The sequence below is a fragment of the Cryptomeria japonica genome, chromosome 9, assembly GCF_030272615.1.
Source record: "Cryptomeria japonica chromosome 9, Sugi_1.0, whole genome shotgun sequence".
NCBI classification, from domain to species: domain Eukaryota; kingdom Viridiplantae; phylum Streptophyta; class Pinopsida; order Cupressales; family Cupressaceae; genus Cryptomeria; species Cryptomeria japonica.
This window is the reverse complement of record NC_081413.1, coordinates 309,238,290-309,382,468: the sequence shown is the minus strand read 5'-3', so window position 1 is coordinate 309,382,468 and position 144,179 is coordinate 309,238,290. Positions and strand designations below refer to the sequence as shown.

At 36.8% G+C, this 144,179-nt stretch overlaps 1 protein-coding gene across 2 annotated transcripts; it reads left to right on the top strand.

Annotated features, from left to right (window-relative positions):
* Positions 1 to 30,385: 30,385 nt before the first annotated feature.
* LOC131079602 (pescadillo homolog) lies at positions 30,386 to 102,037 on the top strand. 2 transcript variants are annotated; one of them, XM_058017602.2, is made up of 16 exons: positions 30,386 to 30,569; positions 30,669 to 30,735; positions 30,809 to 30,870; positions 32,553 to 32,638; positions 32,745 to 32,873; positions 73,303 to 73,422; positions 73,515 to 73,640; positions 75,699 to 75,783; positions 75,912 to 76,022; positions 76,286 to 76,379; positions 76,560 to 76,894; positions 83,505 to 83,612; positions 83,800 to 83,921; positions 90,518 to 90,737; positions 90,946 to 91,170; positions 101,369 to 102,037. In XM_058017602.2, the coding sequence occupies exons 3-16, from the start codon at positions 30,847 to 30,849 to the stop codon at positions 101,450 to 101,452; spliced, it is 1,869 nt and encodes a 622-aa protein (XP_057873585.1). In that variant the 5' UTR covers positions 30,386 to 30,569; positions 30,669 to 30,735; positions 30,809 to 30,846; the 3' UTR covers positions 101,453 to 102,037. The 2 variants fall into 2 exon arrangements, with proteins under 2 accessions (XP_057873585.1, XP_057873584.1); XM_058017601.2 differs by lacking the exon at positions 30,386 to 30,569 and having other exon boundaries at positions 30,583 to 30,735.
* Positions 102,038 to 144,179: the final 42,142 nt, after the last annotated feature.

The following is a 144,179-nucleotide window of genomic DNA, read 5'->3' as shown; positions in this document are numbered from 1 at the left end:
ATAAACTTAAGAACCATGAGCTTAATTATCCTACGCATGATTTAGAACTGGTGACTATAGTGCATGCCTTGGTTCGATGGAGACACTTTCTCTTGGGACATCGGTTCGAGTTGCACACAGATCATCACAGTTTGCACTACATATTTATGCAGCCAAACCTAAATGATAGACAAAGGAGATGGATGGAATTTATTTGTGAGTGCGACTTTGAGGTTAAGTATATTTAGGGAAAGGAGAATGTAGTGGCAGATGCTCTTAGTCGTCGTTGACATGAGATTTCAGCAGTGAGTCTGGAGGTAGATTTGAGAGGACGTATTTTGGTAGCACTCCCTGCGGACACCTAGTATCAGGAAGTTTGTTCTGAGGTGGAGTCCAGTAGAGTTTTGGAAGGGAAATTCACAGGTTATTCCCTTGATTCTAATGGTCTTTTGCGACATATTTATGTACCTTGTTCTGAGGGTCTTTGCATTTTGATTCTTTTTGAGTCACATTGGGCACCATATTCTGCTCAACCTGGTGTTAAGAAGATGCATGTGGATCTTCGACAATTGTATTTTTTGTCAGGTATGAAGAGGGATATAGAAGATTTTGTAGCTTGATGCTTAGAATTCCAGAGAGTGAAGGCAGAGCATCGTCATCCGGTAAGACTTTTGTAGCAACACCTTGTTCCAGTATGGAAAGGGGACATTGTTTCTATGGGTTTCATTATGGGTTTACCTAAAACCCCACATCGTCATGATGCCATCATCGTCACCCTGGATAGGTTGACCAAATTTGCACACTTATCACCTGTCCGATCTTCTTATAATGCAGCAACGGTGGCTAGAATTTTCATGGAGAATATTGTCAGACTTCATGGCATTCCTCGAAAGATCATTTCAGATAGAGATCCCGTGTTCATGTCAACCCTTTGGAAGTCTCTTCAGCAGGCCTTGGGAACTCAATTGAATTCCAGTTCAGTCTATCATCCTAAGACTGATAGATAGACTGAGAGGGTCAAACAGGTGCCAGAGGACATGCTTCGAATGTACATTATGGATTAACAGACACATTGGGAGGAGAATCTATACTTGGTGGAATTCGCTTATAATATTGGATATCACAGTTCCATTGGAATGGCTCCTTTTCAGGCATTATATGGTCATCTTTGTCGAAATCCCTTGAGTTGGGACTGATTAGAGGACAAGGTGCATTTGGGTCTGTATATTCTTAGGGATATGGAGCAACAGGTTGATAGGATCAAAGAGCGCTTAACAGCAACGCAGGATCGACAGAAGAAGTACATCGATGTGCATAGGGTTGATCGTCAGTTTTTCAGTTGGAGATCAAGTATTCTTGTGTGTGTGGTCATGGAAGAGCCCAATCCATCACAAAAAGGGCTGTAAGCTTGCATTGCACTTTGTGGGTCCATTTGAGATTTTAGAGAGGATTGGTCCAAATTCCTATCGACTTGCTTTGTCACCTAGTCTCTCGCGCATTCATGATGTTTTCCATGTTTCTGTTCTACGTCAGTATCATCCCTATATATCTCACATTCTTGATTGGACTTCTCTTCAGGTTGAGGACGGGCAACTCGCTCTCGAGCCCATGGGTGTTCTAGAGAACAGGCATCGAGTTCTCAGAGATAGAGACATCGAGCAGGTTAGGGTCTAGTGGGACCCTAACGATGAGTCTTCTGCTACTTGGGAGGAGGTTCCTCATATGCGTGAGCTTTATCCTTATCTTTTTGCAGGCTTCTAGGAGTAAGCTTGATTATAGGGGGAGGATGTAGTGCCCCTCTCTTTTTACTCGACAAACGTTATATTTATGAGCTTTTTGTGTGTGGCTTCGACCCTTTTGGTGTTGGTCGATTTTGATTTTGGATTGTGATGCTTGACTATGCTTCTTGGATTTCTATGTGACTTTGATATTTCATGTTATATGGATGGTTAGAACAATGATGTTTTGAGCATGTGATGTTATTGATGTATCTTCGCTCTGTGTGTTAGATGATTATAGATGAATATTTTTGTAATGTTAGAATTTTATCTCGATGCTCTTAGATGGATATCTGCCTTGATCTTACATTGCTTACTATCTCTGATGTGTTTGGGGTGAAGGGGAAAAGCATTGCACTATTATTCATGAGCAAGCTATGTCACTTTCATTCCTCTTTCACGATGTGATGCTATATGTTACATGCACACGTTTCGACGTTTTCTTATGCAGCAACGGGTACTGAGCATTGACTCCACCCGAACTTGTAAGTCTGAGTGTGCTCATCAACCCAATGGTAATTGGAACTGAAGATATCAATCAGACCCTAGATTCTACCCCTTTTTGTTAAGTAACCTTGAGGTTGTGGTTAGACTTGTGATGTCAGTTTATCCATGCGTGTTGTTGTCAACCTTGGTTGCTCTCTCTCTGTGAAAGTTGGTGTGAATTTGACCTCGCAAATTAAAGACATTTTAATATTCATGTTTATTCACTAAAGATTAATGAAATGAAAATAGTTTTAGTGTAGACTAAATTACTTAGACATCAAAGAATTAATTCTAGATATATAGCATTTTATAACTTGGTTTAAATAATGTTGTTATGCATGTTTAAATTTAATTAGATTGGTTATTGTTTTAAGATATTAAGATTTTAATATATATTGTTTATGGTAGAAATGGAAAATACAACATTGAAAGACTAAATAGATTCACCCACAAAACCCTAGCCTAACAACAACAAAGATCCACCATAACATATGAAGATTACCTAAGACAATGCAAATAAAAAAAATCACAAAGATTATACCATCACATGTCCACTAGGATTTGAATCTCCATGTTTCCTATCTCCATTGATCTTGCTTGATATATTTGCTCTCAGATTTTATGTGTGCACAAGAGCTCAACAAAGAACGGAAATGTGGTTGATAGCTTGATCCCATATGAAAGTTTGAATGCTAGTCTAGGAGATTAGAATACGTAGGAGGATTGATAATGAGAGAAGTATCTCCTTATATAGAAGACATTGTAAGAAATGGAGGGATAAGATTGAGAGGTGTAAAAGATAGATGGTCGGCTAGGATTAAAGGGTAGGTAGAGGAAATAAGAAAATAATGAGAGGGTAGGTAGTGTAGGAATTAAGAGATGAATGACATGTGTCATGGGTAGAAAAGGCTAATGAATAAGTTAAATAAATAAATACTCATTTAATTAATAGAGGAAGTGGGATCAATTAAATAAACAAAAGTATTTATTTAATAAAACAATGAGAGGGTAGCTAGTGTAGGAATTAAGAGATGAATGACATGTGTCATCGGTAGAAAAGGCTAATGAATTAATTAAATAAATAAAGATTCATTTAATTAATAGAGGAAGTGGGATCAATTAAATAAATAAAAGTATTTATTTAATTTAGAAAAAGGATAATTTAAGTAAATAAATGTATTTATTTAAATGAGAAAAGGCTTAGAAGAGGATAAATAGAAGAATTAGGCTTAAAATAATTAAATAAATAAAAATATTTATTTAATTAGATAGGACAATTTTAGGTGTCTACATTTTGCCCCTCTTTGAGACAATGCAGCTTGTCGCGTTGTTTCAAAAAAGATAAGATGAACTAATACAAAGTTGCCCCAAGATGGAAATGATATGCCCCCTTGAAAGATTGGATGAAAATGTTTGAAAAGATCATAGATAGTCTCTTGATAAGAAATAAAGGCTAGAAATGACTGACAAGATAGGATAAAATGACAGAGTCATGGGATAAAGAAGACTGACTCGAGAAACTATGGCTAGGGTAGTCTATAAGATAGACTACGAGGGAAAAAATCCTCATTGTCATCTACACCCCTAAGAGATCAAAGTGCAGAGAGAGCAGAGAGCAGTCAGCAGTCAGCAGTGATGGCATTGGTGCACAGATTCGATCACGTTCATTGATATCAGAGGCCAGTAGATGCAGGAGAGCCAGTAAGTGTATACACCTAAAAATGGTCTAAAGATAATTAATTAAATAAGCAATTATTTTATTAATCCCCTTCCCAATTTAATTGAATTCACTAAGCAATTTGATTAAATTTCCCCTTTCATCTACTTATTAATAAATCTAAGGATTTATTTAATAGGTTCATTTCAATAATCCCCTTTAATTAATTAATTCAAATTAATTAATTCCCCCCATCAAATTTATTTCTACTAAATCCTTTAATTAATTAAAACAAATCAATTTATGCATTGTTGAGATTAATTAGCCTTTTCTTATTGTTTGAATTTTTAAATTCAAATTCTCCTAATTTCTACCACTCTTAAACCTAACCCATTCCATCTAACCCTGGGTTTTGCCAAACCCCATCCTAGCTTGCACATCCTAACCACCATTTTCCCTTTCCTTGAACACTTTACCCTCTTATGAGCAAAGCTTTTTGACACTTGTCACTAAGTGTTCCCTTTCATACAACCTCTTCTAGAAGCCTCTTGAAACTTGTCACCATGGAGATGACAATGTTTCCTTTCATCCAACCCCTTCTCCTACCTACCACCAATTGTTCCCTTTAATCCAACCTCTTTGCCAACCTCCTCCAATTTAACAATTGATATCTTCATATCGATCTTGACCATTCATTCCTGCCACCTCACCCCTAGCCTTGGGAAATCCTATAAATAGACCTCATTTTGGAGCATAAAGGGTCCCAATTTCATATCATTTTTGCATCCTGATTGATTCATCTCATTTGCATTCAAGCATTGTTACTATAGGCATCTAGCTTCTAGTTTGTCATTTCAAGCATTGTTATCATGTTCAAATCTTAGCTTAATTGCATCTTCATTCTAGCTTATTTTCTAGAATAATCATGAAATCATGTAGCTTGATCATGCTATCATTGTTAGCTCATGCATCTTCATCATTTAAATCCTCCATTTAAGTGTAGTCAAGTCACTGGAATTTGCATAACCAGATCTGAGAGCAAAATTCATACTCGCATTTACTAGGAGGCAATAGATCGATTAGCTATGGTTTTATCTTTCATTGATTAATTTTCTAACCATTGCTTGTAATGATTTATTGAGTGTTTTGTGTTGCAGCTGTAGGTATAACAAGTACACTTCACAGAGCACGATAGTAAGTACCACAAAACCTCCTTGTACCTTGTTGCATTAATTGTTGTCATAAATGTATGTTAGTTAGGTCAATAAATGCGCATTAGGTAGGTTGCAAAAAATGTCAAGCGGGTCAAAAGACGGGAAGGCGCGTCTGCGTTGGTTCCAGGCATGTCTGGGTAGGTTAGGCGCATTTGCGTTGAGTGTAGCCATGTCTATGATTGAAAAAACATCTATGTCAAATGCGAGTGCGTTTACGAAGTGCAGGCTCGTCTATGTAGAATAGAGGCATGTTTGTGTAAGTCAAGCACGTATGTGAAGTATGTAAGCGTGTTTGTGTCATGAATGCGTGTTTATGTCTTCAAGGTCGAATCGACAGTTCTGTGATAAACATGCGCTATCGATTGGATAAGCTGCTGAGAGGATACACTCAAACAGGTCCTCTAGGGAAGACTAGGATAATAGATAGGGCAAGGATTGACAATTCTATGATAGAACATACGTTGTCAATCATAAAACTACTCAAGAAGATACACTCAAGCACAGGCCCTAAGATAGGATAGAGCGAGGCACTTTGTGATGAACAAGGAGTACCATAAGAAATTGACAATTCTGTGATAGAACATACGTTGTCAATTGGATTAGGCTAAAATTGACAATTTTGTGATAGAACATATGTTGCCAACTGGATAAGCTACTCAAGAGGATATACTCAAGTAGGTGCCCTAAGAGATAAGAGCAGCACTTTGTGATGAATAGGGAATGCTACTAGGACAGAGTTCCATATGATAGATATAAGCACTAGGATAAAAAGTAGCACTTTGTGATGAACAGGGAGTACCACTAGGATAGAGTGCCATATGATAGATATAAGCACTGGGATAAAAAGCAGCACTTTGTGATGAACAGGGAGTACCACTAGGATTGACACAGTTGATTTGCTTGACTGCAGGAGGACCTACCAATGTTGGAGTCATGGGAGAGATTCCCTTCGACTCAGAGTTTACTAGCAGAGCTGACATTAGAGGATAGAGTCACAGTGGAGACTATGGGATTGTGATACATTATGTATGTGCCTAAGTTTTAGACGAACATAAGATTGCTGACTGCATTAGCTGAGAGATTGAACTCAGAGACATGCACTTTTCATTTGTTGATGGGTGAGATGACAGTCACCTTAGAGGATGTATACAGGATACTGAGGATACCGATCGTTGGGGAGTTAGTTCCTTACGATCGAGAGGGAGATCGGGATGCACTGAGATGAGTGTTTCAGGATCCAGGACTGGAGATGAGGGCAGGACATGTGGTTTGGGATACAATGACAGCTATAGGATTGGCGCTATCGGCGGTGCTGGCAGGAGTTATCAATAGATTCCTCTATCCGGACAGGGCAACACGAGGGGTGGCTATGGGATGGGGGAGGACACTGGAGACATTGGTGACTGAGCACACCAGGTTTGCATGGGGGTCGTGTCTGTTGGCACACATGTATTATGAGTTGCATTAGTTTGTATATCACAGATCAACAGGATTAGGATGTAGAGTGACATTGTTGCAGGTATGGGCATATGAGCATCTTCCGATGGCATGGTCGATACATTTTACAAGCAGGGGACATGGGTGCAGTTATGTGCATTTGTATGATATGATTACTTCTCAGCCATAGATTGGGAGGCTAGAGTATTGGCATCTGGTTATTGATGAGATAGATAGTGTGGTATGGAGGCCTTACTTAGAATGTGAGGAGTGTGAGGATGATGCAGTGAAGCTACCATACGTATTTAGGAGTAGGTATCTGATTGGGCGGACACCATACATTATTGAGCGACAGTTGATTGACAGGGTATGCAGGCAGTTCGACAAGATACAATGGATGCCACGGGGGTCGGGGATGTATGGCGGATAGTGAGAGATCAGGTGCATTTAGGGCCATTATTGTCTTATGATCAGGTAGTGACACAGATGCAGGAGATGGTTCTGATGCCTTGGGACATTTGGGCAGATGTGGAGGATACAAAGATGGATGCAGAGTATAGCGCATATTGGGCAGAGCATCCATTTCCACGGCTGACAAATCCAGGGGAGTTGATAGAGGGTGACAGTGGAGACAGTGGTGACGATGGTGAGGGTGACGGTGGCAACGAGGGATAGTGGCGGAGAGGAGGGTAGCTCAGAGGAGGGAGGGTGGAGAGGAGAGACAAGTGCATGTAGTGAGGGGTAGAGGTGGATTGTTGTTATAGGTGCTAGTAGCATAGGTTAACTCCATTATGTGGGAACTTGATACATCGATGATATGTTGAGGGAACAACTCTCATTTCATGAATCCATGGGTGTCCCAAGAGTATGTTGTATGTGAAATCTACATCAAGGACTTGACAAACCACATCTTTCATAACTAGCCCTACTCTGAGAGGTAAGGTGATTGTTCCCTTGGATGAATGCTCTTCATCATCATATGCTTTTATGGTGATAGCATGTGAAAAATTCATAGCCTTTTCAGAATATCCCAATTGTTTAATAGTGTTCAATGTACAAATGTTCACACCTGCTCCTCCATCTATCAAGACTCATTTTATTCGGTGTTTGTGTAGGAAGGCTTCAATGTGTAAAGGTGCATTATGTGGTTGGCTTATGGAGGCATCGTCAGCTTCAGTGAATGTAAGAGAATGTGGAACGAAAAGATATCCCACCATGGCTTGAAACTGGTCCATGTTCAGATCAGTGGGTACAGAGGTTTCTCTCAGGACTTTGTCGAGTATGGATTTATGCGAAGGAGATATACGCAATGATTCTAAGATTGAGGTAAGCGCGGGTGTCTTCCCTAACTATTCTACTAGGTCGTACTCAGGTTTGGCTAATAAGGAAATGGTGGTTTTAGCTGGAGCACCTTGCAGGGTGACTTTACCTCGATGAGTTGTGACATTACATTCGGAGGTAGATTCAAAAGAAGGTCCAATGCCTTTTAGGACAACTTTGGGTCTTTGGGTAGAATTTTTAGGCATTTTTTCCTTTATGATAATGGTAGAGACATAATTGTCCATCGAAATATGATTAACAGTTGAATCATAGTTATAGGATGCTTTGGTATAGTTGGCTTGCTCGTATGTGGCTTTGGCTTTTCCCTTGTCATGTTTAGGGAATGGTTCCTTAAACATCTCATGTTCTTGATTGGATGAATGTCCTTCAATCTTAATGTTACCTCTATCAATAAGATCTTGTATAATGTTCTTCAACCGATGATAATTTCCTGTTTTATGTCCCTTGCTCTTGTGATATTTATAGTACTCATCATCATTCCACCAATTTGGTTTGACCTTTGGCTCATATGGAGGATTGTCTAGAATTGTTATTATCCTATTTGCCACTAGCTTCTTGAAAGTTGATTCAAGTGGTTATCCCAATGGGGTGTATTTCCTTCGTGGTTTTGAAGTTGTTTGAGTATTCACTTGGTTGTTTGTAGAACTTGATCTAGAAAGAATGATTTTGGGTCTCACTGTGTTAGCATCGACAATGCCATCATTTACTGTGTTCTTGTTCTTGTTCTTGTTCCAAAATCGTGGTTTGTCTTTTCCTTTAAAGTCCTCTTTGTTTTCTTTGAATATCTTAATGACTCCTTGTTCAATTAAGACCTTCTTTGTTGCTAAGCCTTTCTCAATGATGTCCTTGAAAGTGGACAAACAAGCTTTTCTCAAGTCATGACCGATTTCTCTGTTGACATTCTATGTGAACATCTCTACCATTTGTTTTTGTGAAATTTCACAAGAGCATCTACTGGCTAAATTCCTCCATCTTTGTAGGAATGATGAAAATAACTCCCCATCCTTTTGCTCGGTGTTGCACAAAGTGGTGACTGATATATCTGTCTCTATTTTATATGAGAAATGTTGTATGAAAGCTTCTGCTAGATCACCCCATGACTTATTTCCAGGTGGAAGTTGGGAGAACCATTCCATAGCTTGATCACCTAAACTTTGTGGAAACAATCTCATCACGTATGTTTCTTCTATTGCTACCTCAATGCAAGTTGTGAAAAATTGTCTTATATGTGCCTTAGGGTCTCCTTTGCCTCTGTATTTATCAAACTTTGGTGTCACAAAGTGTGTAGGAAATGGAGGCATTGTAGTGCTTTTGTCAAATGGATAGGGACATATGTCTCTCATTGTGTAAGCTGGCTTTGGTGTATTAATGTCCTCCATTTTCTTTTGTAAGTCCTTTATTTGTTGTTCCAAATTGTTCTTAGGTGGAGACTAACTTCTTGGACCATATCCCATGCCCGAGCCACCGGGTGGAGGAGGAGGATACTGCATATATGGATGGTATTGAGTATAAACATGCTCATATGGAGGAGGTCTATAATGATACTACGTATAGGAACCACTTGGTATATAGTCACAATGAGGAATGGAATACTTGCTTTGTCCATACATATCATATTCTATAGGCATGTCATGAGTTTGTTCTTGTGTAGTGCCCCCAAATTTGACACAGGGTTTTCTTGTGTCCAAATTTTGAGTATGCTTCTAGATATCCAATTGTTTTGGAGGTTGGTCCTTAGCATTGGTATGAAATTGAGTGTATTTATCCGCATAAGATTTCCATAAGGGTCTGCATAGATAGAGTTGTTCATGAGATGCTCTTTCATGAGTATCATAAGCTTGACCATGTGTATTTGGGATCTTAGGTTTTTGAAACAAAGATGATGGTGACTAAGGCACGAAACGTAGTCCTCTAGTACCTCCACTATTAGGCCTCCTTTGATCCATGTTGAGTTGAGTTTCTTGCATAGGTCGATTTTCCAATATTTGAGACATGTCAAAATCATGAGGTATCTTAGCTCCACTTTGTGCCATCACTTGTAGAAAATATTGTCTATCTCTTCTCATGATTTCCTTGACCAATCTATTAAAATGGGGATCCATAATAGAGTTTTCCACTTCTATTGAGTTTACTGAAATGTTGTCCACATTGTCATTGTGTGTATCATTGTTGTTTGTATTATCCATGTTCTCAACATTCTGAATGTTTCTATAGATGTCCATGTCAGGTAATGTGGTATGATCAGAATTAAAAAATATATCATTGACGTACTCATAACCACTCATGTTTGCAGACTCTTGAGTTTTTTTAGCCTCTCCTAGATTTTTGGGAACGGGTTTCAACCATGAACTAGATCTTGACCAAGATATGTGAACTAGATGAAAATGGAAAAGTATGGAAGACCAAGAGTTGGATGGAATGTAAATGAATCTGAAGTGTATTTGCAATGTCCAAAGTGTAAGACCAAGCATGTATGTAGTAGAGTAGGTGTGGCTTCCAAAGAGATGATAGATTCTCTTGATGAGGTAAGTTGACCTTGAATCTAAGTAAGACCAAATGAGACCCAAAGGTGATGGGCCTTGATGAGGGACCACTTAGCAAAATGTTGTTGTATGTAGTGTGTTGATAAAGTAAGATGAGGACAAGAAAGTGACCTTTTAACTCAAGTTTAGACAAATGTGAGTGTAATGCAAGATGTAAAGCAATGATGAACTTTGTGAGACCCAAAGATAGGTTGAATGCTAGATGAAAACACGGACAAATAACCAAGGAAGCTCAATAATTCTGAAAGTGATTGCTCTTGTTTGCTGGATTGTAAATTTTTTCAAAGCTGAACACAGATGTGCCTGTATACTTCACAGATGTGGTTACCCAACACAGACGTGATTAAACACTGCACATACACGTTTCTGAGATTTTGTGAATGTAGTTTTGTTTATGATAACACAGACACGTTTATGTCCTACACAAACACGGTTACAAGACACAGATGCGTTTCAAAAACCTAAGTGCAATTTTTTCCAATTTGTAAAGTTGTTGTTGTGACCAAATCTGAACATGTGACCATTTTTCGTGACAAGAGGACACAATGTTGATGAGGACTCTATGTTAAATACAGGTGTTTAGACTCAAAATGAATCAAAGAAAAGTGTGTTGTTTGATGTAAAAATGTTTTTGCATGTACTCGAAGACACAAAAGACACAATGTTTTGATGTTTGGTCTTGAATGCTTGAATGTTTAAAAGAAGACAAGCACAATTCTTATGGTTGCCCAGGACAATAGTTGTTGATCCTACGTGGGGTTTCCCCCGAGGCTACACTATTCAAAGTAGATACTTAGATGCTTGATCCCACTAGCTCCACCCTCGGCACTCACTTCTCCAAGGCAACCAAGCACCAGTCCCCACGAAAACTCCTCGTGGCAAAGGTTTTATCTCTCCTAAGAACCATATGTGTGTGGGCTGCTCCAGAGGTCCGACCTCCTGCCCCAACAACTAGAAGGATTTTGGCTTTCTTAAACAAAAAGGTGCTAGTAAGGGCATCCGCTCGTGTGGCCATACATGCAACACTTTCAACTCTGTAAATATAGAAGGCTCCCAACCGGTAGGGGTTACACCCTACTATTGATCAAATAAATTTGATCAAACGGGTTTATGGGAAGACATAGTGTCAGTATGAACTAATCAACACACGTTACCCATGGCTTTCACCATGGATACAATTGTTTATAGTGGTTCGGAAGAGGTGGGTTTTCCTCGCTACCACTTGGGTCGTTCCCTCCTCACTAGTAGTCCTATTGACCACACAGGGAGGTAGACCCTCTAATATTAAACACAAAGAGCCTATTGCTCAAGACACAAAAGACACTGGTTCAATTTAAGTGCACCAATTGAAGTGTTTGCTAGACTAAGAAGACAAAGCAAGTAATTTTTTAATCAAATCTTTGCCAAAGTTTTTGCACTGAGATTATTATTAGTTTTGAAATAATACCCTTCCTGCAAGCACACAAATTAGGTAAATTTTAGATCCAAAAGACTTTGTGAAATAGGGTCGTCGACAATGCATTTCTTGACAAATTCAAAGATCTGATTTTCCATAAGTTCTTTTACATCATAAAAAATAGAGCACCTGTAAAATTTTGAGACATTTCCAGAAAAGTAAGAAAATCCAAAAAAGTTTCTAATTTGCTCCAAAAATTATTTTTTTATGAAAAATCATAAAAAAATCATAGAAAATGCAACATTGATCCAAAAAATCTGAATTTTTTACTGGAAACTCCTGATAGTATTCCAAACCTGCATAAAAAAATTTCTGCAAAAATTCCAAGCAGTTTGTGAGATATGATCAAAATAATGCAAAACCCTAATTTTTAAAGATCCGATTTTTTAGGAATTACTTTGCATCAAAATTAAAATCACAAACAACAAATCCTGTGTATAATTATAATAAATTTCCAAAATTGTAAACAAATATGAAAAATTCACTCATTTTCTCTCAAAAATATTTTTTTATGAAAAATGCATAAAAAATTCATAGAAAATTCAAATATTCTCCCAAAAATCTGATTTTTTTACTGAGAATGTCTGATAGTATTTTTGACCTGTAACAAAAATGTTATGCCAAAGTTCAAAGCGGTTTGTTAAATCTGATCGAAATAATGAAAAACCCTAATGTTTAAAGATCCGATTTTTTAGGAAATATTTTGCATCAAAATTAAAATCACAAAGAATAGATCTTATGTATAAATCTGAGAAATTTCCAAAAATATAAGAAAATCCGAAAGTCTCTCATTTGCTCTCAAATTTTTTTTTTTTATGAAACTTCATAAAAAAATCATAGAAAATGCAAATATGCTCCAAAATTTTTGAATTTTGGATTGAGAGCTCTTGATATTGTCTTCAACCTGCCAACAAATTTTGGTACAAAAATTCCAATCGGTTTGTGAAATTGGATCAGATCTCTCCAAGATCTTAATCTTGTGTCCAAAACCCTAGCTACACAAGGTTGTTCTCCAAATTATTTTACAAAACAACAATATAGGGTTAGAAAAACCCGTAAAAAACACATAGATCTAACAAAAATCCATGTCCCACCGGGCGTGCCAAAATGTTTATGGTAAAAATGGAAACAACAATATTGAAACACTAAATAGATTCAACCACAAAACCCTAGCCTAACAACAACAAAGATCCATCATAACATATGAAGACTACCTAAGACAATGCAAAACAACAAAATCATAAAGATTATACCATCACATGTCCACTAGGGTTTGAATCTCCATTCTTCATTGGTTCATACTAGACTCACAGTGTCCTCATATCATTGGACAACTCAAAGCATTACTAAGAGACAATCCACAGACATCAAAAAAATAGGTGACGATACCCCATCCTCGCCTTTCTAGTCAAAGACATCCTAGAGATAGAATCTCTAGTCAAAGACATCCCAGAAAAGCTAAAAGATATGTCACCAAAAGATAAAATCAAAAGAAAATCAAGACTCGACACCAACATTCATTGTAATCCTCAATTTTAGTGTCTCTTGTCACTTGTATAAGTCTATTTTATTGTGGTCACAATGTTTATTTTCACAAAAGGATAGATAGCACTGAACCATAATGTTGTCTAGGTCTGTTGAAAGATTTGATTTGTTGAATCAACAAAACAAAGAATGCCCTGGTTCATACTAGACTCACAGTGTCCTCATATCATTGGACAACTCAAAGCATTACTAAGAGACAATCCACAGACATAAAAAAAAAAGGTGACGATACCCCATCCTCGCCTTTCTAGTCAAAGAGCTCATATATTTTCTCTCCATTCTTCCTATCTCCATTGATCTTGCTTGATATATTTGCTCTTAGATTTTGTGCACAAGAGCTCAACAAATAACGGAAATGTGGTTGATAGCTTGATCGCATATGAAAATTTGAATGCTAGTCCAAGAGATTAGAATGCATAGGAGGATTGATAATGAGTGAAGTATCTCCTTATATAGAAGACATTGTAAGAAATGGAGGGATAAGATTGAGAGGTGTAAAAGATAGATGGTCGGCTAGGATTAAAGGGTAGGCTGAGGAAATAAGAAAATAATGAGAGGGTAGGCAGTGCAGGAATTAAGAGATGAATGACGTGTCATTGGTAGAAAAGACTAATGAATTAATTAAATAAATAAAGATTCATTTAATTAATAGAGGAAGTGAGATCAATTAAATAAATAAAAGTATTTATTTAATTTAGAAAAAGGACAATTTAAATAAATAAATGTATTTATTTAAATGAGAAAAGGCTTAGAAGAGAATAAATGAATTAATTAAATAAATAAAGATTTATTTAATTAATAGAAGAATTAGGCTTAAATATTTATTTAATTAGGCAGGACAATTTTAGGTGCCTACACACACACACATATTTGCATGAAGATTGTGTTAATGTGTGTATGTGTGTGTGTTGGCATTTGCATGAAGATTGCGTTAATGAAATGTTATGTTGTCATTGATGTCAATTATAACCGGTAACGATGTTGTTATAATGTTGTTTTTAAACCGATAAGTGAGCTTGTGAAGGAAACCAATATTACTAGAGAAGAAGTGAGATTAACCAGTAAACCCTACTTGTTGATATGATAAACCCTAACCGATGGAGTTTGGTGAATCAATTGTATTGGTTTATGATCAAATGATGAGTGGTAATTATTATGACACGTATGCATGTTGTATGAGAAGAGTTTCAAAAGGTTTTGGTGTGTAGAGATAACAGTTTTTGTCTTGGGAATGAGCAAGTTCATTGCATGTAATGGAAACAGCGTGATGAGTTACAATGTTCGATGAAGCGGTGATCAAGGAGCGGTCAAGGATATCCTAAATATTGTGCAATGATTGTTATGTAATCCAATGGTCATACTTGAACCGATTTTTTTGTAATCTCTATGAGATAATTAGGTTTGTGATGTGTTACCGACCTATTGTTTTGTTTATAAGGTTGATGAGTTGTTTTGTTGTAGTGTTGGCAATTTGTGGTTGAGAGTAAGAGAGTGTGGTTGCCGAACCAAATGATGTATCTGCAGTATGTGTAAAGGAAGATAGGAGCATGAAAATGATCTGAACAAGCAAGTGTAGTGCTATTCAAACAGATCAACAAACCCCTGTTGTTCTCTAACAATTACAACAGTCAAATCCCCTAATGGGGTAAGATCTAACAAGCTTAGTGTTATTCAAATCCTATAACTAGGTGGTCCATTAGCTTGGATTCCAAATCCTCTACCGAGGTTACTCTTAATAGGGTATTGGTTTTAATAGGGCATTATAGTCAATCCCTTAACCGGGTGGTCCCTAACAGGATTTGTTCTTAATGAGACTTATTGTAAAGCTTTAACAGGCTTGGCTCCTAACAGGGCGAACTTCAGAAGAGTTCAAAATACTTGTGGGTATTCATCCCCACCGCGGTTTTTCCCATTTGGGTTTCCACGTCAAAAATATTGTGTCATGTGGTGAATGTTTTTGTGGTTATGTTTACTATGGTTGAATTGCTTAACTGCTAAATCCACTTTGATATGTTATGTTAATCGACAACAATCTGAAATATGTTTTAACTACTGTTAGTAAAGTATTTGAATGATTCAGTTAAAAGGTTTTGAGAGTTTCAAAGATGTTTTACTGTTAGTCTGTTACAATAGTCATCCGGTTTAACTTGTCAGTTATATTGCATTTGAAGTTCAGTGTTTAAACCAGTCAGTTCAGAGTTTGACTTGAGAGGTTGATTGTTGTTTGTTGAAAAGTTTATGTTAGTTTTCTATTAGTTATTGTTCTTGAGTATTTCTTTGGTCATCTTGTGGTTCCCCTATTTTGGTAATCTTGAGAATCCTTGTTCTTGATTGGCGTATATTAGTGTTGCATCCATGTAAGCCTTGATTATGTTATTGCATCATGATTATTACCTCTCTCATGTCTCTAGGGTGTGACTAATACCTCCTAGCATGGGGGGGTGGACCTTACGGTACCACACAATTGGGTGGAGTGCTTTTCGCACCCTTTGGGTTTGGTACAAGATCTTTCATGTTCATGATGGTTCGAGTTGAAGGCTGATGACCTACCTTGCACTTCAGTTATAGAGTTTATGACATCCTTGTATTAGAGGATTGTATCCATAGGGATACCTTGTAATGTAATTTATGATCATTTATATATTCATGGCTATGTAATTTGAACCATGATTCTTGAGCAAGACTATGCAATATTATTTGTAAAAGTATTTCCTTCCTTCATGTATATTTGAATATTGTTATATGTGTAGTTTCATTGTGAGGCCTTGAGGACACTCAAATGATGTTTATGTTGATGTATATTATATCCTTTTCTTGTGTGTTCACGATGATCATTGTAATGTATAGAAAATTTCTTCTTTAAAAATAAATAAAATCATTTGCATTTTATAGTGTATAATTGCATTGTCCTCTGGGCCTCATAGCACAGAGCGTGACAGGAACCACACACTCAAAGCTAGAAAAATACAACTAGACAGTTAGGGCATGGGTGCCCTAGTCGAGATAGTCATTGCAGAGCAACACCATGGTCCAACCTCCCTCCACCGTTCACATCCCTAAACATATCATTCATCACCTTGTGGTGTATTATGGAAGATACCACATGTTGGTTTTCTTCATAATTTAATATTAATTATAATATAATAATATAATTATTTTTAGAATAATGAAAAATTATGATATCTTTCGATGTAATTTACCTATATTTCTCTAAAGATAGGTATCTAGAGACTAAATTGACTCTGGATGGTATGCTAGATAGAGCTCCTAGAATTTGGTCTCATGGATCTTGTCAATGCATTGTAGCCCAGGGTAATTCTGGCGGGTTGGCTTTTTTATGAGATCCAAGAAAGGTGGTCACTCTTTGGTGGATTGTGTCTTGTTCTTCTATCTTTGTGATTGCTTCTAGCATTGTAGTAGGTGAAATCTATCTTTTCACTAATATTTATGCTCCTACTGATTTGTTGGGAAAGTCTCAATTGTGGGATCACATCAACTATGTTCAATCTCTAGCGCCTTCTCTTCCTTGGATCATGGGGGGACTTCAATGTAGTTTGTTGCCCAGAGGAAAAAAGGGGTGGCATAGTCTAGCTTGATTCCTTTGCTCTCCTCCTTAATTCTAGTTGTGATTTTCTAAATGTTATTAACGTGAAACCAAATAATGGTGTCTTCACTTGGAAAAATAGACGATGTGGTGAGGAGATGATTTATGAGAGGTTAGATCGATTCCTAGTCTCTTGATTTTGGTTGGGCGCCAATTGGTCTACTAGCTTTGAGATACTAGATTAGAGGGGCTTGGATCATTGGATGATAAAACTCTGGATAGTTACTTTAAGAGCTTCAAAGAATCCTTCCTTCAAGTTTCAGCTTATGTGGTTGTGTGATCAGTCTCTTCAAGTTTGATATCTATTTGGTGGTATGAGGGTAGGACTGCACATAGTAGGGATATGTACTCTTTTGTCAAAAGATTGCAATATGCCAAATATAAGCTCAAACATCGGAACTTGCAATATTTTGGCAATCGTCGATCTAATAAATGAATGCTCAAAGCTCAGATGGATAGCATTACTCGCCTTATTCGAGATCAAGGGCTTACCTTGGAGAGTTGCAAAGAGAGGAGACTTTAGTTGTTAAAGATCTAGAGGAATGGGAGCTTCACGAGGAGGTTTTTTGGAACCAGAATTCTCGTATTGACTAGCTCCAAGAGGGTGATAGAAATATGGATTTCTTCCATATTTCGGTTAAGGCTAGACAAAATGGTAATCTCATTACTTCTCTCGTTACCTCTGAAGGTGTGAAACTATCCTTCAAAGGGGATATTTCTCGGGAAGCCACCTAGTATTTTCAAACTTTATTCATAGAGGACTCTCTTCCAACTCATGAAGAGGAAAATCTATTTTGGATTGCGTTTCATCCATGGTTTCTTCGATGATGAATGATGCTCTTATCGATCCCATCATGCTCCAAGAACTTGAGGATGTTGTGTTTCATATGAAAAAAGGTAAGGCCTTGGGCCCAAATGGTTTTCCTATTGATTTTTTTCAAGAATTTCAAGAGATCATTAAATTTGATTTGTTGGAGGTGGTTGAGGAGTCTCACAAAAACAAGCAAATGCTGAGAACTTTGAATTCTACTTTTCTTGCTCTCATTCCTAAAAAAGAGGGTGCTAATAAACTTGACCAGTTTTGTCCCATTGCCCTTTTCAATGTTGTTTATAAAATTGTCACTAAATTGATTGCGGACCATCTAAAGGTGTGTCTCAATGCTTTGATTTTTGCTGAACAAGGGGGATTTCTTGCAGGTCAGCAAATTTTTGATGGTATTATGATTGTTGCAGAGGCTATTTATTCTATGATGACCTCTAAAGATAAGGCGATGTTCATTAAACTTGATATGGCAAAATCCTATGGCAAAGTTAAACGGTCATTCCTTCAGAAGATCTTATTGGCTTTTGGCTTTTATATGGAATGGGTTGACTGGATCATGAGCTGTTTTTCCTCTACCTCTTTTTTTGTTTTGATCAATGGTGATTCGTCTGATCTATTTAGTACTTCAAGAGGTCTTAGGTAAGGAGATCATCTATCCCCTTACTTGTTCATTATAATGGTTGAGGGTCTTGGTAGATTTATTCATTTTCAACTTCAACAAGGTCTCGTAAAGGGTTGGAGATGGTCAAATAGTCTACCTCTTGTTTCCCACCTCCAATTTGTGGATGATACTGCGCTAATGAGTGTAGCTAGAATTAATAAAGCTACTAACTTCAGGAGAACTTTGGATACTTATTTGGTTGCCTCTAGTAAAAAAATTAACAAGGACAAGTCCTATATTTTTGTTTAATACTCCCCACCTGATCCGGGTTAGAATTGCTCGCATTCTTCGATTTCAAGTTGGTTCCCTCCCTTTGATTTACCTTGGGATCCCCCTTGGCCTGAGTGTCCATTGGAGAGAGTTTTGATAGGAAATTTTGGACAAATTTCGCAGAAAGGTCAATCGTTGGACCTATAGATGTCTTTCCACTGCTGGCAAGGTCACTCTTTTGAAGGTTGTGATGTAGGCTATGCCCCTCTACATGTTCTTTATTTAGGCAACTCCTTCCAGTTTTATCAAAGATCTTGATGTGCTTTCCCATTAGTTTTTATGGTTTGGCAATCTTCTTTCCTCTAAGTGGAGCTTGGTTCGTTGGGACTATGTTTGTGGGTCGATGTAGGAAGAGGGTGTTGAGCTTCGATCTACTAGGTTGGCTAGTCAAGCCTTATCTGCTAAGCTATACTGGAGGTGGTGCACCTGTTAGGATCAATTTTGGGCCAAAATCCTTTCTCAGAAGTACCTTCCAGGGATTAATGGATTTTATGTGCCTCGTTGCAGCTTGGTGGGAAAGGGTTCTATGATTTGAGATACCCTTAAAAGAGGAGCTAAACTCATCAAATATGGCATTTTTCTTGATTTGCAATAGGGGATATTCTGCTCTTTTTTGGTTGGACTCTTGGGATGGCCATCCTCTGATTATCCATGAATTCCCTCATCTTCAGGCTCTTTGCAACATTATGATTGTTGCTGGTTGGAGTAAGGTGGAGGATTTAAGAATATGAAAGTTAAGGGTCAAATTGAGGTGACTATCGAAAGGATCCCCATATGTGGCCATTAAGAGGTATTGTGGTGGATTGTCTTGAGTTGGCTAGGATCTTAGTGAGAAGACTATGTAGTTCTTTATGGGTTGGGGATATTCTTGCTTGGGGCCCAAATCCAAAAGGCAAGTTTTCGGTTGCTTTTGGATACCTAGAGTTGGATAGGCAACTACATGGTACTAAGGCTGTTTCTTGGTGGAAGCAGGTGTGGAATAGATTCTCTTGGCCTATGTGTAATTTTTTCATTTGGTTGATGATCCAAAATAAGTGTCTCACTTGGGAGAACTTGTGCAAGCATGGTTTCCAGGGTCCTTCTATTTGTGTTTTGTGTAAGAACAGTGAAGAGTGAATTTCTCATCTCTTCTTTTAGTGCCAGTATTCAAGAGAGGTTTGGCATTTCTAGTGGGCAACATGGAATAATGCTTGTGTTCATGCTACCCCTCTTGTTGAGTTATGGGAAAGGGTTGGTAGACCGCTTGCCAAGACCATTTTCCTGTAGGTTGCTTGTGATATTGGACAAACTCTCATCATCTAGAATATCTGGTTGGAGAGAAATCGTCGGTTTTTTCAGGAGTCTCACTTAGGGTAGCAGTTACTTATGGAGAGAGATTGTTAGCAAACTCTAGGAGACCATCTCTGCTAAGTGTGATCTTTTGGATGCAGTGGGTTCTAGTGATTTGGATGTGGCTAAGAATTTGTTGTTGGTTGGCAATGGACTAGTCCACTTTGCTACTAGGAGACAAAGACGGGAAAAGTAGAAGATTCATATGGAGGGGCAATGGCTCCCTCCTCCTAAAGGGGTTTTGAAAGTGAACATAGATGGTTCTTCCAAGGGTAATCCTGGGCATGCAGGAATTGGGGGAATTGGGTGCAATATTGATGGTGGTGTTGTGGTCTTCTTTTCCACCTATATGGGCCAACATTCTAATAATCTTATGGAGGTTATTGCCCTTCTTCATGCGATTGTTAAAGCTTGTTCTTTAGGCTGGCGTAAAATTGTATGTGAGTCTGACTCATAAATTGTGATTGATTTGCTCAACGATCAACATTTGGAAGGTGTTAGTTGGCAATTAGCTTCAACTGTCATGCAGATCTTGAATCTGTGCGGTTTGGTTGATCATATATCCTTTCTTCATATTCCTCATGAATTGAATAAGGTGGCAGATTGTTTGGCTAAATGGGCTTACGAGGGCCTATATAAGTGGGATGTGGAGAATTGGGAGTTATTTCCCCCTGAGTACTTTGAGACTCCGGAAAGGTTAATTATGGAGGACAGGCCTATTTAGGTTCTCTTTTTTGGGAACTTTGTTTTGTACTCTTTGTTTCTTTTTGAATAAATTTTTACCCCTTTTCCCAAAAAAGAAAAAGACAAAAGAAAGATGGTTTCATTAAACATTAGATTTATTTGTATTTCTATATTTTGTATTTACGTTTAACATTGGGCTTTATGTTTTCTATTTTATAATAAATTTTATATTTAATATTATATATATTTCTCATGATTTAATTATATCTTTTAGTTAATTTGCATTTATGTGAATAATTTACATTTTAAAATTAATTTGCATTTATGTAGATATTTAATATTCTTAAATTAATTTGTATTTATGTAGATCTATGAAAAAAGTTTTATATATATGAGAGATTGTAGAATAGATCATAGAGTGGAAAGAATAACGATCTAGTATTTGAATTCATGGAGTGGAAAAAATAAAGGTAAATTTTAATTTAAATCTCTTCAATAAAGACAATACATAGAAAGAATAATGATTTTAAGAGAATTTTAGATTACAAATTGTAGGGAGAGAAAAAAAATAGTAATTTTACAAAGAATTATCAGTGAAGAATTAAAGATGATTTTTTTACTTTGTAACTTTAAAACTTAGATTTATGTTAGTTGGAAGGAGAGTAAAAGAGTGAAATTTAGTTTATATCTTTTCATTTAAAAAATTAAGCACTTTAATAAAACAACACTATTAAAAAAATTCAAGTGTAAGCACTTGAGAATAAATTCAAATACGTCATTGTAAAAAATAAATTAACTATAAAAATATTTTTACAAAGAAATAAAAGTTAGTATACATAAGCATGCAAACAATTTAAACAAGATGATAATAATCACTCAATGTTAAATTAAACAAAATTATACATTGATTTTAAAATTATCTTAAAAGATTATTAAACATAACAAAAATCATGTAAAAAGTAATAATTGGCAACATTGTGTCTTGAGGACTTGTATCTGCTATTGAAAATGGAGGGAACAACGTTTGCAGTGGGAAATTTGAAATCGAGAAATGGAGGGAACAACGATGCTGGATCCTCTGGTTCTAAATCCACTACAGCTCAAGGACAAGCATCTGATGATGAGGATGGCAGGTAGGATGGGGACCCACGAATACGGGACCCCCCTCCCGATCACGAAAACTTAAAAGATTCTCAAGATTTGAGCCCCGAGGCGGTGAAGTTTGACTCAGAGAATATCAAGGAGGGGCGAATACCTAAACCCTGGAATAGTCTCTTTGCAAGAAAAGCACTTGGTAAACCGACCGGTAAATCGTCTTTCCCCTTTGTGAAGGATATATCAGATAATAGAATGGGTAAACTTGCGATTGAGATTCCTGATATAGTTATTGATCATAGCATCTCTTTAATGTATTTTTCTTTGGTGGGGAAATTTGTTGGACCTCGACCTAATATTGAGGATGTTAGGTCCTTTGTTAAGAGAAAATGGAGAATGAAAGGACAGGTTGATGTCTCTGCTTTGCCTAGAGGCTTTTTTGTTTTTTCTTTCTCCTGCGGGGAAGATATGGAAGTTGCTTTAAGTGGTGGCCCCTGGATGTTTGGCAAATCTTCTCTTTCTCTTAGAAAATGGTCTCCTAACATGGAACTCAATGATTCTTTCTTTGAATCTACTTCGGTGTGGGTTAGGTTGCCTGGGCTGCCATTGGAATACTGGGTGGAGGATGTTTTCTCAGGAATCGCTAACTCCTTTGGGGAGCTTGTTGCGATAGACCCAATGACAGCAGCTCGCAAGAGATTGGTGTATGCGCGCATCTGCATCAACATATCATAGAATATGGACCTCCCAAGCACTATTGACATAAATTCCAAACTTGGGTTATGGGAACAATCAATAGAATTCGAATCTCTCCCCTTTGTTTGCTTTTCTTGTAAAAAAGCAGGTCACTGGGCTAAGGCTTGCCCCAGCAACCCTAAAAAACCTGTGATGACAAATATTCATAAACAGGTATGGAAAGAAAAAAATAATAACAAAGACTGTAACAAGTTAGAAGGAAAAAGTGAAAACTCGGTTAATATATCTGAACACCTGGAAGCAGATAGCACGGACTCTCCTAAGAACCCCCCTTTGAAGGGGAATAAAAAGAATGAAACTAGGGAGTTTGAGATTAAAACAATCAATACCTTTGAGGCTCTACAGACATAGGCGAAGGAGAATGAAATCAGTGAAGAGACACTTGAAGATGGTGAGATTGAGAATATCACTGATTCTCATCCTGAGGCTTTTCAGGAACCTATATCAAAAAAAGATGAACACTGTTTAGAGGATGATTTTAGGAACAAGAAATAAAACTGGGAAGGAGTAACAAGTTTGGGTCGTCGCAGGTAAACTTAAATGCCTTATTCCAGAACATAGGAGTCGATATGACTACATCATCCCAGAAAAGAGAAGACCTATGGAGCAACATGCAAGATGAGTCTAGAGCAGAACAAGAAGAAAACACAACAGGAAATGGAAAGAAAATTAAAACCAAGAAGGTAGGAGGCCTTAATGGAGTAAAAAATAGAACTAGATCCAAGGCTGATTTTGGGGCTTCAAGATCCCCACTGGGATGCAAAACTATGAAATGGCATAGGGACCAGGAGAGTAAGAAAAACATAGCTGATGGAAGGCAGCGAGCTATCAAGGAATCCTGCCCTCAGGCTTCCAAATGAAGGTAATATCTTGGAATATCAGAGGCCTAAATGGTCTCAATAAATAGGATATATTAAGGAACCTCATTCGAGATCAAAATCCAGATATTATCCTGGTTCATGAAACCAAAATGAGTAAAGAGAAAGTGGAGAAATTAAAGTTTTTCAAAAATGGAGGGGCTTGTGGCAGTAGCTTGAATGGAGCCTCTGGAGGGGTTGCTATATTCTGGAATAAAAGCACAACCTTTGGAGATATGATTGATGTTGATGGCAATATTTTATCCCTAAAAGCTAAAAGCATCATTGATGGTGAGGAATGTGTCATCACTAATATCTATGCCCCTAACTCCAAATCCGCTAGAAGTAAATTCTGGAATAAAATTCAGCATAAAAGAAATTCCTTCCCTCTGAACAGCTGGGTTGTGATGGGAGATTTCAATACTCCTCTGCAAGACATTGAAAAATTTGGAGGCAGTCAAGCTCAACCAGACAACAGATCTGACCTGATGAACTTTATTAATGGCAATGCTCTCATTGATATGGATCTCAATGGGGCTTCCTACACTTGGTCTAACCGAAGGGCTGGTGAAGATCTCATCCAGGTAAGACTTGATAGATCCCTTGTTACTAATGATTGGATTCTTTCTCGTAGATGCTCCCTTTTTGTTATTAATAGAATTGGGTCAGACCATTATCCCATCTCTTTTGTTGTTGAGAATTTTAAGAATAATCAGAGATTCCCTTTTCGGTTCGAAAAGATGTGGACCTCCCACCCTAATCTTGAAAAATCTATTGCTAACTGGTGGAATCTTGATGTTAATGGAACTGCCATGTATAAAGTTGCTAAAAAAATTAAAAACATCAAAACCAATATTAAGACTTGGAACAAGAAGGTCTTTGGTGATATCTTTGATTCAAAGAAAAAACTAAAGGAGGAACTGGACCAGATACAAAATTCTATACAGAAAGAAGGCTATAAAAAGTATTCCAAAGCCATGGAAGATGATGTTCTTGTCAAACTCCACATCATTATCTATGGGGAAGAAATCTATTGGAGGCAGAGATCTAGGGCTATATGGTTGAAGGCTGGGGATAGAAACACTAAATTTTTCCATATGACTTCTCTAAAACACAAGGGCAGCTAATAGAATCACAAGACTGATTGTTGAAAACAACACTCTACTTAATAAGGACGAAATCAGGGATGAAGCTGTCAGATTCTTCAATCAGCTCCTTATTAGTAACAAGGACATTGATCAGACCCACCAACTCAATTTGGTTAATATCATTCCTAAGGCCATTAACCCTATTCAGATTAAGGCCCTTACTGCCATCCCGTCTGCTAGAGAAATTAAAAAAGCTGTCTTTTCATTTCAAGGGGATAAAGCTCCAGGTCCTGACGGTTTCCCTATGTTTTTCTTCCAAGAATTATGACATATTGTGGGGGAAGACACGGTTAATGCGGTCAAAGAATTCTTTGGATCTAGAAGAATCCTTAAGGAACTCAACTCCACTTTTATAGCCCTAATCCCCAAAGTTGCTGGGGCGGACTTTATGGGAAATTTTAGGCCAATCAGCCTATGTAACTCTTTCTACAAAATCATATCCAAAGTTATGACCACTAGAATTTTGGCAGTGCTTCCCTTCATCATCTTTGAGGAGCAGAAAGGTTTTGTTCCTGGTAGGCAGATTCTTGACTCAATTATTCTTGTTCATGAGAACATTCATTCCCTTAGTGCTGCTAAAAAAGAAGGCTTCTTGATAAAGTTGGATTTGGCGAAGGCTTATGATAGAGTGGAGTGGGATGTTCTCTTCAAAATCATGGGGGCTTTTGGTTTTGATGAAAAGGTAACCAAAATAATCAGAGAGTTGATCACCACTCCTATGTTCTCTATTCTGATTAATGGATCTCCTACCAATTTTTTTAAAACTTCAAGAGGGCTCAGACAAGGAGATCCCATATCTCCTATCCTTTTTACCATTTTGGCTAAAAGTATGAGCAGATTGATTCACAATTTGAAACAAAGCAAAACTATCAAAGGTCTTCAACCTTCCTTCGCCAATGTTTTTTGCTCTCATCAACAGTTTGTTGATGACACTATCCTCATGGGATATTCTTTTGTCAAGGAGGCTGATGCCTTCAAAATTGCTCTTAACTCCTATGCTTTGGCTACTGGTCAGCAAGTCAATTGGGACAAATCGACTATCTACTTCCTGAATACTCCGGTCATAAGACAACAAAAAATTGCTAAAATTATTGGGTGCAAAGTGGAAATGCTCCCTTCCACCTATTTGGGTCTTCCCTTGGGTTTAGCTCCCCCAAATTCTTTCTGGAATATGCTTATTGACAAATTCAATAAAAGAATTGCTGGATGGAAAGGCTCAATGTTATCTCAGGCTGGGAAACTGCAACTCCTTCAAGCTACTCTTCAAAATCTCCCTGTTTATGCCCTCAGCCTATTTGGTATCCCAGCTAAATTTGCTGAAGTAATAGAAAGATTCCAGAAGAGATTTTTATGGTCAGGAGTCGAAGAAAAAAAGAGAATATCCTTGGTTGCTTGGGACAAAGTGTGTAGACCAAAGAACAAAGGGGGGTTGGGGATTAAAGCTCTAAAAACCTTTAACAAGGCTCTTCTTGCTAAACAATTATGGAGAGCCTATGATACTAAGAAAGATTGGAATCAAATTTGGTTTGACAAATACATTCTGAGCCTATCCAAGGGGTCCTTAACTCTTAAGACATCCCTATTGGATCCTTCATCTGGAATAGCATTACTAAATCCATAAAAGTAGCAAAAGTTGGGGTTGGATGGGTCCTTGGAAAAGGTGACAAAATAAGGTTTTGGGAAGACCCCTGGATGAAGAATGAAGCTCTGTATGATCAAAACAACAGTCAAATTTTTGAGGAGTGTAAAAGGAGGTTTGGGCTTATGGTGTGTGACTACTGGAAGGAGGACAAGTGGGTTAGGTTTGATGACATTCATTTTGGATTTTCCTCCCTCCAGAAGGAGTTGTTGTCCTTTTCCCCTAAGAAAGACTATGATGATGTATTCCTCTAGAAAAATGATCCTAAAGGTGAATTTACGGTTGCCTCCACCTATAAAAACACCTTTTCTCAAACCAACAATCCCATTTGGAGTAAAGTTTGGAACAACATTTTGATCCCTAAAGTCAACATTTTCTTTTGGCTTGCTTCTCGTAATAGTACCCTTACTCTTGACAATTTAATCCGAAGAGGCTTCAAACTCCCTAATAGATGTGAGCTATGCCAGAAGGAGGGGGAATCAGTTGATCATCTCTTTTTTCACTGCTCTTTTACCTGGGATATTTAGTGCAAAATGTGGGAAAAATGGAAAGTTAATTTGGTTATGAACAAGAGTATCAAGGATATTATTTGGCAATGAAATTTTCCAACCAAATGCCAAATTATCAAGAACCTTTGGTCTTTGACCCTCCCCATGATTTGCTGGGGCATTTGGAAAGAAAGAAATAATATGATATTTAGGGAAGCTAAGTGTAATACTTAGGTGGTCTTTGAAAAAATCTGCAGGGCTATAAAGGAGAACATCAATATTCCTCACAAGAATAATCAGCAATGGTTTGTTACTGATATCAATGATATGGAAAGAGACATCCTCACTGAATGGAACCTAATGCATAAGGTCTACAGATTGGAAAATAAGAATAGGAGAGATAACATTGTCTGGCGTTTTCCTGAATATGATTGGATAAAGGTTAATTTTGATGGGGCGGCTAAAGGGAACCCTGGAAAGGCTAGTGGTGGAGGAGTTATTAGAAATGCTCAAGGAATTTGCATTGTTGCTTTTGCTTCTCCTTTTGGGGTCCAAAATAACCATGTGGCTGAAGCTCTGGCAATGCTAAAGAGCCTCCAGCTAGCTCAGGAATTTAAATTCAAAAAAAATTGGCTCGAAGGGGACTCTTTAAACATCATACAAGCCCTCAAAGGTACAAGTTCTGTTTCCTGGAATATTACCAATTTAATTAAAAATGCTAAATATCTTTTAAATAACTATGTTAGCATTAGTATTACTCATACCTTTAGAGAAGGCAACAAGGTTGCAGATATCCTAGCCAATGAAGGGGTCAATTTGGAGAAGGATGTCAAATACATTGGAGAAAATCACATTAAAAGGGAGGTTAAAGAGCAATTATACTTTGATCGCATCAATGGGTCAAGTTAATCTCATGATTACTTTCTGGGGAACGATTTCCAAAGATAGATTTTGGGGGCGGATAAACTGTCAGATTATGAGTGTTTTTTGGCATCATTTCCAAGATCATATGTGTGCGAAAGATTATAGTAATAATCGCTGGGTTTGTGTGGCCATAAGCAGCAACTTCAAAACAACGAAAGAGTCTTTACATAGGAATTCCAGAAATAACAAGTTTTCAGAGTCTTATTTGCGGATTGTGAACCGTAGCAGTGGGTATCTTTACTTGGAGCTCAGAATGGGTGGTAACCTAAACATGAACAAGCCTCCAGGATGTAAAAATTGGAAGAGTGAATGAAAGGTCTGGAGAAGGCTCCACAGATACGGCTTCACTGACTAATATGGAAAAGCTTCACGGAAGCAGAAATTATGTGTCGTATGGTTTTGCTAAAAGCTGGAGTAACAACAGAGTCACCCTGTTCGGGGAGATTTGGCAAATCGATGAAAACATGGTTGCAGAGGTCACGGGTCTCCAGACAGAGGGGCTAAATTCTACAGGGATCGGAAGTATGCAGCTAAAACTTTCAAAAACTTCCCAAAGTCGGAGGATGAGAAGGGCAAGCTTGTGAAGAAGGACAACATCTCCTACTACACTCCCCAACAGGTAAAGCCTTTATGGCAAAAAGTTCTAAGGGTTTTAATGGAGTATTTGACTGTGGATGGCAGATTTACAAAAATTTATAACTATCATTTCGCTATTCTGAACCATTTCCGTCATGGGGCTAAAATATCTCTGCCCTTCTATTTAGTGTCCTCTCCAAATGAGAGCCTTGCAGACCATGCTAAAAAGCCTAACTCTTACCCTTTAGCCCACCAGGGGCTCATTCTGGCAATTTATGAACATCTAAAGGATAAGGCTAGGGCAACCAAGGATGACCCTTTGATCATTAACGCTCATATCTCTGAGAGCTACAAAGACTCTGACTTGAATGGGGATCAGCCCAACACCCCTACCCACAAAAAAAGGAAAGCTGAAACAAAGCATGAGGAAAAGGAGGTGCATTGTGATGAAGAAGAGGAAAAGGATAAGGACACTGATACTGAAATGGAGCAAAATAAGGATGAGAACTATGGTGAAGGGGAGGAAGGGGGTAATTCTGAAAACCCTCACTCTAACCCTAAGGGTTCGGAAAGTGAGAATGCTGCTCTGAATCCTAAGGAGTATGACAACCCAAACTCTAAGGAGACTGAACAGGGCAAGGACTCTGCGAACACCATCTTGGACAACGCCCGTAACTGCACTCTGGAATCCTTCAATTTCCAGAAATGGGTTGTCGAAAACATCACCAATATGCAAGGTAAGCAGAGGGAGCTGGAAGATAAGATTAATAAGCTGATTAAGAATTCTGACTCTGGGAAACAGAACGAGGATACAAAAAACAGTAAAGCTGAGGAGGAAATGGAGATGGAGGACTGGTTGGAGAAAGATCTGTTCAAAGGGGACCTAAAACACTTGGAGGATGTTATTAGAACTCTAAAAGAGCAGGTGGAGGAGGACAAAGACAACATCAACACCCAGATCGCCCATAATGAGAAGGCTTTGAAAAGCCTCATGAACCACTGCCTCCGGGTCCTTAAAGTTTCTTCCTAGAATATGAACGATTTGGTGGATCATTTGGAAAAGAAAAATCAGGATAAGAACCTGGTAATTATAGAAGATGCTCCAACCTCCAGCCCCACCCACCAGAACCCTAGACGCAGAACCAGGCAGACCACTATTGGGAAGGACACTAAAATGAAAGAGAGCCAGCTGAGACAGGAAAACAACGACCTGAGGGAAGCGGCCAAGGTGATGATGCTCTTGGTACAGAATGCTGAGGAAACTATGAATAGTTTTTAATTAACTTGTAATGCTGGGCTTGGGGCCAATTTCTTGCTGGCCTCTTGTTGTCCCTTTCTCTGCTACTGGTTTTTTTGCTGGTCTTTTGCAACTGTCTTGTTTTGTTTCCTTCTTGGATATCTTTCGATTGTAATCGGGTTTCGGGTCCCTTAAAACTTGTTTTTACTTAATCAAAAACAAAAATCATGTAAAAATAATAATATAAAAGAATATACACTAAATATAATTCAAATATAAAAAAATATTTGAAACAATTTTAAGATCCACAATAATAAAAAATATTTAGATATGAATATAAATTTTTAATAAACATGCAAATAATTTGAAAGACAACATGAATTTTAAAATTTTAATTATGATATAAACATATTACAATTTAAATAAAATTTATTAAAAAATTTAAACCATTTTAATTTAAACAAAAACAATGATCATTAAATTCAAATCCATTTCAAATCATGAAATATGTCAAATCTTTTGGTTTTTGTAGAGGTGTTATTTTATTACCTCAACATAATGTTTTTGAAACTCTTGTATACTACTAACATTGTTACAATCAGATTCCCTTCTATTATAAGATATCTTGAGCATAATTTACCTATATTTTTAAAATATAAATATACTAGTTTAAAAAACACTAAATTTAATAAAATATAATAGTATTTTCCAAAATTTACTGTTACTATTGTACGGCTTATTAATGTGTGCAAATATTTATCAAGGCTGCTTTGTCATAAAGTACTCAAAAGAGTTAACCCGTCGGGAAGGAAAAACAAAAACCCTTTTACCATTACCATTACCATCTGCGTCACAAAGAATGGAAACCTCCCGCGTTTTTACCATCGAACCCTTCCTCCGCTTTTTTTCATTAGGTCGAACGCAAAAAGTAAATAAAGTCGACGGAAAATAACTGCGAAAACCCGACGGCGGGATTTTATCGGGCGTGAGACTTCTGAATTCCGGTGTGGGGACCTATCGGCTAATTAACCTAAACCAAAAAGTAATTTATCAAGCGTGTGATTCCCCTTGCAAAAATATAGTCAACTACATTTAACCTAAACCCCTTCAAGTGCTCACTCTTTTCTGCTGGGTTTTACAGAATATACGGAACCATTTTAGGTTTCTGAGAAGGCAGAGGCGAGCGCAAATAATTATTAAGCTACGAGGTGAGTTTGGTGCATTGAGGATAATGCAAAGTAATGCACATATTCTCTAACTAGTTATGCCTGTTGATTGCAGGACTCTCTCCACTTGCTATTAATTTGAAGTGAGCGAAGATGCCAAAGCACTACCGTCCGCCTGTAAGTTGACAGTTTCTTTTGATTTTCGAAACTAAATCCATAGCTCCCTCATCATTTCTCTTATACATACCTCATACCGCCATTCCTGGAAACCATAGTTACCCGGTTCTGAACATTTCATTCATTTGGGTGGTCCAGAAAATTCAGAAAACTGAAACCTTCAAAAAGTTACAAAATTTCATAACACCTATGAGTAGATTCTGAAAATTTAAAATATATAGATATGTGGAAATGATAAAAAGAGTTTAAAATTTTTATAATATCAAAATTTAGAGTCATATCCATCAAAGTTTCAAGCCTAACTTAAGAATTGAAATTAAAAGTCAAGTCTTAAACATCTGCAGCATCAAAATCTGTTTCAGAATTATAACTAGAATCAGCATCCTGATGAAATCTTCCAGTAATTTCATTATCATCTCCTTCAAACTTCAAAGGATAGTTCTTCAATGCAAGGATGGTCGTTTTGTTTTTCAAGAGATTGTCTAGGCAATTGTGAATTGCTTTGAACAAACACAATATTTGAAAGTTTCTTGGTCCCTTGATGATTCCTCTTGTAATCATGGATCAAATTATGAGACTGCAATTTCTTTCACATACTGAACTGTAACTTTGGACACGGATTCTCATGGTTGGCTTTTGCAACTCTTTCGTAGAAGCCCCTTGAGTCTGCCATTATTTGTCTGGTTCCATCCTCATCTTGTTTATCTTTGCCTCCTTGAGATCAAACGATTTCTCTTTGTTCTTAAAACAATAAGCTGTTCTCCCCTTTTACTTCTTATAGTCATCAACTACCAACTTATTTATTGTTGCCAACAAGTCTTTTTTTAATCTCCTCTTCTCTATTATGGTCCACCTTAACTACATCAGAATTAAATAGCAAGTTTCTGCATGAAATTGACTATACAAAATGCCCCATTGCTTGCCTACAATGGTCCAAATCCACTGAACTTCTTTATCTTTTTCTAAAACTTTTTAAATCTCTCCCTTTTCTTTATCCATGCCTTCATGCACAACGCCCATACAAGGTTTCCCAGTATAAACATTTTGACAAGTGTTTCATATACTTTTTTAGATTTTTCACCCTTCCCAAAATGATTTTCCCAAGATGTCTGCTTCAACATCTTTTCTTATGGCTTCCTTGTAAAGCTTATAGTTTGTTCATTCATCACCTTATTGATCAGAAACAAGAAAAGAGATGCGTTACAGAAATTGCAACGTGACAGAAAATGGGGTTGATGAGTTTGTGGATAATGAATGAATCAGAAAGTGTTTTAGTATATCACATAAGTTTACATATTTAATATATCAATAATATAATATTTTAATTAATAATATATAAATATTAAATGTTAATAATGCTATTGCTGTAAAAGCTGTTTTAACATTGTTGATATGCTGGAATAAAATAAATTAGTTCTATTTGAGTTTTCCATGACGAACTTGCTTGATAGATTTTTTATGAAAGGGAAGGCAGCCCAGATAAATCATATAAAGCAGGAAAGAATTACCCTCTATTGAATTGGATTTATCTTTATGTATTTCATATGAAGATATGCATAAAGTGGAAGTGGGCCCTCAAAGCTGTAGTTTTTCATAGAATATCAATAATTATTCTTAATTATATATATACATAGATGTCACTAGAGGGGATCCAAATTTTTAGCTGGTTTTCTGAAATGTAGGGGAAGAAGAAAGAAGGAAATGCAGCCAAATATATTACAAGAAACAAGGCTCTGAATCGCCTTCAACTGAAATTGCCTGAGTTCCGGTAAATGTGGAATGCCTAATGTGATTTTTATGTGGAATTTCTCCTCTTGTCAATTTATTGACATGGTCATTGTGGTCTTACTATGGATGGATATATGGTCATGCAGGCGATTATGTATCCTTAAGGGAATCTTTCCACGGGAACCGAAGAAAAAGATTGAAGGAAATAACAAAACATATTATCATATGAAAGATATTGCCTTTCTTGCTCATGAACCACTGCTTGTGAACAGCAGGTCAGTTTGATATGTTATGATATTCAATCCTCTCACTATGTAGTAGGTAGCTGATTTACTTGAATTCAAAGTTCTTATTTTCTTTGAGTGCAGTAAACTTGGGATCCATATGTAATCCACATAGCTGAAATTCATTTCATTTTCTCTGTTTGGAATGGCCCCAAATGATGAGGATTTAATTATTGTTGGAACTTAGTGATTAAAATATCAACAAATTAACCAATATATAGGTAACCCTAGATTCCAGAAGAAGCAGCATAGCATTAACTGCAATGACATGGCTTTAGCTGCTTAAGCCAAATGATACAACACCTATGAAATACTACACATCTTTAGTACAATGGTCCTAGCTTATACATTATGCAATTAATTAAAAGTATAAATGCTAACAACAATGGCTTTTTTGCTTCATTTTGGTGGTCTTTATGAGCAATAGTACTCCTTTATTTTAGCTTCTGCATGCTTGCATTTATTCATATTTTCAATCTCAACTGATTTTCGGATTAAGCTATTGTCATGATGCTTTCCATTGATGGATTTACAAAATTGGCCAAGTTATTAACATCTTTCCAACAAGCATTCTAATTACAAAAAATGAGGTTTCTAGCAATCGATAGCTCTTTTGTAGTTTGACCATATTAATAAAACTATACTCCCAAGGGCTCATAGATTCAAAGTCTGAAATGTTTAAAATTTTTCTTTTTGTTTAGCAAGATAAAAAACATGATTTGAGTCCAAAGGAATGAACTAATGGTGACAAAAAGATTTGAGTCCAAAGAAGAAGAATTGAAAGAAAAATAATAAAATGCTTAGAATTTGTTTGAAAAGTTCTATATTGTAAATTTTTTATTCAAAAAGAATGTGTTTACAAAACAAGTGAAAATATTGGCCCTTTTGTCCCATGCTGGTCCCAAAATGCTTTTTTTTGGTAGGTAAAGAAGGTCAGATGGTCCCCAACCAAATAATTATCCAAATAACAACAATTTGCAAGAAAACATTTTTTACCTGAAAAATTTGTTCCCAAGAGGCTACTCTAGTTTTGACAAAAAAAGACTTAGAACAAAAGCTACAGAGACTGCTGGAAAGACATGCACATATAAACTGATAAAACAGAGATTAGAAATATTAACTTGGATAAATTATAAATGTCAAGTAGAGGGAGTTGCTTACAATGTAAAGTAATATAGTGAGATCACAGTGGAAGCAGAATTAATTCTTGGGCTGGTGTTCCTCACTGTATTAGGTAAGGCTTTTTTCCAGTAATCATCAAATTTGCTTGCAGTGCGTGGGAGTCTGGAGGAACCAAAAGATACCAAGAGCACTGGTTATCTGTGCATGGTCATTTCAGATTTCAAACCTTGAGAACAATATAACCCAATAGAATTGTTGCATTTGTTCTGAGACTGAGATTCATTGTGTAAATTGTGAAGGATCACATCTAGAGCATAAGATTTATCCTGCTTCAAAGCAAGAAATCAATAAACATACTTTTGGCCACCATTTGCTTGCTATGCTGATTCCTGGTATAGCCAAAGTCTGGAAGCACAAATTCCAGTGTATTAATGAAATCATTTCTGGCAGGATCTTTAACTCTGTGGTTTTCTGAAATATTCTAACTGTAACATATGAAGATTAAGATATTTCTATTGTTTTCCCTTACAAGTTGAACCCAAGCAAAATTTAGTGGAATTCCTCTTGAATACAAAATACGTACATAGCTGAGTTTTTCTTATTTGCAAGATGATTTCAGAAGTAATTACAAACTGATTTTTTTAACTATGGTAAATCGTATTTCAGAAAATTCATTCCAAATTGGCTACATACCATTGCAACTTCCAAACCATCTTATTTTTGACTCCTACTAGAGCCGGCTGGGAATTCTCCAAGTTTGGCGTAGTCTGGTTGAAAGGATGCAGACCACACACCTCCTTGTAGCTATTTGACCTCAAAAAGCCAGCTGTATATTCAACAATCTTAGGTGCTGTTCAAGCCATGCCTTTCCTTCTATGGCGCCTCAGGTGACTTTCCTATGCCCAGCGATGAAGAGTTTCCAGAGCTTTCCTCAGATTGCTCAATGACTGCAGGCTGCACCAATATCAAAGACCACGATTCTGCCTTCAAACATGATTCAATTCTTTCCTTATGCTGCTGCAGTGAATCTTCTGGGGTTGCATCCAGAAGTGTTCTTCCTCCAGGAGCTTCGCCCTGGTAAAAAGCTGCCCTTGTAGTGTGATGTTTGTTAGTTTATTGTAACTTAGTGAAGAAAATAAATAAGGATTCAAATCCTTATAGGGCTGGGCCCTTCTTCTCAGCTGGGTCCTATTCACATGTAACGTGTAGTTTAAGCAATTGATGTCTATAGGGCTGGGTCCTATTCCCAAATGTAACGTGTGGACAAGCAATAGGGCTGAGTCCAAAAGGTAACGTGGCACAAATTGCAAGATATGTAGACCCCAAATTGGGCGCCAAAGTGCAAAGTAGAATATGTAAAATAAAGAATTGGTTAAAGCCGACTTAGAAGACTTAAACATGAATCTTGTATATAAACAGGATTCATTCTGCACAAAAAAAATAAATATATATATTATCCATTGCTAGCCTTATGTGAATAAGCTTTCAAAGAGCAGCGAACTATCTTCTTGTGTCAGCGATTCATTCCTAGGAACAGTGAATTGTCTCAGTGGCAGCGAATCATATCCACAGTCAGCAAATTCACTCCTATGCTCTGTGAATGATTTGCATGACAGCAAACAGCAAATCTCGATAGTGCAGATAAGTCTATCAAGCTATTCCTTGTGCCCTAGTTTGGAATCTTCAGTCTGTTGTTCTTATTTATATGTTGCTTCAAGTGCAGTAAGCAAAGTTGTATGCTGATATTGTCTAAGATAAACTTGGATCTTGTTGCTGGGGTTTTCACCTCCAAGAGGGAGGTTTTCCCAGGGTAAACTTGTGTTGTGTGCCCTTTCTATTTGTGTGCTTTGATTCTTGTGACTGCATTATTATTTCCTGCTCATTACTGTTAATCTGATCACGAAATTCAACATGGTATCAGAGCCCTAGGTCTGTATAGTGATTGTGATCAGATTTGTGCTTCCTTCTAACCTGCTGTTCAAAAGTTTAGTCCCCGTGGCTTTTTATATCAGGTCTAAAGATAGGTTGGAAGGTCACACAAATTTCTCTTCTTGGAAGGTCAGGATAATGATGGCATTGAATGATCTTGTTGAATATGTTAGCAAGAATGCTAAGGAACCTGAGGGTGCAAGTGAGAAAGAAGATTGGAAGAAGGAGGACTTCCAAGCTCAAAGGATAATAATAGACTCCGTCAAAAATCATTTGGTGCCATCCATCTCCATGAAGAAGTCCGCCAGCGAGATGTTCTCTACATTGGAAAAGATGTATGAAGTCAACAATACCAGCTACATCCTTGCCTTAAGGAATTAGCTCTCCTACATCAAATTAGAGAAAGAAGAACCTGTTGCTGCTTACTTCATGAGAATCTCTGAGTTGAGAGATCAGCTTGCCAACATTGGGAAGAGCATTGAAGACAGTGACCTATCTATGCTGCCCTAAATGGTCTTCCTCCCTCTTGGGAACCATTTGTTCAAGGAATTTGTGCCAGAGTTGAGCTTCCTAAGTTTGATCAATTAATGGGAGATTGCATTCAAGAAGAGTCTCAGTTGACTGCGAAAGGAAAAATTAAGAACCCTTATGATGAGCAACATGTCCTCTTGGCTAAGAAGGAAGGCAGCCATTGGAAGAAAAATGATTTCAAGAGAAATAGAGATTTCAGCTTTCCTACCCCTCCTTCAAAGAAAAGACCAAGAGACTTATCCCACATCTGATGCTTCCGATGCAACAAGCGTGGCCACTTTGGAAGGGATTGTCAAATTCAGGATGAGCAAGAAGATGCAAACATAAATGAAGTATCAAATCCTCACAATCGTGAAGATTTCCTCTTTTGATCTATTGGTTTGTTGATCCATCCTTAAGTTAAATTCTGTTTTAGATTTAAGCTTGGTTCCAACCTGTTGACGTGTATTTTGTACACAATGATACACAGAATAAAATACCCAAAGGCATCTTATCCTCTCTTGAATAAAGTCGCTAACTGCTGAAGATTTCGCAAGAAGGATCAGTTAGGATGACTCCAATGTTCTTTTTAGTAGGGTCTCTACGTGTGGATAAGCACCAGTGGTCGTTGTGATTGCTGTGTCATCAAGGGGCCTTACGTTGCCAAAGATTTTTTTTGCTAAACTAAACAAGCTTTTCAAAAATATCAAAAGGATAGGGTTTGCAAGAGGTCTAATCTAGTCTAACCCTAAGAATGACTTGATGTGGTCTAGACTTGGTGAGATTCAACCAACTTCAATATTGCCATAAATTAACAACTCAATTGAAATTGATGCGATCTTCTAAGATAACAAATGATTTTTCAATACATCAAAAATCAGGAACACTACCACGAAGGTACATATCCAAGATACAACAATGATCGAAGTTTTGAGTGATTCCAATATCTCCAGTCGACCACGCAAGGCGTTCCTACAATCAGCAAGAAGCTAGTGGTTTGGAAAGCGAATCCTACCAAAGATCAAGTCCAACACTTTGTCCTTCGAATTAACACACTACTTTGATTGAGAGTGATTCAAGAAAAATGAACAACCATGAAGATAACCAAGAGAATTGCAACAAAACACCATAACTTCAATATTTTATTGATCTCAAAGCCATCATGTACAACAATTGTTTGAATTCCTTTCTCAAAACTCAATCTTGCTACAAAAGTAAATTGCTTCTAAACTCTAATCTCTAATGCATCAATAATTTCTAACTCTCTCTAATTTCTAATGATCAAATGAAATGAAATGAGGGTATAAATAGCATCCTCAATTACAATGAACGGTCCAGATCAAAAAGCAGATCAACGGTTAAGATCATGACAGCTAAACCCTAATTAGGGTTTGTTACAAATAGCCTCCTTTTTACTGAACAATATTAAATGCATAGCCAAATATTAAATTTGGCACAAAAACCTAGGAGACATAGACCAATGACAATTAAGATGCCATGTCATCTATAACAACGTTTCATCTAGAATCTTATTCCCTTTCCAATGCTCCTTTTTAGCATATGCAATGAATCTTGATACGATTCCTTCGATCTCAGCAATTGGAATCTTGGGAAGATTCTTCATGCTTTCTTCCAAGTGGATGACTTGATCAAATGCCTCGAGAAGAGCAGCGTCCCATCCAGGTTCAAGTTCCTTAGTCTTTTCAATCAAGAGCATGGTAGCAAACATCTGGTCCTGTTGCTCATCTGTGATATTAGCGTCCTTGCAAAAGATGACCTTGATTCTATCTTCTAATTCCTGCAAATCCACATCTGTCTCAACTTCGATCCTCCTGCCAAGAATGGTACGAAGTACCTCAAATACTCTGTCCTGGATCGGGTTGATCACCTCCTCAACATGGCTAAATCTAGTACTGATGTCCTCGAAGAGAACTTCCTTCATCTGGAGTAAGGTTGACCACTGAAGTAAACTGTGAGGTCCTCCATCCATGATCTTTTCCTGGGCTAAGACCTTCCTTGATGTTTGTCTGATTACTCGCAAGACAGGGATGATAACATCTTTGGTATGAGCAAAAGCGGCCACTGTTATCATTAAGTTGTGGATGATCTCAAGAAGCTGAATAGCTCGGTGAATGGTCTGCATCATCCTTGTTACAAATTCCATGGCGACTGTATGAGATTTAACCATCCAAGTACTCATACGCTGGACCATACTCCTGAATCTCTCGGCCTCACCAATTGATTGAAGGGGAAGTGCCTGTATGGGTGATCTTGCTGGATCCTGACGTCCTAAAGGCTGATTGAGATGACTGAAATATGTTCTCCATGCACCAACTTTTCTCTCAAGCTTTCTATTTTTCTCCATTTCTTCCCTAAGCTTATCTTTCAACGCCTCAAACGAATCGGTGGCATCATCTAGTGTCTGCTCGGCTGTGGATGGACCTAGCTCAAATGTCTCTATATCATATTCCTCTGCTAGGATCTCACCTTCGTACTTGTCCACGGACGGTGTAGCTATCTGTAATTTTTTGGATCCAGTCTCATCTCTAATCATCTTGGACATCATGGTAGCCTTCCTCTTCTCTGTTACTTCCTGGGAATGTCCAACAAGGCTCTCTAAATCAATCACATTGTCTTCGTCCTCGATCACAATCACCTTCGTTAATCTTTCCTTCAACCAATCCGGGATGGCCGATCTGGTTTCTTTAACCTATATCTCCTTATGCAATGCTTCTTCTTCTCTAGGAGGAGATGTTACCTCGTCATTGTTCTTGTCTTCATGTAACTCATAATCTTGGAGAGATCCACTTGGTGACCCTTGAGATGCCTGCCCTTCTTTATCATTCTGTACCATTGACTCCAGAGACTCTTCTACTTCAAGTGTCCTCTTCTCTTGTCGAGAAGATGTGCCGGATGAGCGATCTCGGTTGGCCCCTTGTTTCTTCTTGGAAGACTCTTTCTTCTCAGGTCTCTCTTTTCTCTTTGAGCCTCTTGGATGGAGATTGCCTTCACTTGCACTTCGAAGGTTGCCTTCGCTTGCATTTCTGGGATTAGGATTACCCTCACTTACACTTGCTCCTCCTTCAACTGGTTTCTCTTCCAAAGTGAAAGTCATAGCTATGCCTTGCTCTCTCAACTTCTGATGCTGCACATCAACCCATCTGCGAGTACAAGACAAGACCGGAGCCATCAAGGCATCTAGATCCACAACCTCGGGCTCATTCCAATCTAACCTTACTGATTTGCTTTCTCGATCATAGGATGACTGGAGATGTCTGCCACTGTCCTGAGCTTGGTCGGCCACTTTGTAAATCTTGCATTTCCTGATGAAATCCAAAGGCAATCTAGAATGCATCTTTCTTTTCACTTCAAGATCGTCTATGAGATTCATCATAAAATCTTCTATCTGAAACTCATGCTTAAACTTCCTACCGACTGTCTCCTCTATATATCCATGTGGATCAAAGCTTTCTCTCAAGGCAAAGAATGAAAAAGAATACAAAGCTAACTCCTTCTCTACGTCATCCATGGCTAAAGCATTAGGACATACCTCAACTGAATTGCCCAATATGATAGGTACCGGAACTCCATTCCCATGCCTGTGTCTGAACGCCTTCGCATAAGCTGCCATCTGTCTTGTTACCTCAAGTAACACTATTCTGTCTGTCGGATATCTCGGCAACATGTATGGAGGTGAAGGACATCCATGAACTCTGATATAAGTAAACTTCGGAAATTGGATAAACCAAGCACCGTACCTTTTTACTAGTTCTTGTGCATCCTGAGATAATCTGTTGTGAATCCCGCCTTGCAACGTCCTCGTGATGTTCATTGTGAAGGTATCATTAACTAACTTGTAGTTGCTTCCTGGCGGATGATGCAAGTGAACATAGGAATCACAAACTCTGACCTCGCCGGGTCCTCTTCCAATCACTCCTTTGTGAGGTAGTCCTGCGTACTCAAAACTCCTGATCAAGGCATAGATGACGTATGAACTCATGTGGAAGGACTTGGTAGCCTTGAGTCTCCTCAACTGTACGTCCAAGCAATGGCTAATCATTCTAGCCCAATGTATTGTTCCTTTTCCCTGAACTATCACCTGGATAAAGTAGAACATCCACTTTTCAAAGTAAAAAGCTTGAGGTGCACCTGTGACTCGGTTGAGCATTGTAATCAAATCTTTGTACTCCTCCTGGAAATCAATCCTGTGTGGTGTGTTCGGTATCTTGCTCAGGTGAGGACGACTCTTGAGTAACTAGTTCTTGTTGATGATGCTTAGGCAAGCATCTGGATCATCTTCGTACATGGACCTGGCTCCTTCTATGCTCTTGTAGTCCATATCTCTGTGCTCTGGAAGATGGAAAGCCTCACTTATAGCTTCCTCTGAAAGATAAGCTAAAGTGTTTCCTTCCTTGGACACGATCGTTCTGGATTGAGGATCATAATGACGAGCGCACTCGATCATCAACTCATGACACTGTACTGCTGGAGGGAAGCCGGCCGCCTTAATGATGCCACTTTCAATTATCCTCCGGGCGACAGGTGATGGCTTGCCAATGTAAGGGACCTCTTGAAACTTCTTCGTACTGAAGTTGCCCAAGTTGGTATCTCCAATGTTGCTCCATTTAGACACGATCTTGGTCTCCACTTCTTCGGTCTTTTGATCTTCCTTCATGAGAGCTGGACGACTGGTGGATGCTCCCGCCTTCGGGGTCGCCATAGCTACACAACATTTCATAATAAGAACTAGATTTTGCAATGTATGACATAGATTAGATTAATTTTAGGAAACTTCATGATAAGTCCTTGAGTTATCATTTCCTAAAAAACGATTGAGCTATTGAAATTCAAAATTTCAAAATTTCAAGATTTTAAGGCAATGACGATCAAAAAATCAAAACAAGAGAAGACCTCGCCATACCTCACTTGAGAGCTAACTCTAAAATGCAAAACAAAGAAATTCACCTAGGCAAAATCAAAATTTGAAGCTTTCCCACGTGATCTCTCTTCAAATGAACGTCCTCTTTAGTAATTCGCCACCTTTGGAAGGGGTCTTCAATGTCTTGATGATAGCAAATTCGCCTCACCTCCAATCAAAGTTCGTATTCCCCTTTGATGATATTCGCACCACTTTGAATAGAAACTCGCACTTCTCCCTTTGCTAAATTCACACTTCTCCTTTATGAAATTCGCTCCTCTTTGTCCTCTCAAAATCGCATATGAATGAAGGTGAAATGATGATTTGAAAACGAAATTATCACCCTCCCTTTATAGGCGCTTACCTCTCATTTACCTCTAGGCCGACTTGGTAATTAAAAGCAAAATAAGGCAATTTTAAAACAATTTATAAATAAAACCAAAGGCCGACTTTGTAAGAATTTAAATCCAAGCGCTCAAATTCGATTTTTCATTAAATTAATAATTAATTAATTAAATGCCTTTGTTTATTAATTCGATTTTTTTAAAAGGGCAAAAATTAATTAATAAATGCTTTGCGCTATTTTTTAAATGCTATCTTTAATTAAATTTATCGATTTTTAGCATTTAATAAAATTCAAAAATGATTTAGCGCCAAAACTTGGAGAGGTGGAAAGATACAAACCACATCGCTCTGGTCCCTGATTGAGGGACAGGAGCGAACTTGCATTTTAGCCTTGATTCTTTTGCCTTTGACTTTCAAAACCTCCATCTTCACGTTGAAACTGGCATGTTTGCTGGGAATTTCAAACTTGGTTAACTTGACTTTGTGGATGAGTGCCTTTTGTGACTAATATCGCCCTGGTCCCTTGATGAGGGACAGGAGCGAACTTCCATTTTAGCTCAATTTTGCGATCTTTTGACGTTCACTTCTTTTCTTGTCACCTTCCAAATGATGTTCTCGATCTTGTGTACCCTTGCTTTGTCATGATTTTGAAGGAAAATAAGTGGTTTGATGAAAATCGCCCTGGTCCCTGACTGAGGGACAGGAGCGATCTAGCATTTTGACTCAATTTGATCACCCTTTGACGTTTAACTACTTCTCATATCATCTTCTCAAGACACCTTAGACCCTGTGTAACCTTGTACGTCCTTGACTTGGCGTGATTTTTGAAGGAATTGGCTAGTGAAATGAATATCACCCTAGTCCTTGCCTGAAGGACAAGAGCGATTCTTGGTATCCAGGGCTCATCCTGAAGCAATATGTTTGCCATGACAAAAGGCTAACTAAGTATAGAAATCGAGTCTGGGATCTAATTGAAAGTTTTGATGCTTTCAATATCAATTCAATTTATAGGCATCGGAATCAAGTGGCCAATTCACTTGCACAGGCCGCGAGCTCATTGATTCCATTAGCGATGGAAGGATTAAAGAAGTTTACAATCGAGTTAATATCAGTCCCTTCAGTCCCAGATAACGTTACCAATTTCCAGGTTTTCGAAGACGACAAGCACATTCTAGACTTCCTATCCAGCACGGACGTCTTCTTAACACAGATCATAGATGAAGATGAAGTAGGTGAAGCTGAGTTCGATGCCGAAGGAGTCCTGAACTTAAAGACAAACACTATTCCGAAAGGAATGGTTGAATTAGAAAGGATCTTTGATCCTGACAAGTTGAAAGAAAAGAAGAATCACAGTGTAGAAGGCAATATGTGTGACGCGATCAATCTAGGTGATGAGACACAAGTTAAGAATGTTTTCATTGGAAAGTCCTGCACAGCAACTGAAAAAGATGGAATCGTAAGGAACATGAGGGACTTCCCAGATGTCATTGCATGGAGCTATGAAGATCTCAAGACCTACGACACTGCAATTATCACTCACACAATCCCGTTGAAGCCAGGAAGCAAGCCATTCAGGCAAAGACAAAGACCCGTCAATCCTTTGTTGGAACCACTGATATACCAAGAAGTGAAGAAGTTACTCACAGCTAAAATCATCTTCCCAGTAAGACACTCGACGTGGGTCGCCAACCTGGTACCTGTTAGAAAGAAAAATGGAGAGATCAGATTGTGTGTGGATTTCAGAAATCTCAATAGAGCGTCAGAGAAAGATAACTATCCGCTCCCATCATTAGATGAAGTATTGCAGATCGTCAATGGATCGCAGATAATGTCCTTCCTAGACGGATATTCAGGATACAATCAAGTCCTAGTCGAACCTGAAGATCGAATAAAGACTGCTTTCACCACCAAATGGGGAACATTTGCCTATAAGAGAATGCCCTTTGGACTCATAAACGCCGGGGCCACATTCCAGAGAGCTATGGATATCGCTTTCAGAGATTTAATTGGTAAAAGCATTATTATATATATGGATGATATCACAGTTTTCTCTAGGCAGAGAGAAGATCATGTGGACGATTTGAGAAGAGTCTTCCAAAGATGTAGAAGGTACGGTGTCTCCCTTAATCCGAAGAAATGCATATTTGGAGTCACAGAAGGAAAGCTTTTAGGACATGTCATTTCAGAAAAAGGAATATCTATTGATCCTGAAAGAGTGAAGGCCATATCTACTATCAATTTGCCAGCAAGCAAGAAAGAGCTCAAATCATTTTTCGGCAAAATCAACTTCGTCCGAAAATTCATTACCGGATTTGCCGAGATTGTCAGGCCATTGAATGAAATGTTAAAGAAAGATGCAAAGGTCGAGTGGACTCCACAAGCCAGGAGGGCATTTGAAGAAATAAAGACCGCAATCATGGAAGCGCCAGTTTTGATTAGTCTTGATTATCTCAAACCATTTTATTTATATTCCTTCGCTTCCGAATACACTTGTGCCGCCATTCTCACCCAAAGAAGTGAAGAGAGGGATGAAAACCCGATTGCTTTCATGAGCACCCCGTTGAAAGATGCAGAACTCAGATATCCAAACGTTGAAAAGCAAGCATACGCATTAGTAAAGGCAGTAAAGAAATTCAGACATTACCTCCTGAGAGCCAAGATTTATGCAATAGTGCCTGATGCGGCAGTCAAGACTCTTCTCATGCAAAATGAATTAGGAGAAAGAAGAGGAAAGTGGGTCGCCATTATCCAAGAATTTGACATTGAGATTCAGCCCATGAAACTAGTTCGAGGACAAGCCTTGGCGCAGACATTGGCAATAGATGGGCCAGGATTAGTCCAACAAATTTATGAATTAGAGGATGTCACGCCTGATGAATGGTACAAAGACATTGTGACATATTTGCTTAATCACAGATGTCCTGCTCATATGACACCTACACAGAAAAGAGCATTAAGATTAAAGTGTCAACATTACATGCTTCAAGGGTCTGTTTTATACCGTAAAAATTATGAAGGAGTATACCTGAGATGTGTTGGCAAAGACGAAGCAAAGCAGATAATTGAACATTTCCATTCCAAGTTTGGAACCGGACATGGAGCCAACCTCGCCACAGCTCACCAGATCCTGAGAGCAGGATATTACTGGCCTACGCTTTTTAAAGATACATTCAATCACATTAAGACGTGCCACACATGTCAAGTCGCAGCTATTAGAGAAAGAAATCCTGCCATGCCACTGAATCCCGTGATTGAAGCCAGACCATTTGCTAAATGGGGAATGGACTTTATTGGTGTTATTAACCCCGCATCCTCAGCACAACACAAGTACATCATTACAGCTACAGATTATTGTACCAGATGGTCAGAGGCACAGGCACTTAAGGTTTGTTCTACTGAAGTTGTAATCAAGTTTCTAGAGGAGAACATAATCACAAGGTTTGGATGCCCCTATGCGTTGGTTTGCGACAATGGATCGGCATTCACATCATTGAGATTCTCAAATTGGGCTTTTGAGTACGGGATAACCCTCAAGTTTTCATCGAATTATTATCCTCAGGGTAATGGATTAGCAGAATCCACCAACAAAAATTTGCTCAGTGTTATCAAGAAATTATTAGAGAGAAGCCCCAGAGAATGGCACACCCAGTTGAGATTTGCTTTGTGGGCAGACAGAATCAGAACAAAGAACGCATTAGGCATTTCGCCTTATTTTCTAGTCTATGGCCAAGACCCAGTCTTCCCCATGCAACTCAGGATTCCAACCTTGAGATTCATTCAGGAGTACATGGAAGACACTGATGCAGTGCAGGCCAGGTTGACACAGTTGATGAATTTAGAAGAGAAACGAGATCAAGCACTAGAGACCTTTGCTAAACACCAAGGAGTGGTGAAGAGATGGTTTGATCGACAAGCAAGAGTCAAGGCGTTCCGAATTTCAGATCTCGTCCTGTATTGGGACAAAGCACATGAGAAAAGAGGAGAACATGATAAGTTTGATAGGCTTTGGAAAGGCCCTTATCAAATTTCAGAGATATTGGGAGAAAATGCATTTAGGTTGCAGACTTTAACTGGAGAGGACATCCCGTTGCCTGTCAACGGGAGATATCTCAAACATTATTTCCAATCCTAAAATGCCAAGGCCTTCCCTTGTACATAGTTAGTTTAGTTTGCTTTCGTTGTTTTTTGGTTTTGTTTTGTTTCGTTTTGTTGTAGTTTAGGTGTTTTGTTTTTAGGTTAGTTGTTTTGTCCTGAGGGGTATCCATTTGACAGTGGGTGATTTTGTTATGTAACGCTCTGACTTCCTGCCGGATTGTTGGATGCATTTGGAAAATCATGAGGTCTTTTGGAATTACCAAGGGAGTTTCTTTTAATGAAGCTTTGAGTCAGGACATATTTGCATTGAAGTAGATTAGCTTATTGAACTCACGTATTTTTGTCCTCCAGTTATTATATTTTCACATACTTGTAATCTCCGAGTCATTATAGTTTACAGGCGAAGCTGTGATCAGTGAAAAATCTAAAGTCTAGCTTCAGCGCCACCGCAATCCTCAAACCCTAGTGAGTTTCACTACTCACAAGCCAAAGAATTGACAGAACTGAAAAGCAGTATCAAAAGAAAAGTTGAAAAAATGAAAAAAAAATCAAAAGAAAAGAAATGAGCTAAAAGGAAATATCAAATTGGCTAAGGGGAATTTACGAATAACTCCATCGTGGCTATAGACGCCTGACTGGCAATGGAGCAATGTTCGTGAGCTTGCGGCGATAACCTCGTCGGGACTATGGACGTCTGACTGGCAGCGAGGCTCTATCCAGGATGCTTTTGGAGTTTAGACGAACTACGTAGCTTATCACAGGGGAACCTGAAGATCATGATTGTCTTGTTGAGGGGAATTAACGCATTTGCACACACATGGGTAACTGTGGACTTGATACTTTGTCTCAATATGATGGTCTCTTCTTGTAAGTGTTTCTTAACTCCTGGATTTGTTGAGGGAGGTTTTCTGGGTCTTCCTTTAGAAAGATTGATTCCCAAATGTTTTGCAACATTTCTCAGTGGTGTCGCCAGATGTTGTGACCATTTCACACATCGCCCCATCGCAAATGGGGACCCCCTCTTTTTGCTTGTTTTTCGCTTGTTTTCGCTTTCGTTTTTAGGGTTTTGTTAGTCAGTTAGTTGTCTGGATTTAGGGCTAAGCCTTAGGGTTTTAAATCTTGCCTTTTCGAGCCAAAATCCAGTCTTTTTTTAGAGCTTTTGAGCTTTCTTTTCTAGAATGCAAATTTTGAATGCAATGATCTCGCCAAAATGGTCTAATTTTCAATTGGAATGTTCATGCAGAGCCTAAACTTGTCTAAATGATGACCGTCAATATGAATTTTTGTCTGACTGAATATTTTGACCAAATTTTGACTTTTTTGAAGTTTGATCCTGGGCATTGGAATTGATTTGTTTTCGCCTCGTGAAGTGTTAAAATGTGAAAAATCTTGTTATTTTGGCCTGTAGGAGCAAAATCGCTCCTGTCCCTCAGTGAAGGACGGGAGCTCATTTTCAATTATCTCATCATCCTTGTAGAGTCCGGACAAATTTTACGTTTGAAGTGATAGAGAACGACAAGATCTTTCATTTGAATATAAATTGAAGATTTTCATGAGCACAGAAAGGCCTCCAGGAAGAAAATCGCCCCTGTCCCTCAGTAAAGGACCGTAGCTACAATTCAAATTTCGCCTTGTCCTTGCAAGATTTTGATAACTTAACAATTTGAGGACGCCCAAAGGAAGATACTTTGCCAAATGAATATAATTTGAGATGCAAAAACGAAGGAAAATGACCTATATTGACTAAATCGCTCCTGTCCCTCTCCAAGGGACCAGGGCGAAGTACCTTGTAGCTCTCGTCCCTCTCCTAGGGACCAGAGCGATTTCCTTCATTTTGCAAAATCCAGACAAGGGTCAAGGCAAGTTTACGTTCAAAAACAAGGGAAAACATGAGATGAGCACATTGAATATAAATTGAAGATTTTTGGGACGTCCATACCAGTGCTAAATGCCTAGTTCGCTCCTGTCCCTCAGGAAGGGACCAGAGCGATTTTTGATATAATTGCTTTTTTTTGCAAAATTACAAACAATGTCAAGGCTTGGGCGGATAGAGGGAAGAAGGACGACTCCGTTGAATATAAACTTGGAACCTGGCAAAGTAAGATAAAGGCCACAAAGGGAGGATCGCTCCTGTCCCTCTCCAAGGGACCAGGGCGATACAATGGTGATGATACGTCCCTCCAAAGTTCAAGGTCGTCCCTCCAAGGTTCAAGGCCGATCCAAGCCAGGACGAAGGGTGGCGAGGACATTTCAAGGCATTTCCATCAAGCGCAACGTTGCAAAGGTCATCACATGGAAGGATTTGCACTCTAAAGACCTAGATCGCTCCTGTCCCTCTCCAAGGGACCAGAGCGATATCTACATAATGGCGTAAATTTCAAAAGGCAAACAAGTTTCAAGTTACCAAGAGGGTCGAAAGGACATCATTCCACGCAATGAAGATGATTGCAAGTTGGTACAAACAAGAACAAGCATGTTATGATGAACTTCGCTCCTGTCCCTCAGGAAGGGACTAGAGCGATATTGATATATTAGATTAATCCATGCAAGATTTACGTAAAGACAAAGATACACAAGGTTACATATGCTCCAGGACATCGTTTGAAGATAATTTGCAAGAGTTTTAAACGTCCAAACATTGCTAATCAAGGTAAAAGTCTCCCATCGCTCCTGTCCTTTGGACAAGGACCAAGGCGATACTATTAAAACACTCCCGTTCCTTCAAAGATCAAGGCGAAGCGAGGTTAGGAAATGCGAAGGACAACGTTTGAAGGACATTGCAAAGGAGATCGAAGTTTAAAAGTCGCCAAGATCAAGGAGAAATAATGGATCGCTCCTGTCCCTCTCCAAGGGACAAGGGCGATGGTCCCTTTTATGCATCCAAACACATAATGAAAGCCAATGGAAATAAGCGCAAAGGACACGAGCAATGATATTTCGAAGGTCAAAAATGCAAGGTGAACGTGAAAACATGGAGATCGCTCCTGTCCCTCTCCAAGGGACCAGGGCGATAATGGTCATGGGATGCATTTGCTCGCACAAGAGAGGCATTCAAATTCGAAGGACCACCAGATGATCGATTTGGGAGGTGAAAATGAAGGAGTTGAACGTTAAAAACGCAAGAATCATGCCAAAAATCATGGATCGCTCCTGTCCCTCTCCAAGGGACCAGAGCGATGAGGTACGTCCTTTTATTTTCATATCTTTGGCGCCAAATTTAAACAATTCGAATTTCATTAAATGCTTAATCGATTTAAAAATTGAAAATCTTATTTTTTATTGGCATTTAATATGGCGTTAACATTTATTAATTATTTTTGCCTTATTTAAAAATCGAAATTTGCAATTTAAAAACGCAAGGCATTAATAAGTAATTATTTAATTAATAAAAAAAAAATCGATTTGAGCGCTCATATATGGAGGTCGGCCTTGTTATGTCATTGCAAATCATTTAAAAAATGGTTTTATTTTTATTAAGTCGGCCTAAGGGGTAAAGGATGCAAGCGCTATATAAGGGGGGTAGAATTATCATTTTCTACATCATTATTTTACCTTCCTTCATGCGAGTTAGCAAGAGGCGAATATAGTGCGAGTTTCATTTATCCAAGGTGGCGAAGACACTCCAAAGGTGGTGCGAATTGCATTGAAGACCAAGGGTGGCGCGCTTAGACATTCCAAAGGTGGTGCGACTTCAAACCAAAGGTGGCGTAGACATTCCCAAGGTGGTGTGAGGCGTGCGAAGTGTGTTTGAAGAGGTGCGAATTGCATTGAAGATCAAAGGTGGTGCGAATTCGAAGACCACACCAAGAGCGAATTTGAAGATCCATTCGAAGACCACGTCCAAGGTGATAATTGAAGATCACATTCTCTCCAGAGGTGGCGAAATCAAATTTGAGGGGATCATATTGAAGATTATCTTTATACCTCAATTTTGCCTAGGCAAATTTTGTTTTTGCATTCTAGAGTTAGCTCTCTATCGAGGTATGGCGATTTAATTATTATTGTTTTATTCATTCATCGTCATATTTCAAATTTTGAATTTTAAATCTCTTAGCTCAATCATTGTATTTTAGGAAATGATAACTCTAGGGACTTATCATGAGGTTTCCTAAAATCTATCTCTCTTATCTACGTTATTTATTGCAAAATCTATTTCTTATAATGAAATGTTGTGTAGGTATGGCAACCCCAAAGGCGGGAGCATCCACCAGTCGCTCGGCTCTCATGAAAGAAGATCAGAAGACTGAAGAAGTGGAGACCAAGATCGTGTCCAAGTGGAGCAACATTGGAGATACAAACTTGGGGAACTTTAGCACGAAGAAGTTCCGAGAGGTCCCTTACATCGGCAAGCCATCACCTGTCGCCCGGAGAATAATAGAGAGTGGCATTATCAAGGCGGCCGGTTTTCCTCCAGCTATTCAGTGCCACGAGTTGATGATCGAGTGTGCCCGTCATTACAATCCACAGTCCAGGACAATTGTGTCCAATGAGGGAAGCACTTTGGCGTACCTTTCAGAGGAGGCCATAAGTGAAGCCTTCCATCTTCCAGAGCACAGGGACATGATATACAAGAGCATTGAAGGAGCCAGATCAGTGTACGATGATGATCCAGATGCTTGTCTAAGCATAATCAACAAGAACTGGCTACTCAAGAGTCGTCCCCGTCTGAGCAAAGTACCGAACACACCGCACCGGATTGATTTCCAAGAGGAGTACAGAGATTTGATTACCATGCTCAACAGAGTTACAGGAGCACCTCATGCCTTCTATTTTGAGAAATGGATGTTTTATTTCATCCAGGTGATTGTTCAAGGAAAGGGTACAATACATTGGGCTAGGATAATTAGCCATTGCTTAGACGTACAGTTGAGAAGACTCAGGGCTACTAAGTCCTTCCACATGAGTTCATATGTCATCTATGCCTTAATCAGGAGCGTTGAGTACGCAGGACTACCTCACAGAGGAGTGATTGGAAGAGGACCCGGCGAGGTCAGAGTTTGTGAATCCTATACCCACTTGCATCATCCACCAGGGAAGAACTACAAGTTAATCAATGATACTTTCACGATGAACATCACCAGGACGCTGCAAGGAGGGATTCACAACAGATTATCTCAGGATGCCCAGGAGTTAATCAAGAGGTACGGTGCTTGGTTCATTCAGTTTCCCAAGTTCACTTACATTAGAGTGTATGGATGTCCTTTACCTCCATACATGTTGCCGAGGTACCCTACAGATAGAATTGTGTTACTTGAAGTAACAAGGCAGTTGGCAGCATATGTGAAGGCATTCAGACACAGACATCAGAATGGAGTTCAGGTACCTATTATTTTGGGTAATTCAGTTGAGGTATGTCCCAATGTCTCAGCCATGGATGACGCAGAGAGGGAGTTAGCCTTGTATCCTTTTTCATCTTTTGCTTGGAGGAATAGTTTTGATCCTCATGGACATTTAGAGGAGACAGTCGGTAGAAGATTTAGACATGAGTACCAGATTGAAGATTTTATGATGAATCTCCTAGATGATCTCGAAGTGAAACGTAAGATACATTCTAGATTGCCTTTGGATTTTATCAGGAAATGTAAGATTTACAGAGTAGCCGACCAAGCTCAGGACAACGGCAGGCACATCCAATCTTCATATGATAGAGAGAGCAAAACAATAAGTTTGAATTGGAATGAGCCCGAGGCCGTGGATTTAGATGATTTGATGGCACCAGTCTTGTCTTGTACTCGCAGATGGGTAGACGTTCAACATCAGAAGTTGAGAGAACAAGGCATAGCCATGTCTTTTACTTTGGAAGAAAAGCCAGCCGAAGGTGGAGCCAGTGTTAGTGAAGGCAATCCTAATCCTAGGAATTCAGGTGAAGGTAACCTTCGATGTGCCAGTGAGGGCAATCTCCATTCGAGAGGTTCAAAGAGAAAGGAAAGATCAGAAAAGAAAGAGCCTTCCAAGAAAAAGCAAGGTGCTAACAAAGATCAAACACCAGGTACTTCTTCCAGGCCAGAGGATAGAACAGTTCGAGTGGAAGAATCCATGGAATCGATGGTACAGAATGATAGACAGGAAGAGGAACAGGCACAGCATGTTTCATCCGATGGATCTCTCCAAGACTATGATTTAGATAATGATAACGAAATAACATCTCCTCCCAGACAAGAAGAAGTAGTACATAAAGAAATTCAAGTTCAAGAGACAAGATCAAATATCCCAGATTGGTTGAAGGAAAGATTGACTAAGGTGATCGTAATTGAGGATGAAGACAGTGCAATTGATTTAGAGAGCCTCGTGGGACGTTCACATATGACAACAGAGAAGAAGAAGGCTATAAAGATGTCCAAGATGATTCGAGATGAGACTGGATCTAGAAAACTGCAGATAGCTACACCGGCAGCAGACAAATATGAGGGTGAGATCCTAGCAGAAGACTATCATATACAGACTATTGAGTTAGGACCATCCACAGCAGAGCAGACTTTAGATGATGCCACCGACACATTTGAGGCATTGAAGGATAAATTTAGAGAAGAAGTAGAAAAGAATAGAAAGCTTGAGAAAGAGGTCGGTGCATGGAGGACATATTTCAGTCACATCAATGAACCTTTGGGACGTCAGGATCCAGTTAGATCACCATTGCAGGCATTGCCCCTTCAATCAATCAATGAAGCAGAAAGATTCAGGAATATGGTCCAGCGTACATGTAATTGGATGGATAGATCTCACACGGTGGCCATTGAGTTTATTACAAGGATGTCGAAGATCACCCACCAGGCTATCCAAGTTCTTGAGATAATCCACAGATTGATGGCAACAGTAGCTGCACTTGCCCATACCAAGGTCGTTGTCATCCCTGTCTTGAAAGTTATAAGACATACATCTAGAAGAATTTTAGCACAAGAGAGGATCTTAGAAGGTGATTCTCACAGTTTGTTTCAGTGGTCAACCTTACTCCATATAAAGAGTGTTCTCTTTGAGGACATCAGTGTTAGATGTGGTCAAGTTGAAGAGGTGATCAATCCGATCCAGGACAGAGTATTTGAAGTACTTCGTACCATTCTTGGCAGAGGGATCGAGGTCGAGACAGATGTGGATTTACAAGAATTTGAGGATAGAATCAAGATCATCTTTCGCAAGGACGCAGATGTTACAGATGAGCAGTATGATCAGATGTATGCCACCATGCTCCTGATTGATAGAACAAAGGAACTTGAACCTACTTGGGACACAGCTCTTCTAGATGCATTTGATCAGGTTATCCACTTAGAAGAGAGTATCAAGAATCTTCCCGAGATTCCAATCACAGAAATCGAAGGAATCGTGACAAAATTCATTGCATATGCTAAGAAGGAAAATTGGAAAGGGAATAAGATTCTAGATGAAAGGTTGTTACAGATGACATGACATCTTATTTCTCATTGGTTGATACCTCCTAGATTTTTGTGCCAAATTTAATATTTGGCTATGTATTTAATATTGTTCAGTAAAAAGGAGGTCATTTGTAACAAACCCTAATTAGGGTTTAGGTGTCATGATCTTGTCCGTTGATTTACTTTCAATCTGGACCTTTCATTGTAATTGGGGATGCTATTTATACCCCCATTTTTCATTTCATTTGTAATAGTCAGTTAATAGAGAATAGAGTTAAGAGTGAAATAGAGAGATTAGAATTGTAAGCAATTTTTATTTTGTAGCAAGATTGAGTCTTGAAGAGAGAAATTCAAGCAATTGTTGTATATGATGACTTGGAAATCAATAAAATATTGAAGTTATGGTGTTTTGTTGCAAATTTCTTAAGTTATCTTCATGGTTGTTGGATGTACTTGAATCACGCTCAATCAAAGTAGTTTGTTAATTTGAAAGACTAAGTGTGAGATTTGATATTTGGTAGGATTCGTAATCCAAACCACTAGCTTCTTGCTGATTGTAGGAACGCCTTGCGTGGTCGACTGGAAAACACTTTGAGTCCTTAACCTTCAAGCATTTTCGCATCTAGGATATGTACCTTCGTAGTAGTGTCCTTGGTCTTTGATGCATTGAACACCATTATTACCTTAGAAGATCGCACTAATTTCAGTTAAGTTGTTATCTTATGGCAAAATTGAAATTGGTTGAGTCTTGCCAAATCTCATTCATGCTAAGTCGTTCATAGGGTTAGGCTAGATTAGACCTCTTAAGCCCTATCTTTTTCCATTTTTTTGAAAGTTCTTTTTAGATTAGTGAAATCTTCGAACCATTGAATCCGTAAGAAGCCTTGGAGGAAACAGCAAATCACATCATACCACTAAAAAGCTTGTCCACACGTGGAGACCCCACTAAAAGAACCTTGGAGTCCATCTAACTGATCCTTTTTGCAGATCTTCAGCAGTTAGAGACTATTTTCTCAAGAGAGGATAAGATGCCTGTCGGTATTTTATTCTGTGTATGATTGTGTACAAAATACACGTCAACAGGTCCCTGGGAGAGGGACGGGAGCTACCACTGATTTTCGCCCTGGTCCCTGGCTGAGGGACAGGAGCGATTTAACTTCAAAGTCATGTTTTCCTCACGTTTGCGCTTTCAACTTATATTCAACTGATGAAACATATCTCCTTGGTTCTCCTCAAATCGCCAAATTGTTTAAATCCTGCAAGGACAAGGTAATGTTTGATTTTGAGCTCCTGTCCTTCACTGAGGGACAGGAGCGATTTTTACTCCTGGCACATTTTTGTCTTTGCGAAATTCTTCAAATTATATTCAATGGAAAGATCATGCCTCCCTTTACCACTTCTACTCTGAAATTCGTCTTGATCCTGCAGAGATAGTAAGATTTTAAAAAACAAGCTCCGGTCCTTCACTGAGGGACAGGAGCGATTTTGCTCCTACAGGCCAAAATATCAAGATTTTGGGAGTTTAATCACTTCACAAGGCAAAAACAAGTCATTTCCAATGCCCGGGATCAATTATCAAAATTTTCAAAATTTGGTCAAAATTACTCAATCGGACAAAAAATCAAAATCTCATCATTCACACCTAGACAAATTTGGACTCTGCATTCAAAATTCCAATTGAAACTAGACCAACTTACTCAGCCTCTGGCGAATTTACTTTATTCAGAATTGCATTCCACGAGAGGAAGCTCAAAAGCTCAAAATTGGACTGGACTCTGGCCTGAAAACACAGTAACAGAAACCCTAAGGCTTGACCCTATTCCAGACAACTGGCACACTAAACCAAAACCCTAAAAAAAGCAGAGAGAAAGGCGAGCAAAAACGAGCAAAAAGAGGGGGTCCCCATTTAAATGGGGCGATGTGTGAAATGGTCACAACACAACCTTAAGTCAGAAATTTGTTGTGGATTTATCTTCTAGATAGGGTTTTAGAGGGAGTCCCGTGACATCTTCAAAATACACTTTATTTCAGTAGAATCTTATTGCTGGTTTCTAATCATTGTGATCTATTGCTCTAATGATGGAATTGATAAATGTGTTACTTGATTATTGCAAATGTTTTCCTTTATTATATTCTATGTTGAAACTAACAAGTGTTCTGGTTATATTCTATGATACACTGGGTGCATCATCCACCCTCTGCGGAGTGCAAGGTAGCAGTTCTCTCTCACCCTCTGTGGAGTGCAAGATGAGTCCACCCTCTGCGGAGTGCAAGGTGGCAGTTCTCTCTCACCCTCTGTGGAGTGCAAGATGAGTCCACCCTCTGTGGAGTGCAAGGTGGCAGTTCTCTTCACCCTCTGCGGAGTGCAAGGTGGCAGTTCTTTCCACCCTTTGCGGAGTGCAAGGTGGCGGTTATTTCTCCCCCTCTATTGTGTGCAAGGTGACAAGTTGTTCTTCTCAGTGAAGAAGCTTATGTATCCTTTGCGGTTGTGCATGATTTATGTTGTATGGTTATACAAATCTTTGAGTATTAATTATTGCAGGTGTGCATATGGAAAGGTCTTTGTCATCCTCTGAGGATGTGCATGATGAAAGATAATGGTGTTACATGCAGTGTAAAGTTATGAAGCGTTGGTTTCATCCTCTGCAGGCATTGCAAGAGAAGATCATGTAAAGGTTCATTGTAATATAATTGCGTGATCAACTCACGAATTGTATATTGATTGTACTATTAGGGCTGGACCCTAATCTTAAACATTGTAATTATTCATGCCATGGGATTGTCCATGTGAATATGGTTATGTATTTATTTTCCTCCCTAGTTAAGAGGGAGTGTTAGTTTATTGTAACTTAGTGAAGAAAATAAATAAGGATTCAAATCCTTATAGGGCTGGGCCCTTCTTCTCAGCTGGGTCCTATTCACATGTAACGTGTAGTTTAAGCAATTGATGTCTATAGGGCTGGGTCCTATTCCCAAATGTAACGTGTGGACAAGCAATAGGGCTGAGTCCAAAAGGTAACGTGGCACAAATTGCAAGATATGTAGGCCCCAAATTGGGCGCCAAAGTGCAAAGTAGAATATGTAAAATAAAGAATTGGTTAAAGCCGACTTAGAAGACTTAAACATGAATCTTGTATATAAACAAGATTCATTTTGCACAAAAAAAAAATATATATATATTATCCATTGCTAGCCTTATGTGAATAAGCTTTCAAAGAGCAGCGAACTATCTTCTTGTGTCAGCGATTCATTCCTAGGAACAGTGAATTGTCTCAGTGGCAGCGAATCATATCCACAGTTAGCAAATTCACTTCTATGCTCTGTGAATGATTTGCATGACAGCAAACAGCAAATCTCGATAGTGCAGATAAGTCTATCAAGCTATTCCTTGTGCCCTAGTTTGGAATCTTCAGTCTGCTGTTCTTATTTATATGCTGCTTCAAGTGTAGTAAGCAAAGTTGTATGCTGATATTGTCTAAGATAAACTTGGATCTTGTTGTTGGGTTTTTCACCTCCAAGAGGGAGGTTTTCCCAGGGTAAACTTGTGTTGTGTGCCCTTTCTATTTGTGTGCTTTGATTCTTGTGACTGCATTATTATTTCCTGCTCATTACTCACAAAATTCAACAATGTTCCCATCCAAATTCTAATACAAAGCAAGATTTCGTTGGTGCAATTAAGAGATGATATTTAAGGCCAACTACGTGGACAATCCAAATTAAAGATCCAACTATTGTAGTGTGATGTTCCCATCCAAATTGTAATACAAAGCAAGATTTCGTTGGAGCAATTAAGAGATGATATTTAAGCCCAACTACGCGAACAATCAGCTTTGAAGAAAAGATGATCAGTATCAGACATGGAAATTTAAAGATCTGCCCATGTAAATTATCCAGGACATCTTTTACGGCAGAGATGGTGGACAATCACACGTGATACATGCTAAGCCAATCACGTTGAAGAGATTAGTTCATTAAGAAGAGACTTCCATTATTGTGGAGAACAGCAACTGCAGCAGCACACCATCAATCAGATTGAAGCCATTTTAGTTAGAAACATCTTTGTTTGTGATGGTATGCATGAGGACATTATAATCCGATTGTTATCAATGCTACCAAGAAGTTAATATTGCTGGAGGGAGTCGGGTATATGATCAAACAAGTATCAATTAATGAATTCAATGAGTAGATTGATGTTTATTTTATTCCTCAAACAAGTCTGATTGGCAAGTGATTATATTCATCATTACACAACAGCGATCTAACATACAAATATAATTTGTAACTAATAATCCTATAAAGGCGTGGTTAGACAATAACCATAACCCATGAAGAGATGTGGTTAAGGAAGGATATGACCCTTCCTAATGAAAGGTTGCAACCGATCAGTATCCAAGATATTTAATAGGGATCAAATGATCATTCCAGATCATCGAATATTGTCTTCTTATTGGTATCTGTTGATGTGCGTTCTAGACACTTCAAACACAAAATAAGATACCAAGAGTATCCTATCCTCTCTTGACCAAAATCTTCCTAAATGCTAAACTATGTGATCAATTGGAAGACTCCAAGGTTCTTATTGTTGGTTCTCGACTTGTGGATAAGCACAGTTGGTCGTTGTGATTGCTGTTACTCCAAGGGTCCTTACGTACTTCTTAGGGATGAATGTCTAACTTTCAAGGAATGATATTCAAATGATATGCAATGTAGCTCACTTACTACTACTTCTAGATGTTCAATAAAGAAAGTGCAAAAGATGAGGGTTGAGGAATGTTACACTAAGCCTAGGAATGCAAGGATGAAGGATGACCTCTAGTGAAACTCTACTAGTCTTTGCTTCAACATGCAAGAACATCTACGCAAAGGCTAATGCAATCTTCTAAGGGAGCTAGATGATTTTCATATCATTACCAAACATAGACACCATTAATTAAATGCATATCAATGATTGAATAACAATTGAATTTAAGCGCATACAAGGATTCTAGTTGACCACACAAGGCGAATTTGTAATCAACAAACTTTATGAGTTTCACCAAAAATCACACACATCATTCTATCATTCAATTTAAATACTTAAACAAAATTTTAAGGCTTGAATTGAGAATATGAATAACCATGCAGATGCTTCAAAGATTAAATAGAAACACCATACTCCAATGTTTTTATTAATCCAGCTGCAAAATAGCAACAATTCTTCAAGTCTCTCTTTTTACAAATGAAAAATGAAAGCTTATATAGAGCTCCAAAAGAATGAAGGGCCAAGATTATTCTAAAATCAAAGGCCAAGATTAAACCACTTGAGCCCTAATCAGGGTTTCCAACCAATTTTACTAAATACTAAGCAACAAAAGTAGAGCATTATCTTTATCATCAACAACGAAGAGCAAGAACCAATAAGAAATTTGAATGACAACTAATCTTCCAACAGATCTTCTTCTAGAACCTTGTTTCCATTATCCCTTTCCTTGATTCCATATGTAATGAATCTAGACATGATTGACTCGAGTTCTTCTGTGGCGACACTTGGCAAGGCGTCTAGTTGCAGATCCACCACATCCAACTGATCAGAACAAGCCTCAAGAGTTTTCTCCCACTTTGTTTGCCTTCTTTGGAAGTGATTGATGAAGATCACGAGTGAAAGGATATCATTCAACTGGCCTTCTTGAACCAACTCTAACCCCTGGAAGTAGGCACTCTTTACCTTCTTCTTTAACTCTTCAAGATTTAAACCTTCTTCGTCATTCATTTCCTGTCCTAACAACTCCTCCAATGCTACAAGGATCTTTGATTGAATGCGTTTAATTGATTCCTCCATCTTTTCACACTCTCCTTTCACTCTATCAAGTGTTGTCTTTATCATCATCAAAGAGCTATGCCAACGATGGAAGTCATAAATGTTAACCCCCTTGGATTATACCTTCTTGTATCAATACTTGAATCGGAGTATATCGCAACACCTTGAGACGAGCAATCATCTTATCTTGTGCCATTGGGAAGTCTTCCCATTGATTTTTAATGCTTTGAAGCCTCCCTCTAAACATTACCACTTCATTATATATTCTCACCACCTCTTGTAGAAACTCTTCCGCTTGCTTTGAGATATTTTCCATCCATCTCTTTAATCCTTGGTTTGAATTTCTCATCGCTTCAAGATCCTCGAATGACTCTTGGGAGATGGAAGGAGGTGGGACACATGTTTCATCTTCTTGTCTGATAGGGTTCACTAGGCATTGTATGTACTCCTTCAATCTTGCATTTTCTGCTTCTACCCTATTTTTTTCTTCTGCTTTGCGGAGTCTTCGTCGGATGGATGCGAAATCCCCCACCTCTTGAAATTCTTGTTCTTTAGTAGTGTGTCCAAGGTCAATTGTTTGTACTTCACACTCCATGGTGGTGTTCTTATCTTTGGGCTTGTCAATGGTAGGGACTGCTATTTGTAGTATGCGTGATCTTGAATCGTCCCTAGAGATGTGGGAGAACTTCTTTGCCTTCTTTTGTTCCTTAGCTTGATTAATCCTTGCAAAGAAATCATCTATGCCTCCAATAGGTTAAACTTCTACACTTGCTTTCTTTTTCATCCTTTCCTTTAGCCAATCAGGAACCGTAGACAATTCCATCCCTTCTTCCAATTGGCTATCTCTATTGACTTTCTTCGAGGTTGAAATGGTAGCTTCATCTTGATTCCCACTTATGCTTTGATTATGACCTTCTAGATCTTCCATCATGATTATCCTTTCTTCTTCCACACAATTCAGAATTGTTGATGTTCTATCTTGGACACAAGCAAGTTGTTCTACCCTTTGCTCATTTCCCAAGTTGCCTTCTTCAACTGAAGTTCGGTTCATTTCTAACTCTCCTACTAAGGAAGTACTTCTGATTGAAGAGGTAGTGTTTGTCTTTGACTTCTTTCTTCTGGATTCTGCACTAGCGACTTCCTTTTTGACACTTGTATTCTTCCTTTTCTTGGAGACTTGAACTTCTCCTTCGCTATTTACTTCTTCATTGCTCTTCATTGCTTCATCTTCTTCAGAGGAGGAATCTTCATCCATCTTACCATATGTGAGTGATATCCCTTGACTCCTCAAGTTATTGAATTGCTGATCGACCCACCATCTTGAGTTGCCCAACACATCTTTCATTAATGTGTTGATATCAGTGAGTTCAGGTTGAGACCCACTAGGTGTTAAGATAGATTTGTCCTTTTCTTGTTCATATTGTGGTAGTACTTGTTCTCCTTCATCTTCAACTTGATATGGAACTGGGAAGATATTACATTTCTTGATGAAGTCAATTGACATCCTGGACCACATCTTCCTTCTAACCTTGAATTCATCTGCAAGATTTGTCCAATAGTCTTCCATATCGATTCTATGCTTGAACTTTTTTCCTCCAATGATTGGCATTCTGTTGTAAGGATCAAAGTGTGATCTTTGTTTGCACACACCAAGTTGATAAAACTCTAACTCCATGTTTGCTGTCTTGGTGGCTTGGGCTGAATAACATGTCTCCATCAGTTTACCAATTGAGATAGGGTATGAAATTCATTGCCTTCCTTCCTCCTTTTGGATGAAATCAAACTCTGTTAGCTGCCTTACTACTTCAAGTAGTCCATCCTATCAGTGGGATATCATGGAAGACGATATGGATGATATGAACATCCTTGAATCCTGATGAATGAAGAGGTGGGGAATTGGATGAACCACAAACCAAACTTTTCTACCAACGCTATTGCTCCTTTAGATAGTCTTATGTGGAGTCCTCCTTGCAACAACCGAGTGAGATACATTGTGAATACATCATTGACTCTCCTAAAGTGTTGCTTTTCATGGAACCGCAACTGAGGATAGCAATCATAAACCTTGAGCTGGCCTTTCTTGATGCCTACCTCTCCCTTGCATATCGACCCTTTATACCTTATGTGTCTAGCCAATGCATACACTACATAGGAGCTCATCTAAAATGTTTTTGTTCTATCCAATTCTTTCAGCTGTATGTCTAAGTTATCACTGATAAACTTAGCCCAATTTATCATCTTCAAGCCTCGAGAAACTTCTTGCACATAACAAAACATCCATACCTCAAATATTGCTCCTTGTGGACGCCCCATTATCCTATTCAGTAAGAACACCATATCACCAGACTCCTTTTTGAAATCAGAATATATAAACTTCTTTGGTATCTTGGATTGCGGTTTCTTGGGTCCATTCATCCAATCTGAAGTGATGTGGTTCATACATCTTCCGGATGCCTTTTCAAAGAAAGCTTCTGATTCTTGCCTAGTCAATTCAACCATCCCATCATGGTGTGGGATACCAAATGTTTCCCTGATTGCTTCCTGTGAGGTGTGCTAAGACCATTCCGTTGGATGTTACTATAGTCCTTTCTTCGGGGTTATAGTGTTTTGCGCATTCCACCATCAATTCACCGCATTGGACTGCAGGTGGGAAGCCAGCAGCTTGACAAATTCCATTCTTGATCATGTTGGTTGCCATGGGAGAAGGCATTTGCTCATGTGTACCAAACATCCTCTTCTTGAACTTGGTCAAGTTGAATTGCTCCAGGTTGGTGTCTCCAATTTTCCTCCATCTTGAAGTAATCTGGGATTCCGGATAAAAGCCTTTGAACAACACCTTCATTTGATCCTTCTCCTGACATGTTCCTGCAAGAATTTCAAAGTTAGAATACTTTAAGATTGAATTTCACTAATCTTGTTAAGTTCTGATATTCTTTTGAATACTATGTATGCTTTTAACTATTATAAAATCAGAACTTAGAATAATTATATTCTGGAAATGTCATGATAGTGCATATAGTTTGTACAACCTTAAAGTCTGATTATTACTCAGAAAATCTGAGTCATACCTCTCCTCTTTAATGATTACCAAATTCTGCAGTTAATTGCCGAGTAAGGAATGAATGACTTTTAATTAATGCTCAGAAATCTGACTTAAACTTTTGGGCTTTGGTCTTTGACCAGCCTTTTGGCTCTTTCCAAATGATCTGATGTTCAAAATCTCTTTTCCAACTGTCACTTCTCCAATGCAGATTCACAGGACTTGATCCTTTAATTTTCAGCTCCTAAGATGAATTCGCCGAGTCTTCTTTTGAAGGCAACTCAATGAGATTGAGGTTGGCGGGTCTTTCTTAGGAAAGGTCGATGATTTCTTCTTGGAGCAATTCCACTTTAATTTCGCCTATCAAAGCTTGAAGAAAATCTGATTGGAATCTAACCTCTGCTCATGATGTCTGTGAATGCGAATTTGATTGTAAATTGGAATGAATAAAATTGCTTAAGTTAGAATTCAAATCGCTTATCATCATGTGATTTTAACCTCCAGCCGTCTTGGTTGGATTCTCCTTCAAATTCGCCCTAGTTGTTTAACTTGTCTCTTTGGAGGTTCGAGTTTTGAAATCAATGATTTTAACCTCCAGCCATCTAGGTTGAAATTTGTTTTAACTTGTGTTTCAACTCACATGCTTGGAAGTTTGAATTTGATTTATTTTTCCCAACCCTCACCGTCACAACTTAGAAGTCTTATGTTTGGGAGATGTCAATTTTACTGTTGGTTTTAGCGAATTCACCCTTCATTCTTTTCCAGCGAACCTTCAACTTGCATCTTTAGAAGTTCGACTTTCATACTCAAGTGTTTTTAACCTCCATCTTTGCGACTTAGAAGTCTTATCTTTGTGAGAAGCTAGTTTTAATCTTGCTTTGTTTGGCGATCTCATCTCCCTTATCTCCTAGCGAATTTCCTTTCAATTAACTTATCTTTCTAACCTTTGGGTTGCTTAAATTTGCCTTACACGACCCTCCAAGTGTAGATGTTTCATTTCGATTTTTCTTGCTTGAGTACCTTTTCCCATGATCTTGGGTTAATTTGCATCTTCTTCTACCAACCCACATCCTTGGAAGTTCGACTTTGAGACTTGATGGTTTCCAACCTTCATCGTTGCAACTTAGAAGTCTTACCCTTCTTACCAACTTAAGTTGATGCACATGTTGTACACTTAGACAATTTTGCCAATTCACACCCTTGGAGGTTTGATTTTAATAATTTTCAACCTTCATCCTTGCGACTTAAGATTTTCATCTTTGTCTTCCTAAGGAGTCGGTTTGTCTTTACCCTTTGAAATTTGCTTGAGTTGAATGTAAATTGACCTCTTTCCTTTCAACGTTTATTTCCCTTCTAAGGACGATCGACTTCCTATCCCTTGAGGTTGATCTTGAATCTCCTTCTCATCATTGGGAGTTAAGTTTGAATAGGCATTTGGTTTCTAACCAACTTAAGCTGATCTGCAAGAGGTTAAAATGTTCTTCATCGATCTTCCTAGGTTTATTCACAGCCCCTTCCTCACCATTGAAGGTTGAAATTTGAACTTGAGCAATTTTATCTTCCTATCAACCTAAGTTGGTGTGCAGGTTCTCCTCCGGGAACTCTTAAGTTGATCTTCACCCTATTAGCCTTAGCACATTGAATGACAATAGTTTTAGAGCGAAGTTCATCATATTGAAACTTTGGGAGTTTGTTTAAATCGTGCAAATTTTACCAGTCGAGATCATTTTGAGACCAAGTTGCTACTGGACTAGAACCCTATACGACTAAAGTGACCAAGCTAGGCAAGCAAAAAAGGGGGGTCCCCATTTGCAATGGGGTGATGTGTGAAGAAGTCACAACAGTATCCTAATAGATCTGCTGATTTGAGCATTCTTTGCCCTTTGACACCTTCAATTACAAGCATACATATTAATATATGAGACATCACATTACTGATTACTGAAAGCATAAATCTCCAGATCAGGACCAGTAACATATCACTGCCAGACATATCAGGTACAACAAATATTGTTATCAGCAATAAAAAGGAATCGATTTTATAAATTAAAATCAGACACCATACTCAGTAACAGCGTTGATATCTTAGTGGAAGAGATCTATTGCATAATTCCCATCGATATATCAGGGAAAAGCAAAGATATCAACCTATATATATATATCTTATGGCAGATTAAAATATCATAATCGTGCGTAATTCCTAAGGTTATATCAGGTGTTACTGTTAATCAGAATTCAGAGTAACTACAAAATTAAAGGAAGGAAATCTCATACAATCGATTCTTTAACTTTTCACAAGGAAAGAAGTCTTTCCGATTAATAATTGATAGATAACAGTCCCTAATCCTAAAGTGTCCAGACAAGGGGACATTACATGTAGACACTTGTAGAGAGAGCTCAATAAACAAGAAAGATAACCAAAACAATAATGAAGAAGTGCTGCCATCGCTCCTTATAAGCCTCCAAAAAAGCTATCGACGTTCATGAAGTTCTTTGGGAGGAAAAACTTAGGCATAATTATTAAATTCCTAAATTAAATCGCCACCAATATAATTCGCCTAGCAACAACAATGTCTTCACTTATGTTGGCCCAACTAATAAGTCATAATGAATAATTAAATACAAATGAACTGCAACTATAGCTTTTTGGCCTCATATTTAATTATTCTTATTATTACCTTATCATTTAATTTATTTTCTAAGCTCATTATTTTTCATCAGGCGGAAAGGGATATTACAGTCCTCCCTTCCCGGGATTGCTTGCCCTCAAGCAACAAACATCAAGGAACCCGCTGCTCCACTCTGATTAAAACACCATACACCACAATCCGTGAAGCAACGTCATGGAATCCATTCATACTACCAATCAATACTTGAATCCCATATCAAAATGTAGAACCTGCTATAAGAGATGAAGAAGAAGTTTGTCAACCAATCGCCCCTAAGCAACCATCCATGCATTTAGGACCCCAAGACAATGAGAAGATAAACTCCCATATGCCAATAAACCAACACAAATAGCCACCAAACCTGGCTGTCATAATTCTGATCAGCAACATAGATGATATCAAATATGTCATCAAACCAATGCCAATCAAAGAAAATCACTCCACACTTCATCTCTATCCAAAAGAAATACCCCTCAGCATTCCCATACTCTTCAATCGCTGATGTAGTCAATGCAAAATCAGGAAGTGCTATATGATTCCAACTAGGATAGCCAGTAGTCCATAAGGAATCAAAGGATATGAAGTCACCAATCAACAAAGATATCACTGCCATATCAAGAGAAATAGGTGACAAACTCAAAAATGAAGAATGTATGCCATCACTGCTCAACACAGACAACTCTTGTGTGGTTGTCCCACTAAGAGAGTCATCAACCAAGTCATTATCACCTAAGTCACCAGGTTTGAATTCGAATTCTAAGTTCAACAATTTTGAAATTTGAATGAAGTTCGATGAGGAAAAAATTCGAAATGTATAAAATTCGAATTAAATTTGCCATATGTAATTTTTTAAATTTTTTAATAAATATATGTAATATATCTATAAAATTGCCTAAATAGTTTAACAATTTGAAATCATTACAAAAAGATGACATATTTATAAAATATAAACCATAGGAAACATATGCTTTCGTGATTGCAAAGATGTTCTTTTGTCAAAAATTCACCGCGGATGAAATTCGAAAAGAGGCAAAAACTCGAAAAAAAATTCATCATTAAATTCTCTTTATATAAATTTGAGTTTTTAAAAATATCAGAATAAACAATATTTAATTTATATATTTTAATTTAAATTTATCAAATTTTATATATGAATGATTAAAAATTTGAATTAAGTATTTTAAAATATTTAATTTTTAATATATTAAATGTTAAATCTGATAACTTTTATACTAAACGTTAATATATTAGCAACATTATTAGTTAACATTTATATTAAATTTTAATACTATTTAACATTTTATCGGGCAACACCATTACCATTACATCCGGCAACAACTTATATTAGATGTTTAATATTATTAAATGTTTAATAAAGGTTCACATTTATCGGGCAACTTTATGAAGTTTCTTTTTAACATTTACCTATATCCTCATTCTCCCGATGTGGCCGTCAAAAAACCCTACCGGCGGCAAGCATTGCGTCGACCACTGACTCGCAGCCCACATACCTCCCAACGGCAATAGCGAACTGGTTATCTGCCGACAGCAAAAAAAACACCTCTGCCTGTTTCCTGTGCGAATTTAAAACGAATTTTGGCCAATCGAACTTCAACGAATTTCAACAATTTTTATTGCATGTTTTAAAGTTCGGCGAATTTCGAACTTCAAGGATGATGAAATTCGGCCGAACCTGGTGACTTAGATTATTGCCATCATGAGAATTATCAACTATCTCAACTGGAAACTTTGGATTAGGCAATTCATGTCTCTCATCATCAAGGTAAGTTTGCATACACTTGGCTGCCACAACTTGTGGGTTAACACTTTTGGTAGCTCTCAACACAATTTGTTTACCTTCATGAGTAAATGTTGTTGAAATCTTGGATGTGTCTTCCAAGAGACTTCAACCATGGTACTCCCAAAACTATTTTGGCCCCCCCAATACCAACAGCATAGAACTTATCATCAAATGTATAATCACCTAATTGTATGCTCAACCTTGGTATTCTTCTTGTGCAACTGATTTTGGATCCATCTGCCAGCATGATGCTGAGTCCAGAAAGGTCTTCGACTTGTAGTTCTTCCCTGACTACAAAGTCCTCAGATCGCTCAATGACTGCAGGCTGCGCCAATATCAAAGACCACATTTCTGCCTTCAAACATGATTCGATTCTTTCCTTATGCTGCTGTAGTGAATCTTCTGGGGTTGCGTCCAGAAGTGTTCTTCTTCCAGGGATTTCGTCTTGGTAAAAAGCTGCCCTTATAGACACTTGTAGAGAGAGCACGATAAACAAGAAAGATAACCAAAATAATAATGAAGAAGTGCTGCCATCGCTCCTTATAAGCCTCCAAAAAAGCTATCAACCTTCATGAAGTTCTTTGGGAGGAAAAACTTAGGCATAATTATTAAATTCTTAAGTTAATTAAATCAGCACCAATATAATTCAGCTAGCAACAACAATGTCTTCACTTACATTGGCCCCACCAATAAGTCATAATGAATAATTAAATACAAATGAACTGCAACTATAGCTTTTTGGCCTTATATTTAATTATTCTTATTATTACCTTCTCATCTAATTTATTTTCTAAGCTCATGATTTTTCATCGGGCGGAAATGGACATTACATTTTCACGATCTGTGATTATATTCTAAACCATTACAAAATATTTCTTCAAGAACAACTACTGAATTGGCAGTGTCATGCCCCAAACTTTCACTTCAGTTCTTGATTTACACAAAGGATATCTAAACTGGTTCAGTAACTCACCTATGGCTAATACTATGCATGGCTAACTGTGGCTATGGTTTTCAATGCTTGTATTAACATGCATTAGAAGGTGAGGTGATACATCCTATGATCCAAGTCATTGGTACTGTGATGTCCCTTTTTAAAATTTCCTTATTTTTGCCTCTAAAAAGATATTCCACACTCACAATAATTCTTGCATAATTAATTATAAATATTAATTTAACTTCAAACTTATAATTTTGATAATTGTAAACTTTGAATTTAAAGCTTAATGCGAACTTGAAAAGATTAAACTTATATTCTTCTGTAATCTTTCATCCAAACTGCATTTTCCTTATTTGTATAATTGTCTTGAATTGTTTCATAAATTTCTATCTAAAGCTAGGGGTTTTGGTACACTTTGCAAGAGAATATAAGTTTTTTCATCCTTTAACCTCTTGTATTTGAGGGTTTTTCGTCCTCTGTTTGCTGAACCACATTTTGCATTCCACAAGGGGTAAAAATCAGATACGCAATATATGATATATTCCTCATATTGGTGCTCACTTCTCCTTGTTCAATGTTTCTTATATAAATATTTTTTTATCAATGGTCATGATTCTTCACATGCCCTCTGAATTTTGATTGAATTAAACTTTAATTTTATATTTTATAATTATATTAATTTAATGTTTGGCGCTTCCTCTTCCCATGGCTGCTTAACTCTAGGTAAGAATATGGGCTGTGTGATTCTGGTTGGTGATCCAAGTGGAGTTCTGTTGTTATGCTCGGACCCTGAATGATTTGAATCACTATCTTGCCCTTGATTAGTTCGTGCAGGCTTGAGGGAATTGATTATATTGTTCATATTTTGAAGAGTTTGAAGGAGCAATTGTGTTATTTGTTCATGTCTTTGCATATAAGTCTTCCTCCATTCATTCTCTTGTTCTTCATTGGCCATATTATTCTCTCTAATTTGGTTGCTAGCCTCTTGTGATGCCGTCTCTAGTCTTTTCTGTCCACTGCATAAATTGGATTTAGACGCACAGGCTGGCAAGACTGCTGCTGTGATACCATTTTTAATGTCACTTTTTGATTTTTTCTTATTTTTTCTTTAAATTATAAATATCCAACTCACATTTATATTTGCACAATTAATTATTAATAAGAATTCTTGATTTTTAACTGGCCGATTAAATATTGATTGCTAAAATTAAATTTATTGAATTGCTTTGGATACTCAATAATCTGTCTAGATTTATATAAGGTATTATTTTCTATAGTATTGTAAATTTTCTTCAGGTCTACAGCAGTTTAATGCCTTTAGTAAATAATTTTTTAATCTGCTTGAGTCATGGGTTTTCGTCCACAAACTCAGCAAGGAAAATAAAGGGTTTCTGTCCTTCAATTTCTGCTATGAGGGGTTTCGTCCTCAAGTTAAATAAATTGCTGTTCCAAGTTCAAATGGAGTGATATTGAAATAATAAAAGATGTATTCTTTGTATGGTGGTACCTTCTCCTTGCTTGGCATCTCTTATATATCTTTTATCCTTCAATAGTCACGATTCTTCACATGCCCCTTGACTTTTGATTAAATTAAACTTCAATTTTGTATTTAATAATTATATTATATTAAATATGTGTATATGTATTTATATATTTTAATTTATCATTACTATAATATCATTTTGAAAATGGGACATTACAATTTGAGTCTTATTAACTTATTAAAAAATTAAGAAAATTAAAAAAAAAAAGTTAAAATAAAATATACTTAAATTAGAAAAAATAAATTACGATTGGTAGCACCAATTTTGAGAATGATTTGAATATGTCCTGCTTGTATAAGTTTCAGAAGTTTTTATTGTCGGATGACAATTAAATAGTGTTTGAAGTTTTTTATTATCCCTTTTAAATTGAGCGGATGTTATATCAATGTCTTGAAATACATTTGGGGAGGGGTTGGGCAGGGGGGAATTTTTGAGTAAATATCGTAAGCTCTACTTAATGATACAACTACATTTTGAACTCCTTGTGCTTGCTTGAAGGGGTTATGTGCTTGCTTCCGTTAGCATGAATTGCATGCAAAATACTGCATTGTTTTATGTTGGGTGGCAACTTTTCTTGAGATTGAATGGTGATCGATTAATTTGCTGAAAATGTTAATTTCGCAAATTGTCATATTTGCATATATTTGCTTGATTCCAAGTGCTGTCCTTGTTTTTGACGACTGGCACAATCATTTTTATTTGGGATGGATTGAATTCAATTTAGCAGTCATCTTCTTTTCTTGGATGGTCATGATCTATAATTTGTTGCCATTGGGCTTCATCTTGGGTTGACACATGGATGACCATGAGATTTGAGATAGTCTTCTGCCGAATGATGGTAAGATGTTGAAAGGATTGGTTCTTTTATGTCAATCACAGGTGGTGAGTTGCCAGTATTGACTTATGATGACGAGCTGCTTTGTATTGGATGAGATGCTGATAAGCATTGTGGATGATCAGTTGATGATAATGAGATGCTGATAGGCTTTTATTGATGAAGGTGTCAACATGCTTTGTTTTTGTAGATTTGTTGCTTCTTTTACATATACAACCACTTCTTGATAACATGCTCTTGTTGATGTTTATACATGATGGGCCAACACATATTATGCATTTTTTTGAAGTTTCTTTAGCTGACAAGTTTGGCTGAAAAGAAGGGGGCAGGGTGGATTGGGCAATCTCCAATCTCCACTCTCCACCTGCTAATGGATGCAGTCAATATAGATACAGTTTCCATAATTCAAACACAAGCTTTGGAGATATTCAAAATGCAAGTGATAGTGACTGTGACTGCCATGCGGTGACAGTTACAGTGAATCAGTGATGATGGCCATTGGAGATTGATGCAAACTGAAGAAAGAATGTCTGCAGGCATTCCTCTGATTCAGAATTAGGGCAACTATTAGCAGTCCTGATTTGTTGCTGTTTCTTTTACTGTTTGAAATATTTTCAATGAGGCACTAAACCTTTTTGGTGACCCTTGGCTGAAATTTATTTAGACCCAATCAAGATGTATCTTGATTCAGCTCCTAAAGGAACTTTTTTTCTTCAATGTTCCCTTTTTGCTATCTCTTCCAGATTTCCCCAGCCCACGAGAGCTGCTACTTTGTGTTTTCCTTATTGAATGTTTTGATGTGTAGATTATTGATATCTTGATACTCTCTCTTCCTTTCTTTCTTGATCAGACTTATTTAAATTAATGTTTAAAGCATAAAAATGATTGACTTTGAGGTACCTGGTTGGGTTTTGTGCTGCTTCTTTTTAGACAACCCAATTACCATTTTCTAATCTGTAATGTCCCCACTTTGAAATATAATTTAATAATAAATAAAAATAAATAATAATAAAATTAAAATACAAGAATAAAAATAAAAATTAAATTTAAATATAAAAGAGTATAATTAAAATTTGATTAAAGTTAATGAATGATCAGAAGGCATGAAATGATAAGTTATGACTCCCCCAAATATGAGGTATAAAAGGGAGAAGTGAACTCATTTGAAGGGGGTATAATTTGGGAATCAAAAGTGCAGATCTGATTTAAATAAGAAGTGCAGGTGTGATTGTGAAAGATTGTGTCCCTTGTAAAGGGCGGAAATAATGAAGAGTTGCACTCTTTCAAAGGGTGCAAATGGTGAAGGGTTGTGTCTTGTGCCAAAGGGCATACATGATGAAGAGGTGTGACTTCTCCCTCACATTGAGAGATATAAGGGAAAGGAATAAAAAGCATCCAGTGACATCATCATCGATGAGATCAGATCAGAACTGTTATTAAGTTACAGGCAGTAACATCCTTGTTCTTGGTGGATGCATGGGGATGTGCTTAATATGTATGCTTAATATATGAAGCCTGATAATGTTCTTATGCGGAATTTGATAGTAATATTATTATAGACTGCAATATATATGACAGTCATACTTAATTTCATATACATTCATAGTACATGAAAGACTATCATATTCATAGCCCAATTACTTAATCATTTTCATTGCCCCCCTCATAAGGAGAGGCATGGTGTTGTTAGGGAGAGGTGGAGTAAATCCATCTCAAATTAGGTGAGCCCCAAGGGTGGTCTGTACGGATATTCCTGAAACCTGGGCCCAATTATGGAGGTAGTGTCATCGTGTCCTAGACAAGTAAATCCCCATTCAGGGTTGAGGATTATAAAGGAAGTAAGAATTGGGGCTTGAATATAGTCACTATCAGTTGTACTATGAATAAATATGGTTATCTAGTTAAATAAATTAATTTAAGGCATGATAATATTAAGTAATGGATGTTAATCATTAATAATTGGCAGCCTCCCAGTAGGAGACATTACATAATCCTCATCATTAGCTGGTTGTAACTCAGATTTATTTGCTGCCATTGTTTTGCCTTCTTTTGTGGATTGCTGTTGAATCTTCTTTTGACAATCCCTTTGCCAATTGCCCTCAAAAAGATTGACTTTGGTGTACCTGATTGGGGTTCTCTGCCGCTGCTTTTTAGGTATTTCAAGTGCTATTTCGTATCCTGGCTATTAATTTGCCTTAATTCAATTTCATTTCTTTCCCAGTGGTTTCCCTTAATTCTTGAATCCCTGTGCAATCAGCCTTGTACATCCATTTACCAAATGGCTATGCCTGAAACAGACCTGAAATTTGAATGGGATGTGTTCATGGTTAATCTTTTGACACAAAGTGTAGTCAAGCACCTTCAGCTTTACAGAGACTGTTTATGTTTTTTCTTAAATCCAGTTTGAAAAAAAGACTTTACATTAGCACAATTCTAATTTGTTTTAATTTCAAAAAGCAAATTGATAGCCAAATAATTCTCCAATTTTCTCAAAAAGCTTGTTCTTGCTAGAATTGCACTGGAAGATTAGAAAGCTTTAATAAACAGGCGAAATGGAAAGTATATTTTTTAAAGAATTAAGTCAAACTGCCCCTTTTGTGCATAAATCTGCTCTTTGCATAAAGCCATGATACATCCTCCAATCTGATCATGCTCTGCTGCATTTGGAAATAGCTTTAAAAATATTTATCGAGGGCATCAGTGCTAAACCTATTTTGAACTTCTAACTCTTAGTTATTCATGCCTTGGTGGCTTCAACTTTCTGCAATGGATCTAATACCCAGGGACTGACAAATCAGAGCATCATCATGTAGAGATATGATTCCACTTTTACACACCTTGAGGGTTAAGTAGAATTACGAGAGATCACTTTTTTGAAGAACTCACATGCAAACTAGAGAAAGCACCATGCTTCTTTGCATTTATTCTTAAGGATCTCCAAGTTTTGGACACTGAATAATATAGAGGGAGGAATTAACATTCCACCCCAGCACCATCCCAGAAAACTAACACACACCCAGAAGATAATTTAAAGAAAACACAAAAATTCACACACAAGCAGGAAATGTGCGAAGGGGAGGATACTAAGTTTCTAGATGATTTGTCTCTCTGAGTGACATAATCCTCTCTGGTTGAGAGGAGCTGTATATGCAGCATCAAAGTTGCACCTTAAACCCAAGAGCACTTCGACATCCTCCAATTCAAGTATCATTTTTTTTGGCTGTAAGTTCATAGGCTGCTTTTTGCTCTGTTAACTGACAAATAACACATCGTGGATCCTGTTTCAACTTTATAAATATAAATTTGAAACTTGTTCTTTACCAAAACATGGTCTATATGAAAATAAAGATTCTGAGTGAATTGTGCATGTGTGTATGTTTTTTCATTCTGCAGATAAAGCTGGACAGAGTGCTATAGTCCATTTATATTTTGTGAAGATTGGCTATTTTTATAGTACTTCTTTTGTTGTTGATTTGATTGCACTTTTGTGTTTCTGTATGCGATACAGGGACCGTAAGGCATTTGAAAAGAAGATTAAAAAAGCTTTGGCAAAAAAGAACAAGAAATTGGCTGATTCTTTGGAAAAAAGAAAGCCAGCATACACTCTTGATCATATTGTGAGACAGAGGTACTGTAATGATATCTTTTATATCTTTCTGTAAATAGATTGTCATATCATGAATAACTCACGACTTTCTGATCATGCATTTGATTTTTCAGGTATCCAACCTTTATTGATGCCCTTCGCGACTTGGATGATGCCCTTACAATGATCCATCTTTTTGCAGCATTGCCTGCAGAAAAGACACAGGATATTCCTGTTGAGCGGGTCCATAGCTGTCGAAGGTTTGTTTCTAGGTCTATAATTGTTCCGTTGGATTATATTCTTCAAATCATAACAATTTCCAGATATGAAGTGTTCTGGATTTCAGAATTTAACTGCAAATACATTATTTTTGTTTTGATGTTCAAAGTTGCATTTTATTCGTGTGGATTGGTTCACAATATTTGAGATCAATAGAATAAACACACTCAACTATGGCCTCTTATTGTATCTAAAAGTAAGATAAATGTACAAGTTTACTGTTTTTTGGTTGGACAAGTGTTTTATTTTGTTTTCTCTGAGGAAAAATATTTTATATCATGTTGACATTTTTTGGTTTTTTTTCCATATGTTTATCATAAAATGAGAATGGTTAGAAACTTGGAACCATCAAGAGTCATTAGGGACAACATAAAATGTGCAGTGGCACATGATGGTCAAGTTTGGCTGTTCATTTTCTTACTGTATTATTCACAAGAAAGTATTCATTATGCTAAAGACGTATTATACTCACATATGGATGCAAAGCCATCCGTCAATAGAAACCAGAAGCATTTAATTTGACGTGTTTGTGACACTTAAATGCATGAAAAGCAAAAAAATATTTTATTATTATTTTTTAATTTAATTTAATTTATTTTCTCCTCCCATGCACTCAATTAACATTGTAATAATCTCAATCTAATATTATTAATTATGGAGAATTGAAAGTGTCCCTACATAAAGTCCACTTTTTTATAAGAAGGAATATAAAATAAAAATATAATAATAATAATTTGGTAATATAAAAATAATAATAGAATCACATCTTAATAATAATTTAATACTAATTACAATATCATAATATAATAATAATTTAATATTAATTACTTTATAATAATATAATAAATTTTTTAGTGGAATAATGAACATATATGATATCTTTTGGTGTATTTACCTATATTCCTCTAAAGATAGGTATGCTAGTTTATAATATTTCTAAAATCATTTGTTGGTTGTACTCTGTACATGATCACCTTCTTAGTAGAGTTGTGTATGGTTTGAAATTCAAATGTTTTTTACATATAAATAGTATATGCTGTGAGTTGTGGGTGTGTTGTCTCTTCCTAACACCAATACTTGAGATTAACAATACTTTCTTTCTTGAAAGACAGAAGATGGACAACCTATTAGTTTACCACTTGTTCCTTTTTTTTAAATGGGAGAAATATGTTCTTTATAATTTTATACTTTAAGGGATTTGTAGCAGACCACACCTCAAAGGTTTAACACTTGAAGTTGAGAACAATACCAGTGTTAGAGATTTCTGTAGATGCTCGTAGAGTGAGAATGTATCAAGGTAGCTCAAAGAAAGTGAACTTGAAAGTTTGTTTGCTTGTCTGCTACCAAGCTGACTGTTGATGGCCCTGTGTCATAATTTGTCGTATGGCTAAAACTGTACATATATTAAACATGGTCATGTCTACTCTCTCTGTTAATATTCACACACAGGTTTAGTTGACATGATTTCCAACACTCTTTCATCCCGATGATGGATCACAGAGTATGATCCGAAACATTGATGCAAAAAAAGGATATACACAATCAAATCCAGAAACAGCTTACTCTTTCAGTTATGGATTGTGGAAATTTGATCAAATTAAATGATTTCCAACTTTCCAGTCCTTACCGCACAATCAACTTTGAGTTCTAAATTTCATATTAATAATATGATGTTCATATCCAGAAGCGTCAGCATTCTGTGCATCGTTTCATGGGACTTGCTTTGAGATCGCTAGATTTGCTTCACAAATTGAAGTCTTTCAGTTTGCTTCAGAGTCCTTCAATTTGCTTCATGTTCTTGATTACTCAATGTACCAACCTTCAGTTTCCCAACAAAAATAATTTTAATTCTTGTCAAATTGTACGTTGGATTGTTTGATATGCTTGCTGGATGAGATAAATGAATCTGAAAATTATCATGAACTACTTCCTATAATAATTGCACCTTCATGGTTCACTCTCTAGCTTTTTAGTTCTGCGAACTTGGAATTTATTTAAATCTATGTTAAGAGTTACTGAGCAACTAAATTTGTTGACAGATTAAGTCTCGAGTGGCAGGTCTACATTTCTAGAAAGCATTGTCTGCGTAAGACATTTGTGTCTGTGAAAGGCATTTATTACCAGGTTAGTGTGATTTGCATGTTTTGATAATGTGAGTTTATTTTGTTTCCGATAGCTGCTTGTGAGAAATATAATGACTTACTATTTAATGAACTGCTACTGAGATCCTTTAATTTTCTTCAATTTTACAGGCAGAAGTAGAAGGTCAGACTGTAACGTGGCTTACCCCACACGTTCTACATCAAGTTCTCCCTAGTGATGTTGATTTTCGTGTCATGCTGACTTTTGTAGAGTTTTACGAGGTTAATTTATGCTAAAATTATTATTTTGGTTTATGATTATTTGAGGCTATACATATTTTTAATTATTTTTTGAATTTGTTTGCATATTATTGATGCTTTTAAGAGTGTACAGAAAATCTGGAAAAACAAAATAGACTTGAATGTGTTTCCAATGCTTTTAGTGACAAGTTGAACAGTAAATGAACTTTTTTGGCATCTTCTATGATGTGCACGTATCTTGCAAAATGAAGAGACTGATTTGGATTTGATTTCTTGGTTTGCAGACACTGATGGGATTTGCAAATTTCAAACTTTATAGCTCCATTTTATTAAAATATCCACCAGTGCTTGATCCACAACTAGAAGCAGCAGCAGCAGGTTTTTTTTTAATTTTTTAAGAAAATAATCTCAAGCTCCTTCAGTAAATACAAATTATAGCTAGAAGCTAGAATAAGATTTTCCAAGACACTAGAAATAGATTATATTTAGATGTATGTCTTTTGTAATTGGCTGCTGGAAAGGTGATATTAACACTGTTGTTCTTTCTAATCTTGGTAGAATTGTATGCAATGGTCAAGGGCCTTGCTTCAAACACTGCAACCCTCCAGGAGGAGGATTCTTCAGATGCAAGTCGTAGTAATGATACTATTGAGTCTGAGGTAAATGAGCTGGAACAGAAAGAGAAAAGGTTAGCAGAGTCACAGGCAAGATTAGCATTGCTTCAGCATCAGCTTTCAACAATAGACAATGAAACAGATGCAACTAGTGACTGGAAGCATGAAGACATGGTGATTCAAGTTAAGGAACAATCTGGTGATGGAGAAGATGAAGACGAAGAAACAAAGTGCTGCAGGACTCTTTTTAAGGGTTTGAAATTCTTCTTGGGTCGTGAGGTACGGTTTCTGTTCTGATATGTATGTAATTTGGTAGTATCTGCCCTTTGAAACACTTATAATTGGCACAATTCAATAGCTGCAAAGGAATATAGTTATGGGTAGACTTCTTTTTTTCAAAATTGTATGGAATGATTCTAGGATTGTAGATGTGATTGTGCTGTATGATAATAATGTCAACACCAATGAATGCTTGCCTTTTAAACAATAGTAGTTTGACTACAATCTGAGGCAAGGTTAAAATTCATAATGAAGGCCTATAACTGTGGTCAAATGAATTGGATAATGAAGCAAATGAGACTCTTTTCCACTTTCCAACTTTAATGAAGGCCTATAACTGTGGTCAAATGAATTGGATAATGAAGCAAATGAGACTCTTTTCCGCTTTCCAACTTTATAAAAATTTCCTGAAATGGTTGAAACTTATTTCTTGGAAGATGGGGAACTTTTGGGTTTCTGTATTCTAGGGAATGCATTAAATATTCATTTGATGATCCTTGTGGCAGATAGTATATCACATCCTGTAGGATTTAACCTAAGTTACCGGTTTGGGTTCGGCAAAATCGTTTTGGGTGTTGGGTTTGTCAATAAAAAAAATTATAAAAATCAGAAATATATACATATTTGCAGCAGTAATTAAGTTCAAAATACACCACCATACTAATAGTCAAATAAAATAGCAAAATACACCACCATGCTAATAGTCAAGTAACATAGCAAAATACACGACCATATTAATAGTCAAATATTAGTCAAACTTGATTGTCGTGGTATATATTAAAGTTAAAAAATAATAATGCGAAGTGTCAAAAATCAACCATCATTGATCAAATATCATATGGGTTATCAAAATATCCTCCTCCATATTAGATGATCTATATTGTAGTAAACTAGAAGAACCACTAGCACTAGCACTAGCACTCTCATGCTCACTAGGTGGCTCATAGTCATCATCAACTTCAAGTGCAGCAAAGTGGGAAGTGGAAGCATCCAAGTCGATATGCTCTGGCTTGATATCCCATTTCTTTGTCTCCCCTTCTTTGTAGGCACTTTGTTTGTGTGTAAGGAGCCGCAAGTTTGAATACCCAAACACCAAGTCCTCTGGCTTTTTTGAGTGTAGTCTATTGCACTTTATTGAGTGGATGAAGGAGTATGTGCTCCAATTCCTCTTTGATGAAGAGGAACTAGCAACCTATGAAGACAAAATTAGAGTTACAAAATTTAAATGATAAAATTAAATAAAACTGAAAAGATAAAAGACTTTATTTTATAAAACTTACTTGTGATAAACTTTTGATTGCAATAGATTGTAGGTGTGTGATGATTCTCTATGTAAGTACCACTAACTATGAGCATTGACTATATGCTTGTCGCAAAGACCATCAAGACCACAATTTTTGGAGCATGCAAAACCCATGAACTCAACGCTCACTACATCCCGCATGTCATGATTATTTAAGAGTCTGCGAAGTCCTATCTTGTACCCTTAGCAACTTAAGGATCTTTATATGGAGGAACTCTTGTGCCAATAGAAATGAGTTGAGAACTATAATATTTGGGACTCAATGTAAAGGCAAGAAGACACAACGGAGTAGTCATTTTATTCCATCTCTCCATCTTTCTACATGATTTGGTGTAGTTCTTTGAAGAATTTTTCCTCAGGATCTTTCTTTTTTGCATTTGTGATGAAATTTTTCATTTTCTCAATCATTGAGTAGATGACATCATATAGCTCGTGCTCAATATAGGCTTAGTGAAATTGAGGAGATATTCAACACGATCCCACCAAATGTGATCTAAGATTATTTGCTTAACTTTTGGTGTCCTTGTAGTGCTAGATTGCCTCCATATGGACCAATTTGGGCTGAACACCATGCTAGATAGTGCCACACGAACTGTCAGAAGTCTTCTCAACACAATTGTGTTAGAGGCAAAGTAGGTCTCAACAACCTATTTCAAAATAAAAAAATGAAAAATTAAATTTACAAAAATTAAAATTAAAATTAAATGAAAATGTTTACTGAAGTAAAACATATATATTATTTAACTTACCTTTAGCAGCTCCAATCTCGAGAATTTTCTAAATATGCCTTGTGACATGTGGTGGCTGGTGATGAAGATTTGGATCTCTTCGGCCTCAACATACACTTGTTTGATCATTTAATTTTGGTGCCAATTTTTAGTAGCACTAGATTGAGGAAGTGGACATCACAAGGTGTCCAAAAAATGTGTTCATAAGGTTCCTCGACCAATAACACAACAACTTTATAGTTTTTGGCATTGTTTATTATAACTTGCACAACATTGCAAGGCCCCACTTCCTCATATGCTTGGCAAAGAATATTAGCAATAAATGCACCATCTTTCACCTCTCCTTCACAATCCACTGCTTTCAAAAACATTGCCCCTTTAGTGGATATTGCATTAATTTTGATCAATGTGTAATTTTTTGCATCTTTACATCCATTAGATACAATGGACACCCCTATTTTGATCCATGAATCCTTTATGGGCTTCAAGGAATCCTCTACATATTTCACCGCTTTGTCCAATAAGGTAGTACACATCTTCTCATAACCCGGGCCCTTGTATCTCTTTGGAGCTTCATTAATTGATTTCACCATTTTTTGCCAATATGGTGAGCGAACAACATTGAATTCCAATACATTTGCATAGACACATCTAGCTATGTCTTGATCAATAATCTCTCTAGACTCAGTGTGAAATGCTGTTTCCGATGGTCCCTTTGATCTCTTATGTGTAGAGGTCATATGTTGTTCTTTAGGTATGGACAAAAATGGATGGCCCTCTGTATTTTGAAGATGAGAAGGTGCTGGAGGGGCCTTCATCCCTTTCAACCATTAATCTTTAGCAAAGGATGATTTACAACTTTTTTCTTTGCTTCTCAATCTTCTTTCGCTTGCTCTTCAATATATGCCAAGCAGAGTAGCCAAAAACTCCTTTGACCCTCCTTGGGTGCACGCATCCCCATATCCAAAACGGATACGTATCCGATACGGCCTAGATACGTATCTGATACTCTATCCACGTGTGCCCAAAAGCCTTGATTTTCCAACTATGTCGAATACTATGTGAATTGATTTTTTTGATTTTTTCAAAATTTGATGTAAATCTTCCTAAATTTAATTTTGAAAAACTTCATTCATGCATTTTAAAAGAAAAATTGTATAAACAAAACCTACACCAAATGAGAAAGACAAATGAAATGTTTTTCTATTTCAATGACCCATTTTTTGTTTTATCTTGCAATGCAACTCACTATTTTTGCATATTGTAAATTGTTAAATCAACCTAAAATTATTTATATAGCAATTATGTGTCTATATTGCTTTTTAAGTAATGAAAATTTCCTCTAATAACTTAGAAAATTGTGTCAAGTATATGTATATGTGTTTTATATGAATGTCATATCCATCCATATCCATATTGGGGGTCTTAAAAAATGACCGTATCTGTATCCGATACCGTATTCGTATCTGTGTCCATGCAACTTTGATGCCAAGGCTTGTTCCTCTGCAAGGCCTTTATCATTTGGGTCGAGGCAAAATTTGATGCCTTGGTTAGGGATAAAGCAGAAAATACCTTTCACTTGATTGTATGAGCTCAAATATCTTGCTCTACAATGACCACAAATCCAAATTGTAACCTCCATTGTTAGAAGTTGTTGTACCATTTCATCATATTTCCAAAGGGGAGAGTGTGGGTCTGTTTTGAGGTGGGGTTGGCTCTTGGAGCTAGAAATAGTTGCCATTGTAAATACCTAAGACAATAAGTTCAATTTACAACACATTCAAAACAAAGCAAAAAGAAAAAACTTGAATAAAACAAGAGAGTTCATTTATAAAAAAATGTAAGGAAAAAAAAATGAAAAATTTCAAAAAACCTACTCTTGTGTAGAAATCTTCCTCTACGATCTCTTTGACAACAAACCAACACTTGCAAATGCGTAGGAATAGCACAATAACCGGTTTGGAGCATTTAATGGCCAATCTTCAACTCTATTTGTGCAATGGCAAGCAAGAAAATAAGTTTAGGAATGGAGGAAAATATTTTTGTTTTTCATTCACACTATGAAAAATGAGATAGGTTTTTCCCTTTAGATGTATTATATGGAAAAAATTAGGGTTGAGGGGTTGAAATCACCTTTTTACACTAAAAAACAAATACAAAAAAGTAAAAAAATAATGCAAAAGCGCCAAATTCAGCAGATGTGTGAGTTTGTGGACACAGTTTGTCCTGGGCTCGGCAGGGCTCGACCCACTGGCTGTGGCTGGAAACATGTCAGGGCCCACAGCCAACCAGCCCGGGACCACAAATCGGGTTCAAACCAGACTGGGACCCGGTTTCATTTCCTGGCGAACTGGTATCGTAGGATTTAACTGATGATATTAGGATAACCAATAATCACAGAACCTTGTTAATTGAAACCAACCAATTATGTTTGAGAGTCTATACAAATGTATCTTTTATGAATGCATAAGTGAAGGAACTGCATATGGTACTTGAAAAATGTTTAAAATGTATAACTTCTTGCTTAGGAATAAAACTCATGTTGTATGCTATCCCAAATTTTGCCAACGTGTCCAGTTGAGAAGAAATACCAACATTTATAAATAGTCTAACTTTGCTTTTAATGATTTTCTTGCAGTTTATGCTTTTCAGCTGATGAATGGAGATTGCCCTGTAGGCAGGGAATAGATGCTTAAATTTTATTTTTGAAATTCATGCAATATTTCTATTTTTGTTAGTTTGGTTAGTGAACATGGCAAGGAAAAGTAGACGCCAAAAAGATCCTTTTGCTATTGCAATGCAATTATTTGGAATTTTAGCTGCATGATTTTCTTGTGGGAGAAAAGGTGAGGTTTTGAATATCCACAAATCCTTTCCATTGCTTAGAATTTTTCAAAAATCTGCTTTAGGGCACTAGTTTGCTTTTATACAATTTGATTGTTAATACAACCTGCAGATACTTGAAATTTATTTCAAATATAATGATATGCAAGCTAGATGTTCAAAATATATACAATATTAAGCACCAGTCTGATTTATTTTCATCCTTTTCCACTTTTTTGTTTTGTTCCCAGGCAAATATGTGCTATTTTTAATAAATATTTGACTTAAATTCTTATTTTAAAAATATTATTTTAAAAGGAAAACTTCATGGATGCACTCTTTTCATATTTTCTAAAGAGCCAGATTTGACTTTCAAGTGTGAACTACACCATTTTGTTCTCTCACCAATCTTCAAATGTGGCAGTTGTTCTTGGATACACAGAGAACATTCTTTTGCAGTATTGGCTTCTTTTTTTTCTCAATTTCATTGCTATTCTTTCCTCAAACTACTTCAAAAGAAATTATGATCCTTTCCTGCATCAAATAGCTGAATAAAAGTTATTAATACAGAGGTTCACAATTTTTAAAATTTCTGTCTTTGAAAATAAAAAACTCAGGAAAAGTGATAATTTCACCAACTATAGGGAAATAGAATCATCAAATTATTGATATTGTGAGAATCCATACCTTGGCTTTGGCAAACTTTTAGGAAGCATCTTTGACACATTAAACCAAATAATTCTTTGTAGAAGCATTATACAGAGGTTAAAAACTGATGTGTAACATGATGCGAGTCTGGGTATTAGCAGCTCTAGTATCTCAATTACATCTGAAGTGTGAAGAGTAAGAGGTTGTCATTTGAACTCTAGCCTCCTTACAACCTGATCTATTACTGGGAGGAACAAAGCAGCAAAATACAGTCCCAAATTCTCATAGTTGATCAATCAAAACCTTCCTAGATGCTCTAACTCTCCTTAGCTCAGTGTATCTCTCCTAAAAGTTTGAAACCTTGGAGACTTGACCTTAATGCTCTGGTACCATGTTAAAACCAAATGGGTGGATCTCATTATCTCCCAACCACTATTAGAGAAACAAGCATTAACTTCTCTACCCACAATTGCATGCCATTCCTTTAAGCATATTCACATTCGAACATTAGCAGGAGGGGACTGGAGGGTGAGAGGGTATGGGAGGTGAGCGAGGGAGAGAGGGCACTGCATGAAAGCAAACACAACTTAGATTGTAAAGAAACAACCATAGGCCAGACTATATATAAACAACCTTATGCTAGACTAATATAAATAACTGCAAGCTATAGAAGGTTTGCTAGGCATAACACCAAAACCATTAAACTGGTAAAGCTTTTAGTGCATCTTATATCTCTTGTATAGGCAGTAAAAGATGCATACTACCTGTTTCAAGTTTTAAAATAACAACTTGAGTTGTTAAAATTTAAGGTTGAAGAATCTTACTAAGGTGTAGAGATGTTAAGGCCCCTAAAAGTTGACAATCTCAATATGAGATATATTGGGCACTCTTCAGCTCCAGTAAGGAATTATAAAGTGGTCTGAAATATTATAGAAAATATCATAAATGGGTTTGACAGAGGCATTTTATTTTATTATATTTATATAGTTATTAAGAAAAAAATTTATGCCACTATGATTCAGTAGACCTTTTTTTGAAAAGCAAATGAGGGCCTTTAAGTTATTTTAAGCCTGGCAAAAATGTTACCTTATACTATTGATTGCAACAGGTTCCCAGAGAGTCACTACTTTTTGTGATTCCAGCATTTGGTGGCATTGCATCATGGGATGGTTATGGAGCTCCTTTCCAAGAAACTGACGAAAGCATTACACATCAGGTTCTGAGTGACTTGAACCACACACCCTCCATTTAGAGTGAATTAATTTGATAGATAAATTTGTCCTGAATTACCTTGAAATTACTGGTAGTTTTCTATATTATCTTTGTTAGTTCTTTCAATACATTCAAGGATATTTGTATGTTTTGTTTTGTCAAGTTCTTGACTTGCTGACTGTGTTGAGCAGATAGTGGATCGGCCAACTCAGGGTCATAAATATTTATCTAGGGACTATGTTCAACCTCAGTGGATTTATGATTGTGTCAATGCACGACTTATCTTACCTACAGAGGATTACATGGTTGGAAGGTACATGCAATATTAATTGTTTAGAGTCTAGAAGGTTTAACAAATTTTGATATTTTGTACCTATTTTCCTGATCACGATCTCTGTAAATATGATCTTCATTTTTGCCTTTGCACTGTGTTGGAAGTGTTTGAAAATTGTTGGTAAGAACGCTGTGAAGTGTCAAAGTTGGTCACTTCCAACTGTTTTATGTTCATCAGATCACGTGATTCTGAACAGTGTACACATTAATATAGATTTTGTAGCAAATTGTAACAATCAAATTTATAATTTCAAGAGTGCAATATATTTGACAAAGCTTTGATCCTCTCTTTTTACTCCCTTCGTATGGTGGAACTAGAATGAGAAGGCTGTTTTTAGTGACAGCGACCTCCAGTTAAATGCCAAGGCCCAATATTGACTGGATAGCAATATGACAAATTCTTTCTTAATAGTTGTTTTTTTCTTAATTTCAACATAGGAAAACTGCAGAATAGTAAGACGTGGGAAGGTAGTTATTAATCATTCTTTATGACATTCCAGCTTTAGAGTTAAGCATGTCCTTGTCACAGGGCTGGTGCCCAGGGATCCCATGCAGCATTGGCAATCCCTACTTTGTCTGTTGTTGAGGGCTGGACTTTTCCTGAATCCTAGCAAGTGCTCCTAGCTCCTAACAATTGCATGACAGAAGCTCTCATACACACAAGGTATCATCAATTCCTTTGGCCCATGCACCATGGCACTTAACTCTATATCTGGGAAAAATGTGTACTCTTCCTTGCAGTTTGGGCCCTGATTCTTGTGATCACACCAGAAGACAGGTTCTAATCAGCTCAGTTGTATAGGCCTTCATACACCTTGCCCCTCAACCACACTTCACTCACCAAGATCACGTTCTTTAGTCTTGGCTTTTAACAATTGTCTTCAATAGCATTACACAGTGCTGGCATCCACTACCTGAACTCTATCCAACTATTGTAATACCCATAGTTGGAAAACTCGGACTCGCCGCGTACTCCGCAGCCCAAAAATTGGACTCGGACGTGGACTCGGCAAAAACTCAGGTAAGGACTTGGCAAAAAACAAAACCGTAGTTTTACAAAAAAAAAAGAAAGAAATTAATGCATTTAGAGAACATAAGAGCCATAATTGAAACATTACAAATGTCATATGATCTCCAAACACTCGATATTTGAAATTTCATCATTCATACTAATAGTTTCAAACTTTAAAATGTATAACCTCAGCATAAGTTTATAAATGTTTACAAAATTACATATAATGATATGTCCAAATGTGAAGAACAGAAAACTAAACAGCAATAACAAATGACAAAAGAAAAAAAAAACATGTTTTAACTATCACTGGGTGTTGTCAGTAAACGGTGAGAGTCCTCCATCAGGACTCGGGAGTCCCAAAATCAGACTTGTGCGGGTCCTCAGAAAAAACTCAGTATTCTTTGGCTTGGACTTTCCTGGACTCGGATCGAGAGTCCGTGGTGAGTTGTCTTGGCCCGCCAAAGGACTCGCAAGTCTTGGCGAGTCCGCGGTGAGTCCGCAGAGTCTTCCAACTTTGGTAATACCAAACTCCCTTGTGACTCAACTTCACTAATCATCCAAATTTCAAGACACCTACACAATTTCTTGTGTCGAGCAATGTTCGTCCTTGATTTCCTCACTTAGAGCTTGACAACATCTCTTTGCTTGAGAATGCAATTTGACCATGCAACCCTACCAACATTAAGTCTTTTGAACTCATGATCTTGTTAGTCATTCCATCTCATTACCTTGGACTACTACTAGCTTGATTGATCTCCAGTCCAACTCTTTCATTCACAAATCTACCTGCCACAAAATCCCTTTTGGACCCATGATATGGCCAAGTACTAAGCCCTTCCATCACAAAACCATGACCTTTAGTTGCAAAATCCTTCACTACGAGCCCATGACTTCACCGATTATCAAGTCTTTTGTCTTATGATATAACTAGCTGCCAAGACCCCAAAGGATCACACTTGTTCCACGTGCATCACATTGCAACACCTTGTGTCTATCTTCAAAGTCCTCTCATAGAACTCCTCGTGATGACCCCTAGCTCCAAAGCATGAACTTGTGACACCATGAACCATCAAGCCCCTTGATCATGGCCTGGTGAACCACCATATATTTTTATACCAAAATTTGGAATTTTCACACTGTTGGTGCACAGACATTTCGTCAAACAGTTTGCTTGTAATAGTGTTTTGACATTATTTCACAAATAACCACATGAGATTTCTTCAATACCAGTACTAATACTATTCTCTTCAATTAGATTCCAAATAGAATATGCATAATATATATCCATTGATGAGTTTATGTGCCACAAGCAAACTGAATATTACATAAATAATTACGCAATACCTTAGAAATCACAGAGTTAATATTATATTAATTTGCTGACCTCATGTTAGGCTTCCCACAGTATAAACAGCAATCAAATTGGACACCCAATTTTTCCTTATGCCTCCATCAACATGTATGGCAGGTCATATTAATTGGCAAACCCTTTTTACTCTCTGTGCCAGCCTTGTTTGCTCTCCAATAAGCTTCGTTGCTCCCTATGTGAGTTGCGTTTGAGAAATGTTAAGGCTCATAAGTCTTTAAATATTATTGCTGCCTTTTTCCTTAGGTTCAATGATATGGTATGACACCTTATAGGGACTGAAAAGGGTATGGCTGGGTAAACCCAGCTGGTACTAACATGATTTATTTTAATCTGTTCAGCTTTTACACACACCACAATGACAAATTTATTATTTGCCTACAAATCTCAATAAATTTGTACCTGAGAAATTGAAGCTGACAACTGTAAAACAATTCCTTTGTCTCTTCGTTTAGGCACAAGTGTGAATTCTGAGTGAATCCACCATAGATTTGACTAGGAAGAAATCTTTCATCTCCGAAGCCAAATACCTCTAGGGTTTCCGTCCTAGGGTTTGAAGTTGAACTCGCAGGCCAAACCTGGCAATGGGAGAAATAAAATGTCCAAAGATGTGAAAATGAGCTCCTTTATTCCTCTTTTATAACCTCCTCGGGAGTTTTCAAAAAGATATAATTTTAAATTCACCTTTATTAAAATAATTATGTTTTTAGCCCACATAAAGTGACTTTATTCTATTTCTGCTTTTTAACTTAAGTCACTGTAAAAATTAATTAAATAAAGTTGTCCGCAACCTTAACTTAAGGCAACATAATTTAATTAATTAAAATAATCTCTTTTTAATACATCAAAGTAGGCTACGAGAATAAAATAGGCTAATGGAAATTCGCTAAATGACTAAGTCGAAGAAGGGGATATTACAATTGGATAGAGTTGGATAGAGTTGTAGACTACATTATGTAATACACTTTGTGTCATTGTTGGATTGGTTTCTCCTAGCCTCCTTATGAATTGACTAGGCAAACTATTTGAATCTCCATTTTGACCTCATGACTTTATCAGTCTCCATGCTCCTTGGCTTGTGACCTTGTTTGCCACCTTGCCCAAATGCTTGCGTAAGAGTTCCTTGAACTATCTTCTCAATGGATTTTGATAGGATGCCTTGATCGGCCAAACAGCTTGGAGAATGCCCCTTAACCTTGTCTGATCTTGATGTAAGGGCATTAGAGCTGAATTCAAAGTGACGACAAGAGATGACAAGAAGGAAGAAGAGGTGCGATGAGACAAGATTATGGTCCCATTTTCTAAGGATTTATTATGATGTCCATGATGATACTTTAGATTTTGATATTGTGATGACACTATTTACTGTGCTATTCCCTTAGAAACTATTATATTTTGGGCTTAAGTTTGACCTTGAAACAGCTCATGATATTAATCCATATGCTATATAATTATCTATTGAATGTGCATGTGTTGGAAAGGATGTTGTTTTTCAGATGATTTGGGGAATGTGGATTGTTTGTATGTGCTAACGTGTTTTGCAGATCTGTACCAAGAAAGTGGTGTTATGAAGAAGCTTGCAACAAGGAGTAGTACTCTTACCAGCTGGCCGGTTGTTGAAGAGGTCAATAAGTGATCAACGTGGTGGAGCTTTTTCTACTTAATGCTGCAACTACCTTCTTTATTAATTATGTACAATCAGTGAGTCGATTTAGGGGCATGCTACGCTATATCTCTGTTGAGGGAGTCCTATTTGACTTGGCCAAGCGCATGCATGATCTTTCCTTTCCTCTTTTCATGCTTTCAATAAATGGCACCCTCCTTATGTTGTGGAGTTGGTCGACCAGTTGGTTAGGATTAGTTAGTAGATTTTCTTTTTATAAATAATGCTCAAATTATCTCTTGAAAGAGATTGATCTCTGATGTTGTAAGTTCACTTCTAGCTTTGAGATATAGAAGAACATGCTATCACATTTTGTTTATTTCTGTTTTGATGAATAAGATAATATTCTGAGTTTCCAGCACTTGTGTTAATTTTGGAAGTCTCACTCAAGGGGGCCCACTTGGTGAGAACTCTGCTTAGTTAGTTTAGCAGTTTTTTTTCATTCAGTAATTAGTACTATTCCAGCAGTAGACTGTTCCTGCAGCCACAAAACTCTGCTCTATGCCTATTCCTGTAGCCAAAGCGGGTAGAGTAGTTTCCTGCCTGTTTGTCTGGAATTTCATTTCTGTACCTTGTGTTAGTTTAAGATTCACGTGTTCAGTTTAGTTATCAACTTAAATTCAGTTTCCTTTATTAATTATTTGCAGTATTTCAATTCCAGTATTGTTCTTTGCTTAAGTTATGATGGCCATAATCGAGTCTTAGTGCACATATTGTGCTGACCCATTTCAAGTTCACGTCCCTGGGTTGATAAGTTAAATGAACCTTCATAATGAGTCTACTAGCTGCTTAGTAAAGATGTGTAATCTCTGAGTCATAGCTTTAAAGGCTTAGTTATTGAACCATTAGAGGAGGCTACCAAGGTGCACGAAATTTGCAAGGAAGACAAAGGGCCAACAAGCTAGCTGTTAAAAGTTGGCAATGGAATTTGAATTGGAGAATTTAATTTTGAAAGAGTAGGTCACATTTAAGGAAATGGGTGAAGTCTTGGTCCAAATGAGGAATTGTATAAAATAGAACATAGAGATAGAAATAGGGATCTTTTGGAACCCTTTGGCTTGATCCAAATTGTCAAGAGTGTTTGTTCCCAGTTTGGGACAGCTGTAAATTGATGTAAAGCATTTATTTTGAGACATGTGTGGTCTCTTGTGAATTTTGTTTCTTGCTTTTCTTTTGCTGTGTATTTTGTGGCTGCGCAACCTTCGCTTCCTTTTAGTGGGAACCTTGGTTACATTTGCATAATTTACTATTAGAGCCAAAGTTTTGGCCTATGAAGTGGTGGAGAGGTGCTGTTTAGTTTTGGCTAGGAGCTTGCAGCTGAAGGATTCCTGCCTTCCATGATAATGTGTGTCATTAGAAGTTAGTATGGGGTGTCTTCCAACATGGAATTGTTGGGTAGAAGATGTGAAGTAAGAAGCGTTGTAGAAGATCATCTTAGATTTTCATGCATTTCTCAGCATCTGCTGTACTTCCAGACTGTTAGCCATGCAGCTGCAATCTGAAATTAGGCAACCCTTTACTATAATATAATACATTAACTTTGGTGTTTATTTAAATTAAATTATAAAAGTGATATGAGTATTAGCAAACTGCCAAAAGATGCCCTTCTATTTTTGTTTGATAGGATAAATTAGAGGAGTGTACAATATCCAAGCTGTGGTATCCCAGTGGGCTGAATCCTGAAAAGAATAACATTATGTTAGGAATGCCAATAAGTGGTTTCAATCTCTACATGTTACGTGCAAATAACAGAGAATGTATTGCTACAGAAACTGTTTGTTACCCAATCTAGTTTCTTGGCAGCAGATGCAAGAGCAAGATGAAGTGTATCCAATATGACTTGTCATATGGTGATTGTAGAGTCTAGTGAGTTGACAGTTTTGTTTTAGCATACTTTGCATCATAATTCATAAGAACTGCCAATTTTCAGTTCGTGGGAGTTGCAAGGTGGGTTATGAACCGAGTTAAAACTCCAAGTTAGTTGAAATATTTGCAGGAGCCGCTAAGTCCAAATTTGCAACTTGCAAATTTTGTCGTTTGGCTTGCAAGATCTGTGATAAGCAATGTAATCCTGCAAATACAACCCCAATGTACTTATGCTTGAGTTAGATAATACTGTGACTATCAAGCACCTGCAAGTTGCAGGAAAGAAACAAATTTACTTACATGCATTGATAATTGACTTGTTCTAGTATTAATGTTTATTGCTGAGGCTGAAACTATTATTTAATTGTTGGAAGATTTCATAAAACTTTTGTCGTTGAAATTGAGGCACTTTTTCCTTGTTCTGTTACACTAGGGCTGGAAAGGTTACGTGCCCCAGGAATAAATAGATTGATGCTTTCTTATGTCAGGATAGTGTCATACACACTCCTTTGTCTTATTGCACAATGATGATTGGCTTATTTTGGTTTGAATGCTTATGGTTGAAGCTGATCTTAGTTGTTGAAAGACCCTTCGCACTAATTTTTGCATTTTGCCTTGCCCTTGAAATACAGTGCTTTAATACTTTTTCTTATTCGGCTGAACCAGGGTTCTTCCACCTCATCTTTCACCTTTTGTTAATAATGAAGTGGAGGGTTACTTGCCAGAGTATGCTGAGACAATCAAGCGCTTGCAAGTGGCAGAAAAGAAGCAACTTTTACCTATGCCAGGGATGGAAGATCAGGATATGACTGATCCACAAAACATGCTGGCAGATGCTGTTGCTCGTCGTAATGAAGCTAATGAAGCAGCAGAAAAGGAAAAAGTGGTATGTTCTGTAATATCACTTCCTTTGTAAATTATATAGGATGCATCTATGCTGTTTTCTTATTTGATATTTTCAATAACAAAGGCTTTTGAGAATTTGAAGTTCTGAGCTTTAACGATGTTGTTCAAACATGAGAATTTCTTTGTTTAATTAATTTTTAAAATAAGATTTTAGTTCAGCCAGAATTCTCTGTTGTGACTTATTTCAGGAAATTGTGAGTGAGATGGCGTATCAAGAAGATCTAGCAAAGGAACTTCAAGGCATTCCATATTCAGCATCTCTGTTAGGCACGGAGAAGGAAGGTTTGCAGGAAGCTTATCAGGAGGATTCTGCATCTAAGAGATTTGAGCCAGAAAAGGATACCGATGACTCTAAGGCAATGTCAAAGATTATGATGTCTGGGAAGAAGAGAAAGTTATATGAAGCCATGCAGGTATTAGCTTCAGTCTCAATTTACATTTGGAAATAGGGCTAGTAATATGTAGAGAATGGGATAGTTATAAAAATCTAAAAAGGTGCGTTATCACTTAGAACTCCTAAAACAAATGATTTGTAAGGAAACAGGATGTTCATTTTTTCAGTTTCTTATCTATTTTTATCAACTAGAATTCTAAAATGGGGCTCCTATAGGTTGTGGATGAGACAAGGAGAGTGGTGGGTCGTACTTTCCATACCTCCTCACTCCACTTGAACAACCACACCTCATCAATCAGTACCACCTTCATCTGTTCCATCTAGCTGTAGTACCCATAGTAAGGTGGCCATGGTCTAGCCTTCGTTGTCACCTTTTTTCCTGACCTGCTTGATGCCTCCCCCACTCAGTAATTGGGCTTCAATGCCTCCTCTATGGGCAAGGATTCCAATCTTTTATTTGCTGTAGAATTCTACTTGGTGTATTTTTTTGAGTTAATGGAATCACACAACCACCATGTTGGAATCAATTTAATTATGCTCATCTCCACTGCTTCCACAGAGCATAAACTTGGCTTGAAAAGTAGGAGAAATATCCAAGTATGGATACATGTGTGCTCAGTTGGTCTAGTCATAGAGTCAGTGTATTCCTTTGAATTTTTTGCCATTGTCTAAATCAAAATTTGAAATGTCTCCTAATCATCATGTTCGACTTGGAATCACCCCAGTTTCCTTGAAATTCCAACCCCAAAAAACCAAACCCTGCCCTATTCCATAGGCGATATGATTTTGAATCTGATTCTAGGAGATTGTAATGCCCGCCAAAATACCCTAGAGAAATAAACCATATTCTACTAACAAAAGGGGATAATTAAAAAAAAAAAGTCAACCACGACTTCCATGTTATCGTTAACATTCATTAATACCATCATGCATTAATACAACATTAACAATTTACAAGAACATGATAGACATTATGAATGCAACCATAGTATCTAATTATGCAAGCGGGATCCATCATTAATCATTAACATAACTTTATATATACTCGAACAATATCTCCATTCCCTAGGGCATCTCAACGTCATTACTTGACATAGTTTCTATCTCAACTCATATCCATCTAGAACACCATATACTATTATCCAACAATTCATATACCTCCCATTCAACTACGATAAATCTTTAACACACAAGCATATCTCTGTCACAATCCATACTCTTTAGGTTCATTTAAAATACCATCCAAATGTTCCTAATACCCATCTTTATTCATTTATCACTTGACACTTCATAATTCTATATACAAGATTATAACAGCAAGCACTTATCAATTTCCAAAAGGGATTTCATGCTGCTAAACAAATGCAAGAGTCATATGTTACAATCCCCTAATTCATCATATAATCTCATTCTCAACATGATGAGCATTTCTGCAACACAATCCATATATTAATACATCATCTTATTACAAGAACATAGTCCTATATCTTCAAGTCCAAATATACAAGAGCACATGGAACCGCACAGTCTCTTTTGCTACATCCCATTCTAATGCTTAATCTTTCAAGTTACATAAGTACATATTCATATCCCACATTATAGGTCATCGTAAAGTAGTAATATCCCTAATACATAGAAATCAGCACCATAGGACACACGCATATTGCAGTCTCATATATTCCATATAAATCCACAACTACTCATTTGTTTCCATATTCCACGTTAACTTATATTGAAGATTAACATCTTTCAAATCAAAGCTTACATGATTGTTAACATATTCACTACCAACCACAAGATATACACAAGACATTGCATTCATATCTCTCAATCATTTAATTCCTCTCTAATCAAAATAACATATACAATAGAATATCCAATTACAGCAATCTCGCTCAATACATCCCATTCTGAATTCAATCTACTACAAGTTCTATTATACATGTTCTCAATATACAGAATACATAGTCTTCTCTACAATTGCATCCTTCATTTTGCATGATATCAATTCAAGTTACATAGAATATGCTCCAAGAATTCCATTCATATGATGAGATAATATAGATCCAAATCCACGCACGCTATCATCCAAGAAGAATATCCCAATGGTAGAAGGCATCAAACCACACGACCATGTGGAACCAAATAGGAACCACCCCCCGTGCTTAGAGATGACATAAGGTTCCAACTCACACTTAAGACCTAAGATGACACCTAACAACCAAGGGATACAATATGATATCACCAGACTCCAACATAAATATGCAACATCCAATTAGAACACAAGGCTGAATCAAAGCAACCAAACCTCCAAAGGCATAATCAACAAATCAAGGCATATGAATAATGGACACGTGGGGTAGAGTGTCATCACATGCTAACCTCATGTGGCATCCGTCTCCACCTTGGAGTCACACAAGGGAGATCGGGTTACCACTCCAACGGTCTTCCCAATCTTAGATCCCAAAACCATTTCCTTGGGTTTGTCCAATTGGGGCATACAACAACATATTCTTTATCTTGATTAGGTGAATTCCTAGTTACCCAAACCCACTAATCAATTATTATTATTGTTATCACTTGAAATTACAACATAAAATCTTCATGTGGTTCCATAGGCCTAGACCCCCATCCTATAGATCTAATGCTTATGACCTTGGTCCTACACATGCAAGAGCCCACTTTCCCAACCATGGACCATGACCATAGGGTAAAACATAACAAGATACATCATAATATCAACATGAAGCTCGACATAGAATACATAACAAGGATCATAAATCCGACAACACAAAAGATAACCATCATCATTCCACAAAGGCTAAACATCAAGTAATCAAGTCATAAGCTCATTATGCCATAATGCAACAATAAAAAGAGCCTCAAGAATGTTAAATACACATAACCAAGGGCAACATATGAATCCAATAACATAGAATACTCCTCTTACAATGAGGCTCATCATATCCTCTCACTGGAGCTGCAAATAGACCTCTTCAACAATAAGGACACACTCAACTTGCTGGAGCAACATATCAATACCTCGACGGACAAGCGCAAAACCACTTGCTTGAGCCAAAATGGATTTATACATATCACAATTGAATAGCACAGTGCCCAAAAACCACCAAATATGGTAAATCAAGCCTCTGGGGTGAGAATCAAGCCAAGAAACCACGAGAACTTCAAATTTGACACAGAAACTGTGTGATATTGTTTTGGTGCTTTTGTTGCTACTTTGGCGCTTTTGTCACCCAGAGTGGTGCTATTGTAGCCTGTTTTAGCGCTTTTGGACCTGGGTTGCAACATTTAGAAAACGGGAACAAGAAACAATCAAACATGCCCAGATTCGGGCAGTGGCACAATCAGGGTCTGAAATTGACCCAGAATACCTAAAAGACCATCACAAGGGCATGATAGGGTTTACATGGGGTCAATAGAATCACATGACCAAGAATCTGACTTCAACCGACGAAGACTTGCTCAGGAAAGTGTCGCAGAGACAACCATATCAAACCAAAACTTAATAAGGAATCACCGATCATTAAGAGGACCTGCAATAGGATTCACAAGGACAACACAAGCCTCCACAACACAAAAACCACCACATAGAACAATCACATGGAGAACATAACCATAAAATCACATGTCAAACACTCATTTCCCATCACTGCATAAAATCAGAATCCCAGATTGAATACAATCCCATCTAATATTTATATCCTTCGATCAAATGAATAATAAACAATTGCAATCATTCCTAAATTATCCCAAAACAATCTTTTGGCAAACACCTGCAAACAATCTTTCCTGGAAATCCAAAGCTAAGAATAAAGCAATCAGATCCAACCTGGAAACAAAGCAATGACAATGAAAAATCGATGAAGAAACCTCCCAAATCCAGTAAGCTCCAAGTGCAATGCCACAATCAAAACCAAAACCAAATCCTCAAGCAATCTACAATTTTCTTCCGAAAGGCATCCTCCCTTGAGTGCACAGGAAACCAAACTATTACCAAAAATTAAACCCCAAAACTTAAATAAAAATTGACCAATCAGAATAATCCCCAAAACAATAAATTATATCAACCCTCTCATAGTTCAAGGGAGATAATAAATAAATATATATTTACCTACCTCCCTCTATCCGACCAATTAGATAAAAGCGTAGTTAAGTTTATAATAATTCAAATTATCCAAAGAGGGATAAAAGATAATAAATTAAATAATAGTTTTACTCATCCCAAGATAAAATATTATTCACGAAAACAAGTTTTATTCTCCCAATAAATAATAAACCACAACATAAATTAAATAAATAACCATGGATAATAATATTTATCCATTAATAAAATACCAATGCCTCAATCAAATAATATTAACAATTAAATAAATAACCATAAATAAACATTAAAATAATAGAAAATCTAAAAGACATCATTAAAATGAATTAAATAAAATAAAAATAAAATCTAATAATTAATGGGCAATAAAACTCAATTAAAATATAGATAAATAAAAGTTAATTAACAATAAATAATAATTAAGATTTAATTAAACAATAAATCAAATGTAAAATAAATTAAATCAAATAAACATTAATCAAACCAAAATAAATAATAAATAATTAAACAATCACACATCTCCAAATATGAATAATCATAGACTCACATCACCTTACGCCAACAAAGGGGACAATCACAACTCAAGACTCTAACATCAACTTGCGTCGTGGTGCAACCGACAAGGTACACGACTTAGACCTAGAGTGTGTGAGGGAAACTATGCCATCTTCGACAACTTGCCATTGGGATAGAGACATGCTCAGACCCGTGAAGCCAGGTGGAGTCGATGTCTACTACCTGCAAACCTGCATCCAACACTAAACACAACATATACTATACATATACATCATAATAAATAGACATGTGATAGAGAATTGTGACGGCATATCCTGCTCGGTGTGAGTGATATGGCATCGTCTCTACTCACGAAGACAGTTACACAATATAACATCAAAACATCGCATAGAACCATGATCATGAAATAGGGTTAGTGCCATTATAACATTATAAGTCATATAAATCTCCAAAAATGATGAGTCATATGACATAAATCCACATCGAGTAAATAGCATCATCAATACCTTCTAAGATAGCAATAAAGTCATAATAACCATATAAGAATCAGCCATTTGTCCAAATAAATCTATCAATGCGTAGGTCAAAATGCAAGTCTAGGAGAGGCACTATAGAGAAATTGTACCAAGAAATGCTTTGTTTTTTTTTGATTTGGTAACATAGTTGGGAAGGAGTTCATTGGTAAGTGCCATGCATATTTTTGGTTGTGTTGCTTTTGCACTAATTCTGGAGTGGAAGAGAAGTAATTAGATGCAATAAGTAGACACATGTTTGTTTGCTATAGTGAGTAGTCATAGGTGTATAAGTTACTTCATGTCTCTATGAGTAAGATTGTGATTAGTAGAGATGTGGTTGTAGATTTGAAGATGCGTTTCTTCCTAGATGCTGGTAAATCTACGTAGTCTTGTATGGGAAATGACAAGCAATAAATCTGGTGTGAAAATTGAAAGAGGCTCAGAACAAAGCACAGAGCCAACAACATTAGAGGGTGGAGTTTTGATGGTTCTAAGAATCCAAATGAAAGTCAACATCGATGAACCAAAATGGCATTAGAATAGTTTGTATTATGTTTGGGATGATAGATAGGGTTATACCCACTCTTAAAGCAAGCTGAAAAAAATGAGCACTAAATACTGAAATGGTATTGTACCACACAAAAGGATGTTTGAGAAGTTGATATGGCAACATCCACAGAAGGTTGGCCTACAAGTTTTTCAAAATAACTTGTTTAAGGTGGTTTGCAGGTAAATTTTCCTCTTTTGCTTGCTGTTTTGCAGATATTTGAACCTCTTACATATGATGAGGCCAAGGAAAAACATTAATGGGAGGATGCCATGAAGGTGCAATTTCATGTTTTAATGCACAACAAAGTTTAGATGTTGTCTGAATTACCCTGAGGGAAGAAGCCTATTGGTTGCAAATGGGTATATAAAGCTAGTTGTAAATCAGATGGCTCTTTGGACAAGGACAAAACTAGGCTCGTCACAAAAGGATATTTGCAATCAAAAGGATATTCACAAAAGGAGACATTTTTCCCCATTACAAAGATGGTAGTCTTTCAACTTGTAATCTCAATTATTGCTCAGTTTGATGGAAAGTCTATTAAACAGATGTGAAAACTGCCTTCTTGAACAAAAATTTAGTGGAGGTCTACATGGTGTAGCTACAAAGGTTCTAGGTTCCAAGAAAAGACTTTGGTTTTGCAGGTGGGTTAAGCCCTTGTATGGCCTTAAACAGTCTCCTAGATCTTGGTAAATAAAAAGTGATCAATGCCTTAGAGGTTTTGGATTCAGAAGAAGTCATTCTGTTTTGAATCTGTATATAAAATTAACTGGTGATCACATTGTGATATTAATTGTTCGTTGATGATCTTGCTATCACCACCAGTGGAGCCAAATCAATTCCAAAGGTGAAATCTGACCATTTTTCTAGTTTTGAAATGACTGATCTTGGGCTTCAGCATTATTGTTTAGGTGTAGAGTTTTGGCATCTTAAAGATGCTGTTTCTGTTTCGAAGCTAAGTATGGTAAAGCTGTTATGGAAAGTTTTAATTTGTCAGTGGTAATCCATCATCTATGCCTCTGGAAGTTGGGATGACACTCCCAACTAGCACTGATTTACCATCGAACAATTTGTCAGTGTATCACAACTAGTGGGTTGTTTGATTTATCTTACTATTACTATTGTTTTGTATTAAGTTTCTTTTATAGATTTATGTTCAAACCTCAAGAAGAGCATTGACAATCTGCAAAACATGTTTGTAATATGTCAAAGGAACACTCAACTTGACAATTTTTATAAGCACTCTTTTTTTCTTAAAGGGGTAAACACTTTTGACAGGAGCTATGAATTGGTGAGGCCACATATGAGGGAACTTATCCCCAACTTGAATACTAAGCAATATCACCCTCATAGGGGTTTGAATCTTGTTGGCAAGAATTATAGCTTCATGGCTTAACCATTACACTATGCCATTATTGGCTTTTTGAACACTCTTTCAATTTCATACTATGTGGGCATTATTGAGGGGTTTTTAAATTTTTTTATGGCATGTTAGAGGTATCCCCGCGACCCAGCCCAGCGACCCAACCTGCCTTACCTTGGGCTTACTTTTATTGCCAAGTTGGGGTGGGCATTATTGAGGGGTGTTTTATGTGCATCATAGGAAGGGGGACTCCTCTTGTTTTAGGGCTTGAGGAATCCAATACATAAGTTGCTCAGCTGCCCTCTTTGGCTTTAATCATTCTATGCATAAACTTAAAGAAAAGTAAGTTGTGTTCCATGAGGATGCATCCCTGGCCCTAAACCACGTCCCTATGCAGGACAGCCAAAAAAATTTCAAATCTTCAAAATGTTCCAGAAATGCATTGCAGAAAATTCTGCAGGGACGTGTGAGCTGTCTCTGAGACAGATGGGTATTTCTGAGACATCCTTTGACCATCCTGGGGATGGCCAGACGTCCCCAACAGCAAAGCATTTTTTTATAAAAAAAATATCATTCATAACATTAAAAAAAGACTCTTCAATATATCATGACAGCATTACACCAGCAGTATAACATGACAAGTTCTGGTTACCTGGGTCAGATTTCAACATTTGCTGCACAAGTTGTCCAAATCAAATGCAGAAACACACTTGTGATCAATCAATCAAGCCATTTGTTGTCTGTCACCACAGCCGTTACTCTTTGAACAAGATATTATCCTTCATTGATGGATTTTTCATAATCTCCTGTAGTGCCAGAATTGGTTCAATTCTGTTTCTAATTCTGAGTCTGTTTCCCTTTGGAATATCTTGCTCAACTGTCTTATGCTATTGTCTTGCTCAGCTTTCCCTTGCAATTGTCCTGCACACAAATTACCATATTTTATGGCAACCAGAAAGGTGGGGGTTTACACAAACACTCAAACATAATTATAATTCGAGTATTTAGTTACAAAATAAAGAACAATTGTAGTGGTCCAATGTATATTTCAATTCTATAAATGTATAATAATCACTCAATCACCTTAAATACTAGTGGTGTATTTAATGGTTATGATATCCATGTTGCACTTGAGCAGCCATGCTGTCTTGGATTCTGCAATCTGTAATGTCCCCATTTTGGGATTGCCTTAAGTCTTGCCCTAGAATCATAAATTCCGTTAAAATAAGAATTGTAAGATAGCTAGAGATATAAGTTTACCAATTAAATGCTTTTTTACAAGATAAATCCTGATTTAGGTCCTGCAATCATATTAGACAATATCGTATATGTATTTTTAATTCATAAATCCAATTATTTCTGTTAGGGTTAGTAATCACACATGAGTTTTAAATAGGTATAATCATCGTAAATCACTAGATAAGCCATGTTACATAAATACTCATTTTTAGTATTCTATCACAATGGGTTTGAATGAGGGATCATGATTTGTCGGCCCGAAGCAATCCTCACACTAAGCCCAAGAGCAGACACTCACCCTCTTGGCCCCTAGTGGCAGGCACATTGGACATCCAGCATGGGGTGGTCTACCTAGTGGGGTGCTGCGATTTTCCTTATCGACAGGGACATGACACAATCACTGATAGTTCATAAGGACTAAACTCAAGCTAAACAATTATCATTACTTTCGAGTTAGTCCTGTAATCTCAAGAACAATGAAAGCAATGTTTTATCTATTATATCATTCTTTTTGAAGTAAATGACAATTTTTGGTGACTTATATAGTTTTTCAAACTTTTTATGTGGGAAATTTGTCAAGAATAGAAAACTTATTGGACCCAGAAGAGTTCACCAAATGGAATGCAGTAGTAAAGAGTTGCGGCTTCTTTTGTTTTCCAATCATGCAGCTCCAGTAAGGAGTTTATGTTTGTACTCTGGAAGATGAAAACATCAGCACTCATTTGCCAATTTAATTTTTGAGATCTCTCAGTATCATATGCCATATACAATCCCTAATCTCAAAATCAGTAGTATGGCAGAGATTGGAGTCTCTCATTTCATAGGCATTCTGTGTTATGCAAGGACACTTTCTGTTTCAGTGAAGTCTGAGATCTCCAGTCCACCAATATTGTTTGGAGATTACATCCTTTGTGTTTTCTAAATTTCTTAAATTTTAGTCTATCTTTGCTCCATTTTTGTTATTTTCTTTGGAAGTTTGAACCAAATAGTAGTAAAACTGAGTGGCTTCGAAGATATACTAGGAGTGAGAAAAGGTGGTCTGTTCATATGTTTGTGCTTAAGCATTTAACTAGGTATAGCTTCCACTCGTCGCTGTTCTAATTTACCTTTACTGAGCATGAGATTCAGTTGTTAATGCCTGTCTTTTGCCAGTTTCTTTAGCTTATGCATACATTTAGAACGGTAATATTGAGTCCCTGGGTTCAAAACGTGTATGGTGTCTTTTGTCGCTATCGTACAACATATATGAAGGAGCTTGTGCTCCAGCAATATTTGATTAGAAGAAATAAACAAAAACAATATTACATGAAATCAATTGCTGCATTATGTTTTTCTGTTAATATTTCTAAGGTCAGCATCTCAATAAATATCTAAACATGAATTTTTAGTTTGTTTCTAGAATTTAATTCTTCCGTACATAATGAATGCGTTGGAGGAAAAATTATTATTGTGTGAACAGCGTAATTAGTGTTTTGTAGCTTTTGACTATTTGAAAGTGGATGCAGACTCTGCTATTTTTAGTACCTAAAGATGGATAAGCCTGATGTTCTGTAATTCTTTCTTTGTGTTTGAAAGTAGTATTGTATACCGTGATAGCTTTTTAATGCTTCAAAAATTAGTCAAAAGCTTGTCATTTCTTATATATATTTTTATTAATCAAACAGAAACTATGGTTCGTACTTGTCATATTTTCTTCATTGTTGACATTTGAGATAAGTTTTGTACACGCTATTGTTTTCAATGCTTGAAAGTTGAAAATACTTGTCAGGGTTTATGCATTCTCGAGACAGATAGGATTTTGTGCTTGTTTGTTTCTATTATGATGTTTTGGTAGAAATGCTGTCCTGTAATGTGTTAATGAACCACAATACGATAATGAAATTGGAGAACTTATTTTTTGGCTCATTTATGCAGATGGGTAAAGCCAAAAAGAAAGCGCATGTCAAGCTCCTTGAGGAAAGGAAACAGAAAGCAGACAAAGTGGGCAAGAAAGACTGATACAGTTTCCAATCATCGAAGAACATTCTTTGGTATAATGCATGCTATATCATATGCTTTCCATTTAAAGGAAAGTGTAATGATTGAAGTACTAGGATTTACTAGTTTCCATATATTTCAAGCAGAATTTTTATCTTTCAAGGAGTTTCTGATGTATCGGCAATTGGTAGTGGTAGACATCATGTGAAAGGTAATTCTGTTGTATCCAGATAAGGTGATCAAGAATGAGTGAGAATGCTTCCAAATCTTGGGGAATATTCTCTGGCATAGTGCATATTATGGTATAAAATTTTCATTACAGATTCTTCATCACCTGTTGCTTGGGCAACTAAACATACGCTTTAAAGGTAAAGACTGCAGCACACATTTTGAGAAGTATTATCGAGCACATGGTAACTTCCAAATTTTGTTTCATTTCTTTTATTCTTAGGCCGGCTTTTTTATGAATGTGGCCTTCCATATATAAAAACTAAGTGTATACTCTGGAGAGAGTTACCCTCTTGGTTAGCAAGACTTTTGACCAACTGATGAATGTCTTATCGTTTCTTGGCACCTAATATGGGCATTAGGCTATTGATGTTTTTAGTGCATTGCATAGTTTTGCTTTTGCTCTTATGGTAAAAGCAATTTGTATCCTGTATCTAGGATATTTGGCATTATTAAATGCGTTTCTGCAAATGGCTTTAGAAATTAAGCAAAACAATTGAAAAGGTTGCTTATGAGCTCCAGAAATATGAGAAATGTTTTTAAAGGTAAAGTCCTTGCTATGGAGCTCCACAAATGTTTCTCAAGTGAAACACTGCTGAAAGTTTTGTAATTGTGGCAAGCAAGCTAAGCAGTGGGGGAAACTCCATAGTCAAGTGTGATAGAGCTAGAGTTGATATTTATGTAAAACACCTGCCGAAGGTTTCAAGTGTGATAGAGCTAGTGTTGGTTCTTAAGTGAAACACATGTGAAAGGTTTTGTAATTGTGGTAAGCAAGCTAAGCAGTGGTGAAAACCCCATGGTTAAGTGTGATTGAACTGGATTTATATTGGTAATTATCACCTAAATTTAATGAGTGCCAAAAGAGCCATCCATGTTAATCTATGATGTGATCTTACGACCTAGTACTCATGAAATATAGCTCATTGTAGACTAGGGAGAGCTAGGGAGCTTCATATGACTATTTCGTAAGGTCCACTTGGTGAAAGTTACCCATATCAGATGGTAAGCCAAGTAGGTTTGATTTTGAGGGAAACTCCTTGGGGAGTAGTGTTAGGGTGGGCGACACACTTAAAAGTTTAGGTGTTTCGTCCCTGTGAATATGACTTGAATACAATGATTGCCAAGAAAGAAAGAAGAAAAAGATTCTTTTATAGTCCACGATGTTAGGCAGTCTATATATGGGTTTATAGATGGCTTATAGCAATATTGTACTAACCTATACTCCTTCCAAGAGGCATCTATTCGTGTTACAAACGAGGCATACATACCTTACCCCTAGTGGGATATGAACTTGTGACCTCTCTTTCAAGAGCACACGTTCTCCACCACTAGGCCAACTCAGGCTGTATCATAAAATATTGACTAGAAAGTATAGGGAAATCTTGAAAGCATCACTTGTTTTGATGCACTAGGGAAACCCAACTCATATTTAAAAAAATATAGAAAAAAATGCTCATAAAGTACTCATAATTTTTTTTGGATGATTGGATTTTATTTAAAAAAAATTATTATCATTTATTTTTACCTAAATCAAGCATAACATTATGTTTGGTAATAAAGATTCACTAGAAAGCATAGGGAAGTCTTGAAAGCATCCCCTGTTTTGATGCACTAGGGAAACCCAACTCATATTTAAGAAATATAGAAAAGAAGTGCTCATAAAGTATTCACATAATTTTTTTCAAATGATTGAATTTTATTTAAAAAAAATCATTATGATTTATTTCTTTCTAAGTTAAGTGCCACATTACATTTGCTAATCATTTTAATCCAATTTGCTAATCATTTTAATCCAACAAATTGGATCCCTTATATTGAAGACATGTCAACAGTTGATGGTACAATAAAAACAATGGAGCAATAGTAACCTAGTATAATTTATATATATTTTAATCATTAATTAAGATTTAATATAAGTTTTTGTAATATGTATAATAAAGCATTTTAGATGTTGAGGTTAATATTTGTTAGATTTATATATCGATGATCAATTGCGGAATTATTCTATAAAATCTTTTGTGCAATTTATAACATTGTGTGGTAAAAAATTTGAAGTCAATGTAATCTAATAATGTGATATTAATGTAGTCAAGAATTTAAATTTGATTTAAGCTATATTTTGTATATCATCTATTTATAGTTGTTTGGATAATAATCTACATCACATTTTATTAGTTTTTTTCATTTCTTTTTGGGATTATAAGGTAAATTTGGATTTTTGAAAGTGCTCGAGCCCTTATACAAAGACTAATGAGGCCTAACAACCAATAAGGGAAATGTCAATCAAGGACTAATAAAAGAGTTTGACATTGCGACAGCTATAAATCGACAATTATATACAACTAATTAAAAATACAAGAAGGGGATTGCAAAAGATGATGTGAAAATAATACTTTATGATCTTCATTAATGGGGGATTGGATTTTTTGAGATTTGAAGTCAATTGACTTTCATTAGCAACATCTTTCAAAGTTTCCCCCTCGCAGTTTTTCCATCAAATTCGATCTCCCTGTCTTAGATAACGCCCCTATACAACAAATAATAATATGAATGCAAACATAATATGATATCAAAATAATGGATTATATGGACTAAGCAACCCTTAAAGAATACAATATACGAACTTTATACTTGGTGGTTTGGTCCTGCCAAGATATAGAAATTGATGAATTCCATTATCATCAACTTTTATTGTCTCGTTACAAATTTTTCTCCAAATTCAATTTCCCCATCTTAGATAAGACCTATATTTGCATGTTTCTTAGAGCTTTTAGAAATGCATTGATCTTCCTCGAGACATAAAAAAGGGGAGGCATAAGAGATGCCATTGAATGAACCTAAAAAACAAGGGATGGCTTCATCATCTAGCTCTACACCTCTAGTACTTAGATTCCTTCCTTTTTCTTATAACATTGCATATGGGTGAACTAATGTAAGGCAAAAAAATCCATTGAGTTAATGTTTCCTTCATTCCTTGTCGATTCCACCATTTTATGTTTTGCTTCTTTTAGTAGATATTTGATTAAATTTTTATGAAGTGTTTATAGTACTTTTTACCTTTTTTTAAGTAATACTTTGTTCCTTGGAAATAATGTTGACCAAAACATAATTAGTAACACAAAGCCTATCAACATGCAAAAAAAAGAGCTCAATAAAGTGATGAAGCAAAAGGGAACCTTCCACCACAAATATGGAGCTAGTCCCAAGTTGAAGGCAAAGTACATTGTGAGATGAGTGCAAGAGGTTCCCTAATATGATTTGAAGACATGTTAAGGTTGCACTAGAAGCTAAAGAAGCATCATGGTTATGAGAGGAGTCATATGATGGATGAAAAACTATTGATTAAATATAAAATTTATGTTGATTAGGCAAAATCTATATTTATGTTGATTAGAAAAAAAAATCAATTAAATTTTTTTTTGATTAAATAATATATATATGTTTTTTATTATGGGAAAACATGTTTTGAAGGGGCCATGGAATCCCTTACAACATATAAATTTAGATTTAGCATAGAATTATAAAATAGCAAAAACATTGCCAACAAAGAGAAGCTATCACAAATAATAGCCAAGATGTCACACATTAGATGTTGCCAACAACACACAAGAAACATAGGAATTTATGTGGAAAACCCAAGAAGGGAAAAACCACAGAGAATGTTAGTTCTCAATATATAAAAACTGGTTGAGGTGACACCAGTTAAGGTGATTTTTACAAAGGATGGCTCACTCCGAGATACTGATTGCCCAAAAAGGCTCATCGTCAAAGAGAGAAACATACAAGAGAATCCACCACTGAAATAGAGTATGCACAACTGAAACTGCTTCTAGTATCAATTTACAACTCAACACAACAACTGGATTCTTTCAATCTCGCATGTCTTCAACACAAGAGCCACACTTAAACTTATCCAGTTCAAACTCTTTTATACGTTATCTCTGAAAAAACATAATCCTTAATGTCAACCAAGACAAAGATCTAAAATAGGTCTCTACTAAACATTTCGGTGGTGGGAAGGAATGAGAATTAGATATCATTACAACGTTCCTCATCGACTATATCAACACACTACGAACATTGCCAAAGTCGAACCTAAAATATTATCCACATGCTATAAAACTGTTGTTATACAACTTCAACATCCGAACCAAAAACCTCAACTTCCAGATCAATCCGGACCCAAGAATAGTATTGAGCAACACATCTTCCAAAAAGCCAAGACAACTGGGAAACCTGCAAACGCTCAATACGTTGCTGCTCAACATACCACATCCGGACTTAATCCAGACCACAAGATTTGATATCAAAGACAACGTATAATATAATGCTAACAATCTCTCCTTTGTCATTGATGGCAACATCCATCAACAACATTCATCAAGACAATAAACATAAAAATTATGCTCTCCCCCCCTTTGACAACAATGACAAAGGCGGGCAAAACTCCCCCTAAGAAACTCACTCTTGCTTCCCCTGAGAGGAAGCACTCAAGCATCAGTCCAGAAAAGAATATGCAAGCTTCTCATTGGACCAATGCACATCAAAATGCACATTAGTTCAAAGTGGAAAGGGGTAATACCCCTAGCTTCTGCCAAAAGTATCTTTGCACAACGCCTTAGTAAAGATATTTGCAATCTTTTCCTTTGTAGGCATATACTCAAGTCTGACTTCATTGTTCAACACTTTCACCCTCAAGAAATGGTACCTGATAGATATATGCTTTGTTCTAGAATGCTGTATCAGATTCTCTAAAATATTTATTGCACTAGTATTATCACACATGATTGAGATAGGATCATTAAACTTTACACCAATGTCTTTCAAAGTCTGCATAAGATCTGTGTGCAACATGAAGATGCTGCAATGTATTTTGCTTCTTCTGTAGATAGAGACACAAAGTCTTGCTTCTTACTCGACCAAGCAACCAACCGAGAGCCAAGAAAGAATGCTCCTCCACTTGTACTTTTCCTGTCAACAACACTTTCAACCTAGTCTTCATTTGTATAAGCTGGCAAGGTAAAATTTGAACTCCTAGGATACCACAAAGCAAACTCTTCTGTGCCTTTAAGGTATCTGAAAATCATCTTTACTGCCACAACATGAGATTCTTTTGGTTCTTGTGGAAATCTAGTTACCAAGCATACTGCATACATGATATTCGGTCTAGTAGCAGTTAAATATAAGAGTCGTCCAATCATTGGTCTGTACTGACTTGCATCTGCCTTAAGAGATTTGTCATCCTTGGTTAACTTACATCCGGTGGTCATAGGTGTACACATCGGTTTGGAATTTTCCAGTCCAAACTTCTTTAAGAACTCTTTGATGTACTTAGACTGAGAAATGGAAATTCCTTAATCATTATGGTTAACTTGCAAACCTAGAAATAAATTCAACTCACCAATTATGGACATCTCAAATTATTTCTGCATCTCACTAGCAAATCTTCTACACATATCTTCATTTCCTTCGAATATTATGTCATCAACATATACCACAACAATTAGGATTTTACTCGAATCAATCTTAAAATACAAATTTCTATCAGTCAAACTCTTTTGAAATCCTTGATCAATTAGGTGCTTGTGTAATCTTCCGTACTAAGCTTTAGGGGCTTGTTTCAGTCCATACAAAGCCTTATTCAATCTGCAAACAATGTTTGGATCATTTCTTAACCTGAAACCTTTCGGTTATTCAATGTAATTTTTTTTTTTTATTCTCCATTTAAGAATGCTGATTTTACATCCATCTGATAGACCTTGAAGTCCTTGAATCCTGCAAATGCCAAGAACATCTAGATTGCCTTCATTTGAGCAACCGGGGCATAAGTTTCATCAAAGTCTATGCCTTCAATCTGAGTGTATTCTTTGCAAACCAACCTTCCTCGTTTCTTACAACCTTTTAATCTTCATCCAGTTTGTTCTGGAATACCCATTTAGTTCCAATCATATTCTTGTCTTTTGGTCTATTGACTAATTTCCATGTTTGATTTTTCTCAATCTGATCTAGTTCCTCTTTCATTGCCTTCATTCACTTCTCATCATTACACGATTCTTCTACAGTCTTTGTCTCAGTTTTAGATAGTAAACACAACAAGACTTGTTCTTGAGCTACTTTGCTTCTTGTGATGATACCTTTGCTCTTATCTCCTATAATCCGATCGTCTGAATGATTCCTTTGGACATACCTTGGAGTCTTGGATGTAGATGCCAGAGCATTCTAATCATTCTTTTCTTCATTTCTATTTTCTTCTTCCTTTTTCTTTTCTCCCAACTCATTAGATTCATATCTTGTTGCTATTTCTAAGTCTTTTGTAGTGCTTTCATCAACTCTCACATTTGCACTTTCAACTATCTTATTCAGTCTCTTGTTGTAACACCGACATGCCTTGTTCTTTGTTGAATAACCGAAGAATATGCCTTCATTTTCTTTGTTGTCAAACTTTGCAAGATTATCCTCATCTTTCCAGACATAACACTTGCTTCCAAATACTTTGAAATATTTCACTGTTGGAGTTCTACCATACCAAGGTTTATAAGATGTCTTCCCAAATTTCCACCAGTATAAAATTCTGTTAAGAGTGTATGCCGCTGTATGAGTTGCTTCTTTCCAGTAGACTTCTGGTAATTCTGCGCTGTTTATCATGGTTCTGGCTGCCTCCTATATGGTTCGGTTCATCCTTTCCACTACACCATTTTGTTGCAGTGTCTAGGGGGCAGACAACTGTCTTCTAATGCCATGTTTCTCACAGAAGTCATTGAACTCATTAGAAATAAATTCTCCACCTCCATCAAACCTTAAACCCTTGATTTTCCTATCAACCTCATTCTCAACTTTTGCCTTGAATATCTTGAACTTCTCTAATGCCTCATACTTCTCTCTTAGAAATGCAACCCAAGTCATCCTAGAATAATCATCAATCAGTAACATGAAATACCTCTCACCTTGCAAGCTCCTTGTTCGGGTCAGACCACATAGATCTCTGTGAACCAAATCCAGTATTCTACTGGACGAGTATTCTTTTCCTCTGAATGTGCTCCTTGTTTGCTTTCCTACTTGACATTCTTTGCAAATGTTGTTCTTTGGTTTAGTTAATCTCGATAGATCTCTCACTGCACTCCTTGAACTGATCTGTACCAGGTTGTCAAAGTTGTTGTGACACATTCTCCGATGCCATAGCCAACTGTCATCAAGCTGGGATATTAAACAATGTCTAGTAGCTCCTTCCAATTGATACATGTTTCCATTTGTCCTCCTTCCAACTGCAATAACCATTCCGGACTCCTTCCAGATCTCACCTTCATTGCCCTGAAAAACATTATTATATCCGTTTTCGCACATCTGTCCAACACTCAAAAGATTATGATGCAAAATTTTCACATAGTAAATATTGTCAGTGTTATGTTTTCCATTAAAAGTAATTGAACCAATTCCAACAATTTGTGCTGTCTGATCATCTCCAAATTTAAGAAAACCTCCATCATACTTTTCAAGTTTTATGAACTTACTCTTATCACCAGTCATATGATTTGAACATCCACTATCAATCAACCATTCATTCTTATATTTTCTAGCATGACATGCATTAGCAACAGTCTTAGAAATATCAAACTTAGGAACATCCTTTTCACCAGAAATAAACAATCACCTTCCTCATATTTTGATTCATCATCTGAAATGCTAGCATCATCCTTATCCTAATAGGCTTTCTTATTGAATTTTCTTTTGTTTTCCCTGAGCTTTTGTCTAGCTCCCTTTTCGGACATCTAGTAGCTATATGACCAATCTTCCCACATCTAAAACATTTAAAGGGTAACATACCCTTGTATTTGTTGGTGCCTTTCTCCAGTTTTCTCACAAAGTTTTCTTCCAACTCATCCGGGCTCTCTTCATCATTCAGACCATCTTCAGATGCTTTAAATGTTGTCTCTAATTTGTCTTTGTCATTTCCAAAATTTCTTACTTCAAATGCAATTAAGACACCAAATAACTTCTCTCTAGTGAACTTCTTCGGATCATAGGTTTCTTCAATAGTTGAGATCTTATCACTGTAACTCACTGATAAAGTCATCAATATTTTGTCTATGACATCTTCGTCATTCAAAGTGCCTCCGAGTTCTCTGATTTCATTCGCAACGCTCTCAACCTTCTCAAAATAGCTTACAATGTCTTCTCCTTCCATCTTCAAGTTTTCATACCTTCGCTTGGCTATTATCCTCTTTGTCAACTTAACTCTCTCATTTCCTTCATAGATATCTTTCAGCTTCTGCCAAACCTCATGAGTAGTATTCAAAGAAATAACCGTTGTCAATTCAGTCTTTGATAATCAAATAAAGATAACATACCTTTCTTTTCATTCTCTTCATAAGCTTGAATCTTATCCGTAGTAGTAAGACCATTCGTTAGTTGAACATACTTAGTCCCCACAACCTTCCAAGTGTTGTAGCTCAAAGAAACCAGATAACCTCTCATCTTCACTTTCTAGAAAGTATATCAAATCCTTCAAAGATAGGAATAGATAACTTGTGTGCCATCGGATTAGGATCTACCTCAAGCGGTTAAGCTCTATATCAAGGAACCACAACTCTAATACCAGTTGTTGAATATCCAGGCAACTGAGGGGGGGACTGAATTAGTTGACAATAAAATCCTCTTTTAAACTTTATCCATAGATCCAGAACAATTAGCAGAATTAATAAAATAGATAATCATGAAAACATATGCACATAACAGATCAGATGCAAGAAACACCCGAATTTACGTGGAAACCCAATAAGGGAAAAACCACAGAGAATTTAATTCTCAATGTATAAACATACGTTAAAGGTGATTTTTACAAAGGATGACTCACTGCTGGGATGCTCATTGTGGGAGGGCTCACTGCCCAGAAAGACTCACTGCCATAGGGCTCACTTCCTAGACAGGCTCATTGCTGAAGAGAGAAATATGCAAGAGAATCCACCACTGAAATAAAGTCTGCACAACTGAAAGTACTTTCAGTATTGATCAACAACACAACTCAACACAACAACTAGATTCTTTCAATATCACATGTCTTCAACACAAAAGCCACACTTAAACTCATCCAGATCAAATTCTTTTATATGCTCTCTCTGGAAAAACATAATCCTCAACATCGGCCAAGAGAAATATTTAAAATAGGTCTCTACTAAACATTCCGGTGGTGGGAAGGAATCATAAGTAGACCTCATTACAACATTCCTCATCAAGCATATCAACACGCTACGAACATTGCCAAAGCTGGATCCAAAATATTATTCACATGCTATACAACTACCGTTATACAACTTCAACGTTCGAACTAAAAACCTCGACTTCTAGACCAATCCAGACGCAAGAATAGCATTGAGCAACACATCTTCCAAAAATCCAAAACATTCGAGAAACATCCAAACACTCAATACGTTGCTGCTCAACATACCATATCTTTTACCACATCTGGACCTAATCCAGACCACATGATTTGACATCAATGACAACATATAACATAATGCTAACATATAATTGTAACCATGCTACCAACAAAACAAATAAAGATGGATAAATACGCCACCCTTGGACCCTTCCTAATGCTTTGAGCACCCAATACTTGGGGGTAGGAGGTGCAAGCATGTTTAAGATGACCTCTTTTCTTTATTTGGACAATCTTTCATGAAATATCATCCTCTGAAGACTCAAATCAAGGGGATGGGGGAAGGTTATTATTCATTGTCCCCGATGGAAAGAAATAGGAGTTGTATGCTTACCCGAAGCATCCAATAAAGCATGATGTGTTGATTTGATCCTTCACATCAAAGGGTCAAACAATGGATCAATTGAAATAGGGCCCAAAGTAGGCAACCCCTCAAGAGTCACAAAAGTCATTGCAACCCTCAAGGCCAAGTCCTTTAATGCCTCATCCTAAAAATGAAAAAAAAACCATGAACCATCAAATGTTCATGGTGGGCATTTTTCCACCAAGTCACCTCACCTTTCTTGCAACAAGAGCTAGGGAAAGTTGAAGTCAAGTGTCTAATAAAAAAGCATCTCCTACAATGAAAAGAGAGACCCTCATAATTATGTGTCTAAGGCCTATCCCTAACAAGCAAGACAATGTCCCCCAAGAGATCATTAGAGGCGTCCATTACTATAAGAATGCGAGTAGAAGTAGTATGGGCATAGTTTATTGTTACAGTATCTTGTAGAAAATGATCAAGAGCATCACCAATAGATTCAGAAGTCGAATCTTCTCAAAATTGGAGAGGAAGATTGAGAAGTCAAAGCCAAATAGGCAAAATATTTAATAAAAATTTGAGAGGGAGTGCTTTCCCCACATCCAAACCCCACCTTCCAGCACCCTAGCAACACCTAATCAGAAGGATGCCACGAAAAAACCTCTTACATAAGTGTAAATTTAAATCCTAGCTTTAGCGAGGGGCCTCTAAGTCTCCAAAGCCTATTTGTTTAGATTTAGAAGGGAAGGCCAAAAACCATTGAATTTGTAAATGATAGCTTGACATTTAAGATGTTATTCATTATTGAATGCTTCCTGGCTATAGATAAAATATAGGAAGGAGAACAAGACTAAGGTTTACCTTGTAGGGAGTGGTGAGCGAATCCCAAATGAATGCAAGAGTTTCCATTAAGAAAACTGGACCATAAAGTATTTGCATAGGTAAACTTTGCACCACTAGTGTCATGGCTAGAAGAAAGCACCATACGAATCTCATGACTAGAAGAAATGGAAACACTAGGAGTAAATTCCATGGGCAAGGAATGCAAAATCAGGCCAGGGGTGTTGCTAAAATTCAGCAATGGAAAGTCCTTTGTTGCAACAACACATGATCCAAAAGTAACATCACTAGACAAATTAGGAACCAAAGTTGGCAAGACTTGATGGAGTGGAAACCACAATAGGAATCACCATAGAAACAACATGGGAGAAAGAAGAGACTACAAGATTTTAATATTGTATATTTAAGTTGATTAGAAAAAGAACTATAAAAAACATATAAAATTTATATATTAGAAACCTAATATTAAGAGCTATTTACATATATTTAAAAAAAATTCTTTGACAAGTTTGACCCAAATATGATATATTTGAAGTGTCAAGTTTAGGCCAATAAAATGATATGTGATAAAAGGTAAAAGGACACCACATTGGTACCAATGTTTTTATGCAAAGCATCTTTGACCATAAAGTTTTTGAAGAAAGACGTTTTACATGAGGATATCTTTGTGTGAACGTGCTTCACAACCAATACCAACCCATCACTTTCTGACTATAATATTGTATTTTCATCATGAATTAGTCCCTTGTTACCATATAAAAGGGATAAGGAAGCAAGGAAAGAAAGGGGATGAACTTATATAGATTATTTTTACTTGTTAATTTTTTATATGAATCAATAAATAATATGAAAGATATGAGAAGGACTAAACAAAGAAAGTTAAAATGTATGTTTAGGGAAAACGAGGTTAATTTGAATCCAATACAAGATGCATAATCTATTACAATATATTTGAATGCATTTATTTATTTATTAATTTTTAGTTAGTTTATGTTTTTTCATTTGAGTTCTTGTTTGTTTATTTTTTTATATATTGGTGCAGTCACGATAGGGTAAGTCCTCAAAGAGAATAGTCCGAACCGTGCAACGTGAGTTAACACAACAAAAGAGACATAATGTGATGGAGGCAATGCAGAAAAGACTGAATTATATCATGAAATCAATTACAAAATGTCGACAACATGTGGACTTACAAGACTCGGCAAACTGGCTTGATTACATACAGGCTCTAATACAATATTTGACTCAAGAAAGGTTGCGAGCCAACTTCAGACCTCTTAACCTTATGATTATTATTCCCTATCCAAGAACTGAATCACATATGCTGAATTACATTGATTTATATGATCAAGAATGATCAGCGCTGGCCTAAGATGAAACAAATACCGATGAACAAGATGTAATGTGTAAAACAACTAGGTTAGCCCCTGCCAAAGAGATCCCTCCGAAAAATCCATAGAATGAAGTGCGGACCCTAGGGAAGGCTGGCCATATGCCAAGGAACATTGGAAATAATGAATTGAAGCTCCGCAAGCTACCAAAGTGATCCACAATATTCGCTAATAGCAAATAGGTCCAAGCGGTTTGGGTGTTCCAAGCTAGAAAACTGTCTCAAATTTTGGAAGCGATAACTTGCCAGAAAAAAATCCAAATTTCCCGCGGACTTAGGATAAGGTAGATGAACATGTCTACAAACAAAATCCATCTCCGCAAGATCCGGTGAGAAAATGGAGAGAAACGCAAAAAGAAATGTGGAAACTGAAAAGAAAATGTTTTTGGTTGATGCAAGATTGCCAAGAACCATGGATGCTCCTGCATCAAACATCCGAGGTTGTTGAAAAAGTGTGTCCCTCACTTTGTTGGGGTCAGAGGAAAACCAAGATGGTCTACCTCTTCCTAATAAATCCATGATGAATCTTCAATCGGTCTACCTTTCCACTTCACAAGATACTCTTTGTACTGGTTGCTTCGGGTGCTACACCTAATCCTACTATCCAAAATGTCTTCAATCTGATCTGGTATCCTCTGGGGTATCTAAGTCTCCAAGTCAGCTCCATTGTCCTCACTGAATTCTGCCTCATGGTACTGATGGAGATCTGCAATGTTGAATATAAGTGAAATACCCAAACTATCTTGTAACTCCACTTCATATGCAATTTTGGAACTAAATTTCCTCAAGATCTTACAAGGTCCAAACTTCCTCATCTGCAACTTATTATAGGTTCCAACTAGGAATATCTCTTTTCTTAGATATACCATCACTTCATCGCCAACTTCAAATTCCTTATGTCTCCTCTTTTCATCCACTTTCTCCTTATACTTGTTGTTCATGTCCTCCAAATGTTGTTTGACTTGAGTATGCACTGTCTTCATATGCTTTGCAAATTCTTTTTCTTCTGCACTCCTTTTATCTTCATTACCAATGTCTCTCAATTTTGATATGCCTCTAGGGTGATCTCCGATAACAATCTCAAAAGGTGTTCTTCCGGTACTCTTGTTCACTGAATTATTGTAGGCAAACTATGCTTGTGCAAGGATCAAGTCCCAACTTTTGGTTTTCTCTCCAACTAAACATCTCAACAAATTTTGCAAACTTCTATTTACCACTTCCGTCTCTCCATTAGTTTGTGGGTGAAAAGTAGAACTAAATTTCAAGTCTATCTTCATCTTTTTCCAAAGCATCCTCCAAAAATATCCAACAAACTTAGTGTCTCTATTTGAAACTATGCTTTTAGATAATCCATGGAATCTCATCACCTCCTTCAAAAATAGGTCAACAACATGTAGTGTAAGGAAGTTAAGTAGCAAAACAACTTCCTACACTAACCTTGAGAGGAGGGTAATGCAAAAACTTTTACAAATCGTCACAATAGTTACAAAAAAACCAAAATAGACATAATAACGTTCAAACCATAACACAATGATTTATGTGGGGAAAACTCTTTCGAGAGAAAAACCCGACACTCCAAAAGCTGCCCAATATATTATTCAACAATAAAAAATAGATTACAATGTACTTGCAGAGCAAGCTCTTCGTAGGATTACCACTAATCAAATATTTAGAGGTAGCTAATAGCCATAAGGCTCTTACACACAACCTCCATCTCACACACCTCATATATAGGAGATACAATACAAGAAACCATCAAACGATATTACAAAACCATGGGCTAAAACCACCCAATAAGGTGTAGCCAACCTTATCTCCCTTCTAGATGACCTATGATGTGTTAAAAAACACATCAACACATGTCCCTCCCTTTTACAACTCATTTATGTGTCTCATACATTTTATATTTCCTATTTTAGGAGTACAAACTTTTGGAGGCCATAACTTGAGAGCCGTGTGTCCTATTGACGAACCGTTTGAAGCACTAGAAAGTTTGCAAAGTTCTCTACTTGCTTGTATGCTTCTACACTGCTTATGCCCACTTTTTGGGCCATTTTGGGGCCTCTAAAGTCCTCAAAATTAAATTTAAACCTTTCATTGCACCCCTCCAAAATGAAAAGTTTAATATCTTCAAAACTAACCGTGATCTTGCAACATAACTTTACCAGAATGCTTATTCTAGCCAACCAGAAGCTTCAAGGAGAATTTCGCACCATTTCGTGCCCAAATGAAAACTTACTATAAATATTAACCTCATGTAAATGCAAGGTTGAGACACCATTTTGCCAACATGTACTGCATCCGTTGTCTTCTTACAGGGTATGAAATGTGTCATCTTAGCAAATATTTCCACCACTACAAATATAGAATCATTTCCTCTCCGTGTCTTAGGAAATCCAAGTATAAAATCCATGCTTATGTCCTCCCAAGGTCTCTCCGAAACTATCAAAGGATTATACAATCCAACATTCTGACTACTACCTTTTGCAAGTTGACAAATCCTACAGCTCTGCACAAATTTCTAGACATCCTTATGAATTTGAGACCAAAAGTTATTCTCACTAATCAATGCCACTATCTTATCAACACCAAACTGTCTGACTAATACTCCCCCATGCTTCTCCTTTATCAGACTTTCTCAAATAGAACTTCTAGGTATACACAACTGAACTCCTCTAAACAACATCTCATTTTGAATGAAATAATCTAACCACTTACTTTTGTCCACCATAGCCGGTTCCTTACAAGATTTCCAAGGTTCTGCAAAATCCAGGTCATCCGCATACAAGTTCTTCAATTCCTCAAAACCTAATACCTCCACTCTCATTTTTGTCAGCAAGTTCCTCCTTCTGGTCAAAGCATCAACAACTCCATTTGTCTTTCCACTTCTATGCTTTAACACAAAGGCATAACTTTGCAATAACGCCACCCATCTCATATGTCTTTGATTCAACTTACTCTGACTGTTCAAATATTGCAAAGCTTGATGATCGATATACAACACAAACTCCTTAGGCAACAAATAATGTCTCCACTTCTTTAATGCTTGAATTATGGCATAAAATTCCTGATCATACATTGAATATATCTTCCTTGCATCATTCAACTTCTCACTAAAATAAGCTACCGGTCTTCCTTCCCGACTTAATACTGCTCCAATTGCTTTTCCACATGCATCATAGTCCACTTGAAATACTTTGCTAAAATCTAGTAAAGCTAACATAGTGTGCTCTATCACTTTCCGCTTCAACAATTCAAAGCTCTTATTTGCTCCGGTTGTCCACTTGAAATCCTTTCTATCTCCTCTTATTGCTTCTGTAATAGGGCTGCAAACTGAACTAACATTTTCGATAAACTTCTGGTAGAAACTAGCTAATCCATGAAATGATCTTACCTCTCTAATTCTTTCTGGTGTAGTCCACTCAACAATTGCTCTTGCCTTCTCAGGATCCATCTTCAATCCATCCACAAATATCACAAATCACAAATAGACTAATTCTTCCTTCATGAAACTGCACTTAATGTTTATCAACAACTTGTCTCAAATACAACATATGTTATTCTCTTGTCTTACTGAAAATCAAAATGTCATCCAAATACACAATAACAAACTTACCCAATAATTTCTTTAATACCTTATTCATCAACCTCATGAAAGTACTCGGTGCACTAGTCAATGCAAAAGGCATCACCAACCATTCATACAATCCTTCATTTGTCTTGAATGTTGTCTTTCACTCATCTCCTTCTTTGATTCTGATATGATGTTATCCACTTTTCAAGTCTATCTTTGTGTACTATTTGGCTCCACCCAAACAATCCATTATGTCATCCATCCTAGGTAAAGGAAATGTATACTTTACTGTGATCTTGTTTATTGCTCTAGAGTCGATACACATCCTCCATTCTCTATTCTTATTAGGTGCTAACACTGCTGGTGCTATACAAGGACTCAGGATTTATTTGATCAAACCTTTCCTAAACAAGTCCTGCACTTGTCTATTTAGATCCTCATTCTCTGCTGGTTTCATCCAGTGTGCTACTTTATTAAGCAAACTAGCTCTAGGAATTAGGTCCATGCAATGACTTATACTCCTCACAGGGGGTGATCCATTAGGTACATTATCTGAAATGATGTCTCCATACTTTGTCAACAACTCCTTTATTTCTTTTGGATGTTCTCCTTCATGCTCCAGATCTTCAGTCTTCTTAAAAACTATAACAAAACATACATTTTCATTTCTCATCCCATCCAGGAATTTCCTTCCATCCACCAAACAAATTCTATCACTTGTACAAACTTCAGTTTTTAGTGGCTCCTCCAAGGGTAACAAGGTCTATTTCATCCCATTTGCAACAATAGTGTGTATGTTCTTCCTTCCATCATGTATTGCCTGTCTATCAAACTGCCAAGGCCTACCCAACAAGATATGACAAATATCCATAGGCATAATATCACACAAAACTTCATCATGATAAGATCCAATCTTCAATTTCACTAAACACTGTTCACTTACTAGTATCTTATGATCATCCTGAATCCATGCTATCTAATAAGGCTTAGGGTTCTTCAGTGTTTCCAACTTCATCTTATTCACCGTCTCCTCCGAAATAAGATTATTTGAACTTTCTCTATCAGTAATAACTTTACAACACTTATCAGATACCTTACATCTGGTCTTGAACAAATTCCTCCTCTACAAGGGCTCTTCATCTTCTCCGGTATGACACAGAGCTCTCCTAATCACCAAAAATTCTCCATCTTCTGCTTTATTAGCTGATTTGGTATGGTATTCTTCTACCAATGCTACTCTCCCACTTCTCTTTGTCTTCCTACACTTCCTTCTCGTCCACACTTAAAGCAGGTTCCTCTAAACACTCTTTTATCTTGTCTTCTGTCTTCTTTTTCGTAACCCTCATTTCGGTATCCATTAGTCTCTCTTCTCTGATTAAAACTTCTATCATCCTTCCTATATGAAATACCATCTTTGCTAACTTCCTTGTCTTTTTTTCGATCTATACATGGTCCTCTCCTTCTGAAATAACTTCTTCCTCCTTGAAATCTTCCCTTGGAAAACCTTCCACCTCTACCTCTTTTCTTCTTCTCATGTCTTTTGTTCAACTTCTCTTATGCTTTCAGGGCATATTGATAAGTTTCCTCAACACTCTGCAACTTGATTAGATTGAGTTCATCTTGTATAGATATCCACAACCCATTCAAATACCTAGAAACTTTCTCAATCTCATCATTAGTATGTCCAGATCTGATATTCAACTTGTAGAATGCTTCAGTATACTCCTTCACACTTGATTCTTTCTTCTTCAGGTTTTGCAGCTTCTGGAATAGGTTTACTTGATAATAGACATACATAAACTTTAATTTTAACTTGATAACCATCGTCTCCCAAGATTTAATCTTCTCTGTCTCGCTACTTGCAAATGTTCCCACGAAAAAGATGCATGTCCTTTCAACTTAGTGCAAGCATATCTTACCTTCCTATCTTCAGCGGTACTTTCAAAATTAAAATACTTTTCTATCTTCGTGATCCAATCTAGCAATTCATCCGAGTCCAACTTTTCATCATAATTTGGTGCGGTAAAATGTGGTTTGGTATTCACTCTTGACAATGCTCTTATACAACTTTCTTCATTTGGATCATTTGCCGGTGGATTTGCTCCTTGTTCTCCAACTACTTCTTCCTCATCATCACTCACATCTTCAACATGTCGACCTCTTCTCTAGGCCATTTCAATAACTTCCAATTGGGCTGCAATTCCTCTCAACATTTCCATCATAATAGGGTCTTCATTTCCATGTGCTCCACCACTTCTAACATTTCCTCTCTGTGTCATCTTTATGCTAGTCCTTTGCAGCTGTAGGTTGGATCCTCAATCTGCCAGCCTGCAAAAAAATCTTACAAGACTTCACAATCTCTGGAATGAAAGCTTGCTCTGATATCACTTGGTGCAGTCACGACAGGGTAAGTCCTCAAAGACAACAGTCCAAACCGTGTAGCATGAGTTAACACAACATGAGCAACACAATGTGATGGAGGCAATGCAGAAAAGACTGAATTATATTATGAAATCAATTAAAAAATGCCAGCAACATGCGGCTTACAAGACTCGACACACTGGCCTGATTACATATAGGCTCTAAGTCAATATTTGGCTCAAGCAAGGCTACAAGCCAACTCCGGACTTCTTAACCTTATGAATATTCTTCCCTATGCCAAGAAATCATTCACATATGTTAAATTACATTGATTTATATGATAAAAAATGACCCGTGTCGGTCCAAGATGAAACAAAGGCCGATGAACAAGATGTAACATGTAAAACAACCAGGTCAACCTTTGCCAAAGAGATCCCTTCGAAAAAATCCAAAGAATGAAGTGCAGACCCAAGGGAAGGTCGGCCATATGCCAAGGAACATTGGAAATAACGAATTGAAGCTCCACAAGCTATGAAAGTGATCCACAAGATTCACCAATAGAAAATAGGTCCAAGTGGTTCCAGTGTTCCAAGTCAGAAAACTGTCTCAAATTTTGAAAGTGATAACTTGACGGAAAAAGATCCAAATGTCCCGTAGACTTAGGATAAGGTAGATGAACATTTCTACAAATAGAATCCAGCTCCACAAGATCCCGTGAGAAAATGCAAAGAAACGCAGAAAGAAATGCTGAAACTGCAAAACAAGAAACAAACGGAAAATAAAATGCTTTTGGTTGATGCAAGATTGCCAAGAACTAGAGATGCTCCTGAATCATATATCTATATAGAAACAAACAAAAAAACATGAAAAATGTATAAACAAATAAAACAAAAACAAAAATACATTTAAACTAAATAAAGCTACAAAAATATAAATACATTCAAATATATATTAATAGGTAATGCATCTTGTGTTGGACATGTATGTCACATATAAGAAAGATTCTACAAAACAACTCACTTGGAATATAAATGAAAAATTACATGTCTCATTATGAGGTGGAGCATGATATCTTCAACTTATTCAAATTGTATCTTGCTGTGAGTTTATTGTAGATTATGTATAGAAACCCCTTGATAAATTCATAAACTCTCTCTAATTATTGCTATGATAATGATGGTTGTGGTTTAAGAGGCCTCTAAAATCCTCTTATTGTTTTTGACCAGCCTTATAAAAAATAAAATAAATAATCTAGTTGGCTAGATTCTAGAATCAATTCCATAATAAAAATGTTAAGCACACTGATATATTGAGAGGAGGAGGGGATGGATCAATATATGCCAATTTCCAATTGATTGAACATTAATTACCATTAATAGCTTCCCAAAGCATCAAACCCAAATCATCATTAGTAGTATTTACTAATATTTCCTTAATGATGAAGCAATTTATCAAATGATAAACATAGATACACATCCACACAAATGAACACCACATTTACTTGGAAACCCGGAAGGGAAGAACCATAGTGAGAATAGTTGCTTGGATCTACTGCCCAAATCCAATCTCACAAAATAATAAAAAACTTACAATATGATGTAGGTACCAACCTATCGAAGACACCAATCCCCAATTACATTTGTAGGCACCAACCTATAGGAGCTACCAATCCCCTTAGCCAAAATATTAGCACCAAGTCAGAATGTGAGATACCAATCTCAACATAGCATAAAAGATATGGAATGTGGGCCTTCAAGGTTGAATACCTAGCTTCTTCTTGGTTTGATCAACTCCAGAACTTCCTCATATTGTGCATAAGGTCTTCAAATGAAACCACATACCAAGATTGAGATTCTACTCATTCAATATCACTCACATACTCGCACATCAATCGCTCCTCACATATTCACATCAATGGTCACCCTAGGAATGAACCTAGATCAACTATATTCATTCACATGTCGACCTAGAACATGATTACAATATTTGCAAGTTAGCCACAAGAATAATCCTTAAACCAAACATGTAATAGGCCAGGTCCAAAACCCCACAAGTTACTTTAGGAGTGGGAAAAAGCTATATGTTACCCATTCCCAAATAACATTCACACGTTACCTTTGAATTGCGCATACCACACACCAAGATTGAGATGCTACTCATTTAGCATGACCCAAATAATCGTACATGAACCACTTTTATCACATATTCACATCAACAATCACCCTAGGAATGAAGATAGATCAACTATATATATGCATTATAATGATAATTACATTCACACGTTGGCCTATAACATGATTACAATATCTACAAGTTGGCCACAAGAAAATCCTTAAACCAAACATGTAATAGAAAGGTCCAAGAGCCCACACATTAGTCTAGGAGTGAGAACATACCATGCATTACCCAACATATACTCTATTGGTCCAAAATAAACTTCACACACCACCTTTGGTTGACACATGTTACAATAATTTGACGCATTAATCCATAATATCAACACAGTCGGCTAGCTAGCACAAAGAACAATCTATCACATCTAACCTTTTTTTTTTTTTTCATACATTGAAAACTTTGGAATATGATACTTCATATGTATTTTTACTTAACTTCCATACCGTAATACATAAGTCACACCTACAATATAATGTAGATCCAAACACCAAGGTAGTGCACACACTATTTTTGAGCTACAAACCTCAGGAACATACCATAGATACTTCCAGACAACATCGCATGTGATAGACAATCAAGAACTACTAAAATTAGAACATAATGATAACATTAAGAGAGCTATCAAATATAGCTTGTCACAGTCCTTCTATAAATCAAATGCTTAGACATGTTATGTTAGAAGCATCTAAAATTGCTATAGCTACCAGACACATAAGATCACATACAATTACACTTAATTCTCATTGATCTACTGACTCCTTTGACATCAATGACAATATAATGTTTAACAAAAACAACTTCTAGATACCCCATGATAGAGCTCTTGTTAGAATTTAATGGCCTTGATCATAGCTCCACACCAAATTTTTTGGATAGAGCTAGCTACTACCAGCTTACCTCACATCTTCCTCACCACAATGTCTAATATATTTATCAAGAATAATACTAGTATTTGGTTGTCATGAATGTGTTTGTTCTCTAGAATTATGGAATGAAATAATTTTTTTTATTGTATTATTTGCATGCGAATATCTAACACATGAAAGTTGACGTTACTGCTTCAAGATCACTATGCACTCATAGATGCATTTGTTATAAAAAGCATTCATTCCATATCTTTTGGTGGACACGTTGACACATTTTTAATTGATAGGGTGGTTTTTAAAAATGTACGTGAGAATAGATTTGTACAAGAGGATCAAACAATAGCAAGGGGAAGATCCCCCTCCACTCTACATTGTCAAAAAGTATGGTGTCTTGCAAGTGCATAAGCTTCTCACCATCCGTAAAGATGGCCAATGTACATGTAGACATCCTAAATTCAACTACTTGAATTAATTCAAATTCATTTCAACCCTTATTCTTCTAACCACATTAATTAATTAAATTATAATTTATTCTTTATTATCCTTCTTCTAATTAATTATGTAATTAACTATGTTCCCAACTATTCTTCTAAAGGTTGATTAATTTTAATTAATCAAACCCAACCTTGGCCAAAATTTCTAAATTCCTCTAATTCTGATTTATTATTTAATTTCTTAATTAATTAACTAGTCCCATGATTCCTAGCTTAATTAACATTTCTCCTAATTTTTAATTCCTTCCAAGCTCCTAAGTTTGTGCTGGCAACCACAAGAAGGAAAATTGAGAGGGGGGGGCGGGGGTGGGGGTGAATCGGTTTTCACCGGATTAAATCGATTAAGCACAATCTCATATCTGATCAATTGCAGCAAAAAGAAAGATAACAACAATAACAACAACACAAATTACACCAATATTTTTGATGTGGAAAACCTGGTTAAGGGAAAAACCATAGTGTGAACCTACCCACAATAAGATGATACTCTGCAGTAGTATATGTAAATATGACAATGGGGAATGCACGTGCATTTAGACACACTTCCTAGAGCTCACTGCTCAAATTACAATGACCCAGAAAGCTCCAATCCTCAGGGAAGGTTCACTACCTTACAAAAAAGTTCAAACTACAATCCGGAAAGAATGAACTGCAGAAATAGCATATGCTAATGCCTGATGACAGTTCCGGTTAAGCTCAAATGTTTGCCCTTCACCAATCTCTTCTCAAAGCACCATATTGAAAGATGAATTCAATTGTTCGCACATACACCACTCTTTGATAATGCAGACTCAACACTTATGACACAAAATTACATGAATATTACACCCATTTATACAGATCATCAACCTTGACTACAAGGTTGACCAAACCTATAACACCTAATTACAAAATTACATCACACGATACATAAATCCACCACCAGACCAATACAATGCCATATACAACATAGCATGGACCTAAATCAACTTCTCAAACATGCACCACCACTGAAAATCTCGCCATGAACAACTACAACATGTTACGCCACCAAGAATACCACATAACATGAAGAGTATCATCGGACCATGAAGATCATCAATAAATCACACAATAATCAATGCGGACCACCAAGACAAACAAGACATGATTAGGAAACACCAACAAACACATTAGAACCATCCTCAATAACTGCACCAACACCACTTATGCAAATCTTCATCGATTACACTAACTCATTTGGGTGCATTTTTCGACGAAGATTTTCGATCAACTAATGGGATTTCTATGGGATTTCTTTTGCTTTGTCGGATTTTACTATGCAATTTGTGTCAAATTTCCTTTTTTTTTGAAACCTTGCCTGCATTCATCGGAATTCTGACACTAGTACATTTGGAGCGGTTTTTCGATGAGCTACGGGATTGATTTTTCTTTGTCAGATGAATTTGTTTTTTTTTTTAAATTACCTGTGTTCGTCAGAATTCCGATGTGTAAAAATTTCACGGATTTTACTTGTTGATCGGCATATGTTGGTCCGATGATTTTCACAGCCTCTTGATTTCTTCTTATTCATTAGGATAACATAGGCCAATGACCTCTCTTCTTGCTGATCGGTGCGAGTTATCCCGCTAGTCTCATCGGGCATCGAGATAGCTTAAAATGTGTTCAGGCGATGGGCATAATTTACCCGATGTCTTTTCCCTTGGCGTAGCTCCTCCCGATACATTATTTCTCCTCAACATAAGCATTGACTATCGGGATAAGTCTTACTGATAGCATCATCGGCTATTGGCAATACAAGATTTCTCCATTGCTGCTAGTGTGCGTTCTAAGATGGACTTCATCGGTGTATTCTATCCCGATCACATGCTTCTACTTGTGTGTTACCATAAGGTTGAATTTCGCTGATAGTGCAGATTTTGTATTTCATGTCGGAATTCCTATGAACACATGTTATTTAAAAAAAAGTAATTACACGCCATCATTATACACATGCTCAGGGTGCAAAAATTGGGAGGAAGCGGGCACAATTGTGGATCCTCAACCTCCTTAACCTCTCCCTTGAGGTACAAACATCTACAGAAACAATGGGTACCCAATGAACTTCCTCTGATAAACACTGATTTTTGTGTTAATGAGAGGATATATCGTATAGCACCATCGTCATTACATGGTTTGGGCCTATTTACCATGGACGACATAAAGGTCTGTTACAACAAAGTTGCTGAATTGATGGAGTATGTCAGACCTTGTTACAATTACAAAAATTGGATGCAGATTGTTAGATATAAAAAAAGTATGCATAGGTATGCACTCTCGACGAATTATATACAACATAAAGATAATGATCAAAGTAAAGGAGTGGCTATGTACATGAACGGAAGGCCAAAAGCAATAGGGAATATTGCAAGTTTTATAAATAGTACATGACATGGGTCAACTAATAAGGAACCCAATTGCATGTTTGAGGCGTGTAAGGGAAATCGTGTATTTGTATGTGCGATAAAATTAATAAGTTCAGGGGAAGAGCTTATAATCGATTACAATTTGAATCAAATAGATACAAACAAAGTTACTATCATGGGGGCGGTACATACTATATACCATTTAAACCGACTTTCAGTTAATGACTCCAATATACCTTTTTATTATTAAGTTTTTTTGCTAAGTCTATTGGTTTCATTTTGCTAATGTTTTTTTTAATATTTAATCTTTGTCACAGGGCAAAATTCATCTGACACATAGCATAGACATGGATGTATCTCCTAGCCCTTCTACCCAACAGGTAAACCTCATTATAATTTTACAAATTAGATAGAAAAAAAATGTTATATTATTATGTTCTTTTCTTTAAGGTTTTCGAGTAATTTTGATAATGCTACTAATATTCTTGTCACAGAGAGATGTTCAGGGGAAGGCACCTGCATTACCTGATGACAATACAATGATGGATTCACTATTATACGATGATGACATTGCATATTCCACAGACCCTGTCACAATGATGAGAAAGATCCAAAAACAAGTTAATGGAGAAATTATTTCTTTGGCATACCAAGTCCCTCAAACTGATGCAATAAAAGAGAGGTTGCAACAATTGATGCAGAGAGCACAAAACTTGCAAGTAAGTAGTAATGAAATCTTTAATTATAACATAAGTTTAAAACTGGTTTATATTTTATACTCTTTTATGTCAAGAACTAAAATATGTACGTGTTGTTTTTACAGGAAATATTGCATCCTCCTTCAAGATGGTGGCCATGATCAGGGTACTCCAGGTAGTTCGAGTGATGACCATGTTCCATACATTAAAACTACTTTGATGCTCTGATATATCCTTTATGTGTTTACAGGCTCCTTGTTGTCCTAGTTCCTCATTGTGCTCTTGGTGCTCCTGCACCACTGTGTTATTGCTCATATGTTTAATGTTTTATATATTTAATGTATTATTCTTCAGGTGATGTCCATGTTCTTGTGCAAACACCACCTCATCAAAGGCCATCATACCCACTTATATTGCCAACTGTAATATCGGCAACACGTAGCATGTAGACATCCACTAGTGCACATCATATTGACCCCGGAGTTGGTAGATCCCTCTTTTGCTCTCTCTTTTGTTATGTGTTTCGTCAACTGGCTATCATATTGATTAGTAATCAACTCTGAGATCTTCCAATAGTTATAGTGGCATTATTTATCACTAGATTTTTCCATCCTACTATCTTGATGACTAGATCTGGTATTGTCAATATTTTTCCGAGGGTTTCAAGACCTAATTGAGCATCATTAATCAAATCAGTTTCTGCATCTCTGCAATTCACTGTATGAGTGTTTACTTTGATTTAATTTTAGTCTATCCTAAACTAAATAAATTCAAGATTACATTTGCTCTCAACTGCTTTTATATCATTGGAGTAGATTTTATGTCATATATATATATATGTGTATGTGTGTGTGTGTATGGACGTACCCGTACCCATACCCAAGGATTTTTTTGCCGATTCTGTAAGTCCGTACCTGATTCCTTATCCGTATGCATACCTGAATCGGTAACTTAGCTATTAAATTATCTAAAAGTCATCTTGTCTCATGCATGACCTATGAGGGGCTTCTAATTGATGTAGAACTGATGAAATTATCCTCAAAACTCTACCTTTTCAGGCCTCAAACTGATGATGAACTTAGAAATCCACATTTTCTCTAAAAACTAATGTCTGAATTGATGAATGATACTAAGAACTTGCATTCTAACTTGAAGTTCACTTAACTGAAACTTCCACCCTTTAGTCATTTCCATGTGAATGTTTATGGTAGTACAATCTACTAAAAAATACTATCATGACTGCACTTTCATTTCTCATAGAAGGTGATCATATCTCCATGTTGCATTTGCTAATCTCAAAGTTTCTGTCATGTGCCTCTGTATTCAAAACCTGATTTCTATCACAATCCTTATTCTTCACTCATTATTACTGGTTTGCAACACTGCATCACTATTGTAATGAGCCTCTGTGCATGCCTTATGACTATTACATCTTTGAATACCTTTGAGTTCTTTTTTTTCTTTGATACAATTGATCTTCTTATCTCTCTATGACTGTACTTTGTGTTTGATTTTCTTTGCGGCAAGGATTTTATGGACTACAATTGGCATTGATGGAATCTCCTTGTATTGCCCTTAAGTTTGGAGCCTTGAAATGGAGTGTACACTTTATGGTGACACTATCTACTTTGTGTTCTACAATATTCTCATGTCTCCAACTCAGATGATTATCTTTTATGACTAGATATATCGTTGTAAGTGCTTTCTTTGTTAATCATTATCTCCTTGATCTGTGTATGCCTAAGACTGAAATATTGTTCTTGATAGTCTTGCTACTCACTATTTTGTAGAGTTTTCCTTAGGCATGTGCACTATCACATGTTGTCCTTTAAAAAAGGTCTAGGACTATACCTAACCCTACACTATTATCCATGACTTCATACTGATTTATAGGTCTCTATCTTTATAATATACTCCTTTGATAGTATTTTTAAACAATAATATGAATATCTGTATGACTATTTATGAATGCTTTGATAGTTCTGATACTTAATATAAGTACAGATCCAATAGCCAACAAGATGAGAGGGGGGGGGGTGAATCATACAAACTTAATCTTCCATAAAAACATCAGATTCAACCTCGATAACATATACTTCAGTAATATAACCAAAACTGCTAAACATACAAACTCAAAAGCATATAAACATCATAAACCTCATAACACCAGATTTAACATGGAAACCCAAATAGGGAAAAACCACTGTGGGATTTCGGACCCACTAAGAAATATACTCTTCTAGACTATGCTCGGTTAAAAGCAAATCCTGTTAAAGATTACAAACACATTGCTAGATGTGACCCGGTTAAGGAATTTCCCTCAGATCTATTAGGATCTTCACCTTGTCAGAAGTGACCTTGTTAAAGGATTTCAAACACTCAATCAGAATGTCACCTTGCTAGAGGGTTTTACAAATAAGACTGTTAAGTCCACTCGGTTAAGAGATTTTCTGTCACTTTCACAAAATAACAGTAATAAAAATCTATCTGCAATTTCACATCTAAAATGCTAAAGCAGATTCTTATTTTTTCAATACAATCTAGACATAGAACTAATCTTGTCCATCTGTTGGGCTTCTATACTCTGTTATTCAAACAGGTCTTCAAGCTTCTGTGCTCGGTAATCACTATGTAGCATCCCTGTGCATACATTTTCCCACATGCATTGTTTATCAACAGTTCCCTATTTATAAACAATTAGCTAACCGCTTAATCTCCTTGATCACATTTCCCATGATCAATCATAGCCATCAGATCTTCAAACTTGACCAGGTTCAATGTATCTTTCAATCTGAAAAATGTTTTACCTCACCTTGGAACTTGCATACATTTCTTAGAACTTGTGCTAGGGTATTGCGGTTCAATCTAAACTATAGATCTTCCTGCCGATCTTCCATTGCCATAGATTCTTAACAAACTTTATTTACGACATACCAATCATTTAATCAGTTCCAGCTCATCAGCTTCCTTCATTAAATAATGCATGCAAACATTTAATGCATTCTGTTACAGCTCGGTTACAACTCGGTTACAACTCAGTAAATACTAAACTTCACTCGGTAGACATTCCACCTTCATTAATCGATAGCGATAACCTTAGGGTTTACCGACTAGGTTCCTTAGGGTATACCGACTAGGTTCCTTGCTTGATAACATAGCATAGTATTAACCTTACAATTTACAACATATGTATGATGTCAAAACAATCTAAACATCATGATCTCATCATTGTTTGACTCGGTAATAGTTTCCCATTGAATACCCTATTCATCATATTCTTTCCTGTGTCTTTTACCGACATCTTTATATTCTTCAAATCATACTTCTCAAGATATGGCAACATCATACTGAATTAGAAAATCAATTTCTTGACATCAATGACAAAATAATAATATCAAGACAGTAAACATCCTTAATCAGTTATATCCATAATCATCAATAACCTTCTCAATATCCTTATTGAAATACCAACAATCTTCCATTGTCTGTTATAATGCCAAATGCTAACAATCTCCCCCTTTGGCATTGATGGCAAAACCAATTGATTTGACCTTAAAAAGATTCGGATTGCTGTGATTCTGAAATGTTGAAATGCTCTCTTGCTGTCATCAGACTTCTCCCCCATACATTAGACTTCTCCTCTTTTTTCAGTCTTTTCAATCAGTCTTCTCTCCCTTATATTAGTCTTCTCCCCCATTGACAACAATGCCAAAAAGTAAAGAACTAAAACATAATTTCTTCCTGTATGAAGTGAATTCCTGCTGTAATGTGTCAATTCAGTCTCGGTCTGAGCATTTTGTCTTCAATTCCTGTTCCCTGTATGGTTTCCTGTAATATTTCCTGTACACCTTTAGATAACATCCTAAAGTGTGTAAGTCAGCATCAACTCCTAAAAGATATTCGATAGAGTCATCGGATTGATGCTTTCAGCGAACTTGGTCAGTGAGTAGAAGATAGGGGTAGGACCTCTAACTTACTTCTGAGATATTCAAAAGTGTCCCTTTGTAGTGGCTTGGTGAAGATATTTGCTATTTGTTCCTTTGTGCTAACATACTCCAACACCACTTTCTTCTCTTGAGCTTATTCTCTAAGATAATGATATTTGATAGAGATGTGATTTGTCTTAGAGTGCATAACAAGATTCTTTGAAATGTTAATGGCACTAGTATTGTCACATAATATAGTTACTGGCTCGGTAACTTTCTCATTTATACCTTCCAACAGTTGTTTGATCCATGCAATATTGGTACAATTCAATGCTTCAACAACGTATTCAGCTTCTGCTATTGACTGTGAAACACATCCTTGTTTCTTGCTAAGCCAACTCACTAGTCTTTCTCCTAAAAAGAAAGCTCCTCCACTTGTGCTTTTTCTGTCATCAATGTTGCCTGCCCAATCAGCATCAGTATAAACTTTTAAATCAAAATCATTTCCTTTCTGATATACTAAGTCATAATCTTCAGTGCCTTTCAAGTATCTAAAAATTCTTTTGATTGCTGTCATGTGTGTTTCCTTAGGATCTGCAGAGAATCTTGCAACTATACCTACTGCATGTGCTATGTCTGGTTTGTTGTGAACAACATATTGTAGCTTTCCAATCATGGATCGGTAAAGTGTCTCATCAACAGATGCAGATTCATCATTCTTTGATAATTTACAGTTGGTAGTCATAGGAGTACTTACTGGTTTTGAATCCTCCATTCCAAATTTCTTCAAGATTTCCTTTATGTACTTGGATTGAGTAATGAAAATCTCATTTTTCATTTGTAGTATCTGTAAACCTATAAAATACTTTATCTCACCGATTAATGATATCTCAAATTCTTTGCTCATTTCATTTCCAAAGTTCTTACATAGAGTGTCATTTCCACAAAATATAATATCATCAACAAATATGGCTGAGATCAGTATTCCATTTTCATCATTCTTCATGTACATATTGCTGTTCTCACTTGTCCTTATAAAACCAATCTTAATCAAATAAGAGTGCAATCTTTCATACCATGCTCTAGGTGCTTGTTTCAAACCATATAAAGCTTTGTTCAATTTACATACCTGATCTTTATTATTGTCTTCAACAAATCCTTCAGGTTGTTCAATAAAAACTTCTTCTTCTAATATTCCATTCAGACATCCATTTGATATACCTTGAAGTTTTTGAAAGCAACATATGCCAACAATGTTCTTACTCCGGTAAGTTTGGCAACAGGTGCAAAAGTTTCACCATAATCAATTCCTTCTTCTTGAGCATAACCTTTGCAAACTAGTCTTGCTTTGTTTTGAATGACCTCTCCTTTTTCATTTAGCTTGTTTCTGAAAATCCACTTTGTACCAATTACATTTTTGTCCTTCGGTCTTGGGATTAGTGTCCATGTGTCATTCTTCTTGATTTGATCAATCTCTTATGTCATAGAATTTATCCAATCTTCACTGTTAAATGCCTCTTTCACTATTCTCGGTTCAAATTCAGATATCAAACATGTGTTCTGTCTCAGTTTGTTCCTTGTCATCACTGGATCATCCTTATCTCCTATAATCTGACTTGGTGCATGATGTCTTCTGACATACTTGGCTAATACAGGCTCGGTAGGCTTTGTATGATCTTCTTCATCACTCGGTAACTGGATATTCTCTTCATTTTCTTCAACAATCTTCTCGGTAAGACTTGTCGGTTGAACATAGACAAATTCATCATAGTCTTCTGGTTCCTTGGAATTTCCTTCATCATTTTTTTTTGCAAATTCATCAATTTTCACATTTTCACTTTCTACTATTTTGTTAGATGATTTGATCAGACATTTAAATGCTTTGCTTCTAGAAGAATAACCTAGAAATGTTCCTTCTTCACCCTTCTGATCAAACTTGCCATTTCTATCATCTTTGTGAACATAGCATCTACTTCCAAAGATTTTAAAATAACTTACATTAGGTTTCTTGTCATACTAGATTTCATATGGTGTCTTCAAAGTACCTTTCTTCAATTGTACTCGGTTCAAGGTGTAAACTGCTGTGCTTATTGCTTCTCTCCAAAATGTTTGTGGCACTTTCTCTTCAATCATCAGTGTTCTAGCACAATCCACAATAGATCTATTTCTTCTCTCAGCTATTCCATTCTGCTGTGGAGTTCTCGGTGCAGAGACTTGTCTTTTAATACCATGATTATTGTAGAATAAGTTGAAATCATCAGATGTGAACTCTCCTCCTCTATCTGATCTAAGACATTTCAGTTGTCTTCCTGTTTCATTTTCAACTCTTGCCTTGTACCATTTAAACATTTGAAAAGCTTCTAATTTATCTTTTAAAAACATTACTGACATCATCCTTGAATAGTCATCCACAAATAATATGAAATATTTATCACCATAATAACTTTGAACTTTCATAGGACCACAAAGATCAGTGTGCACAAGATGTAAAATTCCCTTATAAGTGTAAGACTTACTTGTAAAGCTTGATCTTGTCATCTTACCCATCTGGCATCCTCGGCACATAGCATTCTCAGGTTTTTCAAGACTCGGTAGACCTCTTACTCGGTGCTTCTTACTTATTTTGATCAGATTATCAAAATATACATGACAAAACCTTTTATGCCATAACCAGGTATCATTTATCTTTGCATACAAACACTTGTTACGAGTTGAGTCAAGGTGAAATGTGTTATCTTTTGTTTGTGTCCTGGTAGCAGCTAACTTTCCATTCTTGTCATGAACTTTAACAATTCCTTTCTGAAATTCTATTCGGTAACCTGTATTGTTTAGCTGTGCTACACTCAACAAATTGTATTTCAAACCTTCAACCCAATAAAATCATTGCATCTTGCATTGTCAAGAAGTGTTATAGATCCTTTACCTTTCACCGGACATGGTGCATCATTACCAAATCTTACATAGCCTCCATCATAATCTTCTAATATAACAAACTTATGTTTATCTCCTGTCATATGATGTGAGCATCCACTATCTATGATCCAAGAATCATTAGTATTTATTTGAGATATTAGGGCTTTTTCTTCATACCTTTCTTCATCTGATCCATCTTTGATAGCCACATAAACTACTTCCTCTGTATCAGTTTCATCTGATTTATCGTTGTTGGATTCCTCATCAGCTATTAAGCATGTCTTTCTATCTCTTCTTCTAAAGTCTCGGTGTCCTTTGTAATGGTTATCTTTCTGTCTGTCATCTCGGTAATCTCTCTTTTCAGTAGAATCTTTGTCAGGATAGTTAGAAGCTATATGTCCTATTTTATCACAATTGAAACATTTCAAAGGTAGTTTTCCTTTATACTTACCTTTGCCTCTCGGTAACCTTTTGGATAATAGTGCTTCAAACTCTTCTTGCTTTCTGATTTCCTCATATAGTTTGTGTACTTCTTCCATGTTCTTACGAAATCTTTCACTTGCTCCACTGTGATCTCCTTCTGAGTACTTATACTTTCTTTCATTGTAATCATTAGATTCATCAAGATGAAAAGAACTAAATGCAGATTCAACTTTATTTACCGAAGATCCACTGTTATCAAAGTTACTTAACTCAAATGCATGTAGCTTATCAATAGTAGCATCTTAAGAAACTGGCATATTAGGTAAAAACCTCAATTCATTGATTGCAGAGACTTGGATTGCATAAGCCGATAGAAGGGTTCTTAACAACTTACTTGTTATATCCTTTTCTTCAATAGTTCCACCTGCTCCTTTGATTTGATTGACAATCTCCTTTGGTCTTGTACTGTACTGAGTTATGTTCTCACCTTCATTCATCCTCATAGATTCAAGTTGTCCTCTTAGACTATCTACTTTTTCTCTTTGAACATGTTCATCTCCTCCATACACAAATATGAGCTTATCCCACATTGCCTTTGCATCATTGCAGCCTTCTAGGTCATTACACTCTGAGTCGGTCAATGCAGATGTTATTTCAATCATTGGCTGGATATGTTCTTGCTTTGCCTCTATCTCTTCCATTGTCAATGGATAGGTGCTCGGTGTGATGAAATCATTCTCTAGATAATATACAACATATTCTCCAACTCCTGATAGATGCAGCTTCATCCTTTTCTGCCATGTAGAGAAACTTGACTTGTTCAGCTTCAGTGCATCCCTCTTATACATCTTTGGATCTTTAACTCAAGTGCCTTTAAACTTTTCTTCTGAAGTCCAAATCTCTGATACCAATTGATAGTTATGATACTTAATATAAGTACAGATCCAATAGCCAACAAGATGAGAGGGGGGGGGGGGTGAATCATACAAACTTAATCTTCCATAAAAACATCAGATTCAACCTCGGTAACATATACTTCAGTAATATAACCAAAAAATGCTAAACATACAAACTCAAAAGCATATAAACATCATAAACCTCATAACACCAGATTTAACGTGGAAACCCAAATAGGGAAAAACCACTATGGGATTTCGGACCCACTAAGAAATATACTCTTCTAGACTATGCTCAGTTAAAAGCAAATCCTGTTAAAGATTACAAACACATTGCTAGATGTGACCTGGTTAAGGGATTTCCCTCAGACCTTTTAGGATCTTCACCTTGTTAGAAGTGACCTTGTTAAAGGATTTCAAACACTCAATCAAAATGTCACCTTGCTAGAGGGTTTTACAAATAAGACTGTTAAGTCCACTCGGTTAAGAGATTTTCTGTCACTTTCACAAAATAACAGTAATAAAAATCTATCTGCAACTTCACATCTAAAATGCTAAAGTAGATTCTTATTTTTTCAATACAATCTAGACATAGAACTAATCTTGTCCATCTGCTGGGCTTCTATACTCTGTTATTCAAACAGGTCTTCAAGCTTCTGTGCTCGGTAATCACTATGTAGCATCCCCGTGCATACATTTGCCCACATGCATTGTTTATCAATAGTTCCCTATTTATAAACAATTAGCTAACCACTTAATCTCCTTGATCACATTTCCCATGATCAATCATAGCCATCAGATATTCAAACTTGACCAGGTTCAATGTATCTTTCAATCTGAAAAATGTTTTATATCTCGCCTTGGAACTTGCATATATTTCTTAGAACTTGTGCTAGGGTATTGCGGTTCAATCTAAACTATAGATCTTCCTGCCGATCTTCCATTGCCATAGATTCTTAACAAACTTTATTTACGACATACCAATCATTTAATCAGTTCTAGCTCATCAGCTTCCTTCATTAAATAACACATGTAAACATTTAATGCATTCTGTTATAGCTCAGTTGCTACTCGGTTACAACTCGGTTACAACTCGGTAAATACTAAACTTCACTCGATAGACATTCCACCTTCATTAATCGATAGCGATAACCTTAGGGTTTACCGACTAGGTTCCTTGGGGTTTACTGACTAGGTTCCTTGCTTGATAACATAGTATAGTATTAACCTTACAATTTACAACATATGCATGATGTCAAAACAATCTAAACATCATGATCTCATCATTGTCTGACTCGGTAATAGTTTCCCATTGAATACCTTATTCATCATATTCTTTCCTGTGTCTTTTACCGACATCTTTATATTCTTCAAATCATACTTCACAAGATATGGCAACATCATACTGAATTAGAAAATCAATTTCTTGACATCAATGACAAAATAATAATACCAAGACAGTAAACATCCTTAATCAGTTATATCCATAATCATCGACAACCTTCTCAATATCCTTATTGAAATACCAACAATCTTCCATTGTCTGTTATAATGCCAAATGCTAACATGCTTTATGTACTGGCTGCAAGACATTTTTGGCATTAGCTATTATGATTCCTTATGATAAGTCTTCTAATGCATTCTTGTAGCTATTTCATCTTTATCTTCCTGATAATAAAGTACCTACTGCACTTAATCCTATTGTGCTTAATCCTTACTGAAGTACCTATTGCGCTTAATCCTTTGTAAGCTCACTGATATTATTCCTTTGTAATCGATAAGAGTCAACTCGATGGTAACACCGACAAGTAGAAGCATGTGATTGGGATATCCTACACCGTTTAAGTCCATTGGTAGAACACACACTAGCGACAATGGATAAATCTTGTCTTGCTGATAGCCGATGAGGCTATCGATACGACTTATCCCGATGGACACTACCAAAAGTAAAATGCATCGGCAAAGGTTATGACGATAAAGGGTCATTGATGTAGACAAAATATGTCAGGATTTAAAAAAAAATAAAATTTGGGAAGGTCAAAATTCTGACGTACACTACAAGACAACTGATAATGTTTCCATACCTACGATGACAAAAACATCGTAGGATGCAGCCTCGTCCGTCATCGTAATCATCAAAATTACGACATCTCTTTGAAGATGGTCCATCAACAGAACACACACTAGCGGCAATGGAGAAATCATATCTTACCGATAGCTGATGAGGCTATCGGTAAGACTTATCCCGATGGAAACTGGCAAAAGTAAAATGCATCAGCAAAGGTTATGATGTTAAAGGGTCATCGACAAAGGTTACGGTGATAAAGGATGCAACGAGGTTGGAATTTTGACGTCTCCTCGTTAAACAAACATGTTGCCTAGCAGCAATGAAGAAATCTTGTCTTGCTGATAGCCGATGAGGCTATTAGTAAGACTTATCCTGATGGACACTGCCAAAGTAAAATGCATCAGCAAAGGTTACGATGATAAATAAAGGGTCATTGACAAAGGTCACGGTGATAAAGGATGCAACGAGGTCAAAATTTTGATGTCTCCTTGTCAAAAAAACATGCCGCGAGTGCATAGAAATTTCTGACGCGGTGTCATCTGAATTTTGACGTGAATCCCGTCGTGAGAATCATCGAAAAAAAAATAGCGATGACCAAATACGTTAGAATTCCGATGTTTAGTTGTCTGATTTCCTACAAATAGTCATCGAAAAACTGCTCCAAATGTACTAGTATCAATATGCTAACGTTCAAGAACACTCAACAACAACAATTCGGATAAGAAAGATAGCTTCCAGAGCACCAAATCATGAACCACTTGAAATGAAGATACACATGAACATCAAAAAATTTCTCCCAAATCTGCAACACAAGATATGATCATACTAGAGCTCACTGGATCAAAAACCAAACTTTGCTAGCCACTGAACAGAAAGACCAAAACCTCAAACCAGATCAAATGATATGATCAAGTAAACTTCTAGATCACTGAAACAATTCTCTGCAATACCAAAGCATAGGAATATGTTGACATCAATGACAACAAAATATCTTAGCAACAACAATGTCCAATAATCTCCCCCTTTGGCATTAATGACAACATATAAATGTGAAAAACAATCAATGCAAAGGAATAGATCGACATCAACAAAATCCAACAGGGTCCCCCTAAGATCATGCACTCAAAGCTTCAAAGATAAAATATTTTTTCACATGCTTCTCTCCCCCTTTGACATAAATGCCACAGATATAAATTGGTCAAGCTTCTCTCCCCACTAAAAAGAACAATATCTCCCCCTTAGAATAAATTCATAGCTCTGAAATAACTCACTAACTACTCCAGCTGAGTAGCAACATCAACTCATCAACCCAGATAAAGAGATAAGACTGTAAAGTCCACTGGATGATGCATCTTAATGCACCTAGTTCTCATAAGGAGGGACAAAGACCCCTAATTTGTCTCTCAAATACACAAATGTATCTATAGGCAAAGGCTTAGTTAAAATATTTACAATCTAATCTTTTGTAGATACATAATCCAATTTTACTTCTTCATCACTAACTTTCTCCCTCAAGAAATGATACTTAATTGATATATTCTTAGTCTTAGAATGCAGTACCAGATTCTTGGAAATATTAATAGCACTTGAATTATCACAATATATAACAATAGGCTCATCATACACAACTCTAATGTCTTTCAATATCTGTTTCATCCAAACTACCTGAGTACAATTTGTAGCAACAATAATGTATTCAGCTTCAACAGTAGATAACGATAAAGCATCTTGTTTCTTGCTTGCCCAAGACACCAACTTCTTCCCCAAAAATAAAGTTGGATCGATAGTGCTCTTCCGGTCACCTACATCACCTACCCAATCAACATCAATATGGGCACAAAGCATAAAATTATCATTCTTCAGATACCCCAACCCATAATCAACAACTCCCTTCAAGTATCTGAAAATTCTTTTAACAACAGTAACATGAGTCTCTTTAGGATTAGCTTGAAATCTGGCACAAAGACACACAACATGCATAATATCCAATCTAGTCTGAGTCAGGTACAACAGTCCACCAACCATAGATCTATATAAGGTCCGATTCACTTTCTTAGGTTCATCATTCTTAGATAACTTGCATCGAGTCACCATAGGAGTTCCAATAGGTTTAGTATCAGCTAACCCAAATTTCTTCAACAATTTCTTCACATATTTATATTGAGAAATAAAAATACCTTTATTGGTCTAAGTAATTTGAAATCCTAAGAAGAATTTCATCTCACCTATCATCGACATCTCAAATTCCTTTTGCATATCATCAACAAACTTCATACTCAAATAATCATCTCCTCCGAAAATAATGTCATCCATAAATACTTCAACAATCAAGATGTTATCATTCTCAACCTTAAAGTATAAGTTACTATTACCAATACCTTTACAAAATCTCAAATTCATCAAATACTTATCTAATCTTACATACTAGGATCTAGGGGCTTTCTTCAATCTGCATTCCATGTATCCTTCATTTGATAAAGAAAATCCTTCCAGTTTCTCAATGTAGAATTCCTCCTCAAGATTACCATTCAAAAAGGCTAAATTGACATCCATCTGATAAACCTTGAAATTCTTATAAGCAACATATGCAAGCAACAATCTAACAACTTCAATTCTAGCTACAAAAGAAAAAATTTCTTCATAATCAATACCTTCCATCTGAGAACATCCATTACATACCAACCTTTTTTTGTTTCTTACCACTTCATCGGCTTCATTCAGTTTATTCCGGAACACCCATTTAGTGCCAGTCACAATTTTGTCTTTAGGTCTCAGAACAAGCTCCCGAGTGTTATTCTTTTCAATTTGATTCAACTCCTCCTCCATAGATTTTATCCAATTCTCATCCTTATGTGCTTCAAAAAAATATTTAGGCTCAATCTCAGAAATCAGACATATCTCTTCAGCAATAAGTCTTCTCCTATTCATGAAACCCTTATTCTTATCACCAATCATTTGATTCTCAGAGTGATTCAATTTTACATACCTCAGATTCTTCAGATTATTATGATTCTTAAGCTCTTGAAGTCCTTCAACAACAACAACAATATCTGGATTAACTATCTCTACCACATTGATCTCCTTCAAGATCTCAATTTGTGCAGGCTTAGAGACAATATCTTGTTCATCAATCTCATATCTGCATGCTCTGATCAACTTACCAAAACATTCATCAACTTTTACATTTGCACTTTCCACTATCTTCTTCAACCTCTTATTGTAACACAGGTAGGCCTTGCTCTTAATAGAATATCCTAAGAAGATTCCTTCATCATGTTGGTTCCCAAAGCCACAGATTGGAAATCCTAGAACTTTGCCAACTCTCCTACTGATTTCTCAATCAGCCTTGGCCAACGAACAGGAATGGTCAAATACCAAATTCCTCTTCACTTTAGGCTCCAATAGACCTAGCTGGGTATACCTCAATCTCCAAAGCACAAAGAGATTTCTTTATAGTGAATTTAAACTTAACACATTAGATGTTTACAAGAATGACAAAATATTTCCAGCAACTATGCTTTATTATGTGCTTTTAACTTGCTTTAATATGAAAACTTGAATATAATTGATAATGAATAAAAGCTTATAAAAGAATGTTGTTGGAACCTTGAGTGATTATGAAAAAACAATACTAGTTGAAATTAGTAGTATGTTTCTTTGGTGAGGACCTTATGCAAACCAAATTTACTCACATAAAACTAATAATAGACCAATACCTTGTCTGACAATTTATAGGCTACTTAATGGACAAATATTTGTAGTCTTTGGAGACAGTTTGAAAAAAATCACAAGTATGCAAGACTATCACTGCAGTTGTTTCAATGTACGTTATAAGAACAACAAACACAATTTTGTTACTTACATAAAAACAAGTGATAACACACTGCAACAAACCTTATTAGATTTATCCAAAGAACTTTGACTCATCAACATCATATAACATGAGATGATCTGAAGATAAAGACAACAAATCTTGTATATTAATTTCTGGATAATAGGTATACAAAATCTTCAGACTCACAGGTACTTCATGATATACTTGCTTGCATAAAATGACTTTTCATTTCTATAGACCTGTTTTACATAATACTACTAGTCCCCATAGACAATCTGAAAGATAACAGTTTTTTCTTTTGTTCTGTCTTATCCCCCCCCCTTTAAAATACAAAATGAATCCCTATATATATGTGACTAAAAAGACACAAATGAAAGGACACACCCTTTCATTAGTACAGGCTAAAAGTAACAAAAACCTAACTAACTCCCTAACTCCTATAACAAAACACATTATAATGACACAAACTAGTTCTTCCCATCTAGCCTTTGACCACACTTATGGATATGCTGAAGATATCCTTCATCTTTATAGGTGCAGGCATTGAAGATGATGTCTCTGACTACTACCTCCACTGTAACAAAATTTTCAACTTGTTCCCCTGTTTCATTCATATCCAAAGTATCCACATGAGCAATGCTAAGGGCTACACTGAGTAGGGATCTGCAGTCAGAAATCCACTAGTCTTTATCCTTTATTACCCCGAGATCATCCACCACAATTGGGAATCCATGATTAACAATCCCCTAACATTTGTCATATTTAATTTTCAATTATGATGTGAATCTCTCATGAGTGTCAATCAATTTTTTGACCTTGTTGATCTTCTTGTCACTCTGTGCCTTATCCGTAGTAACATGTTTAACCTATTAAAAATCCTCTGGTGTGATACTGTATTATCCATGTTTCTTTGGTCAACAGTCCAGAATTCCTCTAGTATTTTCTATAGATTCTCAAATCTTTTAGACAGTAAGACACATGCTATGTCAGTCCTTATGTTCTGCATTCTCTCCCTCAACTTCTTGTTTTCTTTGTGCAATTATTCACACTTCTTTTTCAGTTTTGATTCATCTGCTATCTGGGGTACAACGTGGCTCCTACTTCTTAAAAGTTCCTCATACAATCATTTGTATTTTCTCGTTTCTCTTACCAACATCTTCATCTATGCTTTATTTAATTTTGAAATGTCAATTCCCATATCTGCTGTGACCATGGGATCCACTTCACCAACCTTTAAGTTCATCATGTGACCGAAAGCCTTATCCACATCTATAATCTTTGGCCTCTTATTTGGGGGATAAAAGGCCCATAAAAGCATGGCCTCATTATCTGGATCATATCTTGATCCAATAAAAATATCGTTCACGCCTTGAATATCTAACATGAAATCCTTGTTCTCTGAATGCAATAGGCTATCAAAAATGTCCAAGGCTTCAACATGCTCATGAAAATAGTCACCCAGATTATGCCCTTTTCTGCTCTGGTGTATATAGCCCTCCGGGTCATAGTTTTTTATACTTGTGTGCTCATAAAGATTATAATCTTCTATTAACCTCATGTAAATAATTTCATACACCTTTGTGGATACAATGGTGAAGTCACCAAAATGCAGAGTCCCATGTATAAAAACTTTCTTGTGGGCACCCCCAAAATGCTGTGCATTAGAGCATAATCAAATTGTCTCAGCTCATGCATTTGTGTGTCCACAATAAGTACTAATGGTCCTATTCCAGCCACATCAAGAACCTCAACTCCTCCCACTTGACCGCATGCCATATACATATATTGCCTAAAAATGTTGATATCAAACGGGGGCCTGTCTTCATCTGTCAACTCTCCTTTCTTAGCCTTATGTATGGCCAAATTCCACCCACTGTATACAGTGTCCATATTCATATATTCTTCTTCCAATTTCTCGAAAGACAGAGGCGCATCAGATTTGAAACTAAGACCAAAAACCTCATGAATGGTGGCTACTAAAAGGTGGATGAATGCATCACCATTTGGCAATTGAATATATCTTTTCATGGCATTATAAGCCCTAGCCAATGTTTTCATCAATTGAATATTTACAAAGACATTAGGGACCACAAGTTTACCCAATCATGTTGTCCACGAGTTTGAGATTGGGGTCGTCTTGCTTCTTCGTGGATAATGATACAAGAACAACTCATGACCTCTAACCTTGGTCCAGACATCACCAATCTCCTTGAAATCATCTTCTAGCTGGTCATGAATAGGAAAATTAGTCTTAGATCTCCGGGATTTGGCTCTCGATGAGCTCATTTGGTCAATCATATCTTGATTTAACTTTCATTTCTGCACACCTTCTCCACCTTTATACTTCTTCAGAGTGCTCTCAGAGACCTCAGTGACCTTCCTCTTTCCCTTGGAACTAGAACCCTCTATATTTGAGTCCTTCATGCCTTTTGAAATTCAAATGTTTTGTAGTTTAATTCTGCTTCAATCTCCTCGTTTGCTTAAGTCTGCTATGTAAATTCCTTATACCAACTTCTATATATAGATTTAATACACCAGGAGCATTTACTCAATTGAAATGGTGCTGCGATTCGCCTCGTGTAAGCACGGAGCTATCCATTGCCCATATTTAATAATGGTGGGTGGATTCGTTGAGATCAGATTTTGCAATGGCTAGTTGTCATAACTCCTCCCAATAATTCAATCATTTGGCGCCACCTGTCCTTTTGATCGACATAGGTCTCACCGATCACTCCGTCAAGCATCAGTGTAGCTCATTTTCTCTCATTCCCATGGTTATAACTTCCCCAATGGCTCCGTCTTCTAGCTAAGCTTTTACCTTTACCTTTAAATCTCATCGGTGTAGGTCACTCCGATATACCCTCCTTCTATTCCTCTGTCGCATTCTGCCCATCGGGTATCCGCATAACTCCAAATACGCTCCTCCGATGGTTTAAGTTATCCCGATGATTTCTCCCTCATATTCTGTATCTCTTTTATTTACATCGGGTCATCTTATCAAGTATCAGAACAACCCATTTTATGTTTCTCCAATGACCTGATGTCATTGCCTTTGCACTGGTGTATCTTTTTACTCCTCTGGTCTATCGGCATACGTTTCCCCGATGAGATCTCGTTGTTCACACCTATCTCTACTTTCTCATTGGGTATCGGTGTAACAAAAAATGTCTCCTCTTGATAAGGCGATGATATCCTAATGACTTCATCTTCAATCGGTGTAACTCATCCCGATCAAGTCTCCTTCTTCATGCCCGACTTGTCTTCCTCATTGGGTATCGACATAACCTAAAACACCTTCCACCGATGGTTTAAGTTACCCTGATGACTTAGTATTTTCCTCCTTTTGGTATTGCCTCATCGGAGTAGGTCATGCCGATAACATCGCCTTCACCACCTAGCCCATCGGGTATCGGGGTAGCACAAGATGACACTTTCCGATGATCACATTCTCTTTCATTGGTGTAGGCTATACTGACAACCTCATTGGCTATCGACACAACACTTTTCTCATGCCCCCGATAGTGAATGTTATGCTGATGAAACCCTCCTTTTGAAGTTTCTTTTGGTTCTCCTTCGGGGTGGTTGGCATAGGTCACGCCGATATGTTCTTTCATTGTTTCGGTTAGTCAGTCTTGTCAGGGTAACTTACGCTAATAGCTCAAATTTGATAATTATACTAATTAAGCTCCTCTTCATATATTATTTACACTTCCAACCTTCCATGGAAACTTCATATGTGCTAATAAGTGACAGAGTCTATCACATAGGCCCAAAGAATGTCCTTATAAGGATCCCAATACTATCATGATGAAATTTCCTCATGTAGTCCCTATTCAGTGCCAACCCTTAGCATGCCCCAACAGTACTTGTCCAATTTTGAAAACAAGTCACAGTAGGATTTTTCTGATATTGCAACATACCTCCTGCACATGTAATCCAACAA

Bases quoted from the DNA above. Each gene is read 5' to 3' on its own strand.
- LOC131079602 (XM_058017602.2), top strand. From the start codon at position 30,847: ATGCCAAAGCACTACCGTCCGCCT. The intron at 75,784-75,911 runs GTTAGTGTGATT...TCAATTTTACAG, and splicing joins TGAAAGGCATTTATTACCAG to GCAGAAGTAGAAGGTCAGAC. The intron at 76,380-76,559 runs GTTTTTTTTTAA...TAATCTTGGTAG, and splicing joins ACTAGAAGCAGCAGCAGCAG to AATTGTATGCAATGGTCAAG.